We start from the raw sequence: 144,179 nt of genomic DNA on the forward strand, positions 1-144,179 counted from the left end.
ATATTGCCCCTAGGACTGTAAAACTGGATGTTGTCCCAAGCAATTGGATTAGCTATGGGGACATTCATAAATGCTCCCTTGAGTCTATAAAATATGCTTATTTAACAGTCAGTTGACTATTCCTTTATTGGTACATTTTCCCAATAGAACAATTTCCCCAGATTACAGTTTGGAATATTAATTATAATTTCTCTTGAGGATGGATCCAACACTCACAGAGATTTCAGTTACTTTTTTCAAAAAGTTACAATCTATTCTACAATCTAGCTGTTCATTGAATAATTAAGTATAGTATAAGAATAATTCAATTAGGACTATCACTTCAGGCAACACCAGTTACTCCCCAATCAAAATAGATGTATGCAGCATGAAAATCTATTGAGGAAAATCAAGCAAACATTCAAAGCAAAGTATTCAGCATTGCTTACCATTTGCATATGAGCACAAGCAGAAGATAGCCAGTAAGCCTCTAAGCTCATCCCTCAACCAACAAGAGATCTTTAAATGTCAGTATTCTGACACAGCCCCCTGACACAGCCCTTTGTGTGTATGTGTGTGTGTGATTTTGTCTAGTTGTCCACGCTGCCTCTAGCCCTGTAGTGTGTGTGTGCGTGTGTGTCCGTTCATCTGCCCATACTGCTTCTTACCCTGAAATTTGTGTCTGCCTGTGTGCATATAGCAGTGCTACCTTTAGCCCTGTGGTGTGTGAGCTTCGGCACAGGGTGTGTGTGCTGAGGCCTGCAGGAAAGGCCTGCACTCTGGCCTGCTGTCTAATTAGAGCAGGGGTAAGCAATATATGGCCCATTCAATCTGGCCTGTGGGAGTTTTTAGGTATGATTATGGGGATGATTATGATTATTGATTATGATTATTTCAGGGTAAAAAACACTTCAGGCCACTCTTGAACATTTAAAACTCAATATAAAGTATGTCGGAATTATAATGGATCTATACATTTTTCTTAACAAACAAATTTGTCAATTTATTTTTTATAAAATCCTGGGTATGCATGTCCACCAGCCTGACTGCCCCCCATGCCTGGGTACGCTCGTCTTGTACCAACTTCACACTGTAAATCTCAGGACACTTGCAACCCCCCAAAAAATATCTGTCAATAACGCAACCAGAGGTATGTGTGTGCTGAGGCCTGTCTGTACCACCTCCCTTTACTTCTTGAAAGGATTGCATCAATAAAGCAGTCAACCCAATGATTTCCAGTCCGAGCAATGTGTTGATGGACGATGTAAATGAACGTAGCTTTTGGACACAATCAATCCTGAGGGGTGAATATGACCAAAGGCCATTCTAAAGCCTCTATAGTCTCTGCTTCTTGGCCCTCTGGGAAATGTGGTCCATCTCTGGGAAACAGGTTACTCGTCATGCCTCTAGCACATCCACATTGCGAAGGGATTTTTCTTTTCATTAAAGAAACGAAGCATTTCACACTAGGACACACAATTCTTTCTCGTCCACCTCCAGGGGTGGTCACCCACATTCCTCCATAATCGGATTATAGGTCTTTGAGTCTGTCTCATACCTAGCCTGTATGATCCAATGTTGATGTAATCGGATCAAAGAACACATGTTAATGCAGGGTGTAGATGTGGCATGAATCCATCCAGATTACAGAGCCTAGCAAAGCATTTATTTTTTACAATTGTGATCAGTACTCCAGACACTCTTCTAGGGCACGTCAAAGTTTGCATATGGCTGCATGAGGCTTGAGTTGACTGCTGTATGTTTTGGCCTTTCATCACTCCAGCAAATGTCTGCCACAGTGTCAAAACATTTCCCAGTTTGCTAATTGTGGCTCTGATCGAGATAACTTGTGTGAATGTTTGATGCCAAATGCCAATCTCTGTTGTCATCCTCTTCCAAAAAGCCCATTAATTCTATGTGCACACGCATACAAACGGACACACACACGGACACACACGGACACACACACACACACACACACACACACACACACACACACACACACACACACACACACACACACACACACACACACACACACACACACACACACACACACACACACACACACACACACACACAGACACACACACACACACACACACACACACACACAACATTTGGAAATTACCTTCTGCTACTCCTAAAAGGTCTTCTTTCTTCAACAAAGCTACAGTTGGTGGTTTATATCACTCTGACTGCAATGTAGGGACCCAACTACTGTCCCCAAAGTGAAGTTGAAAATTTCATAAAGATAAAGATCACAGCAGTCAATATTGAGTGGCCTAACTATTAAGGCTTCTACCATCTTGGGAGAGTCATATTGTATATTTATTGGATTGGGAAAAGGGGGCAGCTTACAGCTTAATCTAATTACAGTTTACACTTATAGACATTTTATTTCATTTTCGACAGCGTTCCCCAGATGGAGATTGCCACCGCCAACAGGGCAGGAATTGCCACATGGTCTACAGCCTTGGTTGTATTTTCTCCCACTTGCAAAATGTCTCCAGCTTGATATGTTTTACTTAAACACTGTCTGAAAGAGCTGATTTCCCCCGAGTCATATTACAGAATCTGTAAAATTGTTTTGCAGCCCCTTGAGTAATAAACTACCTCTCCGTGCTATCTAAAGTTCGACCTAGTGCTTCCTCCCCCTGACTTCTCCCCATCAGCATGCGGTCTTTCCAAACGTTAGCACACCACCGGGACTCCTCTCTTTCTCACCAGTGCCAACACAAGGGCATTTCAAGCGCCAACAACTAGTGAGCAGGTGCTGTCATGCGACTTCTATGATAGTAGAAGTGCCTTTTATTTGTTTGATGACAGAGACATTTGAGCTTTGTTTTCATAGTGAGTTTATTGCAATATCAAGTGCAACTGAATCTCTGGCATAGGTAAATTTAATCCACTCCACTACTTTCCAATTAGATAATTTCCCAATCTCAATGAATACTACCACATTCGGGTTCATCCGGGTAAGCTGTACTGTACATACAGTGCCTATAGAAAGTCTACATCCACCTTGGATTTATTCACATTTTATTGTGTTACAAATTAGATTAAAATGTATTTAATTGTATTTTCTTGTCAACGATCTACACAAAATACTCTAATGTCAAAGTGGAGGAAAAATTCTAATATTTTTTAAAGATAAATGAAAAATGAATCACTAATATACCTTGATTAGATAAGTATTCACCCCGAGTCAATGTTAGAAACACCTTTTCAAGCGATTACATTTACATTTAAGTCATTTAGCAGACGCTCTTATCCAGAGCGACTTACATTTTTAACCTTTATTTAACTAGGCAAGTCAGTTAAGAACAAACTCTTATTTTCAATGACGGCCTAGGAACAGTGGGTTAACTGCCTTGTTCAGGGGCAGAACGACAGATTAGTACCTTGTCAGCTCGGGGATTTGAACTTGCAACCTTTCGGTTACTAGCCCAACGCTCTAACCACTAGGCTACCCTGCCGCCCATTACAGCTGTGAGTCTTCTTGGGTAAGTCTCATAAGAGCTTTGCACATCTGTATTGTGCAATATTTGCCCAATATTCTTTTCAAAAATGATCATGGCTAGACAGCAATTTTCAAGTCTTGCCATACATTTTCAAACAGATTTAAGTCAAAACTGTAACTTGGCCACTCAGGAACATTCACAGTCTTCTTGGTAAGCAACTCCAGTGTAGATTTGGCTACATGTTGTAGGTTATTGTCCTGCTGATAGGTTAATTCCTCTCCCAGTGTCTGGTGTAAAGCAAGTTTTTCTCTAGGATTTGCCTGTGCTTAGCACCATCCCGTTTCTTTTCATCCTGAAAAACTCCCCAGTCTTGGCTGATGTCAAGCATACCCATACCATGATGCAGCCACCACCATGCTTGAAAATAAGGAGGCAGTTACTCAGTGATGTGTTGTGTTGGATTTTCCCCAAACATAACGATTTGCATTTAGGCCAAAAAGTGTATTCCTTTCCTTAGTTTTTTAGTGCCTTGTTGCATATGTAAAGGATGTCACGCTGCTTGCTAAGCGAGTACAAGTTTCTTCCAATTCAGCTCATACCTAGCACAAACTTGGAACCTCTGCCTCACAAACATACGTGGCCATCCTCCCTCAAGCGTCTTAGCCAATCGAGCCACCTCAATGCTAGCTAAGGAAGCGACGCAAGCGGGACACTTCAGGCTGACGAGTAAGTTTTACATATCCCTATGTGCTACAAATACGTATGCATGTTTTGGAATATTTTTATTCTTCTTTTCACTGTCATTTAGGTCATTATTGTGGAGTCACTACGATGTTGTTCTCAATTTTCTCCTATAACAGCCATTGAATTCTTACTGTAGCTGTTTTATAATCATGGTGACATCCCTTAGTAGTTTTCTTCCTATCCTGCAGCTTGATTCAGAGGGAAAACTGTATCTTTGATGTGTCTGGGTGGTTTAATACATCATCCACAGCATAATTATTAACTTGACCATGCTTAAAGAGATATTCAATGTCTGATTTGTTTTTGTTACCCATCTACCAATCACTGCACTTTTCTATGAGGCTTAAGAAAAGCTCCCTGGTCTTTGTAGTTGAATCCATGCTTGAACTTCAATACTTGACTAAAGGACCTAACACATGTTGTATTTATGTGGGACAGAGGAAGGGTTAGTCATAAAAATGTCATGTCAACCCCTATTATTTCACACAGAGTGAGTCCATGTAACTATGTGATAATTGTTTTGTTTTTTTATAGATTTTTTTAGGGGTAGATCAGCTTTAATATTGCGGATAGATTGTAACTTCCATCAATGTAATTGTCTGCATCATTTCCAATCCCCCATATATTTTTGGGGTAAATATCTATATATTTATATATATATATATACATACATACATACATACATACACACATACATACATAAGTATACATACACATACAAATACATGTATACATATCTAAAACAATATATATTTTCCTTTATTATAACCCTACCACCCCTCCACTCATTGGAGTAAACTAATAAGCAACAACACTTAGTTTTCTACTTCCAGCTTATACATACTATATATATTTTACAGACACAATCTATTTTACAATAGTAATATTTTTTTTTGTCCTGGCCTTCCTCTAACCTCTCCCATCTACTTCTGATGTCCATCCAGTTTGATTTCTATTTGCCATATATTTTTAACTGTGCTATTTCACAAAAGTTCTGAACCTATATACATTTTACAGACACAGTATATTTTACATTTGTTATCTTGTTGTTATTATTCCCACCCTTCAGCTCCATTCAAACCCTCCCCTCTATCTCTTAACTCCATCCATATTGGATTTCTATTTGTCATACATTTTTCAACTGTGCTGTGATGCTTCACAACAGTTCTGAACCTTTCTATTCTCATAGTTTCTACTGATTGTAAATTAAAGATAAACATTTTTGCGAAAAGTATTATTATATTATTGATCGATTGACTATGACTTTTCAAATCACCCAGTATTGTTGTCTACAGCGTTAGCTCCAGGTAAAAGTTGCAATTCTTCAGCCATTCCTGGACCTGTGACCAAAAACGAGCTACATATGGACAGTACCAAAAATAAATGATCTAATGACTCTGCCTCTTCGCAGCAAAATCTGCAGAGCTGGGAATGTTGTATCCCCCCATATCTATAACATTCTATTGGTTAATAATTTCAATTGAAAAATTATAAATTTTGAATCTGGCGTCGTTTTGCGTGTCAATACATAAACCATGTGCCATGGAATCGGTACATCGAAAATCTCTCCCCAACTATTTTGCAATGTATATGGCACAGCTGTCAATTTATTGGTCCTTAAATTAAATTGGTATACTTTTTATTTAGCATAATTTTCTTTAACCAATTATGGTCTTTAATTCAAGGCCGACAGTCAAGTTCCCTACTTTTTCCCCCTTCCACTTTCCTCTTCCATTTTTGTGGCAATGCTGCTATTAGTTGGTTGTAATTTTGGGTAGAGAAAACATTTCCATATATTTGTGTTAGCTACATGTGTGACATAACTTTACCAGTCCTATTTATGATATAATTTACAAAGATTATACCTTTTTTTAATGTTATTGAAAAATAACCTTTTTTTTAATCAATTAGTATATTTGAGTTTAACCATAATATTTGTTGTATTATTTGTTCTGTCTTTTTTGGTGGATTAAACTGAAATTGCAACCAACTTTCTATGGCTTGTTTAAAAAATAACGATATTTTGGAGATTATTTCATTTTCAAAATAACCGAAATTGAGCGGTTGTAATCTGAATAAAGGGAAAAAGGATATTCTTGAACATGGGGTGAGACATTCTTACTTATTTGCAAGAAAACCAGTTCGGATTTAACTTCTTATGGCTGCAGGGGCAGTATTGAGTAGCTTGGATGAAAGGTGCCCAGAGGTGCCCATAGTAAACTGCTTGCTCCTCAGTCCCAGTTGCTAATATATGCATATTATTATTAGTATTGGATAGAAAACACTCTGAAGTTTCTAAAACTGTTTGAATGATGTCTGTGAGTATAACAGAACTCATATGGCAGGCAAAACCCTGAGAAAAAATCCAAACAGGAAGTGTGAAATCTGAGGTTGGTCGATTTTCAACCAAGCCCCTATGGAATACACAGTGGGATATGGATGAGTTTGCACTTCCTACAGCTTCCAGTAGATGTCAACAGTCTGTAGAACCTTGTCTGATGCCTCTACTGTGAAGTGGGGCCGAAGGAGACAGGAATTAGTCAGGTCTATCATGACCTGACCATGCTCTGACCATGCGCGTTCACATGAGAGGAAGTCAATGGAATTCTCCAGTTGGAACATTACTGAAGATTTATGTTAAAAACATTCTAAAGATTGATTCAATACATTGTTTGACATGTTTCTACTGACTGTTACGGAACTTTTTGACATTTCGTCTGCTTTTAGTGAACGCGCTTCCTGACTTTGGATTTGTTTACCAAACACGCTAACAGAAATAGCTATTTGGACATAAATGATGGACATTACCGAACAAAACAAACATTTCTTGTGGAAGTGGGAGTCCTGGTAGTGCATTCTGACGAAGATCAGCAAAGATAAGTGAAGATTTATAATGCTTTTTATGAGTTTTGTTGACTGCACAATTTGACGGGTAACTGTATGGCTTCCTTTTGTGGCTGAATGCTGTTCTCAGATTATTGAATATTGTGCTTTTGCCGTAAAGCTTTTTGAAATCTGACACAGCGGTTGCATTAAGAACAAGTGTATCTTTAATTCTATGTAAAACATGTCTCTTTCATCAAAGTTTATGATGAGTATTTATGTTATTTGATGTGGCTCTCTGCAATTTCTCCAGATATTTTGGAGGCATTTCTGAGCATGGCGCCAATGTAAACGGAGGTTTTTGGATATAAATATGAACTTCATCAAAAAAAGCATATATGTATTGTGTAACATGATGTCCTATGAGTGTCATCTGATGAAGATCATCAAAGGGTAGTAATTAATTTTATTTGCCTGCCATATGAGTTCTGTTATACTCACAGACATAATTCAAACAGTTTTAGAAACTTCAGAGTGTTTTCTATCCAATGGTAATAATAATATGCATATACTATCATCTGGGACAGAGTAGGAGGAAGTTCACTATGGTCACCAATTCATCCAAAAGTGAAAATGCTGCCCCCTATCCCAAAGAAGATAATGGGATTGCAGCCATAAGAATTAACTTTTGTATGACTAGAGCCTTAAGTGAGAGGTCTAATGCCTTAATATCTAATACTTTCTTCCCTTCAAATTCATATTCATTATATAAATTCAGTAGACCCTTTAAATTGTATCTCTATTGCCATTCCAAATAAAATGGAATATTTTTTGCTCATATATTTAAAAAAAAAACAGGTCGCTTGGTGTAGGCAAAACAATAAGCAAATAGGTCAACTGCGATATGACTAAAGAGTTAATTAGAGTGATTTTTTTACAAATAGAGAGGTATTTTCCTTTCCATGGAAGCGACATCTTATCTATTTTTGCTAACTTTCTATTCAAATGTATTAGAGTGAGGTAATTTATTTATTTCGGGATACGTATACCGAGTATATCCACAGACCATATTATTGGTAAACTACACTGTAATGTAAAAGTCGTATTTTTTTGTGATCCAATACGTAATATAGTACACTGGTTTTAATACACAGTTAGAAAAGGTATCTAGATTGTCTATGAGGCTGTGGAGGGATTCTAATCTTGGATTTAAAAGAAAACATGAGTCATCAGCGTAGAACCTTTGTTTTTAAGCCCTGGATTTCTAATTGCTTAATATTATTGTTGGATCTGATTTTAACAGCCAACATTTCGATGGCAATAATAAATAGATATGCCGATAGTGGACAACCTTGTTTTACTCCTCTTGACAGTTAAAAACTTTCTGAGATGTTGCCATTATTTACTATTTCATACCTAGGGTTACTACACATAACTTTAACCCATTTTATAAGAGATTCTCCCAAATTGAAATATTCCAGGCATTTAAATATAAACTCCACTCGTACTTTATCAAAGGCCTTTTCAAAGTTAGCTATGAATACCAGGCCTGGTTTCCCAGATATTTTATGTGATTTGTTAAGCCAAATTTTACTGCTGAACTAATTTAGGCTTGCCTTAACAAAGGGTCTGAAAATGTTTGCAATGTCCAATTTGTTATTGTTACCCATCTGCCAATCACTTCCCTTCTTTGAGGGTTAACATGGAGCTGTAAGGCAGCCAAAACAGAAAGGTCTGTAAATGTTGTAGCTACATATTTTTGATATTTTTTTGTGTCATCCTGATTTTAAATACATTATCCAGATGCATGGTTGTATTGTGTTTGACATTTTCAAATAAATCTATCTATCTATCTTTCGAGAAGCTCCCTGGTCTTTATAGTTGAATCTGCGCTTGAATTCAAGAATTGACTGAGTGATCTCACAGATGTATGGGGGACAGAGGAAGGGGTAGTCATAAAAAGATAATGTCAACCCCTATTATTTCACACATTCCATGTAACATATTATGTGATTTGTTAAGTCACATTTTATTTCTGAACTACACTGAACAAAAATATGAATGCAACATGCAACAATTAAAAATATTTTACTGTGTCACAGTTCAGATAAGGGAATCAGTCAATTGAAACAAATGTATTAGGCCCTAATCTATGGATTTTGCATGACTGGGAATACAGATATGCATCTGTTGGTCAAAGAGTAGAAAGCCAGTCAGTATCTGGTGTGACCACAATTTGCCTCATGCAGTGCAACAAATCTCCTCCATTTGATCAGGCTGTGCGAAGTTGCTGGATATTGGCGGGAACTGGAGCACGCTGTCTTGCACGTCGATCCAGAGCATCCCAAACTTGCTCAATGGCTGAAATGTCTGGTGAGTATGCAGGCCATGGAAGAACTGGGACATTTTCAGCTTCCAGGAATTGTGTACAGATCCTTGTGACAAGGGGCTATGCATTATCATGCTGAACCATGAGGTGATGGCGGTGGATGAATGGCATGACAATGGGCCTCAGCATCTCGTCACGGTATCTCTGTGCATTCAAATTGCCATCACTAAAATGCAATTGTGTTCATTGTGTGTAGCTTATGCCTGCCCATACCATAACCCCACCCCCACAATTGGGCACATACAGCTGTCTGCCATTTTATTGATTTTTTAAATCTTTATTTAACCAGGTAGGCCAGTTAAGAACAAGTTCTCATTTACAACTGCGATCTGGCCAAGATAAAGCAAAGCAGTGCGACGAAAACAACAACACAGAGTTACACATGGGATAAACAAGCGTACAGTCAATAACACAATAGAAACATTTGTATACAGTGTGTGCAAATGAAGTAAGGAGGTAAGGCAATAATAGGCCAGTAGTGGCGAAGTAATTACAATTTAGCAATTTACGCTGGAGTGATATATGTGCAGATGAGGATGTGCAAGTAGAAATACTGGTGTGCAAAAGAGCAGAAAAACAAAAACAAAAATGGGGATGAGATAGGTAGTTGGTTGGATGGGCTATTTACAGATGGGCTGTGTACAGCTGCAGCAATCGGTAAGCTGCTCAGACAGCTGACGCTTAAAGATAGTGAGGAAGATATAAGTCTCCAACTTCAGTGATTTTTGCAATTTGTTCCAGGCATTGGCAGCAGAGAACTGGAAGGCGGCCAAAGGAGGTGTTGGCTTTGGGGATGACCAGTGAAATATACACCAAGTCACTTGGCTCTGTCATATCCTCACATGGTCTCTCCTATCATTGCTATGCAGACGACACACAATTAATCTTCTCCTTTCCCCCTTCTGATAACCAGGTGGCAAATCGCATCTCTGCATGTCTGGCAGACATATCAGTGTGGATGACGGATCACCACCTCAAGCTGAACCTCGGCAAGACGGAGCTGCTCTTCCTCCCGGGGAAGGACTGCCCGTTCCATGATCTCGCCATCACGGTTGACAACTCCATTGTGTCCTCCTCCCAGAGTGCTAAGAACCTTGGCGTGATCCTGGACAACACCCTGTCGTTCTCAACTAACATCAAGGCGGTGACCCGTTCCTGTAGGTTCATGCTCTACAACATTCGCAGAGTACGACCCTGCCTCACACAGGAAGCGGCGCAGGTCCTAATCCAGGCACTTGTCATCTCCCGTCTGGATTACTGCAACTCGCTGTTGGCTGGGCTCCCTGCCTGTGCCATTAAACCCCTACAACTCATCCAGAACGCCGCAGCCCGTCTGGTGTTCAACCTTCCCAAGTTCTCTCACGTCACCCCGCTCCTCCGCTCTCTCCACTGGCTTCCAGTTGAAGCTCGCATCCGCTACAAGACCATGGTGCTTGCCTACGGAGCTGTGAGGGGAACGGCACCTCCGTACCTTCAGGCTCTGATCAGGCCCTACACCCAAACAAGGGCACTGCGTTCATCCACCTCTGGCCTGCTCGCCTCCCTACCTCTGAGGAAGTACAGTTCCCGCTCAGCCCAGTCAAAACTGTTCGCTGCTCTGGCACCCCAATGGTGGAACAAACTCCCTCACGACGCCAGGTCAGCGGAGTCAATCACCACCTTCCGGAGACACCTGAAACCCCACCTCTTTAAGGAATACCTAGGATAGGATAAAGTAATCCTTCTAACCCCCCCCCCCCCCCCCCCCCCCCCTTAAAATATTTAGATGCACTATTGTAAAGTGGTTGGTCCACTGGATATCATAAGGTGAATGCACCAATTTGTAAGTCGCTCTGGATAAGAGCGTCTGCTAAATGACTTAAATGTAAATGTAAATACCTGCTGGAGAGTGTGCTACGGGTGGGTGCTGCTATGGTGACCAGTGAGCTGAGATAAGGCAGGGCTTTACCTTGCAAAGATTTATAGATGACCTGGAGCCAGTGGGTTTGGCGACGAATATGTAGCGAGGACCAGCCAACGAGAGCATACAGGTCGCAGTGGTGGGTAGTATATGGGGCTTTGGTGACAAAACGGATGGCACTGTGATAGACTGCTTCCAATTAGCTGAGTAGAGTGTTGGAGGCTATTTTGTAAATGACATCGGTAGGATAGTCAGTTTTACAAGGGTATATTTGGCAGCATGAGTGAAGGAGGCTTTGTTGCAAATTAGGAAGCCGATTCTAGATTTAACTTAGGATCGGAGATGCTTAATGTGAGTCTGGAAGGAGTTTACAGTCTAGCCAGACCCCTAGGTATTTATAGTTGTCCACATATTCTAAGTCATAACCGTCCAGAGTAGTGATGCTAGTCGAGCGGGCGGGTGCGGGCGGGTGAAGAGCATGCATTTCATTTTACTGGCATTTAAGACTAGTTGGAGGCCATGGAACGAGTGTTGTATGGCGTTGAAGCTCGTTTGGAGGTTTGTTAACACAGTGTCCAAAAAAGGGCCAGATGTATACAGAATGGTGTCGTCTGCGTAGAGGTGGATCAAAGAATCATCCGCAGCAAGAGCGACATCATTGATATATACAGAGAAAAGAGCCGGCCTGAGAACTGAACCCTGTGGCACCCCCATAGAGACTGCCAGAGGTCTGGACAACAGGCCCTCTGATTTGACACAGTGAACTCTATCTGAGAAGTAGTTAGTCAACCAGGCGAGGCAGTCATTAGAGAAACCAAGGCTGTTGAGTCTGCCGATAAGAATACGGTGATTGACAGAGTCGAAAGCCTTGGCCAGGTCGATGAAGACGGCTGCACAGTACTGTCTTTTATCTATGGCGGTTATGATATCGTTTAGGACCTTGAGCGTGGCTGAGGTGCACCCGTGACCAGCTCGGAAACCGGATTGCATAGCGGAGAAGGTACGGTGGGATTCGAAATGGTCGGTGATCTATTTGTTCACTTGGCTTTTGAAGACTTTAGAAAGGCAGGGCAGGATGGATATAGGTCTGTAACAGTTTGGGTCTAGAGTGTCTCCCCCTTTGAAGAGGGGGATGACCGCGGCAGCTTTCCAATTTTTAAGAATCTCAGACGATATGAAAGAGAGGTTGAACAAACTAATAATAGGGGTTTCAACAAAGGCGGCGGATCATTTTAGGAAGAGAGGGTCCAGATTGTCTAGCCCAGCTGATTTGTAGGGATCCAGATTTTGCATCTCTTTCAGAACATCAACTGTCTGGATTTGGATGAAGGAGAAGCGGGGAGGGGGGGCGGGGCTTGGGCCAGTTGCTGTGGGAGGTGCAGATCTGTTGGCCGGGGTTGGGGTAGCCAGGTATATTTCAAACCGGGATCCATCTGTGAAGAGCACACTTCTGCAGCGTGCCAGTGGCCATCAAAAGTGAGCATTTGCCCACTTTAGTCGATTACGACGCCAAACTGCAGTCAGGTCAAGACCCTGGTGAGGACGACGAGCACGCAGAAGAGCTTCCCTGAGACAGTTTGTGCTGAAATTCTTTGGTTGTGCAAACTCCGTCTCATCAGCTGTCCGGCCTCAGACGATCCCACAGGTGAAGAAGCCGGATGTGGAGATCCTGGGTGGGTGTGTTATATGTTGTCTGCGGTTGTGAGGCCGGTTGGATGTACTGCCGAATTCTCTAAAACGACGTTGGAGGCGGTTTACAGTACAGAAATTAACATAGCATTATCTGGCAACAGCTCTGGTGGACATTCCTGCAGTCAGGGTGCCAATAGCACTCTCCCTCAAAACTTGAGACATTGTGTGACAATGTGGCATTGTGTTGTGTGACAAAACTGCACCTTTTAGAGTAGTCTTTTATTGTCCCCCAGCACAAGGTGCACCTGTGTAATGATCATTCTGTTCAATCAGCTTCTTGATATACCACACCTGTCAGGTGGATGGCTTATCTTGGCAAGGAAGAAATGCTCACCAACAAGGATGTAATCACATTTCTCAGGAGGCTGAAGAAATTGAGCTTGGCACCTAAAACCCTTACAAACTTTTACAGATGCACAATTGAGAGCATCCTGTCGGGCTGTATCACCACCTGGTATGGCAACTGCATTGCCCGCAATCGCAGGGCTCTCGAGAGGGTGGTGTAGTCTGTCCAACGCATCACCGGGGGAAAATTGCCTGCCCTCCAGGACACCTACTGCACAGGAAGGCCAAAAAGATCATCACGGACAACAACCACCTAAGCCACTGTCTGTTCACCCCGCTATCATCCAGAAGGCGAGGTCAGTACAGGTTTATCAAAGCTGGGACGGAGAGACTGAAAAACAGCTTCTATCTCAAGTTTATCAGCCTGTTAAATAGCACTTTTGATGCTGCTGCTGCCCTCTATACATAGACTTGAAATCACTGGCCACTTTAATAAATGGAACACTAGTCACTTTAATAATGTTTATATATTTTGAATTACCCATCTCATATGTATATACTGTATTCTATTATTTTCTACTATATTTTAGTCTATGCCGCTCTGACATTGATCATCCAAATATTCATATATTCTTAATTCCATTACTTTACTTTAGATGTGTGTGTATTGTGTGTATTGTTGTGAAAGTGTTAGATATTACTTGTTAGACATTACTGCACTGTTGGAGCTAGAAACACAAGCATTTTGCTACACCAAAAATAACATCTGCCAAACGTGTATGTGACCAATACAATTTGATTTGATTTGATTTGTGCACAACATTTGAGAGAAATAAGCTTTTTGTGTCTGGAAAATTTCTCGGCTCTTTTTTCATTTTGCATTTTCTATTTTTGTTCAGTATAATTTAGGCTTGCCTAAACAGAAGGGGTGAATACATATGCAATGACTATATTTTAGTTATTACATTTTTATGAATAATATAAAAGAAGATTTAAAAAAATCTGTTTTCACTGACAGTATTTTGTGTAGAGCAATGATCCCAAAAAATGTTGGGACCATGATCTTAATTCTGCAAGAATTGTTGAGGTATCAATGTCCATAATTACTACCTCAACTGGCCAGTGTGATTTTTTAGAGAGGGCGGGAACACCGTGACCTTGACCAAATTTATACGCTTTAGTTGTCAGGATTCGTTTACACTTCAAGACTATCCATACAAGATGCGTCTTCAACTACCTCCGGAGGTGGTCAGGAAGATCTAATAACAATCAGATCGCAATGCGTCTTTTGATTGTCTACACCTATTGACAAATGTGGGCACAATCAGAATGTGGACAAGATCAGGAAAACAGACGCATGTTAGAACCAGGTATAAACAAGGCTTTAGTCGATTCTTTGTCCTGATTTGATATTGTGTTAAATAGAGACTCCAATAGAGCATATTTTGAATTCCTACATTTTGCCTATTCTTCTTGACATTTCAAACCTCACAATAATTTGAGTGACGCATGTGGCAAACCTCAATTCAATAAACGAATGTCCATTTTAAGTCAACAAATACTTATTTTTTTCATTTTCCAAGTCATTTGCATAGTCAATCTGTGGGGACACAATACATTCCAGAGGAGTCTGGATCTCTATGAAGACAAGGAGAAATGAAGGACAGAAAGCAATTATGGAGTTAGGTGTTTGGCTTGTCTTTCAGTGTCATATAGTGTAGTGACCTTGAATAAACCCTTGACTAACTGACACAGCTCTCTTTCCCAAGAGCAAAAACACACACTTTACTTTTTGAACAGCACTTCTGTACTGTCTTCCTGCAGTTTGAGCCCAGCCACTCTCCTCTCTCCTGAGATAGTGATTGGATGGCAAAAACTCCTGCCGTTTCTGACAAGGTTATATGGCTTAAGCATGAAACTAATGGCAAGGGAGCCACATCCAATCAAAAATAGAAATCTTACTATTCTTGAAGCTGTCATACCAATGTTCACACAATATCTTTGTTTTCTACTGCACACACAGACACGTACTATCACGTTTCAATGTAAGACCCAAATGGAGGCTGTGTCGAAGTAAAACTGTTTATTACAGCAACAGGGGCAGGTAAATGACAGGTCAAGGCAGGCCGGGATCGGTAATCCAGAGTAGTGGGGCAAAGCTACAGGACGTCAGGCAGGCTCAGGGTCAGGGTAGGCAGAAAAGGTCAAAACTGGGAAAAACAGGAACAATCAAGAGACAGAAACAGAGGGGGAAATGCTGGTAGGCTTGACAAAACATAACAAACTGGCAACAGACAAACAGAGAACACAGGTATAAATACACAAGGGATAATGGGGAAGATGGGCAACACCTGGAGGGGGTTGGAGACAAGCACAAAGACAGGTGAAACATATCAGGGCATGACACATACTGTAATTCTGAAAGATGGACACATCTACCTGTGTGGGAAGTCCACCTGGTAGTCAAAATATACACGTTTTACTGTACAAGATAACACTTTAAAAACTATAAACAATAACTCAAAGACTAAAACAGTATTCTATTAGACCATGGAGAAAATAGCTACAGTGTACATATACTGTAGCTATGTGGGTTCAATTCAATAGAGACCATGGTCATAGAAAACGTAAAGTCATGTAATATATCTATTCTCAAACCATCAAACTTTGAATGGCCAAGGTTACAGACATCTCACCCCCTAATGTGCCATGTTAAAACTACGTTCTCGACACAATAAACCACTTCCCGGTGCATCTGTAACTTCCAGTGAGTACTTGGCCGGGTGCCACTGGTGCTTCAGACCTCCACCAATCACGACCCCTCCTGTGTAGATGTCTCCAATCAAACATGATTAATTAATCCACTTTTGACAACCATGACAGGTCTCAGTAACAAGTGATGTCTCCAAACGTTCTAAGCGGTCACCTTCAGGAGAAAGCTTGTCTTTGACAAGGTCATGTGCCGATATCATCTAAGGACTCAGAGTATTTGGGGAAGAACAGTAGAGTTTAAATATACATAGTCTGGCGCGCTTGATGCGTTCCAGACTGAAGGGTGTTAGATGTCAGCTTTTATTAGACTTTGAGATGCATTTGGTCATTGGCGTAGTCAAGATCTAATACCTAATTGGTTTTCCCTTACCTATGAGGTTGGCTAAAATTCATTTTCTGAACAGTTTAGACTTAACAACTTTATATATGAATGCTGGGAAGAGTTCGTTCCAATAACTCAGACATAAAGAGAGTGTATTCAGTTCATTAGCTACTGTATAAAGCATTGGGATTAAAGTATTTTTCCAAGCAAAATACTTACAAATTCTGAATACTTTTGAGTTTTGAAAAGCTCCTTCCAACTTTGATATACTGTACTTCTGTGAACAACTACCCTCACTTCAGGACAAAGCCAAGTCATTTGAAATACAACAACATAAGTATACTGTATACCATTACTGAACAGCAATACATCACGATAGCCTTGGCACATAGAGCATAATGACACAGGGCCATGTAAATGAATGGCCACAAATCCACCATCCACCTTCTGTGAACACCATCAACCATCCACCTTATGCTGTATATGTCTAGGCCTCACAGTCCACTTGTCTGCTACTCCACAGTGGTCTATTGTCATTGGAGAAAACTCTGTCTACCCCTCTCTCTCTCCAAGCTCTCCTCCACCTTTGTCTGTGGTGTTATGATTAATTAATGGGTTCATTCTCAAAATGAATCTTAAACTGAGAGGAGGACCCCAGACGATCCTTTGAAGAAGGAAAGCTGATAACAAGGGGATAGGAGATGATGTGGAAAAGACTAGTTGAATGAAAGCTAACACTTTGCGGGAGTCTGCATGAGGCTTTCATTGACATGGTCGGGAGCTTGATATTAGCAGGTTATGCTAGACTTTGTTCACAGCAGTTACTTAGCCTCTAAGTAAGTAAGTAGGTACTAACTTCCACTTAAGTCAAATTTCACTGTCATACATGGATGTCAATGGGAAACTAAGTGAAAATGTTACTTAAGCGAAAGTTAAGATTCGCCTTAGTTAGATCTTACATCTCCTACATTCACCTGTAATAGTAGTTTCTAGAAAAAGCAGGGTAAGGAATTCATCCCCGGCATTACTTTTGTGTAACTGCATTGTATGCAAAGACATTACCAATGCAACCGAGGGTATGTGGGCATCAGAAACAGGTAATGCTCCATTAATATTCTTCTGCACTGTTTCATTACCATAGTATTTCCCTCTTTCAACAAATTTCAGATTAATATCCATTTTAATTTGTTTTCAGCACATACCAGTATGCAACTGAGTAAGCAGGCAGCAGCTAGTAGCCATGTAAATGATCCACAATCCAGGATCATTGCATTGCTTGACTCTTACAAGCAATGTAATGGTACACTACCGTTCAAAAGTTTAGGGTCACTTAGAAATGTCCTTGTTTTTTAAAGAAAAGCACATTTTTGTCTATTAAAATAACATCAAATTGATCAGAAATACAGTGTAGACACTGTTAATGTTGTAAATGACTATTGTAGCTAGAAACGGCAGATTTTTTATGTAATATCTACGTAGGCGTACAGCGGTCCATTATCAGCAACCATCACTCCTGTGTTCCAATGGCAGGTTGTGTTAGCTAATCAAAGTTTATAATTTTAAAAGGCAAATATATCATTAGAAAACCCTTATGAAATTATGTTAGCACAGCTGAGAACTGTTGTTCTGGTTAAAGAACAAATAAAACTGGCCTTTTTAAGACTAGCTGAGAATCTGGAGCATCAGCATTTGTGGGTTCGATTACAGGCTCAAAATGGCCAGAAACAAAGACTTTCTTCTGAAACTCGTCAGTCTATTCTTGTTCTAAAAAATAAAGGCTATTCCATGTGAGAAATTGCCAAGAAACTGAAGATCTTGCGCCGGTGCACAACTGAGCAAGAGGACAAGTACATTAGTGTCTAGTTTGAGAAACAGATGACTCAAAAGTCCTCAACTGGCAGCTTCATTAAATAGTATCCGCAAAACACCAGTCTCAACGTCAACAGTGAAGAGGCGACTCCGGATGCTGGCCTTCTAGGCAGAGTTGCAAAGAAAAAGCCATATCTCTGACTGGCCAATAAAAATAAAAGATTAAGATGGGCAAAAGAACACATACACTGGACAGAGGAATTCTGCCTAGAAGGCCAGCATCCCGGAGTCGCCTCTTCACTGTTGACGTTGAGACTCCAGATACTAAACTAGTCTAAAGAAGGCCAGATTTATTGCTTCTTTAATTAATCAGAACAACAGTTTTAAGCTGTGCTAACATAATTGCAAAAGGGTTTTCTAATGATCAATTAGCCTTTTAAAATGATAAACTTGGATTAGCTAACACAACATTCCATTGGAACACAGTAGTGATGATTTCTGAAAATGGGCATCTGTATGCCTATGTAGATACAGTTGAAGTGGGAAGTTTACATACACTTAGGTTGGAGTCAATAAAACTCATTTTTCAACCACTCCACAGATTTCCTGTTAACAAACTATAGTTTTGGCAAGTCGGTTAGGACATCTACTTTGTGCATGACACAAGTCCTTTTTCCAACAATTGTTTACAGACAGATTATTTCACCTATAATTCACTGTATTACAATTCCAGTGGGTCAGAAATTAACTTACACTAAATTGACTGTGCCTTTAAACAGCTTGGAAAATTCCAGAAAATTATGTCATGGCTTTAGAAGCTTCTGATAGGCTAATTGACATCATTTGAGTCAATTGGAGGTGTACCCGCGGATGTATTTCAAGGCCTACCTTCAAACTTAGTGCCTCTTTGCTTGACATCATGGGAAAATCAAAAGAAATCAGCCAAGACCTTAGAAAAAAACATTTAGACCTCCACAAGTCTGCTTCATCCTTAGAGGCAATTTCCAAATGCCTGAAGGGACCATGTTCATCTGTACAAACAATAGTACGCAAGTATAAACACCATGGGACCACGCAGCTGTCATACCGCTCAGGAAGGAGACTCGTTCTGTCTCCTAGAGATTAACTTACTTTGGTGCGAAAAGTGCAAATCAATCCCAGAACAACAGCAAAGGACCTTGTGAAGATGCTGGAGGAAACAGGTACAAAATTATTTATTTCCTCAGTAAAACGAGTACTATATCGACATAACCTGAAAGGCCGCTCAGCAAGGAAGAAGCCACTGCTCCAAAACTCCCATAAAAAAGCCAGACTGCACATGGGGACAAAGATCATACTTTTTGGAGAAATGTCCTCTGGTCTGATGATAGAAAAATACCACTGTTTGGCCATAATGACCATCGTTACGTTTGGTGGAAAAAGGGGGAGGCTTGCAAGCCGAAGAACACCATCCCAACTGTGAAGCACGGGGTGGCAGCATCATGTTGTGGGGGTGCTTTGTTGCAGGAGGGACTGGTGCACTTCACAAAATAGATGGCATCATGAGGAGGAAAATTATGTGGATATTGTAAAGCAACATCTCAAGACATCAGTCAGGTAGCTAAAGCTTGGTCGCAAATGGGTCTTCCAAATGGACAATGACCCCAAGCATACTTCCAAAGTTGTGGCAAAATGGCTTAAGGACTTGGAGTGTTGGAGTGGCCATCACGAAGCCCTGACCTCAATCCTATAGCAAATTTGTGGGCAGAACTGAAAAAGTGTGTGCGAGCAAGGAGGCCTACAAACCTGACTCAGTTACACCAGCTCTGTCAGGAGGAATGGGCCAAAATTCACCCAAATTATTGTGGGAATCTTGTGGAAGGCTACCTAAAATGTTTGACCCAAGTGAAACTATTTAAAGGCAATGCTACCAAATACTAATTGAGTGTCTGTAAACTTCTGACCCACTGGGAATGTGATGAAAGAAAGAAGAGCTGAAATAAATCATTCTCTACTGTTATTCTGACATTTCACATTCTTAAAATAAAGTGGTCATCCTAACTGACCTAAAACAGGGATTTTTTACTCGGATTAAATGTCAGGAATTGTGAAAACTGAGTTTAAATGTATTTGGCTAAGGTGTATGTAAACTTCCGGATTCAACTGTATTCCATAAAACATCTGCCTTTTCCAGCTACAATAATCATTTACAACATTAACAATGTCAACAATATATTTCTGATCAATTTGATGTTATTTATATTGACCAAAAATGAGCTTTTCTTTAAAAAAAGGACAATTCTAAGTGACCCCACATTTTTGAACGGTAGGGTATGTATATATATAACATAACAAGATTCAACAACTGAGACATAAACTGAACATTTTCCACAGACATGTGACTAACAGAAATGGAATAATGTGTCCCTGAAGAAAGGGGGAGGGGTCAAAATCAAAAGTAACAGTCAGTATCTGGTGTGGCCACCACCTGCATTAAGTACTGCAGTGCATCTCCTCCTCATGGACTGCACCAGATTTGCCAGTTCTTGCTGTGAGATGTTACCCCACTCTTCCACCAAGGCACCTGCAAGTTCCTGGACATTTCTGGGGTGAATGGCCCTAGCCCTCACCCTCCGACCCAACAGGTCCCAGACGTGCTAAATTGGATTAAGATCCGGGCTCTTTGCTGGCCATGGCTGAACACTGAACACGTGATTCCAGGAAATCACGCACAGAATAAGCAGTATGGCTGGTGGCATTGTCATGCTGGAGGGTCATGTCAGGATGAGCCTGCAGGAAGGGTACCACATGAGGGAGGAGTATGTCTTCCCTGTAACGCACAGCATTGAGATTGCCTACAATGACAACAAGCTCAGTCCGATGATGCTGTGACACACCGCCCCAGACTATGACGGACCCTCCACCTCCAAATCGATCCCGCTCCAGAGTACAGGACTAGGTGTAACGCTAATTTTTTCCGACGATGAACGCAAATCCGACCATCACCCCTGGTGAGCCAAAACCGCGACTTGTCAGTGAATAGCACTTTTTGCCAGTCCTGTCTGGTACAGCGACGGTGGGTTTGTGCCCATAGGCGACGTTGTTGCCGGTGATGTCTGGTGAGGACCTGCCTTACAACAGGCCTACAAGCCCTCAGTCCAACCTCTTTCAGCCTATTGTGGACAGTCTGAGCACTGATGGAGGGATTGCGCGTTCCTGGTGTAACTCGAGCAGTTGTTTTTACCATCCTGTATCTGTCCCGCAGATGTGATGTTCGGATGTAGCCATCCTGTGCAGGTGTTGTTACACGTGGTCTGCCACTGTGAGGACGATCAGCTGGCTGTCCTGTCTCCCTGTAGCGCCGTCTTAGCGTCTCACAGTTCGAACATTGCAATTTATTGCCCTGGCCACATCTGCAGTCCTCATGCCTCCTTGCAGCATGCCTAAGGCATGTTCACGCAGATGAGCAGGGACCCTGGGCATCTTTCTTTTGGTGTTTTTCAGAGTCAGTAGAAAGACCTCTTTAGTGTCCTAAGTTTTCACAACTGTGACCTTTATTGCCTACCGTCTGTAAGCTGTTAGTGTCTTAACAACCGTTCCACAGTGCATGTTCATTAATTGTTTATGGTTCATTGAACAAGCATGGGGAACAGTGTTTAAACCCTTTACAATGAAATCTGTGAAGTTATTTGGATTTTTATGAATTATCTTTGAAAGACAGGGTCCTGAAAAAGGGACGTTTCATTTTTTTCTGAGTTTTATATATATATATATATATACTTTATTATATTTTACTGGATTTTAGTCAATGCCACTCTGACATTGCTCGATTTAATATTCATATATTTCATTTACTTTAATATTTGTGTGTATCATTGTGAATTTTTAAATACTAGTGCCCTGTTGGAGCTAGGAACACAAACCTATCGCTACACCCATAATAACATCTCCTAAATATGTTTATGTGACCAATTAGATTTGATTTGATTATGCATTTCATGAAATGCATAAAATGTATCACTGCAAGTCATCCTGATTTTGTCAAAGGTGGGCACAGATTGAAGACTATATCCACTATGGTGCTCAAGGCCTAATACCCATTTAGTTGTACTAATTCAACTAATGGAACAAAGACTATAACAATGTTCTGAAGATGATATTAAACCTACCAGCCCACAGTACGCTTGATAGAGGACAATGAGACATAAACAAAGGCTGACTGCAGACTAAAGAACAAAGTAGTCTTTCTGAGCAGTAGAAAATACCCCAAAGCATTCCCACCTATGCATGTCACTGTTTCACTGGTTGAGCATGATCCAGTCAGACAGCAAAGGAGAAATGGACGTGCCAATGTCCTTCTTTCTATAAGCACCATTGGCAGGGGACCTGGACTCTCTCTACAACAGCTTCCCTGATGTAGAGTACAAGTTTACTCCACTCACTGCCATTGCTCTCTCTAGTGAGTTGTGGCGAGGAACACAATAATACATGATATACACATCTGTTCCCTAGTGCTAGCGGCTCCTGCTCATTTAATGGGCCTACTTGCTTGTAAATATCCTTTGCTATTTATTGTACATTTTTCTATGTGACATTTTTCTATGTGATCTATGTTTATTGACTGCTGCAAAATGAATTGACTATCTAAGGACATTCACATTTTCTGAATCTGAATATCAGTCTGCCACTGGGGCCCTGAGATGTGAGTTTACAGTCACAACCAAAATGATTGGCACCCTTAATAAAGATGAGCAGAAAAGTATGTATAAAATAAGTAATACTGAGCTATCATAAAAAAAGGAAATTATATTATTTTATACTTATACAATGCCTCAGAGAGCAAAAAGATATGGGTCAAAATTATTGGCAGTCCTGTTGTCAATACTCTGGCACCCTCCCCTTGCGAGGATAACGGCACTGAGCCTTTTCTAAAATATTTAATGAGATTGAAGAACACACTGAGAGGGAGCTTAGACCATTCTTCCATACAGAATCTTTCCAGATTGATGTAGATTGACAAGGTGGGATATTCTTTTGGTCTGTAAAATAGATTATGCGACAATTGCGGTGGAAACGCTTTTATGCTCAAATTTTGATTGAAAAAACATAATGTTGCAGCAAACCTGGAGTCATGCGATGATGTTATAGCCTACTATCACCACCACGACATGGAAAAGCATGCAGAGTTTATAGTAGTCCCATGGTTTGCCAAAGTATATGTTATCTCTTTTTTGGCATCCCAACGCTATTAGCACAGCCGGCAATACACTCCTAAACCCCCGTGACCAGTGAGTACATAAAACATCTCCATTCAGGCTGCAAAAGCATGGAGGTGCTCCTTAACTAGCTTTAATGGTGTGCCTCTGAATTTTTTTTTAGGTGGAAAAATATGCGTACTGTCTTAATAAAATACAATTTCCACCACCATGCTAAGCTGGCTAATGCCTTGTGTACGGCACTCAACCAATCAGGTTGCGCCAGTCTGTTATTTACCCCTGCTGTACACAATGTCCAGAATTAGCTAGCCTTCTGGACATTGTGTACAGAAGGAAAATTGTGATTTATTAAGACAGTATGCATATTCTCCCTTGTTTTTATGGAATGGCCCTCCATTAAATCAAGTTCAGAAGGAAACCGATGCCTTTGTACCCTGATAGGAGGATCATTTATGTACCAACTGGTCGCCGGGGGACATGAGTGTATTACCGGCTGGGCTGATTGTGTCGACACCTATAGGTAATACACAACGTCATGAAGAACTATGCCCTCTAGGGGTCTCGGCGCTAAGTTTATAGGCAGATGGAATAAGTTTCTTATTTCATAACGCACTGTGGTTAAGTGCACAGTGATGAGTTTCATGCTAATTTACAATAAATATCAAGGGTACGTTATCATTTCAATGATGATGGTGACATGATGATCGCTGCTTGGCTGCCAATTATAAAAAAGGATCTTGCTTTTAAGATAAAAACAAGGTAAAAAGCTGTGCAGTGTAATGGGAAAAGTGTTTGACTTCTCAGTTTTTCAACTAGTGACGCACCATTTCCAATTATATTATATGTGATAAAGCACTCTGAGCAGGTTGTGAAAATGAAGTTTGGGGGTAATTTGATGGCCCTTATCCAGATGGAGGAAAATGTGTCCCTCCGAGAGTATCGTCAGCAGACGAGACCGGTTTGCTGAACAACCGCTTCCTGATGGGAAAAAACAGTGCATGTACACACTTCAATTTGAAAACCACAATTGCTCCCGTCTGTATAGGTGAGCGATTCATAAGGATCGGTTAGCTGAATACCAATTGTTTGGATGGAAATACTCGACTCATCTCATTATCATATCACTGATATTAGTTATGCGAGGATCATCAATTTCCGCTATACGTTTTCTAGACAGTTTGGGTTCCATTTCGCAATACACAAAAGTATGCAGCTATACCGAACAAAAATATAAATGCAAAATGCAACAATTTCAAAGATTTTATGGAGTTACAGTTCATATAAGGAAATCAGTTAATTGAAATAAATAAATTAGGGCATAATCTATGGATTTCACATGACTGGGAATACAGATATGTATCTGTTGGTCACAGACCCCTTAAAAAAAGGTAGGGTTGTGGATCAGAAAACCAGTCAGTATCTGGTGTGACCACCATTTACCTCATGCAGCGCGACACATCTCCTTCGCATAGAGTTGATCAGGCTGTTGATTGTGGCCTGTGTAATGTTGTCCCACTCTTCAATGGCTGTGCGAAGTTGCTGAATATTGGCGGGAACTGAAACGCTCTGTCGTTCACGTCGATCCAGAGCATCCCAAGCATGCTCAATGGGTGACATGTCTGGTGAGTATGCAGGCCATGAAAGAACTGGGAAACGTTCAACTTTGTTTCAGTACATCCATTCTCTGGCAATAGCTCTAGTGGAGGTGCACCGGTGTAATGATCAAGCTGTTAAATAAGCTTCTTGATTTGCCACACCTGTCAGGTGGATGGATTATTTTGGAAAAAGAGAAATCCTCACTAATAGGGATGTAATCAAATTTGAGAGAAATACGTTTTTTTTCCTGTGTGGAACATTTATGAGATATTTTATTTCACCTAATGAAACATGGGACCAACACTTTATATGTTGCATTTATATTTTTGTTCGGTGTTCCCTTACAAAAAAAGATTACAGTCAGAGTGCAGTATAACTGCAGTACACTGCAGTATACCAGTAGTTAGAGTGCAGTATCCAGCAAATACTGCATCCAAAATAACACAGTTTTTTTTACTACAGTAATTGTGCAGTCTTTACTGGGTTTACCAGTACAGTGTTTAATTTCACTAAATGGAAAAGTTGCGGGTTTAAAATATTTTCGTTTTTTTCGGCATTAGCCCAAGTTATAGCTCTATAGTTTTCACAATGTCATCAACAACCACAATGCTTTCGCAAAAAGTGTAAAAACAGCGTAAATAACTTAATCATTAATGCCAATTGACCATAAACAATATGCCCTATGCCCTGGCAATTTTAGCGTGTAAATCTTAGTGGGACGAACCCCAAATTTTTTTGATGCATGCCAGAAAAGCCACAACACAACACTAAACAATACATGAATTGCACTAGAATGGTGACAAACGGTGCCCACAAACTGTTAGGGCCTACATAAAGCTGTCCTTGCAGCAGAGTCCCAAACAACAGTCCCAACACCTTACATCTGCTACACCTGGTTATCAGCGGTGCCTTGTCTGGCAGCGAAACAGTTAATTCAGCCTAATTTACTGCCTTTAAAAAAAACTTTTTTGATATGGTTGACTTGCTTAAACAAATGTGGCTTCTACTGACAAATTAGATGTACAAACTATGGCATAAATGGACGACGAGCGGATAAGAGGCAAGCTGTAATTTCGATTAAGAAATTACTGAGTGAGCTAGGACAGACATAGTCAATATAACTATTTGTTCAGCACTTTTGAAACGTACACCGACAGAATTCAGAACATGGGCCGCTCTTACAGTATTCTCCCTGTACACCAAGTCAGAAGCATATGATAAATAAAGGGGGTATATAAGCAGACAATGAAAGCTCTTACAATATTTGATGATTACATTTCTCTAAAACAGGCTATAGGCTACATGTACAGGAAAAAGGGACCAAATGATTAGGGTGAGACACATGGCCTATTAACAGCTTACTACACAACTTTCTTAGCTACAGTATACATATCTCCCTGGCACATCACATAATTTATGCAGCAGCATACACCTTTTTTTACCTACCTTGTTGTGCTGTGCTCACTTAAACAGGAAGTTGGCGCGGCGGTCCTTCGTGGTCAAATTTTGTCATCAAAGTCTGGCATTCTCTGGATTTATGGTGCTTTCAACACAACTTAGAACTCATAAAAAAACAAGATTGAATCATGAATGCAGTGATCTTCAGGTCAGAACTCTAAAAAGAGGCCAGAGTTCCCAACTTGGATTTCCGAGTTGGATGACCGTTCAAAGCTTATTTTTTTCAGAGTTCCTAGTTGTCTTGACCTCACTGAAGTCTGAGATTTCCCAGTTCTGTGTTTCCAGTTGTTTTGAACACGGCAGAAGTCATGCTGGATTGACAGCATGGCCAATGTTGAATGTTTATCCTTTTAAGCTTGGAAAAAAACCTTAAACCCAGACTTGGACCACACACCCACTCCACTGAATAGCAGACTAGTGATTGCTTTGCAATGCTTGCAGTTAGCCACGGATTCCTTCCAAACCAATCATTGTGGAATTTGCGATTTCCAACTTGTATAATGTTTATGTCCAATGGCCGATGAGCACTGATACATTTTATCTATCATTTATCATAATTTATCTTCATATGACAAGGATTGAAAATGATTTTCCAGTAGATTGACGACTTGATTCATGATGATGACTGCTAACTAAGATTTTGAAAGTATAATGTTGACATGGTCAGTCCAATCAAAGCTACGGTAGATATAACATGATTTGGCATAATTTTATCTGACTTTGAGCCTTCTTGGATCGGCACATCTAATGTAATTCTATGGCAGCACCCAAGGGACTTGAATTTTTGAGTTCTCCCATTTTGCGGTGACGTAGTGTCCCCATGAGTGACAAAACACTGAGCCAATCACGGCGCAACTAGAGAACATTACCAAACTCCTACGCTCCGTATTTTCCGCTGGCTGTCCCACCACCACAGAAAGCACTGAGCTAGACTGAAACACCTGCATTTTGGAGCTGCCTTACTCAAGAAAGCAAATGTATGCAGCTTTATTAACTCAACGTTTTACATTGTTTGCCAACTGATGATATCTGACATGTATTAATGCCAAAATAACATGCAAAACAGGCAGGTGGAGTTCAAAATGACAGGTCACCACTGACCAAATGTGCCACGAATTGAAACTTAATATATTTTGTGAAGAGCCACAACATAGCGTGAATTCCAAATCCATGGCAAATTCAATCTAGTTAACGGTGCATGTCCATACATAATGGTGTAATACTTGCTAGTGCACCAATGTGAGTCGGCGGTGTCGTGGAGGCAGGACACACCATGACAACAACCTAGAAAGGTTTCATAGACCCAACCCCCAACTATGACATTGCCCAATGGAAAATGTTCCTTTTAACAGGGATGACATAACCGCCCTGGAGAACAGCCGGCTCCACCAATCACAGAGCCTCTTTGTGCACTGTCTGAAAGCAACCCCAGAAGTTACACCACACCAAATGCAATCTGACAGCTGAAAACACAAACAGCCAGCTGATTTGGCCAAAAATGGGACTTCTCCCAATGCTAAAACATTGAGTACAATGTCAAAAACAAGTCATTTTTTGGTGTTTGAAATACACAAAAGGGCAAATAATGTTTGTGTTTCGGTAGTTCAGAGACTAAATCAACCATGACTGGAATAGTGATACAAGAACATTTGATTCAATAAAATCCCATTGAATAATCTGCTAATTGAGATTATTTTAGGCCCACCTACAGGGCTGTTCTGTTCGTTAGTTGATGCATTGTGTAATAGTCCTTATAGCCCAGTCCAGATAGTGTCCTTGAATAACCTTGCTTGTGTGATGCCTTGTACACCAGGCAGGTTTCACATTCCTAACAGGATTGTCTGTCAGCCAAGATGGGAGCGTTCTCCTTGATGTAAGGGGTGGCTCTCCGTGAAATTGTTGTTTCATCAATAAATAGTAAGAGGCGGAGCGCTGCTGTCCTGTTTTCAGACTGTTATGTCCATACTGCCGTTATGTTCCCAGTTGTTGGTATTTTACAGATGTGAAGAGAAATTTGTTTGGTACGGAATATGCCACAAGTTCAGAGGAAATTCCGACCTGAGTTAAGCGCGCGTAAATGTAACATAATTCCTTTTTTATTCACTTTTCTCTCTATGCGTATTCTCTCTATGCGTATTCTGACCTTGAATTTAAGCATGAGAATAGCATGTTATTCACCCTCTATTTTTGGGGGGTGGAGATCTAATAAATTAAGTGATACAATTGTTGGTTCAAATCCTGAATGCTGATTGGTTGAAACTGCATTCCAGCAGGTGTCTATTCCACAAGTTACCACCAGCACAATCTATGACATTAAAATGTCTATTTACTCTGTTCCATCTGACTGCTCAATCCACTGTCTCATCAGCCCAGCCAGGTAATTTATAAACTTTATCTCCACTAGACATTATCTCACATTTGTTTTAGTCTAACATTTAGCTTTTAACAGCTGAGATTTGTATAAACCTTGCGGTCTGTCTCTCCGACATTAATTTGATCTGTATTCATTCCAGTAACAGTCAATCATTGAATATTCTCTTTTTTCAAATGCAATGCACTACATAACCTTAGTTTGTCTTCTCTTCATTTGTATGGTTATTGTGGGGATAACACTGACCATTTACATATAGAGCAAAGTGGAATGTTGGCTTTAAGTCAACCACGTTTTGCTATGATATTAGCATTGTGATTTCCTGATTTATTGAGCTTTAACAGACTAACCCAGTTCACCAGTCTTCACTATGGGCCCGATTCTGACCTGAGTTAAGCATGTGTAAATGGAATGTAATTCCCTTGTTATGTACTTTTCTCTCTATGCGTATTCTGATGAATTTAAGCATGAGAATAGAGTGCTATTCACCTGCTATTCATTTTGGTTGGAGGTGGAATAAATGAAGGTGTGGTGGAGGTGAGCGTATCAAAAATGGGACTTCTCCCAATGCTAGAACATTGAGTACAATGCCAAAAACAAGTCATTTTTTGGTGTTTGAAATACACAAAAGGGCAAATAATGTTTGTGTTTCGGTAGTTCAGAGACTAAATCAACCATGACTGGAATAGTGATACAAGAACATTTGATTCAATAAAATCCCATTGAATAATCTGCTAATTGAGATTATTTTAGTGCATAGGCGTAAATTCCTAAATTGGAATCGGCCCCATGAGAATATTGGCATATCTTTATGAAACCAGGCAATGATGTTTAGATATTTGGAATGTCAAACTATCACATATAAATCACTGTATCCACATGCCACCATCGTACTACAATTACAATGGCATCTGTTAGTGACTTGATTGGTACACTGAATGAAGAAAAAAATATATGTTTATTTTAACACATCAATCAAAACACTTTTGTTACACACTGAAAGTCCTGATGAAGCAAATGTAAAATATGCATGAATAAAATATAATAGCTGAATATCTTTCAAAGCATGCCATGTTTCTGGAGGCTTAACTGTTGTTAGTGCATGATGTTTTGGTCAATTATCACCTACTACTTTACTATAGTTTATGAACAACAACTGCTTTCTTACTGTGTTCTTACAATTATTATTTATTATTTCTCACACATTTGAACAGAACATTATGTGGCAACTGATAATTTGTACAATGAGGGGACAATGTCTGGAATTCAAATCTTAGTAAAAGAAAGCTATCACCTTTCATCTCATTTTTATCATACAAAGGTAGAAGTCAACTGACAGCCATAAGGATGACAGTGTAATGTGTGATGCCTTTTAGTTTCCTTACACTCCACTGAATCTCTTTCTCATTTTCGCTCTCTTCTTTTCTCTCACCCCCGCCCTCTCAGCATGAGGCAAGTTCTAAAACAAAGTTATTTTCCTTCACATTTCTCTTCAACCCAGCAAGCGATGACATCTCTGACCTTTCTATCTTTTCATACACTACACCACCATAAGGTCATTCATGCATGAACAAAATTCACCCACAGGGAGCTCGCTATATTGCTCTTTTCTCATATCTATGCCTTGGTGCATTTAATTGTGATTCATATAATAAAAATGATACTATTCTTAAGGCTCCAGGTAAAGATGATGGATCATCCCATAACGACCTTTATCCAACCTTGAATAATAGTCTTCTACAACTGTAAGGACGATTTAGAACATCCACTGGTTGTGTAGAATATCAAAGCACTTGGTAACAAGGAGGTTTATTTAGTATGATTGTGAAGACAGGGTACATTATGTTTCGTTTTTAAGTACTGTAATTCAGCATTTTGTACCATGCTGGAAGACTACAGTGGTAAATACATAACCAAAAAAACAAACTAGAAAACTAACTAACTTACATATTTTTCAAAGGGAAGAATATAACTCGTAATCAGAGCATTTCAGTCATCTAACTTATACTGAACAAAAATATAAAGGCAACATGTAAAGTGTTAATCCCATGTTTCATGAGCTGAAATAATATAATACATCCACCTGACAGGTGTGGCATATCAAGAACCTGATTAAACAGCATGATCATTACACAGGTGCACCTTGTGCTTGGGACAATAAAAGGCCACTCTAAAATGTGCAGTTTTGTCACACAGCACAATGCAACGGATGTCTCAAGTTCTGAGGGAGGGTGTAATTTGCATGCTGACTGCAGGATTGTCCACCAGAGTTGTTGGCAGAAAATGTAATGTTCATTTCTTGACCATAGGCCACCTCCAACGTTGTCTTAGAATATTTGGAAGTACGTCCAACCGGCCTTACAACCGCAGACCACGTGTAACCACGCCAGCCCAAGATCTCCACATCCAGCTTCTTCACCTGCAGGATGGTCTGAGACTGTCTGAGACAGCTGATGATTCTGTGGGTTTGCAAAGCCGAGGAATTTCTGCTGTCAGAAGCCGTCTCAGGGAAGCTGCTCTGAGTGCTCGTCGTCCTCACCAGGGTCTTGACCTAAGTGCAATTCTGAAATCGTAACCGACTTCAGTGGGAAAATGCTCACCTTCGATGGCCACTGGCATGCTGGAGAAGTGTGCTCTTCACAGATGCATCCCGCTTTCAACTGTACCGGGCAGATGGCAGACAGCCTGTGTGGCATCGATCGAGCGGTTTGATGATGTCAACGTTGTGAACAGAGTGCCCCATGGTGGCGGTGGGGTTATGGTACAGTATGGGCAGGCATAAGCTACAGACAATGAACACAATTGCATTTTATTGATGGCAATTTGATTGCACAAGATACCGTGACGAGATCCTGAGGCCCATTGTCATGCCATTCATCCACCGCCATCACTTGTTTCAGCATGATAATGCACAGCCCCATGTTGCAAGGATCTGTCCACAATTCCTGGAAGCTGAAAATTTTCCCAGTTCCCAGTTCTTTCATGGCCTGCATATTCACCAGACATGTCTCCCATTGAGCCTGCTTGGGATGCTCTGGATCGACGTGTACAACAATGTGTTGCAGATCCTGCCAAGAAGGAGAGGTGTCACGCTGCATGAGGCAAATGGTGGTCACACCAGATACTGATCCACTCCTTTTTTTAAAAGGTGTCTGTGACCAACAGATGCATATCTGTATTCCCAGTCATGTGAACTCCATAGATTAGGGCCTAATGAATTTATTTCAATTGACTGATTTCCTTATATAAACTTTAACTCAGTAAAATCTTGAAATTGGTGCATGTTGCGTTTATATATATATATATATGTTTTCAGTATAAATGAATATGTTAACCTGTGAGTAAACCTTGCTGTCAAATAGATATAAATGTAAAGTGAGTGTGGTGCCCTTTAAATGATGCCTCTAGGGCTGTTCTCTGTAACTAACTTCCTCTCTTATGAACTGTAATCACAGACACAGATGGTGGGGCACTCATACCAGGTCTGACCTGATAGTCATCATTACACATGTGTTGACTTGACTTCCTGAATCAGGTTGAATGTGAACACTTGACTTATATTGAGAAAAGGGTGTCTACTAGTGATGTACAGGTTATATCTGCGGGCAGGCACTTTTAAGCTCATAAAATATTGTCTGGATGAAGGGGCGGGTGTGTGTCAGGCTGGTTGAAAAAAGAGGAAACAACATACCTTAAAAAAAATCCATAAATGTATAATTCGTGTGCACTTTACAGTATATATCTATAGGCTACATTGAGGTTTTTCTTTTACTATTTTATTCTATCTGGTATTAGTGTCTAAGCTTTAGGGCCTAACTGTATGTGCGGCAAATAGCCAACACGCTAATCGCAAAATGCTTTTGGGAATGGGCAGAAAAATGTAACTGTGGCAAAAGAGGCAAAAGAGGCATCCACAGAGGCAAAAAGGACAATGTCTGAGTTTAATTCAATAAGAGAAAACCTGCAAAACGGAGAGCTAAAATTAAATAAAATTGAGGCCCCAGAAAAGTCATGTTTGGGAAAGATTTGGTGAGCACTAAAAGAGGATGATAACAGTGATTGTGCGGTGCTTTACAAATTCGACAGTCACAAGAAGGGGACTTCAAAAAGGCCTATGGCACGTCAAGGGAACTATAGCCTACTGACACTGACTGTAGGTCTATAAACTCTTACATAGCCTTAATATTAACTCTTGTAGAATTGCATTTCTTGCAGTAAAATTATACACCAAATTTAGGCAACATTTTGACTTGGGAACAGGAGTGGAAAATATGATTTCAGAATGTGAATGCGCAGTTAGACAACCTGTCTGTAGAGGTGCTATCTTTATCAGCATCATTAAAGCGGACAGTATTTCAACCACATAAAATATTAATTCAAGCCGAAAACATGTTGGGTCGTTTTCACAGCTTTCTATTTAATTTCAAATGGAAATTTGCACAGATAGAAAATAAATACAAAAATGTGGATTGCATTTTCTCCCCATGTCCCAAACGTCTTTGCTCCACAAAAGAAACAGAGATGACAGAGAACTTGACCAATGTCAACTAGATGGAAGTATTCATTCTATTGATTTATGACATTATTCAGGTAAGCAAGGGTTTATTTAGTATTCTAAGGCAACATAACATGACAGAAGAGAAGCTGTATGTATCTAATTGTAGATAATTTGATTTACAAATAGCTTACCAAATGTTGGAAATTATAGGCACAAACATTTCTAAATGAGGCAACAACAAAACATCTGTAGCCTACATCGTTTTCTATGTTAGCGTTAGCATCGGATGTGGTCCTCAGATTTTCACTTTATCACATGTAGTTGGATGGTTGCCAATTGGTTATTAGAAATTGAGAGCCGATGCAGTTGAACAAACAGCTGGCCCGCGCACCACTAGTGTCAACAATGTAGGCCACTAGTGTCTACAATGTAAGCTTTCTGTCTACAATGTAACCTTTCTGCCCTCATCTGGGAAAGAGACTGGCACTCAGTCTCTGGTATTAGCATGTCAGTCTAGTCTTATTATCAGCACTCTCAAGTCAATCTTGAGTCCTGGGTCTGATAGTGAAGCTAGCTCTAGAACCATAAACATATAGTATGCAAAGGTCTAAGATAAAACGTTCTACAACTACTCAATATCAATGCATTTCCAGTCAAAGAGAGCATATTGGGTAGCCATTTAACAGTAACAAATATGACCCATTATGATCAGGGATGTAGCTCTGATCGATCACTATCATGAGAGAGCATGATAATGCCTTGGTAATGGCTTACTAATGAGTTAATCATGGATTTCATCATAGCTGAACTAAATCATAACTTCGAAATGGATGTGTTTGTCTCTGCCATATTTAGAACCCCAAATAAGACCTAGTGAAATAACATTATTCAACTTCTATTCAGGACTTGTTAATTTAAATCCTCCTAATTCAAATCAGTGTTCAAGAAGCGTTGACAGATTTGCTCCCATCTAATTGCCAGTTGTTTGCACGTCTAACCTGGAAACTGTTGTTCTGTTTATTCCAATGGCAAATCTTTCACTTCTTCTTGCGCTGGCCTCGTTCCCACTGCCCTTGAATAATGCTACAGGCAGCAGATGTCAAGATTGCTGTTTGAACAAAACAAAAATGCCTATTCCTCCACTTTAAATAATGACATATTCTACAGCGGAAGTGCTTTCTTATGAGCTCCCCACTGCATGTAATTCTAACTGGAAACAATGTCAACTGTAGGACATTAGTCTGAGCATATAATCAACAGAATTACACACACACAAAGAGAAGCATTTCAAATGCTTCATCTCTTGAAGGTACTGATTTTCTCCAGTTAGATACATAACATGTGGTAAATAAAAATCAGATGCAATTATGTCTGGATGTCATAGATGATAATTACATTCCTCATTTTTGCTGGTTGTGATAATTGATTTTAAACATGCATTTGCAAGTGTGTGATAAAACCAAACCCCTTTTATGATATGAAGTCATCTTTAGATTGGCGGTAGTTGCTTTAATACGAGAGAGTATATTGATTATGCACTCATATCTAAAATGTATGTTTTCAACCACTTACTAACATCTAAGGACATTGAACAACATACGGCAGATAACATAAGTAATGCTGGGCAATGATGAACAATTATTTTCCAAAGGAAAAGGAACATTAAGCTATCAGACCTGCAGAAATATTCCCATTTGCTTTTGGCAGGTGGGTTGATAAGGTTTTTCTTGAGAAGTAAAGCAAGCGAGAGAGGGAGGGGGTAAAAAAAGAGTGATAGAGAGAGGGAGGAAGAGAGAGAGAGTACTGAGGACCTGAAGTGGCTCCACTGGGCCCCGTGAGGCAGAATCATAGCGTGTCTGAGTGGAGCTCTTGAATGCTCCTCCAGCCTTTCAGGCATATTGCCTTCTCAGTCTGTACCTCCATCACATCATCACCTCCCCATTAATCCAGCTACAGTTACCAGCAGTATGGACCTGTAACTAAGCTTATGAGATGTATTAGTGCCTATGTTGTGCATGTAATGCAAAGCTCATAAGGTATTAGAAATCTTATTACGATTATAAAGAGAGTGTTCAAATGAAGTGTGACCAAAAATAGACTAGTGATAAAAAAAATATACATTTTGGGGGCTTGAATAGCAGAACATTTGCATGCACTAAGAGTGTGCATACTGTACATACTCTAGTTATGCTTCCTTCCATATGCATCCCCGGTCAGGGATGAAAGCCCTGCATCCTCCTTGCCTTTCCTCCAACCAGCAGCAAACGGCCGGTGCTCAACAAAGTGAGGTCCTTTTGAAGGGCACAGGGTGTACACAGTGGCATATGGGGCTTGGCATTGAGCTAGTGTGCCTGGCACTCACTCCAGCATTTCTGCCCCAGCCCTCTATAATCCTTGGACCTTGCAAGGATGAGTGGACAAATATGTGTAATTGTTTTAATCCTGTTTGGACCACAGGAAGAGTAGATTCTGCCTTGGCAGCAGCTAATGGAGATCCTAATAAATACTAAATATTAAATGAGTAATTGTAGATTTATTTTGTCAGGGGCGCTTGACACTTGAGGCAAGGTCAGGCAACATCAGGCCATGTGACATGTTGGACTTAGCCATTTCACCATTTCTCTTTGAGGAGAGATTCAAAACAAGAAAAGGCTGCTTTCACTAGCATTTCCAGCAGTGCACAATTCCGTTAACATTTCCAATGCCATTTGTCATACAATGGATGACTGGAGAAAATAATAACCCAGGCATAATACCATTATCTCACAGCCTGCTAAGTAAGATGAGTGTTTCACTTCATCACAACACACACTCAAAGTAGTACAAAATAATACAGTGCATTAACATGTGCATGATAAACCTTGTGTTCACTCTGGATTGAAACTGGATACAGTGTGAAAAGGACTGCTATGTCATTGAAGTCATCGAAACAGAACTGAAGTATATGCTTTATGATTATATAGGGGAAAAAATCTTTGGCACTGCATAAGCCAAAGTCAATATTTTTTTAAAGAGAAAGTGTGTGTGTGCCCGCACATGTGTGTGTTTGTCTGTCTCTGTGTGATTTTGCTATACACATTGTTTGGGTATTCTAGTATTATATTAAATATGGTCTCTCTGGCATTATCACTTCAATATTCTGTGATCCCACTACATTTTTCCGATGGTGGCTTTGTTCAACTTTTGTGGACAGAAGTATTGTATCTGTCTATTTGGCCTACAACGGTAGCACAGCAGTGAGCTACACCTATTCTCTCCCTGCCTTTCCTCTCAGTTGGTCGGTTGATAGAACAACAGTCGAGTTTTATCTCACTCTGACTCACATGATCAATTCTCCATTGAATGACGATGCATTATCACATTCATTTTGATATTTGGGGCTTTCACTGGTACCATGTTACATTATTGTCAAGCACTAAGCCAGACATCTATACTGTAACACTCATCGAGCTATGATGCAATAGGACATTGCCTTTTCTCTAGTCTGAAACACAAATAAATAAATGAATGGACTGTACTCTCTAAGAATGTTAGTCAATGGTGGACAATGTCCTTACAGTATCAACATCACCATTAGTACTGAATGATGTGTCCCTCCTCTCTGTCGATATTGCCATCCAAGTGTGTGTGCAAAGTTTGGAGTGTGTGTAAGGTCTTATACAGTAACCCATTGAGATGAACACATTTCTTAGCTGGCCGGCCCTTCCCAGTAGAGCTGAGACATTACAGCATTCCCAGAGGAAAGGCAAGCATGCATCACAACATCTTAACCACATAGCTAGTTCACACGATGTCCATGTTAGGACAGCCTCGTGAGACTGACACTGTCCTGCTGAGGCTAATGCTGACTGTCCTGCTGAGACTAATGTTGACAGTCCTGCTGAGAGAACATTTTATTTAGTAGTCAGCGATAGCAAGACTACCCACTGAGACAGGCTAATGCCTTATATAGAATATGATATTATATGTTTACTTCCAACCTATTGTAATACAAGGTGTTGGATCTGTGCTGACAGAGTTGAGTTGTCTGTCTCATTAAACTGCCTCTGTAACAATTCGTAGCGGTCAATTCTACCATTCAAATCTAAAAAACTTTATTACAAGTGCTTCTAAACATCTCGATACGCTTCACAGAACACATCATTTCCAGTTCTCTCTAATGTTGTGGGTATTTTTGTCTGTAATGTGGATGGATTTGACTTGATTTAAAGCTGTGTAACGAGCCTCAACCCCGGATCCGGGATCACCCCCCACCCCCCCCCCCCCCCACACTGATTAGCATCGCTAGCATAGCGTCACAATTAAATAGTAGCATCTAAATATCATTAAATCACAAGTCCAAGACACCTAATGAAAGATACAGATCTTGTGAATAAAGCCACCATTTCAGATTTTTAAAATGTTTTACAGGGAAGACACAATATGTAAATCTATTAGCTAAACACGTTAGCAAAAGACACCATTTTTCTTTGTCCACCATTTTTTCTCAACACCAGTAGCTATCACCAATTCGGCTAAACTAAGATATTGATAGCCACTAACCAAGAAAAAACCTCATCAGATGACAGTCTGATAACATATTTATGGTATAGGATAGGTTTTGTTAGAAAAATTTGCATATTTCAGGTATAAATCATAGTTTGCCATTGCAGCCACCATCACAAATCTCACCAAAGCGACTAGAATTACTACAGAGAGCAACTTGTATTACCAATTTACTCATCATAAAACATTTCTTAAAAATACACAGCACATAGCAATGGAAAGACACAGATCTTGTGAATTCAGACAACATTTCAGATTTTCTAAGTGTTTTACGGCGAAAACACAATAAATCGTTATATTAGCATACCACATATGCAAACGTTACCCCAGCATGAATTCAAGCCAAAGAGAGCGATATCGTATCATCGCCAAAATATATTAATTTTTTCACTAACCTTCTCAGAATTCTTCCGATGACACTCCTGTAACATCATATTACAACATACATATAGAGTTTGTTCGAAAATGTGCATATTTAGCCATAAAAAACCGTGGTTATACAATGAAAATAGTAGCAAAACAAGCCTGGAAATGTCGGTCGCCATCTTTGAGTGATCTAGTTTAATCAATAGCTAATCATATACTTGACTAAAAAATACAGGGTTGACAGGAATCGAAAGACAAATTAGTTCTTAATGCAATCGCTGATTTACATTTTTTAAATTATCCTTACTTTTCAATACAGGTTGCGCCAAGCGAAGCTATACAAAACAAAATGGCGGCATAAGCGTTTAACATTTTTCGACAGAAACACGATTTATCATCATAAATTGTTCTTACTGTGAGCTGTTCTTCCATCAGAATCTTGGGCAAAGAATCCTTTCTTGGGTCTAATCGTCTTTTGGTCGAAAGCTGTCCTCTTGCCATGTGGAAATGCCCACTAACGTTCGGCATGAACTGGAAACGTGCCCAGCGGTTCAAAGTGTCTCAGAAATAAATGCCTCAAAATCGCACTAAACGGATATAAATTGCTATAAAATGGTTTAAATTAACTACCTTATGATGTTTTTAACACCTCTAACGAGTAAAAACATGACCAGAGAAATATTACTGGCTAAACTAAAGCTTGGAAGGAGGCGAGTCCGATGTCCTTCGCGCGCAAGGCGCAGGCAGCAAAGGGAAGCTACTTACATTTACATTTACATTTAAGTCATTTAGCAGACGCTCTTATCCAGAGCGACTTACTTCCGGTATTTGCTGTTTTATACAGCCCCTGATTGCGCAATCGACTCCATTCAAAGCGTCATCACGCACTGACATCCAGGGGAAGACGTAAGAAGTGTCTGTTTCTCCATAGCATTTACACGGACCTTTAAACTGACTCCAGATCAGTGGCCAAGATGTTTGAAATCTGACTCCCTATAATGAAAAGTGCTGTAGATTGAGTTCTGTTTCACTCAGAGACAAAATTCCAACGGCTATAGAAACTAGAGAGTGTTTTCTATCCAATAATTATAATAATATGCATATTGTACGAGCAAGAATTGAGTAGGAAGCCGTTTAATCTGTAGAGGAAATTATGCTAATGCGAAACAGCACCCCCTATAGTGGCAAGAAGATATGATATTTTGACAGACTATATCAATACTAAATAGAACAGGATCCATTCACATAATCAACAGCTAATAAACTGAAGCCTCATTTTCACAGCCAATTTGATCCCCTGATCATAGCAATCCATCATGTCGAACCTGGCTGATCAGTGAGTAGAAACAACCTGTACTGTGTGTTAAGAGTAACAGGCTCTGAGCGTGACATTTTGATTAATGATTCTCTCAATTTAAGCTTAGAAAGCTGGGTGGTTTGTGGTTAGACAGAAAAAAAGACTTAGAAAAGTTTTTTGCAACTATGTCACTTAAATCAGCAATGACCATCTGATTCAACAAACAAGAATGCATAAATAGATTGATAGATTAGGTTTGATAGATTAGATCTAGGTTTCTAGATCGAATCCCCGAGCTGACAAGGTAAAAATCTGTTGTTCTGCCCCTGAACAAGGCAGTTAACATACCGTCATTGTACTATGCCGTCATTGTAAATAAAAATTTGTTCTTAACTGACTTGCCTAGTTAAATAAATAAAAATAAATGGTGGTTGAGGAATCGTTGCACATACAACAACGACTTTACGTCATAGAGGTGAAATGGCTCCATTGACTACTTCATTTTTCAGTTAATGACAACCCACCTGACAATTATGTAAATAGACATAATGATTTGTTGCTGGAAATAAAGGCAGATAAATGGCAGTTTTGTTAGTCACAACAGTCACTATAAGTTTCAGTATTTTTTTATTTCACCTTTATTTAACCAGGTAGGCCAATTGAGAACAAGTTCTCATTTACAACTGTGACCTGGCCAAGATAAAGCAAAGCAGTGCGACAAAAAACAACACCACAGAATTACGCATGGGATAAACAAAATTATCGTCAATAACAATAGAAAAATATATATACAGTGTGTGCAAATGGAGTAAGGAGGTAAGATAATAAATAGGCCATAATAGCGAAGTAATTACAATTTAGCAAATTAACACTGGAGGGATAGATGTGCAGATGTACAAGTAGAAATACTGGTGTGCAAAAGAGCAAAAAAAAGTAAATAAAAACAATATGGGAATGAGGTAGGTAGTAAGGACAAACTCAAAACGACAGTTTAACCTGCTTTTTTGCAATAATCACTGATCTGTCTTTCGAGTCTGTCTATGAAAATTATATTTTTGTTACAAATTTAACCAGAACCATGCACAATGCATATCAACTAATAATGATCAACTTCTTGTAGCAAGCATTATAGAAAATGAACACAGGTCTCATAAACAATCTCTCAAACACAAGCCCAAGTGCTAGTGAGTAGCTAATCTTTATATTTCAAGTCTAGCCAACTTGGATCTATTTGTTTGCTAACAAGGTAGAACAGTTGAACTGTTACGAATAAACCTTCTTGTCCAAATCAAATCAAAATCTGTCTACAACTGTTTGAACAACATAGCCTGTTCACTTTGTTAAGATACTGAAATCAAGTGGCCTACCTGGATAAGACGATCCATTATTCTGAGAATGAGAATGAGTTGCCAATTCCTTATATACAGTAAATGCTTATTTTTATGCTCATTGCATATTTATAAAACACAGACTCGACAGCTAGCACAACAGTCTGTGGCTAAAATGCTGCTAGATGTCCTGTATGTGGTACAGAAATGTAGCATTCAATTTCCACAAGGTTAATTGATACTCTCGTTTTAGTAGGGTCTGCTCTGTTTTACATTTTGGGAGTTGAGACATAAAAGGGGGATCATTAGATGTTCTAGTCTATTACAGGAAAATAATGTCTCTAAGTCTTTCGGTGTCAGTATGACAGATTCTGTTGGCCCAAACTTATAATGCAAATAGCGAGTTTAACTGCTTGTCAGAGAGGAAGTTATCTTCAGTGTTGCCAACTAGTTTTCAAGGAAAGTAGTTGTTAGTTGCTCCATTTGTGCTAGAAGTTGAGATGACATATGACTTAATAGTGACTTCATTACATTAATTTGAGCAATAAGCATTAAAACAATTTGTTTTGTGCTTATGCTGTCCCTCAGTCTCTCATGCAATGATAAATTCTCCAGCGCAAAACTAAATAGAATGTTTGATGGAGAACAACAAGGAACCAATTAAATAATGAAACAGCACAGAAAAAAACTGAGTATGGTAGATCACTTTTAGAGAAAATATATTTTTTGTACTTTTTAAAAAGTATTATTATTAATTATGCTTTAGAGAGCTGTGGTATCATTTAACAACAAGGAACCAATTTAATAAATCCACTTTGCTCACTGCAGCAGCGGGGAGAGGACCTAGAGGCTAGAGCGGAGAGAAGCTGGGGAGGGAGCGATAAGAGGCGGAAGGGGCGCATGTGATGGGTGCACACACCAGACTGTGTGAGTGGAGTTGAGCCCACTCATTACTCAAGGAGCGGTTATTGCGCATAGCTCCAGCGACGTCCCTTCCCCACTTTGCTAAAAATCGCTCAGTGCTCACCCCCCCCCCCCCAAAATGCTGCTCCAAATTCATAGGCTATAGTAGGAAGCTTCAACATTTCAACAACATGTGGAATTAAACAAGGACCTACTTGATGATAGGCCTATGCAACAGCTGTGTTAAAAAACAACCTACTTTTTCTCTAATCTATTGAAGATCAGATACTCAAGTTGTAACTGTGAGCCCATATTTTACAGTTGTTAAAGAAATTCAGAGCTTTACCAACAGACATTTTTTTAAACAATAGCTTAGGCCTATATAAAAACCTAAACTTCTCCAGTGCTGCTGCATGGGAATATTCGTTATCTTGCTATCAATTACACAGGCTGTGTGACATATTTCTTGGTTGACTCATACCTCTGCACATTAGTGGTGGGGTAGACTAAATAAATACAAGAGAATTGGCCAGTTAAAGTAACAGTGATGAAGGAAATGAAAAATGCTGGGCAGCTTGTGGCTGAGTGGTACCAGAGCGAAATTGGAGTAAGAGAAGAGGCCAACATTTTTAAATCCGCTCCATGCTCCAGCCAAATTACACTCTCCTCTCTCCACTACAACTCCACTCCGCAAACATCCTCTGACAAATGCAGCAGCCGGCGGAGGAGGAGCCATGGAGAGGGAGCAGACTAGTGGTGCTCCAGTCAGCTGTTTGTTCACCATCACCCGCCTACAATTGCTAATAACACATCAGCAACCGCCCAACAACATGTGATCAAGTAAAAAAGTAAAAAAGGACGGCACCAGACTCTAACCCGCTAATATAGAAAATGCGCTGTAGGCTACAGTCAGAGACAGCAGAAAGAGTTTTTGTCAGGCGGTGCTGGATTTTTTGGTTGTTGCCTGATTTAGATGTTTGTGCTTACAATATTCTACATATTGGTAGGCTATGTGTTAGTCAACTTGTCTCTACTAAGAAAAATGCAGCTTCTATTCTGTCATTATATGTTGCCTTCAAATACTGATAATATCATAGAATGGATGCTTTAATCTAGTTTACATCGGTATATTTCTCTGTGATCTCTGCTTCTTTCAAGAAGCCAAGTTTAAGGACCTGGGAAGAAAGTCCAATAGGCTAACCCCCCAAAAAGTGGAAAGATATTTCACCGAAAGATTTTGGATCAGTTTGACAGGTTGTAACAAAATAGAATGCTGTGAAAAACACATGTTGCTGATAAGATTTCAGTTAGGCTTAGATGCATATTTTATATGGTTGAAATACTAAATCAGCTTTTAGGATGCTGATTAACATAGCACCTCTATAGACAATATTTAACTGTGCATTCGCATTCTGTCAAGATGCTGAAATAAATAAATCGTATTTCTCCACTTTTGTTTGGAGTCACAATTTTGCATATGTTCGGTGTATCATTTTACTGCAAGAAATGCTTAATTCTGCAGGAGTTAATATTAAGGCTATATAAGAGGTTACAGTTGAAGTCGGAAGTTAACATACACCTTAGCCAAATACATTTAAACTTAGTTTAATCCTAGTAAAATTTCCCTGTCTTAGTGTTAAGAGAATTTTGTTCTCATGTTCATTAACCGATTCAATTAAACTACTCAGTCTGCTCTATCAGGATTTGTAGGATACTGATAGAAATGAAAACAGACAGAGGCCAGTCTACAATAGTCAGAATGTTTATTTACGAGAGCTCTGCCCATCCTTACATGTACATTGGTTTATATACCTCTCATTTTGTCATAACTGTCCCTCCTCCTATAAGACAATGACAATATAGTTCACAAGTCTTCTCCTTCTCATACATTGCCTGCCACCTGTTATACAATCTACTACAAGCCCAAGGTTTCTCCCCTCCCTGGGTGGGGACAGAATGTCCTGTAAGGAACACAGTAGTACAGCTTGTCTGTCGATAGCTCCTCTTATCATTTGTTTCACACTTGCACCCTGCTTACATACTAAAAAGGAACAAAAAGTCCTTCTGACTAAAACTACACACATCAGATTTATAGATTTATGATTCTAATAAATTTCATACAATCATACAGTGACAGGGTAGAATTCTGTTAGTTATAGTTCTACATTAAATGTATACATCATTTAGTCATTATTCATAAAATGCATAACACTTAGGTAAGTTAGGATCACCACTTTATTTTAAGAATGTGAAATGTCCGAATAATAGTAGAGAGAATGATTTATTTCAGCTTTAATTTTTTTCATCATATTCCCAGTGGGTCAGAAGTTTACATACACTCAATTCGTATTTGGTAGCATTGCCTTTAAATTGTTTAACTTGGGTCAAACGTTTTGGGTAGCCTTCCACAAGCTTCCCACAATAAGTTGGGTGACTTCTGGCCCATTCCTCCTGACAGAGCTGGTGTAACTGAGTCAGGTTTATAGGAAATTCTGCCCAGAAATTTTCTATAGAATTGAGGTCAGGGCTTGAGGGAACAGAGACCTGTTGGCTCTCTGTTCCCTCAATATACCCTCACACTGAGTTGTGCAAGGCAGATTGGGTTTCAAGCATCTGGTCAGCACTTCCTGGCTTTGAGTCAACAGATTCTGACAATTGTGACGAACGATGTCTTAGGCCAACAAGAACACAGGCTGTTAAAGGGAGTAAAGACAAACCTCCAGTGACAGTAATCACACATAAATCAGCATCTCCAAAACAGTTGGATGAATGAATGGTCAAAGACTTTGAAACATCCACAAGACTGGGAATGAAGACGTGGGACCATTTAAAGAGATGTAAGAAACTCTACATTCTACATCCTTATGATGAGTTACAGTTATTAGCCTTTGTTATGAACAACCTTAAACATGGCGTACTTGAAGAAAAGGTTTGTAGAGCTGTGAGAGGTGAAGAGCAAGATGTAGCCGATGGATGGAGAGCCATACATGTTTTTCTTAAGGGTCTGACCAATGCAACCACCAATTGGGGAGAGATAACCAAATATGTCCAGAAACCGAAAGAGACGTTTGTTGAATTTTAAGAAAGGTTCAGAGCAGAGGTGGTCAGACACAGTGGGTTACCCAACTTGAAGATGAAGATGCACTCAACTCCTCCAAAAATGGGGCAATCACAGATCAGTTGATGCAATCCATACACAAATGATTTGCGCAAAACTTTTGTTTCCACAACTACTGATTGGGAGAGACAAAACTACGGTGACATCATCGACAGGCTTTTACGACTGGACAGAGACATCAATCAACCTAATAAACTGTCTGTCATCAGAGTTGGGCAGATTCCGAGTGAAACCAACAACATTACTCGTTCAACAGTATGTCATAATTGCAGAATTTCTGGACACTGGCAACGAGAATGTCGGGAAAGAAAACGTGTCTTCATGAGAAGTGGCCAGGAGAGGCAGGGTCCGTCTAAAGGAAAATGGAAACAGGTCAACAGCCCCAACGACGCAATGCTGATGTAGAAATTGAAGAGGCTCTCTCCGGCTCAGCAGCATAGTTTGCTGGATGGCAGTAAACTAACAGACCCCCTCTTACGTCCCATCTCAGCTGGTATACATATGAAATCGGATGGAATATATGTGAACATGATGATTAACAACTTTGCAGTAGATTTGTTTTGTAGATATGGTTGCTGAAGTCACTGTATTGCCCATTTCCTATGAAAAACATAAAAACTCTGCAAAAAAAGAAACGTTCTCTCACTGTCAACTGTGTTTATTTTCAGTAAACTTAACATGTGTAAATATTTGTATGAACATAAGAAGATTCAACAACTGAGACATAAACTGAACAAGTTCCACAGACATGTGACTAACAGAAATGGAATAATGTGTCCCTGAACAAAGGGGGGTCAAAATCAAAAGTAACAGTCAGTATCTGGTGTGGCCACCAGCTGCATTAAGTACTGCAGTGCATCTCCTCCTCATGGACTGCACCAGATTTGCCAGTTCTTGCTGTGAGATGTTACCTCACTCTTCCACCAAGGCACCTGCAAGTTCCCGGACATTTCTGGGGTGAATGGCCCTAGCCCTCACCCTCCGATCCAATAGGTACCAGACGTGCTCAATGGGATTGAGATCCGGGCTCTTCGCTGGCCATGGCAGAACACTGACATTCATGTCTTGCAGGTAATCACGCACAGAACGAGCAGTATGGCTGGTGGCATTGTCATGCTGGAGGATCATGTCAGGATGAGCCTGCAGGAAGGGTACCACATGAGGGAGGAGGATGTCTTCCCTGTAACGCACAGCGTTGAGATTGCCTGCAATGACAACAAGCTCAGTCCGATGATGCTGTGACACACCGCCCCAGACCATGACAGACCCTCCACCTCCAAATCGATCCCTCTCCTGAGTACAGGCCTCGGTGTAACACTCATTCCTTTGGCGATAAATGCAAATCCGACCATCACCCCTGGTGAGACAAAACTGCGACTCGTCAGTGAAGAGCACTTCTTGCCAGTCCTGTCTGGTCCAGCAACGGTGGGTTGGTGCCCATAGGTTATGTTGTTGCCGGTGATGTCTGGTGAGGACCTACCTTACAACAGGCCTACAAGCCCTCAGTCCAGCCTCTCTAAGCCTATTGCGGACAGTCTGAGCACTGATGGAGGGATTGTGCGTTCCTGGTATAACTCTGGCAGTTGTTGTTGCCATCCTGTACCTGTCCCGCAGGTGTAATGTTCGGATGTACCGATCCTGTGCAGGGGTTGTTACACATGATCGTCCACTGCGAGGACGATCAGCTGTCCATCCTGTCTCCCTGTAGCGCTGTCTTAGGCGTCTCACAGTACGGACATTGCAAATTGCAGTCCTCATGTTTCCTTGCAGCATGCCTAAGACGCATTCACGCAGATGAGCAGGGACCCTGGGCATCTTTCTTTTGGTGTTTTTCAGAGTCAATAGAAAGACCTCTTTAGTGTCCTAAGTTTTCATAACAAAACAGTGTTTAAACCCTTTACAATGAAGATCTTTGAAGTTATTTGGATTTTTACAAATTATCTTTGAAAGACAGGGTCCTGAAAAAGGGACGTTTCTCTTTTTGCTGAGTTTATGTCCTCAGTACACGGACAAGAAGATGAGAGCAACAGGAGTGGTGGGTGGAAGACAGACATGAAGCAGACCAAACAATTTTCAATTTATATTTGTCCAATAAAGATTGATGCAGGAGTGTGGATAGGCTCCTTTGAACAACTTATTTTAGGCCTCGACGTTATTATGCAACTTGACTCTACACTGAACATCTCTGAAGGAAAGGTGACGGGGAAAATTAGACAACTGCAGGGATCTACAGTTCAGAACCATCCTATTTGGACTCTGAAGAAAAATTTGTGTAGAACTTTGGACATGGAACCACAGGGTTGAGTCCGTTTGAGGTCGTCACAGGTCGACCCATGTCACTACCAGGCACGTTAGATTTGAGAAAGGCAGATGTAAACTTTATGAGTGACACAATGCTTAACTATTGCCTACAACGTTCTATTGCAGGAGGGGAAGCAGACAGAGAAGTAAAAGAGGCGTGGGGAATAAATCCCGAGGAGGGACATGACATAGTGCCAGGACAGTGCGTGATGGTAAAAAAAATATGTAAGAGACACATTAGAGCCAAAATGGGAAGGTCCTTATCAAGTTTTGCTCATAACCAGGTCAGCAGTGAAAGTCCAGGGCAAATCATGATGGATACATGTCACTCATTGCAAGGTTGTCCATTTTGATGACAAAGCTGAGCCTAGAGAATAAAGAACTAATTGATTACCAGTTGGGAGTCAATCTCGGGTGAAGAAGCATAGTAAAATGATCAGAACCTGATAAGCTTCTATGTTGTACACCGTAGTCATCATATTAGGGATATCTAGGTGAAATGTCCAGCTTTTCCTGAAAATCGGGACATGCTTACTTAGGGAAATCTATGTGAAATATACATTTCTCTTGAAACCAGGACATGTTACTTTCACTTTTTGTTTCCTTCGTTACAGGATATGAGAATCTACCGTCTGAAGCTGCAGCAATACCCCTTGACCCAAGACCTGTACCTGAAACGGTACAAGATCACCGGAGAAGTGTTCATTAGAAACGTCCTTATCAACCAGTGGAACGGAAGAAGAATTCCTCACTAGCAGACTGTCAGAACATAATCTCTAATAGTTATCTTTGTAGGACTGCTGGTCATACTTACAAGACTCTGTGAATGATTACCTTGCCAATAGGACGATTCATCTTTTTTTTTTTAGGAGTTTCCTCCTTGTACAGGATGTGGTAGGAATCGTTAGGGACATCATCATCACACCTGTTAATACATATTTTCTATAACTTTGTGGGAATCTTACTTCTTACTGTAACGGCAAGTAAAAAATGCCCTTTGTGTTTTATTGAAATTGTGAGTGCGAAATTACAAGATTATGTTGAAATACTGTTATTGCATCAAATGGTTGTTTTATGGAGTAGAATATCGTTTTTAGAACACTCTCATCTGTTCGTGGTCTTCTGAGTTGGGCCTCTGGGGGCTTAATGCTGACAGTAGATTTAAGATGACTTTGGTGATAAAAACCTAAAAACCGCATTCCATAGCATGAGTTGGTGTTTGTGTGCTGGAAGGAACCAGGGAGAGATGGCTTGTGTATGTGTTTCTACACAATGAGAACAGTCTTTACAGCAGATACTGTCTTCTGTGAATTATTAGTATCTTTCATATGAATCCTAACCTTGTGATCCATTCCATACATCTATTGTTTGTCATGAACATTCAGGAGGATATACTTTGCTATAAAATGCTGTGGCTCAAAACCGCTCATTGGGCTCTCAACGAATCATCTAGGGGTGGTTCGTCGACTAGCTTCATTATTGCAATAATTAATCAATGTTATTAATAAGTTTTGAATAAAGTAATATTCTGATTGGTTATTGACCTTGTCTCTCCTCATTATTGATTAGTATTTCCAGGACAAAATGCAAGGTGTTTAATGTGAATGATTTTATGCTTACAGCTAATGTTTTTCATACTGTCTATTTTTTATGTTTTCTATTCTGTTTTCTAAAAATACATTTTAAGTATATTTCTTTTTAAAATGGTCTAAGGGGAGTGTAAGAATATTTGATGATAAATATACAACGCAGAGGACTAAAGTCTAGAGGGAATTCATGATCAATGTAATTAGTTGTTTTTCTGTAATGGGGAACTGAAGATAAATGGGTCAGGAACACGGGAGGTTCATAGCTACATGAGGCAAGTTCTCATTGGTCTGAATTGTCTATACATTGAGCATGAAACGGGATACTTGGTATTTGGCCATGTTCCCAATTTTACTGTAAGGAATTCTAATTGGTCAACCACAGGCTAGGGTTGGGGGTATAAACTACATTCTGTCTCTTTGTTCAGGGGATAAACCATTGAGGACAGGGAAGAATGGACATCTGCCGTCTACTTTCCAGCATAACAACTATGATTTGTTCTCTTTGAATAAATATATTTTCTCCCCCTGATTTGCTTTGTGGTCTGTGTTATTGAAGAATAACATCAACTGCTAACAGCAGCCTACTTCAAGTACGACTTGACTTGTAGCTACCCTAGGTAGCTGTATTATTTTGGTTTGGCTTTTTGATATGTTTCAGAGATGGACTGATTAGCATCCTCTTGAACAAACAGTGTGCTTACTTTACTGCGGGAAGACATTGATCTGTTTGTTGCTACCCTCTGGACAGCAGACCATTAGAATAGCTAGTAGGCAAGGTTTTGTAACCTTATTTAGTCCTACCTGCTATGGTTGGTTTTAAATGAATTGGTATGCACACGTTTTGGGGTAGATTTACTGTGTTCAGGGAAAGGGGCGATACCTAGTCTGTTGTCCAAATGAATGTATTCAACTGAAATATGTCTTCTGCATTTAACCCAGCCCCTCAGAGAGGTACGGGGGGCTGCCTTAGTCGACATCCACATCTTCGGTGGACAGTGAGTTAACTGCCTTGCTCAGGGGCAGAACAACACATTTTTACCTTGTCAGCTCGGGATTCAATCCACCAACCTTCCAGTTACTGGCCCAACGCTCTAACCACTAGGCTACCTGCCTACCTAATAATATATAACGCATGCTCCACTCTTAAGTTTAAGTTGATCTTGTTGACTGATGCCAAGGCGGAGGCTGTAATTGGAGCAGCTGCTGACCAGAAGACTGCAGTCAAGGCAGCACTGGTCCACACCTGTCTGTCGAGTGAGTACTATTGGTTGGTACTGTATGCGCCTTTAGGATCCTCTTGCTGTGTAGGGTATTGTACTGGCCTGTGTGTTACAGTATTTCACATGTGCAGTAGTGTTTTGCATTGTATTGCTTAATTTATCATTTGTGTCAACTTTGAATTCAATCTAAGCCACAGATTGTTAACTTCCTCCATTTTGTACTTGACCTTTATAGACGCAGACCCCAAGACGTTCAAGGAGCAGTTTGAGAGCAAACATCCCAAATCTCCAATGATCCAAGTACTGGTTGATGTTCATCCTTAGGTGACCACACAGTCTCTATTGGACCTACTGTACAGCTGGGGTAAGATTCTTCCATCATTCACAGACAGTAGACTTTGTGTAAACCACCATGTTGTCAACAAAATGCTGTCCTCAATGCTAAAGTTGTATTGTTTATGGCTCAATTTTGGGAAATTCTGTGATCACTCATCGTTTTAATTGTTGTGATTCACAGATACACGATGACCACGATTTGAATGCTGCAACTGAGATGGAATGTGACCCCGAGTATGTGACCCCGCTGTGACCCCGAATATGACTGGACATGAAATTTGTGACAATGACTGACCTTAAAAGGGGTGCAGAAGCACACCAGCACCCCATTTTATGTTTATCAATCATCTCTATAAACCCACCCTACCTTGTTTATTTTCCCTATTCTGCCTCTTTCACTTGTTCTTCTCCTGATTTGATAACATCTAGACTAAATAACACATTTAAAAGTGTTATAGAGTAGTTTTTGTAACCTTTTCCCCCCAGTGTAACTCTGTCATACTCCTGCTTTTTCTGAGATTCAGACAATGTATGGTAAATGTGCTGCTCACAATTGAAAGCAGAAACATAGATCTGTTTAATAGACAAGAAGTGTGTTGATATAGCTGCGTTTAGGCATGGCTTCCTTGTTTAGAGTCTGTTAATTAAGTGTGTTTTTCAATCTGCTGGAGTTGACCTAGTATTTTATATTAAACCTACCTAAAACATCCAGTTGTTTCTCCATTTGTAACTCACCCACCGAAAATCACAATATACTGTTTTATATTTTGTGTTATTTGAGCTGTTCTGATTCCTAAAATGGAAAAGCAAAATAATCTGTGCACTCTTGAATCGTAATAATAGTTCACATGGTGATCTTCGATGTCCCAGGTTTGTGGCATGAATAAATTAATAAATCATTTATATCTTTACTTCAAGTCAGATGTTTATATGTTATTTATAAAAGGCTGAAGGAGAAATGGATCTGGTAAATAAGGATATATTGCTAATATCATCTAGATACCTAGCTAGCTATTTTCTTGGCAAAGATTTAGGATAGTATTCTATACAAGACAAGACCAAATGCATAATATAAGCCAACAATTATTATTTAAATAAAATATGAAACAGTAAATGAAAATGTTCAATATATATTTTGTTTTGGATCAAGGTAGCTAGTAGCTAGAAATGACGTGCAGGAGCTTTCAGGGATTTGTAGCCTTGCATGATGTCAACTTTCATGCTAATTCCCATGTTCAAATCTAAAGGTAAATATAGATTAATATATTGATTAAAAGTCACCTTGTTCAAGAGAGATTTGCATGGTTATCAAAACGTTACACCAGGGAAAGCCTACATGAAACACAGACCTTATATATGTTGAAAAAACGATTGGAACCATTTCCGTGTTTGCCTGCTAGGTTTTATGGGTATTATGACGTGTCCACTGTTGGGCTCTATACATCACCCTGTAATTGAGGCAAGGATGAATACGATGAACATATCTCTTAGTATGTTCAAAATAATCAGTCAGACACATTTCTGAGTAAATGCGCACCGGAGAATTCCACACATGCCCTTTTGAAAGTCTTCATTAGATGTGTTTGTACATTTGAGACGTTGTTATTTCAAGGCTCATTATCTTACAAATAGCTGAGAGAACAAAACATTGTGCTCCAGTCACACAGAGCTGTCGAAGATAATGAATTGCATCGAGTGTGCACAATCGATAAGAACGCTTTGTAAATCAGCCGGCAAGTCTATAGCATTACTGTATGAAAATTAACAAGAGAACCCCAAGCTTTAATGGGATCATATTAATCTTCCCACTCATACATATTATGAAAGCTTCCTGCAAGGACCATATAGGCAGATGGTTTGCGAAACACTTACGAATGCACTGCGTGGCACCTTATAGTCTGTAGTCATTTACTTAGGACTGGGCGGTATAATGTATTTTACTATATACACCGGTATTGATCTACACACCGGTGTGTATTTTAACAGTACCTTCTATAAAGTTATTTTAATGTTTGAATTGTTATATGCAACAATTGAGTAATGAATCAACAAAACGTCAATCATCCGTTTTTACCAGTGGTAAGAGACTGCTAACAGCTGAGCACTGCTAGATTATGGAGGATTCTCTACCTTCTCTGCTGCTAGCACAACAAGTAAAAAAACAGAAGGCAAAAAAATTGTGACACCATATGTAAATTATAACAAATGAGTGCAGGAAATTAACACATTTATGAAAATGCTGGAAATTAAGGAATACAAGTGAATTCTGGAATTGAACCAATAACTATGCAAATGTCAACCATTGGGAAGTACTAGAGTTTGAGGCTACAAAATATACTTTGATTCCTATGAAATGCTATACAAATAGGACTGACTACTTAATTGTCAGGTTTGCACTCCTATTATTTTTGGTTAAAGTTTGGATGACCACTATAAAACAAATCAGAATTGAAAAAGCCCATTAAAACCACTTACAATTAATTTCTTGCCATCCTAGGGTTATGCACTACCCATAATGTATATTTAGAACTTTTTATATTCAGAAACATAAAATACCATCTAATACCGTTATACCGTCAGAAATTAGAAAAATACTGTAATATGATATTTTGGTCAGATTGTCCAGCCCTAATTTAGGTAATGTGGTCTCTTGTGTCTAATCAAAGTTACTCGATATGACAGGTCCTGGATTCTACAGGAAATCACATCCATTTTCTTCAATCATTCTCATCTTGAGGGAAGTGACCGGTGTTTCCCACTAAGGTCTTCCAGGCAATACCTAATGCAACCAACATCAACATTATCAGCAGGATGGGGAGTGGGGAAAAGGAACATGGAGAACTCCTAAAAAGACTAACTAGGGTCAGTTTCATACATTGAGGGAGTATAGACTACATTTCAGTGTATTTCGGCTGAGATGTAGTATAAAACAAGTAGACACAGAGAAGCAATAGAAATCTATGCCAAATTATATACAGTACACAATACTATTGATTGAGTGCAAAAAGACAAAATGGATGCCACATCGACCTTAGCAGACAGAGTCCTTCATACATCTGTGAATGGCCGTTGCGCTTGTACTGTTTATGAAGCTGGTTGATTTGATGAACTTTGACAAGGATGCAACCTGCTCTGGGCTGTGATGGAGAGAGTACAATGGTAATGGTACTGTAGGGACAGAGCACACAGATTTAGCTTATTCAGTGTTTCTACCAAAGTATGACCATACACATTTTTTATTACATCTCATTCAAAAAATGGTTCCTAGTTGAGTAGTTGAATTCATGTTAACCACAGTGTATTGACATTAAAATATATAATTTCTATAATACATGAGGGGCTATGGGTAGATGTGCCGGCATTTGAAAGACAGGGACACTGTAGATTTTCCATAAGATTATGTCAGTAGCTTGTTGTTGGCCAGGATTATAAAATCTTAGTCTTAGGGTTCAAGGAGGAGTCTTAGGGTCCATGGAGGAGTTTGAGGGTCCATGGAGGAGTCATAGGGTCCATGGAGAAGTCTTACAGTCCATGGAGTAGTCTTAGGGGTCCATGGAGGAGTCTGAGGGTCCATGGAGGAGTCATAGGGTCCATGGAGGAGTCTGAGGGTCCATGGAGGAGTCTTAAGGTCCATGCCTTAGCGTATCATTCAACATCCAAAAATCAATAGCCATAGTTGCAGTGGCATATGAATAATCCACCCATTTGTCTAGAAGAGTATCAAAAAGGACCCTTCAATAGTGTACAACACCATACACACATTGAGTCTCCATTTGAGTGACTGCACTGCCTAGACAGCAGTGTTCTCCTGATGTCATTGCCCCAGTGGCGGGCGGTGCCCCTACTGTAGGCCCTATGATGTCACCGTGGAACAGATGGAGTCTGTTAGTCATGCCGGATTGCTATTGACCCCAAAGCTCTCGGTAAGTAGGGCCACCACATGCCATCTGCATTGCTAACTGTCCTGGCTATGCTGCGTCTTCATCCAGTGCAAGCTCGGATACACCCCTGCAATGTAACTGTTTCAGCTTGTGCATGACTTTTAGAAGTGTGTGTATGTGTGTGTGTGTGTGTTTGCGTGCGTGCGTGCGTGCGTGTGTGCTTGCATGAGGAAGTATGTACAATGTGGTATATGAGGATAGTTTGGATAATGTACTATTACATTGGGCTAATCCTGAAAAATATGACCTACACAATTTTCAGAAATGTAGAATTTTACTCCAGTAATATATCCAATAACAGAAGTAAATCAATTGAAATAGAAATGTGCCTCAAGCCCTTTCCAATTGTAATCATAGACTCTCGTTCCCTGAACATCAATTATGAAACACACACTCTCCTCTCTGTTGATTAACATGTCAAAGTCACTCACAAACGCTGCACGTCTAGCTGCGACCGACACAAATTATCCAGACCTTGAAATCATGGCGTGAAAAAAGCGGTTCCATTACCCTGGAGAATATAGGCTTCTCCTTAGACATGGCCCCAGAATGATCAATATTAATTTTCTTGGCTAGGATCAAAACGGGAAAAAACTGGTATTCTGCACTGTATGCTGTTGCCATTGCAAGCTTTTCTTTACGTTAGTTTCTGTCTACATCAAAACCCAATGGAAGCAAGTTTTGGCAATGCTGTGGGAGCTTGGGAGGACACACAATCGAGCAAGTATCTCCTTGAGCTAAGACCAAAGCTTTTTAGTAGATTCAACAATGCCTGGACCACTTTCCTCCACTGTGTTTCATCTGAATATTTTACAACAGCTTATATTGACAGTAACAGACCAATTCTTGGGAGAGAGAGAGGGGAGAGTGAGGCAGATTGTGTGATTGTCAAATGTAGCTCCCCCGTAGAACTCTGTTGCTACGGTTTATCACTTTGCAACATTAGTACCAATACAAGAGCCAGAGAGCGGTAGATGGTGAGAAAGAAAAAGAGAGGGAGAGTAGTCTTACCTGGGAACACGAGCAGAGCGAACACCCATGACAGGATGAGGAAACACATAGAATTATACATTCTTCCAATTTAATCTGTTGACACCGTTGAACACTTATGCTTCTTCTTCGCCGTCTTCTTGTATTATAGTAGTGTTTTTTCAAACAGGAACACAGACAACAAGACAGTGATGTTTTGCTCTCCTTCGTAAATCTACAATTTTGGAGTTTTTCCTTCGACTCTGGTGTTCTCTGTGCTGAAGGTTACTTAAATCCACTGCAAATTGTGGCAGCATGCAGCGACCGAGTCCTCATTCAGTATTCTCACTCACACATACACAGGGACCAAGCCGAGGGAGAGGGGTGGTCTGTCTCTGCTCTCTCTCTATTGGCCGAGGCTTTTGACTGTCAGTGCCATTTGGTTTGCTTAATCTAAGGAATGTGAAAAGATTTACACTTTCGATACTTAAGTATATTTTAGCAATTACATTTACTTTTGAGACTTAAATATATTTAAAACCAAATACTTTCAGACTTTTACTCAAGTGGTATTTTACTGTGTCACGAATCCCGCCGAAGATGGTGCCTCTTCCTGTTCGGGCGGCGCTCGGCGGTCGTCGTCACCGGCCTACTAGCTGCCATCGATTCTTTTCTTTTTGTTTCTGTTAGTTTGGGCTGATTGGGTCCACCTGTTTTGAGTTTAGTTTGGTGGGTAGGCTATTTAAGGGCAGGTAGCCCGCTGGCTTTTGTGCGGGCTTGTTTATCTGTTATTTGGTGTTGGATTGTTATGTGGATTTTATTATTTTTTTCTGGACAGTTTAGTCCGGTGTTTTTGGACTCGTCTTTTCATGCGCCCGTGTGTTTAGGGCATGATCGTTTTCCCTGTCAACTGGAAAATAAATCCACTTTCTTGAAACCCTGCTCTCTGCGCTTGACTCCTCCACCCAGTACTCCTAGCAGCTCTGACAGAAGCCCGCACCTCATATGGAGTCAGCAGAACCAGCGACCACCCCTCTCCCAACTATGGAGGAGCGCGTCCATCATCATACAGCTGTCCTTCATCGTATCGGGTCAGCGATGGACCAGATGATGGAGAGGATGGAATGATGGGAGAGGAGTGGTCTCCCGACGCCCCCTTCAGCTCCCCTGCAGACGACACAACCCACTCCTACAGTGTCATCGGCTGGGACCAGCACATTGCGTCTCACCCCCCCGAGGGAGTACGATGGAGCAGCGGCTGGTTGCCAGGGATTTCTGCTCCAGCTTGAGCTCTACCTGGCTACCGTGCGTCCGACTCCCTCGGGTGAGGAGAGTGTAAGCCTCCTTGTCTCCTGTTTGTCGGGTAGGGCCCTGGACTGGGCCAACGCAGTCTGGAACAGCCCAGACTCGGCTCGACGCCACTACTCGGAGTTCACCCGCCGGTTTCGAGCGGTGTTCGACTACCCACCAGAGGGCCGAGCGGCGGGTGAGCGTCTGTTCCACCTCAGACAGGAGACGAGGAGCGCCCAGGATTTCGCGTTAGAGTTCCGGACCTTGGCTGCTGGTGCGGGGTGGAATGACAGGGCCTTAATAGACCATTACCGTTGCAGCCTCCGGGAGGACGTCCGCCGGGAGCTAGCTTGTCGGGACACCTCACTCTCCCTCGATGAACTGATAGACATGTCGATCCGACTAGATAACCTGCTAGCTGCCCGCGGGCGTTCAGAGGGGGTCCTGTCCATTCCACCTCCCAGCCCTCCCGCTCCAACTCCGATGGAGTTGGGAGGAGCTGCATCTAGGGGGACCGGAGGAGGTGGCTCCTCTTGCACCTACTGTGGCCGGAGAGGACACACTTCGGACCGGTGCTGGAGGAGTCCATCTGGGAGTCGGGATGGCAGGCGGAATACTCCTCGGCCACCCCAGGTGAGTAGGCACAAGACTCACCCAGAGCTCCCTGTTGGTCACATGTTTTTGGTTATTTTTTCCCCTGCGTTTTTCCCCTCTCTTCAGCATAAGGCGCTAGTCGACTCAGGCGCAGCTGGGAGTTTTATGGATCGCGGACTCGCCCGTAAGTTGGGTATTCCGCTGGTGCAGATAGACCCACCTTTTCCCGTGCACTCCCTAGATAGCCGACCGTTAGGGTCAGGGCTGGTCAGGGAGGCCACGATTCCGCTGGACATGGTAACCCAGGGGGATCATAGGGAGCAGATCAGTTTTTACCTTATTGATTCACCTGGGTTTCCAGTGGTGTTGGGGGTTCCCTGGCTAGCCATTCACAATCCCCTCATTTCCTGGAGACAGGGAGCTCTTCAGGGGTGGTCAGATGAGTGTTCAGGTAGGTGTGTGGGAGTTTCCATCGGTGCCACGTCGGTGGAGAGTCCAGACCAGGTTTCCACTGTGCGCATTCCCCCAGAATATGCCGATTTGGCTATCGCTTTTAGTAAGAAAGAAGCGACCAAATTACCACCTCATCGACGGTGGGATTGCGTGATAAACCTCCAGGAGAACGCTGCACTTTCCAGGAGTCACGTGTACCCATTGTCACAGGAGGAGACGTTGGCTATGGAGACATATGTCAGGGAAGCTCTGGGACAAGGGTTCATTCGGCCCTCCATATCACCCGCCTCCTCGAGTTTCTTTTTTGTGAGAAAAAAGGAGGGAGGACTGCGTCCGTGCATTGATTATCGAGGTCTAAATTCAATCACAGTGGGATTTAGTTATCCACTACCTCTCATCGCTACGGCGATGGAATCATTCCACGGAGCGCGTTTTTTCACAAAACTGGACCTCAGGAGCGCGTATAATCTGGTGCGTATTCGGGGAGGAGACGAGTGGAAAACAGCGTTTAGTACCACATCAGGCCACTATGAGTACCTCGTCATGCCGTATGGGTTGAAGAATGCTCCAACCGTCTTCCAATCCTTTGTAGATGAGATTCTCAGGGACTTGCAGGGGCAGGGTGTGGTAGTATATATTGATGACATCTTGATCTATTCTGCCACACGCGCCGCGCATGTCTCCCTGGTGCGCAGGGTGCTTAGGCGACTGCTGGAGCATGACCTATACGTCAAGGCTGAGAAATGTGTGTTCTCCAAACCAGCCGTTTCCTTCCTGGGTTATCGCATTTCCACCTCGGGGGTGGTGATGGAGTGTGACCGCGTTAACGCCGTGCGTAATTGGCCGACTCCGACCACGGTAAAGGAGGTGCAGCGGTTTTTAGGGTTTGCCAATTACTACCGGAGGTTTATCCGGGGTTTTGGCCAAGTGGCGGCGCCCATTACCTCACTGCTGAAGGGGGGGCCGGTGCGTCTACGGTGGTCGGCCAAGGCAGATGGAGCCTTCAACCAGTTGAAGGCAAGGTTTACTGAGGCTCCCGTGTTGGCGCATCCGGACCCTTCGTTAGCGTTCATAGTGGAGGTGGATGCGTCCGAGGCTGGTGTTGGAGCCGTGCTATCACAGCGCTCGGGCACGCCACCGAAGCTCCGTCCCTGTGCTTTCTTTTCTAAGAAGCTGGATCCGGCGGAGCGGAACTATGATGTGGGGGACCGGGAGTTACTAGCTATGGTAAAAGCCCTGAAGGTGTGGAGACACTTGCTTGAAGGGGCTAAATACCCATTTCTCATCTGGACTGACCACCGCAATCTGGAGTATATCCGAGAGGCGAAGAGACTGAATCCGCGTCAAGCTAGGTGGGCCATGTTCTTTACTCGTTTTAGATTTACGATCTCTTACCGACCAGGTTCCCTCAACACTAAGGCCGACGCGCTGTCTCGTCTCTATGACACGGATGACCGGCCCATCGATCCGACTCCCAGCCTCTTGTCTGGTGGCCCCGGTGGTATGGGAGGTGGACGCGGACATCGAGCGGGCGTTGAGGGTAGAACCTGTGCCGTCCCAGTGTCCGACTGGCCTTAGGTACGTACCGCTTGGTGTTCGTGATCGATTGATTCGGTGGGCTCATACACTACCTTCTTCGGGTCATCCGGGGATTGAGAGGACAGTGCGGGGTCTTAGGGGGAAATACTGGTGGCCCACCTTGGCTAAGGACGTGAGACTCTATGTCTCCTCCTGCTCGGTATGCACACAGAGTAAGGCTCCTAGGCACCTGCCGAGAGGGAAGTTACAACCCCTCCCGGTTCCACAACGGCCATGGTCTCATCTATTGGTAGATTTCCTGACTGATTTTCCCCCGTCTCAGGGGAACACTACCGTTCTGGTTGTTGTGGATCGGTTTTCTAAGTCCTGTCATCTCCTTCCATTGCCTGGTCTCCCTACGGCCCTACAGACTGCGGAAGCTCTATTTACCCACGTCTTCCGGCACTACGGGGTGCCGGAGGACATCGTATCTGATCGAGGTCCCCAGTTCACGTCCCGGGTGTGGAGGGCGTTTATGGAGCGTCTGGGGGTCTCGGTCAGCCTTACCTCTGGGTATCACCCCGAAAGTAATGGGCAGGTGGAAAGAGTGAACCAGGAAGTGGGTAGGTTTCTGAGGTCGTATTGCCAGGACCGGCCAGGAGAATGGGCAGAGTTGGCCCAGAATTCACTCCGCCACTCCTCAACTAACATGTCGCCATTTGAATGCGTATTGGGGTACCAGCCGGTCCTGGCTCCGTGGCATCAGAGCCAGACCGAAGCTCCTGCGGTGGAGGAGTGGGTACAGCGCTCTAGGGAGACCTGGCGGGCAGTCCAGGACTCTCTCAGGCAGGCCAGTGAACGGCAGAAGAGGAGCGCTGACCGCCACCGCAGTGAGGCCCCTGTGTTCGCACCAGGGGATAGGGTCTGGCTCTCGACCCGAAACCTGCCCCTCCGCCTGCCCTGCCGGAAGCTGGGGCCGCAGTGTGTGGGGCCATTTAAAGTCCTGAGGAGGATAAACGAGGTGTGTTATAGATTGCAACTCCCTTCTTACTATCGCATTAACCCCTCGTTTCATGTGTCTCTCCTCAGGCCGGTGGTATCTGGTCCCCTTCAGGAAGGTGAGGTACCGGAGGTCCCTCCGCCCCCTCTGGATATCGAGGGGTCCCCGTCGTACACAGTACGAGCTATTCTGGACTCGAGACGCCGGGTGAGGGGCCTGCAGTACCTCGTTGACTGGGAGGGGTACGGTCCGGAGGAGAGGTGCTGGGTACCGGGGAGAGACATTTTAGATCCTTCCCTCTTGGTTGATTTCCACCGTCGCCACCCGGATTGTCCTGCGCCTCGCACTCCGGGTCGTCCTCGAGGCCGGGGTCGGCGCGCTGCGGGAGCCGCGCGTCAGAGGGGTGGTACTGTCACGAATCCCGCTGAAGATGGTGCCTCTTCCTGTTCGGGCGGCGCTCGGCGGTCGTCGTCACCGGCCTACTAGCTGCCATCGATTCTTTTCTTTTTGTTTCTGTTAGTTTGGGCTGATTGGGTGCACCTGTTTTGAGTTTAGTTTGGTGGGTAGGCTATTTAAGGGGAGGTAGCCCGCTGGCTTTTGTGCGGGCTTGTTTATCTGTTATTTGGTGTTGGATTGTTATGTGGATTTTATTATTTTTTCTGGACAGTTTAGTCCGGTGTTTTTGGACTCGTCTTTTCATGCGCCCGTGTGTTTAGGGCATGATCGTTTTCCCTGTCAACTGGAAAATAAATCCACTTTCTTGAAACCCTGCTCTCTGCGCTTGACTCCTCCACCCAGTACTCCTAGCAGCTCTGACATACTGGGTGAGTAATTTTCTATTAAGGTATCTTTAATTTTACTAGACGACATGTGTACATCTTGTTGTTATGAATTGATGCTGTAAAACAACGTAACATTGTTAAAACTGGGTCAGCATTCCTTGCCCAGACTGACCAGTTTGTGTAACCAATTACATTGTGTAACCTATTAATACATTTACAGGTCTCATCTGCCTTTAATTGAATTGGGTATTTGAAATTAGCCATTCAATGTTGGGTGAGTGAGTCCCTGTTAGTCCCTGTTAGACCCCAAATTGATAATTCTATCCCCTTTCATTATATTCTGAGAATCTCTATTTATTGCAATTGAAGAACATAGTCATAAGCATACACTACAGAAAATGTATTTGATTTTGATCATGTTTCATTTCAAGCTATCCAATTACAGTGTAGTATGGACAGGGATTGAACCTGAGGATTTTATGCACTGGCAAGCTGCAATTTTTACGAGCCCAGGTCCAAAATCTGTGCCGTCCAAAATCTGTGCCATGCGATATTTGAAAAGACAACATTTCTCTAGCTGGTGGGCTGCTGAGGCACTTTCTAGCCCGGTCTGAAAAGTACTAGCAACAGGCTAGCTAGCTTAATTTCCATCCCTGAGTATGGAGCCATCGCCCATCACCATCTCATGTCACCTCAAGTCTCGAATAACAGTACACCTTCACCCAGATATAATTTCCTCCTGTGTGCTAATATCCTGGTCGTTTGTTCTCTCTGTTTTTCCAAGAACAAATCCCTGAGCACTTTGTAGTGTGCCTTCAAAAAGAGCTTCCACAGATAGTCTGTCCTCACTAACAGACATCCATACATTCTTAGAGCAGTACTTGAACAAGCAGGGACTTCCTTGTGAGTTTCACAGTACAGTACATAATGCCCCTTGGATGACTGCATTTGGGCCTTGTATAACTGATTCCTTTATGAGGGCTCTCCCATGTTGCCGCAGGGCTAGACTCAGGCCAGGCTTTGGGATGAAAATACAGAGTGGCAGGTTACCGTGGGGAGCGTCGTCTGTAACATTTCAGAATCCAGTCCCTCAAGATTACTCTTCTGTCGCCTTTCTGATGTGTGCAGTAAAAGATGCAAGTCAAGGAAAGGTTTCTGTAAAAACCTACACAAACTCATTGTTTGTGCTCTGTGCAGCCTAGGTGTCTTTGCAGTAACGAAACTAGGTCACGGTTGGTTATTCAACAAAGTTTGAGAGGATCTTATTATAGTGGATACAACTACAAAGCTTGTTTTCTTTTTTCTTTTCTGTAAAAACAGGCACAAAGGCCTATGAGAATATAGACCTTTTTTAAACAACCTTATGAAAGCCAATCGGTTATGTAAGGGTTTCTGGTAGACTGAGATTTTCCAATTAATGGGCATCAATTGTTCATGAGTCCTCTCTGACAGGAGGATTCTTTCTGGTCAGAATTTAACTCCTGAAATGTAGTACTTTCATGGCAGCAGATATGTTATCAGATGGTTTAGAACCCCTAACAATGGTCCTCAGTGTATTGTTTCGCTACTGTATATCCTGAAAAAGCTATTGTTACAATAAACGTAAAACTATTTCCTTGGAGGTGGAAAAATAGTAAGGCACACAGTTGCTAGTAAGGCCTAAAGTTGGAGAATAGTTTTAAGTTCCCAAACCCATGTAGTTCCGCTAAGTAAACTGTAATTACTGACCTGTTCTTGGTAGCAGCAGATAAGATAAAAAAAAGATTCATTGCGTTATAATGAAAGAAAACTTCACTTAGAAAATGAAGATTAAGCAACTCAAAGAGTACCATTTTAGATAGATTAAAGCAACTGATCATCATAAGAACAATGTAATAAAACATGTTTATGTTTAAGCTATTTGCTCTTAAATTCCAAAAAGAAGAGGGTACTGAAATAAATTATATGATTATTACACATTAGTGAACAGAGGTTGAATGAGGACATGTGGGGTTGAGAGAGACCAATTTAAGAGTTTCTCAGAATAACATATGTCTTCTGGTCAATTTGCTCATAAAGTCAATCAAGACTACATTGGTGTATATATATATTTGGAGATTTCTGTTGATTCTAACAACTCTAACTATTGTATAAGGCAGAACAATGAATTTGATTATTATTGATTACCAAATGTTGTAGATATCTATATACCAATCTATAATTGGTATGGTCTGATCAGGGCCGCCTCTAGCATTTTGGGGGGCCTAAGTGAGATTTGGTTGCCTTTCGTGCCTGGTCAGTAATCCAGCCTTGATTTCAACAAGGTTTAGATAGCTGGCTAGACTAACTTACCTAGTAATCTATCAAATGTTAGCTAACATGGCTAATTGATTGACTGTCAGTGACTGACAAGAGGAAAACTGCTGATGCACTACCACATTATAAAATTGCATGTTGTGTATTCTACTATGATATCTCTCAACAGTAAGTTGGGGAAATATGAGTCCCTGGCTGACTTCCTAACTCCAACTAATGGGCACAGAAAATACCCCGCTGATAATGAATGGCATTTTTTACCTGAAAGATAAGACCCAGGGCCTCCTAGTGTTTGGGAGCCATACGCTCAGCACATAGTCTGCGTATAGGCACTGGGTTTAATCTTACAGGTTAAAAAATGCCCATTCATTTTCTGCGGGGTATATTCTGTGCCCATTAGTTGGAGTTAGGAAGTCAGTCAGGGACTCGTCTTTCCTTTGTAATTAATCAGTGAATATCAGACATTCATAATTAGGAGTAACACAATTTGTTCTACCGTTTGGAAATGACAGATGTTTTTAGTTGTTTTTTTTTTACAAATGTGCATAATAATGAAATCAGATGTTTCCTGTTTTGTTCCCTGTCCAAATTGGATACATAGATTTGAGGGGGATGATGTAAACTGTAGGTTTGAACCGAGGAGTCGACATGATTTTTTTACCCTTAATTAACTTGCCTTTGTTTTTAATACTATCAAAAAAGAGGCAAGGGAAATCTAACAGTAAGCCATTCTAGCTGATTGCAGGACTGTGTTTAGAGAAATTGATAATTACTAATCACAGGGGACAATTGGCTTGCACCTTAACTAGATTAGAGAATATGGGCTGCTTACAAATTGTTAGATGGGCAGAACTCCTATCCAATTCATCGCTAAACAAGTTTGCATAACATATTTATCATCTGATTGCTTTTCTGGGTCAGACGAACCAGAATGCGACTGAACTGTAGGGAATTTAATCAGCAAAGCACTTGTCGTTTCTCATTGAATTTGTGCGAAGATGGTGTTTGTTTTTGCTCAAATTGTCAAGATGTCTTGGATGTGACATTACACGCAGTCCAACAGTTTTCACAAATTGCAGAACGATTAGAGGGGGGAAATATCTAATATGTAAGAAAGAGAAGATCCTTGTTACACATCTGTGATCGTTTGCCAATTCTTTCCCTCTTGTCACTCAGCATTCTTTCATTATGTTAAGGCATTCTCTGCCTGTCTTGTCTAGTCTGTTCAATTTTGCCAGTACTATTCTGTCTCCTTATTATCTCTCAGATAGAAGAGAAAATATACCGTGTCTGCTCCCCATTATTGAGTTCAGGGAGGTTTTGTATGAAGTGGAAGTTGATCCAAGGTGATTGTTGAAGAGTCAGACCTTATGAATTATTAAAGATAATTAAAGTGCATGCGCTCATAATGCAGAGATGTGGGAAATCAAGTTGTCATCATTTTGACAGATGGGGTTTGCATATCAAATATCACATAATATGTTAATGCAGACAATACTCTAACCTCTTGTCTGATGAATATAGTTTTCTAGTATTTCAGTAACTTGGCTCATAGCAGTAATGATCATGACAGAGGCAGTCACCTATGGCCTTCACATAGGTGGCAATACATCTGTCAATACCAGTGGTGGAAAAAGTACCCAATTGTCATATTTGAGTAAAAGTAAAGATACCTTAATAGAAAATGACTCAAGTAAAAGTGAAAGTCACACAGTAAAATACTACTTGAGTAAAAGTCTAAAAGTATTTGGTTTTAAATATACTTAAGTATCAAAAGTAAATTTAATTGCGAAAATATACTTAAGTATCAAAAGTAAAAGAAAAAGTATGAAACATTTCAAATTGCTTATATTAAGCAAACCAGACGGCACAATTCTTTTCTATTTTTTACTTATGTATTTTTTACTTAACACTTATTTTTCTTCAAACTTATTAAAGCATTTTTGGTTAAGGGCTCGTAAGTAAGCATTTCACTGTAAGGTTACTGTAATACCTGTTGTATTCGGCTTATGTGACAAATACAATTTGATTTTGATTTTAATTGTATTGTTGTAAATTGCTTACGGATAGCCAGGGGCACACTCCAATACTCAGACATCATTTACAAACAAAGATTTTGTGTTTAGTGTGTCCGCAAGATCAGAGGCAGTGGGGATGACAAGGGATGTGCTCTTGGTAAGTGCGTGAATTTGACCATTTTCCTGACCTGCTAAGCATTCAAACTGTAATGAGTACTTTTGGGTGTTAAAGAAAATGTATGGAGTAAAAAGTACATAATTTTCTTGAGGAATGTAGTAAAGTAAAAGTAAAAGCTGTCAAAAATATAAATAGTAAAGTAAAGTACAGATACCCCCAAAAATGACTTAAGTAGTATTTTAAAGTATTTTTACTGAAGTACTTTGCACCACTGGTCAATACATATGATTCCAAATGGCAGGGGAACCGAAGTGACAATTTGTAAATGTGCCATTTGAAACGTGCTACAGGGCCTTGGCTCACCGAATAGCAACGAACATGATTACATATTCCAAGACAAGCTGGGTTAGCATAATTACAAACAAACATTGTTTTGAGACACTTTCAGCATTGGGTTTTGTCAAGGGATAGCACAGGAAGTGGTGCACCTTGGGAAAATGGTTTTCCTTTGGGAAGGTGAGAGCTTTCCTCGGGGAGATACGACACAATGGGAAGTATTTAAACAAGGCTGTAGCGAGTGAAGCCTAAAGCAGAAGATTTTTCATCTGCAATGAATATTACTCATCCAAAATAAATATTTACGCAAGGAGGGTGTAACACTGAGGATCAAATTAATGTCCTGGGTATATGTGAGAATTTGCATGATGCACAAACAGTCCTACCATATTGCACTGGGAGCGATCGTTGTATTCCCACACCATAGTCCGAAAAATAATTACATAATCAAACTTGCCTCAAGTAGTCTAGATCTTGTCATGCCACCATGTAAATAATGTGTTATATGGAGGATTTATTTTAATTAAACTTTTATTAAACAGAAGCTCATTGATGTTTTTGTATTTTTATTTGACGTTCACCACACATTGTTTGTGACATTGGGATAATTAACCCATATAGAAGAAAGTAGCTCCAGTCTGGTCTGCTCAAAACTTGAGAAATTAGATTGTTGCAAATACGTGGTCTCATTGCACATGCCAGAAAAAGTGATTTCAGGATCCAAGTGTAGTGGGCTACTGGTGACTTGATGTGGCTTACTCTGTGTCAGCACAGCAACATCTATTGGCAAGCCCTGGGGGAGGTGGTGTCACACCCTGGCCTTAGTTATCTTTGTTTTCATTATTATTTTAGTTAGGTCAGGGTGTGACATGGTGAAGTATGTGTTTTTGTATTGTCTAGGGTGTTGTTTGGTTTAGGGGGTTAAGTAGAGTAGATGGTTTAGTGTTCAGTGTAGGTGTCTAGGAAAGTCTATGGTTGCCTGAATTGGTTCTCAATTAGAGACAGCTGGTTATTGTTGTCTCTGATTGGGAGCCATATTTAAGGCAGCCATAGGCTTTAGCTGGTTGTGGGTAATTGTCTATGTCAGTGTGTAGTGGTCAGTGTCAGCACCATTTTGTTTATATAGCTTCACGGTCGTCAGTTTGTTGTTTTGTTTCATTCGTTGCTCTTCTCTAATAAAAAGAGAATGTATTTCTCACACGCTGCGTTTTGGTCCTCTCTTCAAAGTCAAGACGATCGTGACAGAATTACCCACCAAACCAGGACCAAGCAGCGTGAAAGGATGGAACAGCGCTTAGTGGAGGAATGGACCCGGGAAAAGGATGAGTGGAGAACAACCTGGGAAGAGATAGACAAGTGGGCGTGCGATCCAGAGAGAGTGCCGGAGCCTGCCTGGGATTCGCTGGAGCAGTGCGAGGAGGGTTACAGGATTATGGAGCTGGAGAAAGGAGCACGAAGGCGCGGTAGGAAGCCCTCGAGGAAACGCCAAAAATTTCTTGGGGAGGGGCTCATGGGGAGTGTGGCGAGTCCAGATAGGAGATCTGCGTCAACTTCCCGTGCTACCCGTGAGGACCCTAAGAAGGAACCTGAGCCAGTCGGGCTGATATTGGAGGTGAGCAATGGGAATGATACAGAGACTGTTAAGGATTTATTGGGGAGGTTGGAGGAGAGTGAAATGAGGGAGCTGCTGTGTTGGTGCGTGAGGCACAAAATCCACCCGACAGAACGTGTGCGGGAAGTGATGTTACCTGAGTCAGCTCTCCATGCTCGTCCTGAGGTGCGTGCTAACCGTCAGGGAATGACAGTCCCACGAACCAGGCCTCCTGTACGCCTCCCTAGTCCTGCACCTCCTGTAGCAGTTCCACGTGCTAACTCTCCTGTGGCAGCCCCTTGTACCAGTCCTCCAGTTCCGGCACCACGCACCAAGCCTTTTGTGCGTCTCCAGAGTCCAGTACGTCTTGTTTCTCCTCCCCGCACTAGCCCTGAGATGCGTGTCCCCAGCCCGGTACCACCAGTTCCGGCACCACGCACTAGGCCTAATGTGCGTCTCCAGGGTCCAGTATGCCCTGTTCCTCCTCCCCGCACTAGCCCTGAGATGCGTGTCCCCAGCCCGGTACCACCAGTTCCGGCACCACGCACTAGGCCTAATGTGCGTCTCCAGGGTCCAGTATGCCCTGTTCCTCCTCCCCGCACTAGCCCTGAGATGCGTGTCCCCAGCCCGGTACCACCAGTTCCGGCACCACGCACTAGGCCAAATGTGCGTCTCCAGGGTCCAGTATGCACTCTTCCTTCTCCCCGTACTCGCCCTGATGTGCGTGCCCTCAGCCCGGTACCACCAGTGCCGGTACCACGCACCAGGCCTATAGTACGCTTTGAGAGTTCAGTGTGCCCTGTTGTTGTTCCCCGCACTAGCCTGAAGGTGCGTGTCCTTAGCCCGGTGCCTCCAGTTCCGGCACCACGCACCAGGCCTACAGTGCGCCTCATCCGGCCAGAGCCATCCGTCTGCCCAGTGCCATCTGAGTCATCCGTCTCCCCAGCGCCATCTGAGCCATCCGTCTCCCCAGCGCCATCTGAGCCATCCGTCTCCCCAGCGCCATCTGAGCCATCCGTCTCCCCAGCGCCATCTGAGCCATCCGTCTCCCCAGCGCCATCTGAGCCATCCGTCTGCCCCGAGCCATTAGAGCCGCCCGTCTGTTCCGAGCCGTCAGAGCCGTGAGTCAGTCAGGAGCCGCTAGAGCCATTCGTCAGTCAGGATCTGCCAGAGCCGCCAACCAGACAGGATCTGCCAGAGCCGCCAACCAGACAGGATCCGCCAGAGCCGCCAACCAGACAGGATCTGCCAGAGCCGCCAACCAGACAGGATCTGCCAGAGCCGCCAACCAGACAGGATCTGCCAGAGCCGCCAACCAGACAGGATCTGCCAGAGCCGCCAGCGAGCCATGAGCGTCCAGAGCCGTCAGCCAGCCATGAGCGTCCAGAGCCGTCAGCCAGCCATGAGCGTCCAGAGCCGTCAGCGAGCCATGAGCGTCCAGAGCCGTCAGCCAGCCATGAGCGTCCAGAGCCGTCAGCCAGCCATGAGCGTCCAGAGCCGTCAGCCAGCCATGAGCGTCCAGAGCCGTCAGCCAGCCATGAGCGTCCAGAGCCGTCAGCCAGCCATGAGCGTCCAGAGCCGTCAGCCAGCCATGAGCGTCCAGAGCCGTCAGCCAGCCATGAGCGTCCAGAGCCGTCAGCCAGTCATGAGCTGCCCCTCAGCCCAGAGCTGCCATTTATCCAGAACTGCCCCTCAGTCCAGAGCTGTCTCTCTGTCCGGAGCTGCCCTTCAGTCCGGAGTTGCCCCTCTATCCTGAGCTACCTCTCTATCCTGACCTACCTCTCTGTCCTGAGCTATCTCTCTGTCCTGAGCTACCTTATCCCGGTGCTGCCCCTTGTCCCGGTGCTGCCCCTTATCTTAAGGTTACCATCTAAATTAAGTGGGTGTAAAATGAGGGTGGTCATTCTAAGGGGGAGACGTAAGCTGGGATTGACTATGGTGGGGTGGGGACCTCGCCCAGAGCCTGAGCCACCACCGTGGTCAGACGCCCACCCAGACCCTCCCCTAGACTTTATGCTGGTGCGCCCGGAGTTCGCACCTTAAGGGGGGGGGTTATGTCACACCCTGGCCTTAGTTATCTTTGTTTTCATTATTATTTTAGTTAGGTCAGGGTGTGACATGGTGAAGTATGTGTTTTTGTATTGTCTAGGGTGTTGTTTGGTTTAGGGGGTTAAGTAGAGTAGATGGTTTAGTGTTCAGTGTAGGTGTCTAGGAAAGTCTATGGTTGCCTGAATTGGTTCTCAATTAGAGACAGCTGGTTATTGTTGTCTCTGATTGGGAGCCATATTTAAGGCAGCCATAGGCTTTAGCTGGTTGTGGGTAATTGTCTATGTCAGTGTGTAGTGGTCAGTGTCAGCACCATTTTGTTTATATAGCTTCACGGTCGTCAGTTTGTTGTTTTGTTTCATTCGTTGCTCTTCTCTAATAAAAAGAGAATGTATTTCTCACACGCTGCGTTTTGGTCCTCTCTTCAAAGTCAAGACGATCGTGACAGGTGGTCCACTAGCAGTTTGAAAAGCTTGTGTAACAGTGTAATGATGTAATTGTTTTACATGATTATTCTGCAGGAACAAGTAGGTTATACATTCTCAACAGAATGTTTTGGTATGCAATAAAGACCATTGTACAACGGGTGGGTCTAACCCTGAATGCTGATTGGTTAAAACCGCATTCCAGTCTGTGCCTATTCCACAAGTTACCACCGGCTAAATCTATTACGTTAAAATGCCTATTTATTCTTCCAATTGACTGTGCAATCCACTTTCTCATCAACCCAGCCAGGCACTTTATAAACTTTATCTCCACTATAAAAAACATCTAGACATTATCTCACATTTATTTTAGACTAACATTTAGTTTTCAACACCGTAGTTTTGTATAAACCTTGCGGTCTGTCTCTCCGACATTTGCAACATTGTTTCAATATTCAAATTCGATCTCCTGTTGTCCCATAGTAATGAACGTGTCGGTAGTCGGGACGAGACAGAAAGGCAGGCAGCGTTTCTCAGCCGGTCGAAATCATGAATTAGCTGGTATCATTTTTATGGATATATACAAAAAAAAATTGGGGAAAAAAGGTCAAATGAAACGCAGCTAATTTGTAGTCTTTCCAGCTTCAGTTTGAAGTGACTGTGTTACTGTAGCTGTGTTGTTGGCTAGCTCTTTTGAACAACAGTGTCCTTACGAGTGAGCACATTCTCTATGCCAGGCGAAATCTCCCCTCAATAGCTCATTGTTATGGATGTATTCAAGTAAATGTCATTAGAAAACAGCTTAAACAAATGCAGCTGCAAATGCACATTCAGGCTGAACTTTTTGACGTGACTAAGTTAGCCGTAGCTGGCTAGCTAGCAAGCAAGTAGTAAGAACGTTGCCAGCCAGCATGGCAATGGAACATTTAGAACAAACAACTGAGTCGTGTCCATAGAAGCAGAATACAAAGACTGAACGACTGGGTCGCGTTTCTAGCAACCCTAGATTTGTGTCGGGACTGTATCTCGTGGAAGGATGAAATAGTATGAATAAATTCATCAAAATAAAGTTATGAAAATATGTCAATTATTATTTGAATATGTTGATAACCCATTGTATAAAAGTTATAATGCCCTCGAAGCCAGTAAAACAACACCCATGCCAATATATCCTCCAAACACCGGAATCTCAGGCATTACTCCAAGATGGCGTAGCAGTCAGACATCTTTGTCTTTGTCTTGTCTCGTCCCATGTATATATCTTTTATATATTTTTCTTCGCATTCTTTTTCAGATTTTTCCTAAACCTCAACTTTAAAATACTCTCCTGCAACCCGCCTCACCCAATGTGGTGTGGATCTGTTTTTTTTCCTAAAGTATTTCTATTTACCTCAGAACTGGAATACCTCAACTGAAGCTAGCTAGCTAACTAGCTACCAGCTATCAGTCAGCTAACTATTGCTAGCGGTCATCAGCTAACCTTTAGCTCGGAAAGCTCTCGCCAGTTCGTACAAAGCGTTTCAAACCAGAGCATACCGGATCTATTTTTCTCTCCATATCCCCGGATTCCTACCGCAAACTCTGAACCTTTTCATCTGGATCACCGCAGCTAGCTAACCGCAACCCGGGTTGACTACTCCTGGCTAACGTTTCCGTAGCTAGCACCAACTAGCCCGGAGCTAGCACCAACTAGCCTGGAGCTAGCCCATGCTAGACCCATCTCCTGTCTAGGGCTCCTGGGCTACTCCTGAAGCCCACTCCTCGGCTACAATATCCGGACCCCTTCTACTGCCGGTATTGGGCACGGAACCCTGCCGATCCTTCACGACTGGAATACCGACATAATCTGCCCGAGGACCCCAACAGGCCCCTCAGGCGCGATGTCCCCTGAAGGCCCATTCTGCTAACCGCGGCCTACCAGCTATCTAGAGCAGACTGTTAGCTGATCCATCGGCCAGTTTCCTGGACCACTATACCCATTTTACCAATTGGACTTGGACCCCTCTGCTACTTGGAACCTTACTAATTCCACGACTGGTCTATCGACGTCACCACACGAGGAGGCAAAAACAAACTTTCTCCCATCGCGACGTCCCGATTAAGGCCCTTATTCTAGCTTGCTAGCCCCGGCCTGCTAACTGCTAGCTTGCTAGCCCCGGCCTGTTAACTGTCTGAATCGCCATGTCCCCAGCCAGCCCAACCACTCACTGGACCCATACGATCACTTGGCTATGCATGCCTCTCTCTAATATCAATATGCCTTGTCCATTACTGTCCTGGTTAGTGATTACTGTCTTATAGAGACTGTAGAGCCTCTAGCCTCTCACTGTGGAGCCTCTAGCCCTGCTCAATATGCCTTAACCAACCATGTTGTTCCACCTCCCACATATGCGATGACATCACCTGGTTTAAACGTCTCTAGAGACGTTATCTCTCTCATCATTACTCAATGCCTAGGTTTACCTCCAATGTACTCTCTTCCTACCATATCTTAGTCTGTACATTATGCCTTGAATCTATGCTATCGTGCCCAGAAACCTGATCCCTTTACTCTCTGTTCCGAACGTACCTAAGTTTGCTTTATTCACTGCTTTAGCACATTCTGCCAACCCGGATGTCTTAGCCGTGTCTGAATCCTGGCTTAGGATAACCACCAAAAAACCTTAAATTTCCATCCCTAACTATAACATTTTCCGACAAGATATAACTGCCAAAGGGGGCGGTGTTGCAATCTACTGCAGAGATAGCCTCCAGGTCTGTACCAAAACAATTCGAGCTTCTGCTTCTAAGAATTCACCTTTCCAGAAAGAAGTCGCTCACCGTTGCCGCTTGCTATAGACCATCCTCTGCCCCCAGCTGTGCCCTGGACACCCTATGTGAATTGATTGCCCCCCATCTATCTTCTGAGCTCGTGCTGCTAGATGACCTAAACTGGGACATGCTTAACACCCTGGCCATCCTACAATCTAAGCTTGATGCCCTCAATCTCACACAAATTTTCTATGAACCTAACAGGTGCAACCCCAAATCCATAAACATGGGCACCCTCATAGATATCATCCTAACTAACTCGCCCTCCAAATACACCTCTGCTGTTTTCAACCAAGATCTCAGCGATCACTGCTTCATTACCTGCATCCGTAATGGGTCTGCGGTCAAACGACCACCCCTCATCACTGTCAAATGCTCCCTAAAGCACTTCAGCGAACAAGCCTTTCTAATTGACCTGGCCGGTGTATCCTGGAATGACATTGACTTCATCCCGTCAGTAGAGGATGCTTGGTTATTCTTTAAAAGTGCCTTCATCACCATCTTAAATAAGCAAGCTCCGTTCAAAAAATGTAGAACCAGGAATAGATATAGCCCTTGGTTCACTCCAGACCTGTCTGCCCTTGACCAGCACAAAAACATCCTGTGGCGTTCTGCATTAGCATCGAATAGCCTCCGTGATATGCAACTTTTCATTGAAGTTAGGAACCAATATACACAGGCAGATAGGAAAGCTAAGGCAAGCTTTTTCAAACAGAAATTTGCATCCTGTAGTACAAACTCAAAAAAGTTCTGGGACACTGTAAAGTCCATGGAGAATAAGAGCACCTCCTCCCAGCTGCCCACTGCACTGAGGCTAGGAAACACTGTCACTACCAATAAATCAACAATAATTGAGAATTAATAACAATAATTGAGAATTGAGAATTATCAACAGCCCTGCGCTCCCCACAGCAACTCGCCCAAACCTCCCCCACTTCTCCTTCATCCAAATCCAGATAGCTGATGTCCTGAAAGAGCTACAAAATCTGGACCCCAACAAATCAGCCGGGCCAGATAATCTGGACCCTCTAAAATTATCTGCCGAAATTGTTGCAACCCCTATTACTAGCCTGTTCAAACTCTCTTTCGTATCGTCTGAGATTCCCAAAGATTGGACAGCTGCCACGGTAATCCCCCTCTTCAAAGGGGGAAACACTCTAGACCCAAACTGCTACAGACCTATATCTATTCTACCCTGCCTTTCTAAGGTCTTTGAAGTTATCAAACAGATAACCAACCATTTCGAATCTCCCCTTACCTTCTCCGCTATGCAATCTGGTTTCAGAGCAGGAGACATTACTGTGCAGCCGTATTCATCGACCTGGCTAAGGTTTTCGACTCTGTCAATCACAACATTCTTATTGGCAGACTCAACAGCCTTGGTTTCTCAAATGATTGCCTCGCTTGGTTCACCAACTACTTCTCCAATAGAGTTCAGTATGTCAAATCGGAGGGCCTGTTGTCTGGACCTCTGGCAGTCTCTATGGGGGTGCCACAGGGTTCAATTCTCGGGCCGACTCTCTTCTTTGTATACATCAATGATGTCGCTCTCACTGCGGGTGATTCTTTGATTCACCTCTACGCAGACGACACCGTTCTGTTTACCTCTGGCCCTTCGTTGGACACTGTGTTAACTAACCTCCAGATGAGCTTCAATGCCATACAACCCTACTTCCGTGGACTCCAACTGCTCTTAAATGCAAGTAAAACTAAATGCATGCTCTTCAACCGATCGCTGCCCGCACCTGCCCGCCCGTCCAGCATCACTACTCTGGACGGTTCTGACTTAGACAACTACAAATACCTAGGTGTCTGGTTAGACTGTAAACTCTCCTTCCAGAGATTAAACATCTCCAATCCAAAAATAAATTTAGAATTGGCTTCCTATTTCGCAATAAAGAATCCTTCACTCATGCTGCTAAACATACCCTCGTAAAACTGACCATCCAACCGATCCTCGACTTCGGCGATGTAATTTACAAAATAGCCTCCAACACTCAACAAATTGGATGCAGTCTATCACAGTGCCATCCGTTTTGTCACCAAAGCCCCATATACTACCCACCACTGCAACCTGTATGCTCTCGTTGGCTGGCCCTCTCTTCATACTCATCGCCAAACCCACTGGCTCCAGGTCATCTACAAGTCTCTGCTGAGTAAAGCCCTGCCTTATCTCAGCTCACTGGTCACCATAGCAGCACCCACCCGTAGCATGTGCTCCAGCAGGTATATCTCACTGGTCACCCCCAAAGCCAATTCTTCCTTTGGCCGCCTCTCCTTCCAGTTCTCTGCTGCCAATGACTGGAACGAACTGCAAAAATCTCTGAAGCTGGAGACTCTTACCTCCCTCACTAGCTTTAAGCACCAGCTGTCAGAGCAGCTCACAGATCACTGCACCTGTACATACTGTAGCTCATCTGTAAATAGCCCATCCAATCTACCTCATCCCCATACTGTATTTATTTATTTATTTATCTTGCTCCTTTGCACCCCAGTATCTCAACTTGCACATTCATCCTCTGCACATCCTACCATTCCAGTGTTTAATTGCTATATTGTAATTACTTTGCCACCATGGCCTATTTATTGCCTTACGTCTCTTATCCTACCTCATTTGCGAATGCTGTATATAGATTTTCCTTCTGTATTATTGATTGTATGTTTGTTTATTCCATGTGTAACTCTGTGTTGTTGTATGTGTCAAACTGCTTTGCTTTATCTTGGCCAGGTCGCAGTTGCAAAGGAGAACTTGTTCTCAACTAGCCTACCTGGTTAAATAAAGGAGAAATAAATAAAAATAATAATTTATCACTTAATAGATCCCCACTTTGGTTTATTCTATCTTATTATCCAGGTATCCTTTGGGAGAGAGATGTTATGACCTTAATAGGACTTCCTGGTTAAAAAAAGGTTTAAATAATGATTTCTTTATTATACTCATATACTGTAGTCTATGAGGCAATGAACATCTTTTACTCTTGATATGAGGTCATCAATCTATTTCTACATGCTTTTCCAATTATGTTCCTTGTAGAAGTAATGTTTATAGTATTTGACTACATGCTTTTTCTTTCAACATATTCCATAAAATGTTAATATAAACTACATGCCAATCAGACCATGATACATAATTCACTGAGATATGGCTATGAAATGGCAATGATCAATGTCAAGGATAGCATGTGTAAACAGAAAATTCAAGCGTAGGCTATTCATGATATACAATTCATTCGATTTTTAAAGCAGTCTCAGCTAATTCTGTCAGCTCATGTCAACAATCATCAGATGTGTATATACAGTAGGTCTCACAACAGAGATACCAAAGTGAAGTGCTTATATGAGGTGCACTGTAATATCATGTCAAAAAATGTTGATTGAAACACACACGCCCGTCAGCAGATCTGGAGATATGGCCGTGTACAGCAAATCATCACAGGAGCTCCAATCACATGACATCTGACCTTTCCGTTAACCTTGGAGTCTGGTCCTCTTGATGTCGGCAGTTATTTTTTCCAGGCAGACAGGAGAGATGGTGATGGTGGGAGATGATTTCTGTCGAGTTGTTTTGTTTCCCTGAGGGAGGGATGGGGGGATGGAGGGATGAAGAGGAGGGGATGGTTTATAAATGGACTTGCTGCATCAGTTATGGCTGTGGGCAGGTTGATGCGAACAGCAGAGGGGACAGTTCAGTTGTTCTGCGTTTCACTTCAATGTTCACACACTGAGATAATTAATGTTCCACCCTTTTGTTGCCCTCTCCATCCTCCGTTTGTTGTTTTCCAACATTAATAATCTTTGAACCGACAGAGAGGGAGTAAGGTGCCAAATGTGTTTATGTCATGCTTTGTCTTAATCCTTTGTTGTTCTCGTTTTGAGAACAATGCCTCTGTGTAAGTTGGGCATCAGCTGTACCACACAGATTTGTATCATGGTTGTAGATGTAATCTTGCATTGTCTAATAGAACAAGTACAGAATTGAATAAAAGTGCTATTGTACATGTATTAACCCTACGGCCTCTCCGTTTTGCTCTTTTTATCGTCAACATCTTACTCCTCCTCATTCAAGTAATAGAGACCCACAATGGATTTCAAGAAAACTACAGTTGTCAGAGGGAGTCCTTTCTCTGCGCAGGGAGTGCCGGGTGGAAATTAGACCACCACAATTACAAAAAAAGAGAAAAAGAATTGCAAGCTCAACTGCAAATTGAAGGCTCTGATCTGTCTGGGCTGGTGAGTGGGTCCTATTATTTTGTGTTCACACACACATACACACTGACAATGATCACCCGTCACATCAAAATAATGATTGTTGTGGATGGCTCTATTTAGACTCCAATCAGCCCCATAGGCGACATGAAAGCACCAGTGTTGGAAATAACATCAGATTATGTAATTGGTTCAGCAATATGTAAAGTATGGTCAATACAAACAGGCCATCATGTGGGAGATCTAAAGTGAGTCCCACCATGCATCCTATTCCCTACATAGTGCACTACTTTTGACCAGAGCCCTGGGTGCCATTTGAGATGCAACCCAAGTATAAACAGCTATTGTTGGGGTCTGCAACAGGTCTACCAGTAGCTCGCAGCCCACCTATGAGTATCTTGGAAAACAATTCTGAAAGGAAATACATGTTTTACGTGTTCCACTGCAAACTTTCTTAAACAAATCAAACAAATATCAGACACCACAAACTCCCAACTTCTAGCCAATCAAAACCAAATTGACATTTTCCCATCCCTGGTTAGCCACACTTGGCTTATAAAGCCAAAAGTAACACAATATACACAATTCATTTCCAGCAATATTGCCCCGTCTGTCTGTGTGGTACATGTGTTTATTTATCACTTTGTGAAGCCAGCTAGCGATGCTAATGATAACCGTCATTGTTGGTAGACAGAAGGCATTCGCCAAAACTCTATTAAATATTAAGTACTGAATATAGGCTTACCTGACAAAATATTAACATGATTATTTGTATTAATCGGGTGGGCATTTGCCTTTCAAACTCTGCCATCACATGTGCAGTAGCAGTACAGAAACATTGCTAGCCAAACACATTCCTCTCTTACTAGTTGAATTACAAATGTCTTCATTTTTTAGGTCTGAAAAAAACTATCTTCTGATGTGATTTAAGCATTGACGTGGACTCAAATAATCGAATTTGGTTGTTTCTCTGTCAGAGATGAAACTTTGGTTTTAGAAGTGGGGGGTCATAACTTTTTATTTATATACATTTTTTTGTCAGAAAACACTCCAAAAGAGCAAACTCAAAATTGAATTTGATAAAAAATGTAATCTAAAAAGAAAACTGTAATTTAGGTTTTTATTCGTTTAATGACAGAAAACATGGACAGTTGAAGTCAGAACAATACATACACCTTAGCCAAACACATTTGAACTCAGTTTTTCACAATTCCTGACATTTAATCCTAGTAAAAATTCACTGTTTCAGGTCAGTTAGGATCACCACTTCATTTTAAGAATGTGAAATATCAGAATAATAGAAGAGAGAACGATTTATTTTAGCTTTTATTTCTTTCATCACATTCCCAGTGGGTCAGAAGTTTACATACACTCAATTAGTATTTGGTAGCATTGCCTTTAAATTGTTTAACTTTGGTCAAACGTTTAGGGTAGCCTTCCACAAGCTTCCCACCTTAAGTTGGGTGAATTTTGGCCCATTCCTGCTGACAGAGCTGGTGTAACTGAGTCAGGTTTGTAGGCCTCCTTGCTCGCACACGCTTTTTCAGTTCTGCACACACATTTTATATAGGATTGAGGTCAGGGCTTTGTGATGGCCACTCCAATATCTTGACTTTTGTTGTCCTTAAGCCATTTTGCCACAACTTTGGAAGTCTGCTTGGGGTCATTGTCCACTTGGAAGACCCATTTGCGACCAAGCTTTAACTTCCTGACTGATGTCTTGAGACGTTGCTTCAATATATCCACATAATTTCCCTCCTCATGCAGCCATCTATTTTGTGAAGTGCACCAGTCCCTCCCGCAGCAAAGCACCCCCACAACATGATGCTGCCACCCCCGTGCTTCATGGTTGGGATGGTGTTTTTGGGCTTGCAAGCATCCCCCTTTTTCCTCCAAACATAACGATGGTCATTATGGCCAAACAGTTCTATTTTTGTTTCATCAGTACGATCTTTGTCACCATGTACAGTTGCAAACCGTAGTCTGGCTTTTTTATGGTGGTTTTGGAGCAGTGGCTTCTTCCTGCTGAGCGGCCTTTCAGGTTATGTTGATATAGGACTCGTTTTACTGTGGATATAGATAATTCTGAACCTGTTTCCTCCAGCATCTTCACAAGGTCCTTTGCTGTTGTTCTGGGATTGATTTGCACTTTTCGCACCAACGTACGTTCATCTCTACGAGACAGAACGCGTCTCCTTCCTGAGCAGTATGACGGCTGTGTGGTCCCATGGTGTTTATAATTGCGTACTATTGTTTGTACAGATGAACGTGGTACCTTCAGGTGTTTGGAAATTGCTCCCAAGGATGAACCAGACTTGTGGAGGTCTACAGTTATTTTTCTGAAGTCTTGGATGATTTCTTTTGATTTTCCCATGATGTCAAGCAAAGAGGCACTGAGTTTGAAGGTAGGCCTTGGAATACATCCACAGGTACACCTCCAATTGACTCAAATTATGTCAATTAGCCTATCAGAAGCTTCTAACGCCATGACATCATTTTCTGGAATTTTCCAAGCTGTTTAAAGGCACAGTCAACTTAGTGTATGTAAACCTCTGACCCACTGGAATTGTGATACAGTGAATTATAAGTGAAATAATCTGTCTGTAAACAATTGTTGGAAAAATTACTTGTGTCATGCACAAAGTAGATGTCCTAACCGACTTGCCAAAACTATAGTTCGTTAACAAGAAATTTGTGGAGTGGTTGAAAAACAAGTTTTAATGAGTCCAACCTAAGTGTATTGTAAACTTCCGACTTCAATCTTGTGTAGCAAGGACCTGGGGAAGAGTTGCATGGAAGATAATGCCTATTTGACAATAAATAAATGAGTAGCTCGCAACCACGTTCGAATCAAGATGGCAGCAGTGTGACACAGTGTTGTGTCACACTGTTTGTTTGTTTCAAGTGTTACAAGTTTTGTTACATAGCAAAACAGTTATAGGCTGCGAGAGTTGTCATTAAACAACAGGCAAAATCTAAAATCCTACAGGATCAAAGCAATCAAAGCGTTAAAGTTAAGGGAGTTAGTATCCTTGCCTGTTTTTAAGACTGATCGACAACACTGTGTGATAACTGCAGTTGTTTCTAATCTTCAATTGTATCTGTAACTTGTGACACTTTCTGTAATATTTTATGGACTGGCTGCTATTTCCCTGTTTTGCCTTCTTGCCGGGTCACTCTCGCAAAATAGGTTTTTAACCTCAATGGCATGTACCTGGTTTGTCACGCCCTGACCTTAGTTATCTTTGTTTTCTTTATTATTTTGGTTAGGTCAGGGTGTGACGAGGGTGGTATGTGTGTTTTTGTCTTGTCTAGGGTTTTGGGTATGTCTAGGTGTATGTGTGTAGTCTAGGCATTATGTAGGTCTATGGTGGCCTAGATTGGTTCCCAATCAGAGGCAGCTGTTTATCGTTGTCTCTGATTGGGTATCCTATTTAGGTTGCCATTTTCCAGATTGGTTTGTGGGTTATTGTCTATGTGATGTTGCATGTTTGCACTCAGTGTTATAGCGGTCATGTTCGTTTTGTTATTTTGTATTGTTTGTTAAGTGTTCTTCATTATTAAAAGGTAGAATGTATTCTAATCACGCTGCGCCTTGGTCTCCTCACTACGAAGTTTGTGACATGGTTAAATAAAAATTGTATTTTCATTTTTTTTTTTAAAGTAGCTTTCATGCCAATACTGCTCTAATGAATGTGTGACTTCATTCTCGTGTGTTAAATTATGTTGCAGTTTCCCAGACCCGTACTGAACTCCCGGACTAAACATCTCTATAAAATAAAGATCCTCCATTGAGCAGTTTTTTGTACAAGGGTCTCAATCTGGGTCTGGAAAGCTAGACACACGTGTATGGGCATTAGTTATTCTAAGGGCATTTATTATATTATATTATTATTTGTGGACATTTCAGTAATAGTCAGTTTCCTTCACAGTAATAGTCAGTCTTCTTCAATGTGACAAACACTAAAGATATGTGTAATGATATCAGGCATCAACCCCTCAGAACACTATTATCAAGTGCCAGGTGGTAGACACTATAGCCAATTACAAGTATCTTTGCAACATGATTGATAATACGTTTAGAGTAGAGAACACTAACATGTTCTGTAAGAAGGGTCAGTAATGCTTTCTTTGTCACAGGAAAACTGGCAAAGTTCGAGGTTGACAGGACATTGATGGTTCTCTTTTATAAATGCACTTGCTAGAATAGTATAAATGGTAACAGGGTAAGGATTGCTCTGTTATAAGTAGTCATTTTGAATAATTATAATCAATCAATCAAATGTATTTCTAAAGCCCTTTTTACATCAGCCGATGTCACAAAGTGCTATACAGAAACCCAGCCTAAAACCACAAACAGCAAGCAATGGAGATGTAGAATCATGGTGGCTAGGAAAAACTCCCTAGAAAGACAGGAACCTAGGAAGAAACCAAGAGAGGAACCAGGCTCTGAGGGGTGGCCAGTCCTCTTCTGGCTGTGCCGGGTTGAGATCATAACAATACATGGCCAAGATGGTCAAACGTTCATAGATGACCAGCAGGGTCAAAAAATAATAATAATAATCACAGTGGTTGTAGAGGGTGCAAAAGGTCAGCACCTCAAAAGTAAATGTCAGTTGGCTTTTCATAGCCGAGCATTCAGAGTTAGAGACAGCAGGTGCGGTAGAGAGAGAGAGTTGAAAACAGCAGGTCCGGGAAAAGGTAGCATGTTCGGTGAACAGGTCAGGGTTCCATAGCCGCAGGCAGAACAGTTGAAACTGGAGCAGCAGCATGACCAGGTGGACTGTTGACACAAGGAGTCATCAGGCCAGATTTTTCTGAGGCATGGTCCCAGGGCTCAGGTCCTCGAAGAGGGAAGGGAGAGGAGAGAGAGAGAATTAGAGGGAGCATACTTAAATTCACACAGGACACCGGATAAGACAGGATAAATACTCCAGACATAACAGACTGACTCTAGACACATAAACTATGACAGCATAAACACTGGAGGCTGAGACAGGAGGAGTCGGGAGACACCGTTGCCCCGTCCGACAATAACTCCAGACAGGGCCACCCAGGCAGGATATAACCCCACCCACTTGGCCAAAGCAGAGCCCCCACACCACTAGAGGGATATCTTAAAACCACCAACTTACTACCCTGAGATAAGGCTGAGGATAGCCCACGAAGATCTCCCCCACGACACGAACCCGGGGGGGATGCCAAACCCAGACAGGAGTCAGTGACTCAACCCACTCAAGTGACGCACCCCTACTAGGGACGGGATGGAAGGGCACCAGTAAGCAAGTGACTCAGCCCCTGTAATAGGGTTAGAGGCAGAGAATCCCGGTGGAGAGAGGGGAACCGGCCAGGCAGAGACTGCAAGGGCGGTTCGTTGCTCCAGTGCCTTTCTGTTCACCTTCACACCCCTGGCCAGACTACACTCAATCATAGGACCTTCTGAAGAGATGAGTCTTCAATAAAGGCTTAAAGGTTGAGACCGAGTCTGCGTCTCTCACATGGATAGGCAGACCATTGCATAAAAATTGAGCTCTATAGGAGAAAACCTTAGCTTAGAAATTCTAGGGACAATAAAGAGGCCTGCGTCTTGTGACCGTAGTGTACTTGTAGGTATGTACGGCAGGACCAAATCGGAGAGATAGGTAGGAGCAAGCCCATGTAATGCTTTGTAGGTTAGCAGTAAAACCTTGGAAATCAGCTCTAGCCTTAACAGGAACCCAGTGTAGAGAGGCTAGCACTGGAGTAATATGATCAAATGTTTTGGTTCTAGTCAAGATTCTAGCAGCCATGTTTAGCGCTAACTGAAGTTTATTTAGTGCTTTATCCGGGTAGCCAGAAAGTAGAGCACTGCAGTAGTCTAACCTAGAAGTGACAAAAGCACGGATGAACTTTTCTTCATCAATTTTTAACAGAAAGTTTCTAATTTTTGCAATGCTACGAAGATGGAAAAAAGCTGTCCTTGAAACAGTCTTGATACAGTATGTTCGTCAAAAGAATGATCAGGGTCCAGAGTAATGCCGAGGTCCACAGTTTTATTTGAGACGACTGTACAACCATCAAGATTAATTGTCAGATCCAACAGAAGATCTCTTTGTTTCTTGGGACCTAGAACTAGCATCTCTGTTTTGTCCGAGTTTAAAAGTAACAAATTTGCCGCCATCCACTTCCTTATGTCTGAAACACAGGCTTCCAGGGAGGGCAATTTTTAGACTTCACCATGTTTCATCGAAATGTACAGCTGTGTATCGTCCACATAGCAGTGAAAGTTAACATTATGTTTCCGAATGACATCACCAAGAGGTAAAATATATAGTGAAAATAGTGGTCATAAAACGGAACCTTGAGGAACACCGAAACGTACAGTTGATTTGTCAGAGGACAAACCATCCACAGAGACAAACTGATATCTTTCCGACAGATAAGATCAAAACCAGGCCAGAACTTGTAGACCAATTTGGTTTTCTAATCTCTCCAAAAGATTGTCATGATCGATGGTGTCAAAAGCAACACTAAGGTCTAGGAGCACGAGGACAGATGCAAAGCCTTGGTCTGACACCATTAAAAGGTCATTTACCACCTTCACGAGTGCAGACTCAATGCTAAAGTATGATGGTGTCTAAAACCAGACTGAAGCGTTTCGTATACATTGTTTGTCTTCAGGAAGGCATCTACTTCCGGCGCCGACCAAGATGGCCGCCTCGCTTCGCGTTCCTTGGAAAATATGCAGTATTTTGTTTTTTTATGTGTTATTCCTTACATTGGTACCCCAGGTAATCTTAGGTTTCATTACATACAGTCGGGAGGAACTACTGAATATAAGAGCAACGTCAACTCACCATCGTTCCAACCAGGAATATGACTTTCCCGAAACGGATCCAGTGTTTTGCCTTCCACCCAATACAATGGATCTGATCCCAGCCGGCGACCCTATGCGACGCCGAAAAAGGGGCAAACGTAGCGGTCTCCTGGTCAGGCTTCGGAGACGGGCACATCGCGCTCCACTCCCTAGCATACTACTCGCCAATGTCCAGTCTCTTGACAATAAGGTTGATGAAATCCGAGCACGGGTAACATTCCAGAGGGACATCAGAGATTGTAACGTTCTCTGCTTCACGGAAACATGGCTAACTCAAGAGACGCTAACGGAGTCGGTGCAGCCAGCTGGTTTCTTCACGCATCGCGCCGACAGAAACATACATCTTTCTGGTAAGAAGAGGGGCGGGGGGGTATGCCTTATGATTAACGAGACGTGGTGTGATCATAACAGCATACAGGAACTCAAGTCATTCTGTTCACCTGATCTAGAACTCCTCACAATCAAATGTCGACCGCATTATCTACCAAGGGAATGCTCTTTGATTATAATCACAGCCGTATATATTCCCCCCCAAGCAGACACAACGATGGCCCTGAACGAACTTTATCTGACTCTTTGTAAACTGGAAACCACACACCCTGAGGCTGCATTCATCGTAGCTGGGGATTTTAACAAGGCCAATCTGAAAACAAAACTCCCTAAATTCTATCAGCATATCGATTGTGCTACCAGGGCTGGTAAAACCTTGGATCACTGCTACACTAACTTCCGCGACGCATATAAGGCCCTCCCCCGCCCTCCTTTCGGAAAAGCTGACCACGACTCCATTTTGTTGCTTCCAGCCTACAAACAGAAACTAAAACAACAAGCTCCCTCGCTCAGGTCTGTTCAACGCTGGTCCGACCAATCTGATTCCACGCTTCAAGACTGCTTCGATCACGCGGATTGGAATATGTTCCGCATTGCGTCCAACAACAACATTGACGAATATGCTGATTCGGTGAGCGAGTTCATTAGAAAGCGCATTGACGATGTCGTACCCACAGCAACGATTAAAACATTCCCAAACCAGAAACCGTGGATTGACGGCAGCATTCGCGTGAAACTGAAAGCGCAAACCACTGCTTTTAACCAGAGCAAGGTGACCGGAAACATGACCGAATACAAACAGTGTAGCTATTCTCTCCGCAAGGCAATCAAACTAGCTAAGTCCCAGTACAGAGACAAAATTGAGTCGCAATTCAACAGCTCAGACACAAGAGGTATGTGGCAGGGTCTACAGTCAATCACGGATTACAAAAAGAAAACCAGCCCCGTCGCGGACCAGGATGTCTTGCTCCCAGACAGGCTTAATAACTTTTTTGCTCGCTTTGAGGACAATACAGTGCCACTGACACGGCCCGCTACCAAAACCTGCGGGCTCTCCTTCACTGCAGCCGAGGTGAGTAAAACATTTAAACGTGTTAACCCTCGCAAGGCTGCAGGCCCAGACGGCATTCCCAGCCGCGTCCTCAGAGCATGCGCAGACCAGCTGGCTGGTGTGTTTACGGACATATTCAATCAATCCTTATCCCAGTCTGCTGTTCCCACATGCTTCAAGAGGGCAACCATTGTTCCTGTTCCCAAGAAAGCTAAGGTAACTGAGCTAAATGACTACCGCCCCGTAGCACTCACTTCCGTCATCATGAAGTGCTTTGAGAGACTAGTCAAGGACCATATCACCTCCACCCTACCGGACACCCTAGACCCACTCCAATTTGCTTACCGACCCAATAGGTCCACAGACGACGCAATCGCAACCACACTGCACACTGCCCTAACCCATCTGGACAAGAGGAATACCTATGTGAGAATGCTGTTCATCGACTACAGCTCTGCATTTAACACCATAGTACCCTCCAAACTCGTCATCAAGCTCGAGACCCTGGGCCTCGACCCCGCCCTGTGCAACTGGGTCCTGGACTTCCTGACGGGCCGCCCCCAGGTGGTGAGGGTAGGTAACAACATCTCCACCCCGCTGATCCTCAACACTGGGGCCCCACAAGGGTGCGTTCTGAGCCCTCTCCTGTACTCCCTGTTCACCCACGACTGCGTGGCCATGCATGCCTCCAACTCAATCATCAAGTTTGCGGATGACACTACAGTGGTAGGCTTGATTACCAACAACGACGAGACGGCCTACAGGGAGGAGGTGAGGGCCCTCGGAGTGTGGTGTCAGGAAAATAACCTCACACTCAACGTCAACAAAACAAAGGAGATGATTGTGGACTTCAGGAAACAGCAGAGGGAGCACCCCCCTATCCACATCGACAGGTCAGTAGTGGAGAAGGTGGAAAGTTTTAAGTTCCTCGGTGTACACATCACGGACAAACTGAATTGGTCCACCCACACAAACAGCGTTGTGAAGAAGGCGCAGCAGCGCCTCTTCAAGCTCAGGAGGCTGAAGAAATTCGGCTTGTCACCAAAAGCACTCACAAACTTCTACAGATGCACAATCGAGAGCATCCTGTCGGGCTGTATCACCGCCTGGTACGGCAACTGCTCCGCCCACAACCGTAAGGCTCTCCAGAGGGTAGTGAGGTCTGCACAACGCATCACCGGGGGCAAACTACCTGCCCTCCAGGACACATACACCACCCGATGTCACAGGAAGGCCATAAAGATCATCAAGGACAACAACCACCCAAGCCACTGCCTGTTCACCCCGCTATCATCCAGAAGGCGAGGTCAGTACAGGTGCATCAAAGCAGGGACCGAGAGACTGAAAAACAGCTTCTATCTCAAGGCCATCAGACTGTTAAACAGCCACCACTAACATTTAGCGGCCGCTGCCAACATACTGACTCAACTCCAGCCACTTTAATAATGGGAATTGATGGAAATTATGTAAAAATGTACCACTAGCCACTTTAAACAATGCCACTTAATATAATGTTTACATACCCTACATTACTCATCTCATATGTATATGTATATACTGTACTCTATATCATCTACTGCATCTTGCCATCTCTATGTAATACATGTATCACTAGCCACTTTAAACTATGCCACTTTATGTTTACATACCCTACATTACTCATCTCATATGTATATACTGTACTCTATACCATCTACTGCATCTTGCCTATGCCGTTCTGTACCATCACTCATTCATATATCTTTATGTACATATTCTTTATCCCTTTACACTTGTGTGTATAAGGTAGTAGTTGTGGAATTGTTAGGTTAGATTACTTGTTGGTTATTACTGCATTGTCGGAACTAGAAGCACAAGCATTTCGCTACACTTGCATTAACATCTGCTAACCATGTGTATGTGACAAATAAAATTTGATTTGATTTGATTTGAGTTGCTGCACAACAGCTTTTTCAAAATGGGAGATTCGATGTAGGCCGATAATTTTTTTAATTTTCTGGGTCAAGGTTTGGCTTTTTCAAGAGAGGCTTTATTACTGCCACTTTTAGTGAGTTTGGTACACATCCGGTGGATAGGGAGCCATTTATTATGTTCAACATAGGAGGACCAAGCACAGGAAGCAGCTCGTTCAGTAATCTGTGTTTGCATGATGCCTTTCTATGGCATGGTGCCCAGTTCAAGTCTATATTGGCTCCTCCCTATCCTTGCAACCTGTGGGTGTTACATCTGGCATAGTTGGCAGGATAGGGAACTGGGTACAGGTCTGGAAACATGTCAAAAGTGCAGCAGCAGCAGCAGGAGGAGCCACCCTCAGGTTGGTTCAATTTGCTTGTTTTTTTATTCAGATAACATTATTGCATGGTTTGTATGGTGTTTGTATACAAAATTGTATGAACTGTTTGTGTTGTATGCCTAATCTGTTGCCCCTCTCTCCCTATATGAATGTGTATGTGTGAGTGAGTGTGTCAGTAAAAGACATCATGTGTCTGCAGCACTACGGGATCCATGGCTTTCCGTGAAGGAAACAGACATGTGAGGGAGGCTTGGGGAGCTCGTTATGTGGGTCTACCGCCCCTGGTTAGACTCTCCTTTCCACTGGCCTCTGGAAATGGGTTGAGAGGGAGAGAGAGGTCTTGGTGCAAGTTGGTGTTGGCCACACCTGCGAGTGCACAAAAGTCGCTCCCAAAAGTCGCTCCCGCTTAGTATCTCACCACTAGTATTCCTCTATATTAACACAGAAATCATAGTAAATTGTGTTTTTTAGTTGGTAACTAGTTGCTTGACAAAGTCCTAAAATGTCAGGATAAAAACTCCTGTTGGTGCTTTTAGGGTTAAATATGAGGACATATTGTATTCAAAGGTGGGGGAAGTTGTAACAGGGTCAGGATAGGCATTTCAGTATTTCTATTCTATGTTTGCCTGATGTGTTTCCATGGCCTTGTACTTAGTTCAAGTCGACATAGGTTGCAAGGATCGGGAAGAGCCAATGGGATTAACAGAAAGTGGGTAGTCTGTCTGACCTGAACGGACAAGTGGTGAGGAAGGCAGAATCCATCCTGTCTCACTGTTCCCACCCCCTACACCATGAATTCCAGGAGCTACCCTCTGGCTCCTATGGATTCCCCACTGTCAAGACTAACAAGTACAAACACTCCTTTACCCATACGACCATTGCCCTTTTGAATAAAGTTAAGAGGAGGTCGGCTAGTCTGGCCGAACTAGTTTCACTGTCCTTGTGTTTTTTGTTTTTTTTCATACATGGGGATTACGATGATGATTATGATGATTATAATGATGATGGTGGTGGTAATGTGATGATGATAATGATGGTGACATTAATGATTATGATTGTCATTTTCTCGATGATGTTGACGTGATGATTTGATAATGTGCACAGCGCACTTTACTAATTATGTAACCTGTACTAATGTTGATCATTAGTATTGTATATATTTGTATTGATGGCTGTCACCCCATGACTGACATACGAGCCCATTGTTATTAAGAATAGTTTGTGTTCCATGTGTTTTTTATTTTTAAATGTGCTCACCTGCTGAAAAACAAATTGCGCTCTGGGACAAATAAAGTTTAAACTTGATTTGATATTACAAGGAGCTATAGTGTTAACAGCTCATATTGAATAAGGTCCTTGTTTTTAATCTCTGAGAAATATCTCACGGCAACAAGAAAATACGATCCAGCTCAGTGACACAATTGATTACTATGATTAATTGCATCATCAGTTAATGATGCATGTGAGTATAATACATATTTCATCTCCTGTAAGGTACCACCACACTGTTTGCTCTAATAATGTATACTTGGCAGCTGTTTGTATTTGTCACGTTCCTGACCTGTTTTCTGTTAGTTTTTGTATGTGTTAGTTGGTCAGGACGTGAGTTTGGGTGGGCAGTCTATGTTTTCTGTTTCTATGTTGGTTAATGGGTACCTAATATGGCTCTCAATTAGAGGCAGGTGTTTTTCATTTCCTCTGATTGAGAGTCATATTAAGGTAGGTGTTTTCACACTGTTTGTTTGTGGGTGGTTGTCTCCTGTGTCAGTGTTTGTTGCACCATACAGGACTGTCTCGGTTTGTTTGTACGTTCGTTCTTTTATGTAGTCAGTTTTCCTGTTCATGCGTTCTTCGTGTTTAATGTAAGTTCGTCGTCCAGGTCTGTCTACTCCGTTTGTTGTTTTGTTAGTTTATAGTGAAGTTCGTGTTTTCGTCTTTTCTTTAAATAAATCATGTCAATTCAAGACGCTGCATTTTGGTTTAATCCCTGCTCCTCCTCTTCGGATGAAGAGGAGGAGGAAAGCCGTTACAGAACCACCCACCTATCCAGAACCAAGCAGCGCAAGTTCGAGCAGCGGCCAAGAGATCAGGACTCATGGACTTGGGAGGAAGTATTAGAGGGAAAAGGACACTGGGCGCACATTGGGAAATATCGCCACGCTCGTGAGGAGATGGAAGCAGCGCGAGCCCAGGAGCGGTGGTATGAGGAGGCAGCAAAGAGACGTGGCTGGAAACCGGAGAATGAAGCTCAAAACCGGATTTATGAAGGTAGGCGGCTAGCACGGAAGCCCGTGAAGAAACCCCAAAAATTTCTTGGGGGGGGGCTAAGAGGTAGTGGGCCAAGGGCAGGTAGGAGACCTGCGCCCACTTCTCAGGCTAACCGTGGAGAGCGGGAGTACGGGCAGACACTGTGTTACGCAGTAGAGCGCACGGTGTCTCCTGTACGTGTGCATAGCCCAGTGCGGGTTATTCCACCTCCCCGCACTGGTAGGGCTAGATTGAGCGTTGAGCCGGATGTCATGAAGCCGGCTTTACATATCTGGCCACCAGTACGTCTCTTTGGGCCGGCTTACATGGCACCAGCCTTACGCATGGTGTCCCCGGTTCGCCTACATAGCCCGGTGCGGGTTATTCCACCTCCCTGCACTGGTCGGGCGACTGGGAGCATTCAACCAGGTAAGGTTAGGCAGGCTCAATGCTCAAGGGAGCCAGTACGCTTGCACGGTCCGGTATTTCCAGCGCTACCTCCCCAGCCCAGTACCACCAGTGCCTACAACACGCACCAGGCTTCCAGTGCGTTTTCAGAGCCCTGTTCCTCCTCCACGCACTCTTCCTATGGTGCGTGTCTCCAGCCCAGTGCCTCCAGTTCCGGCACCACGCACTAAGCCACCTGTGCGTCTCCAGAGCCCTGTACACACTGTTCCTTCTCCCCGTACTCGTCCTGATGTGCGTGCCCTCAGCCCGGTGCCACCAGTGCCGGTACCACGCACCAGGCAAATAGTACGCTTTGAGAGTCCAGTGTGCCCTGTCCCTGCTCCCCGCACTAGGCTTGAAGTGCGTGTCTCCAGTCCGGTGCCTCCAGTTCCGGCACCACGCACCAGGCCTACAGTGCGTCTCAGCCGGCCAGAGTCTGCCGTCTGCCCAACGGCGCCTGAACTGTCCGTCTGCCAAGCGCCGCATGAACTGCCCGTCTGTATTGAGCCTTCAAAGCCGCCCGTCTGCCATGAGCCTGCAAAGCCGCCCGTCTGCCATGAGCCTACAGAGCCTTCCGCCAGACAGGAGCCGCTAGAGCCTTCCGCCAGACAGGAGCCGCTAGAGCCTTCCGCCAGACAGGAGCAGCCAAAGCCTTCCGCCAGACAGGATCAGTCTGAGCCATCCGTCTCCGCAGCGCCATCTGAGCCATCCGTCTCCGCAGCGCCATCTGAGCCATCCGTCTCCGCAGCGCCATCTGAGCCATCCGTCTCCTCAGCGCCATCTGAGCCATCCGTCTCCCCAGCGCCGTCTGAGCCATCCGTCTCCCCAGCGCCGTCTGAGCCATCCGTCTGTCCCGAGCCATTAGAGCCGCCCGTCTGTCCCGAGCCGTCAGAGCCGTTAGTCAGTCAGGAGCCGCTAGAGCCATTCGTCAGTCAGGATCTGCCAGAGCCGCCAACCAGACAGGATCTGCCAGAGCCGCCAACCAGACAGGATCTGCCAGAGCCGCCAACCAGACAGGATCTGCCAGAGCCGCCAACCAGACAGGATCCGCCAGAGCCGCCAACCAGACAGGATCTGCCAGAGCCGTCAGTGAGCCATGAGCGTCCAGAGCCGCCAGTGAGCCATGAGCGTCCAGAGCCGTCAGCCAGCCATGAGCGTCCAGAGCCGTCAGCCAGCCATGAGCGTCCAGAGCCGTCAGCCAGCCATGAGCGTCCAGAGCCGTCAGCCAGCCATGAGCGTCCAGAGCCGTCAGCCAGCCATGAGCGTCCAGAGCCGTCAGCCAGCCATGAGCGTCCAGAGCCGTCAGCCAGCCCGGAGTTGCCAGTAATCCAGAACTGCCCCTCAGTCCAGAGCTGCCTCTCTGTCCGGAGCTGCCTTTCAGTCCGGAGTTGCCCCTCTATCCTGAGCTACCTCTCTATCCTGAGCTACCTCTCTATCTCGACCTACCTCGCTGTCCTGAGCTACCTTGTCTTGGTGTTGCCCCTTATATTAGGTGGGTGGAGAAAGAGGGTGGTCATTCTAAGGGGGAGATGTAAGCTGGGATTGACTATGGTGGGGTGGGGACCTCGCCCTGAGCCTGAGCCACCACCGTGGTCAGATGCCCACCCAGACCCTCCCCTAGACTTTGTGCTGGTGCGCCCGGAGTTCGCACCTTAAGGGGGGGGTTATGTCACGTTCCTGACCTGTTTTCTGTTAGTTTTTGTATGTGTTAGTTGGTCAGGACGTGAGTTTGGGTGGGCAGTCTATGTTTTCTGTTTCTATGTTGGTTAATGGGTACCTAATATGGCTCTCAATTAGAGGCAGGTGTTTTTCATTTCCTCTGATTGAGAGTCATATTAAGGTAGGTGTTTTCACACTGTTTGTTTGTGGGTGGTTGTCTCCTGTGTCAGTGTTTGTTGCACCATACGGGACTGTCTCGGTTTGTTTGTACGTTCGTTCTTTTATGTAGTCAGTTTTCCTGTTCATGCGTTCTTCGTGTTTAATGTAAGTTCGTCGTCCAGGTCTGTCTACTCCGTTTGTTGTTTTGTTAGTTTATAGTGAAGTTCGTGTTTTCGTCTTTTCTTTAAATAAATCATGTCAATTCAAGACGCTGCATTTTGGTTTAATCCCTGCTCCTCCTCTTCGGATGAAGAGGAGGAGGAAAGCCGTTACAGTATTATAAATTATTTTGTTTAAAGATTATTAAGATTATTATTGAAGTGGCCAAGATTTACACCAATCCGTAACATCAAGGAAGTGTATATTCAACTGGCAGAAAAATGTTACTTTAGGTTTAGGGGACAAAATCAAATAATTTATTAGGGTGAAAGTTAGGTTTAGGAATGAGGGTTAGGTTAAGATTAGGTATAATTTCAGTGTTACAGCTATTTCTTAGTGTGGTTGGATCATCTGAGACGATGATGAATTTAAATGAAATACTCCACGTCATTCATCAGATGGCAACTCAAATGATGTCACAGACTTTCCCTTGGCAGAAATGTAATAATATTCAGTTTGCAAATCTATGACAAGCACATGCTCCGTTGGGACATTCGGTGAGCCTTTATGCGTTATTAATGCTAATTCATAAGAGGCAAAGCCTTTTCAATGGAATCAGAATATATTAAATACATATTATTAAGCCTAGAATTGATTTATCTTGGACCATGGTAACATTAATCGTTGACTTGCCCTTAAAACATCTCGAGAGACATACTTGTCCTCCATTTAAGTATGCCTCAGTTATACTACTGTAGGTATTTTAAAACTTTATCTGTTCATGAGGGAGCTCTTGCTCTCGTTTTATGATACATTCATGTGACTACAAGCATTTTCTGCATGTGCTTTAAATATCAAAGTTTAAAAATATACTGTCTTGCATATTACAAGCCGTGGAAGGGGGAAAAAACAACAGTATTAACTACATAACAAAGGTAAACAAAAAATGTCAACGCCCCACCAAATTGCTCTCGCACTTAACTTAGTCTGGCTTGACACATCGTTGCCTCATCACTTGCCTCCCCTGGATAATTTGCTCAGTGATTTGGCAGCGGCCCCTTAAGCGGTGTGGCTTAGATGAGGGGCCTCGCAATCTCTCCCCGCCTGCTCCCCGAAAGAGGCTTGTCTGATGTTGACTCCTTGGGGGAGAGGCTGGCCTGATTTCCACAGCACTAGTCCACTCTGTAGTTTATCCAGGGGGCAGACTTCACCTGAGCTCTAATCCCCACTCCCCATCCTACTCTGCTGTCTTCAGATATACTCCTTGTACACAGAGTCGTTGACCAGGTGGTGGAGGGCCAGTTGCTATGCTGATGATGACGCCTTGGCTGTGTCTGGATTCTCTTCTAGTCTACTTCTTACTAAAAGTATTTCAAATGACAAGTTATCGAACCCGTTCACAGGGTTGGTTAATTCTGGAGACTCCTTTGGTGTCTTCAGAGTCAGATTTTCTACTCCATATGTAGAAAAGCAGTACACATACTGAAGAGGCCTTAGTTGGGCAGTTTAGAGAGTAGACACAATTTTATCATGAAGAATGTGTTTGTTTTAGTTGATTGTGTTTTGTGTATATTTGTTTGTGTGTGCAATTTGTGTCCTGCTGTACTTTACTTTTTTTATATTGTTTTCGATTATTTTGTTCTATGAAATTGTATATGCAGGGCTCCCTTGAAGAAGAGACACTGGTCTCAATGGTGACTCCCTGCTAAAATAATGAAAAACAAAATCTAATGCTGTTATTCCCTGCCATTTGTTCATTTTTGTACTGCCCATCCCTTTATCTGATTATCAGCTGTTGTCAAACACATGTGGGTCTGAAAAGACAATTCATTCATGTGCTGCAAATTCATACCAAAGCATACTCAATTTGTGAATTTCACATAAAATAACATTTTCATTTTTTGCATACCCAAAAATTAGACTATTTAGGATGCTAGTATGGGTATTCAGTCACAGCTTATTAACAATGGGGGTATTCCATTTGGGACCTTCCAACCCTCCCTTAGACCATTTGGGACATTCCAGCCCTCACCTTCCAGCCCTCGCTGAAATAGATTTTGTTACATTACAAATTTATTCTAAAATGGATTTACATTTTATTTTTAACTCAACTATCTACACACAATACCCCATAATGACAAAGAGAACACTTTTTTTTGAATTTTTTGCAAATTTATTAGAAATAAAAACAGAAATACCTTCATTACATAAGTATTCAGACCCTTTGCTATGAGACTTAAAATTGAGCTCAGATGCGTCCTGTTTCAACAACTTGATTGGAGTCCACCTGTGGTAAATTCCATTGATTGGATACGATTTGGAAAGGTACACACCTTTCTATATAAGGTCCCACAGATGACAGTGCATGGCAGAGTAAAGCTCCGAGACAGGATTGTGTCGAGGGACAGATCTGGGGAAGGGTTCCAAAGACTTTCTGCATCATTGAAGGTCCCCCAAAAAACAGTGGCCTCCATCATTCTTAAATGGAAGAAGTTTGGGACGACCAAGACTCTTCCTAGAGCTGGCACGCCCTGCCAAACTGAGCAATCGGGGGAGAAGGGCATTAGTCAGGAAGGTGAGCAAGAACCCGAGTCACTCTGATAGAGCTCTAGAGTTCTAGAGCTCTAGAGTTCCTCTGTGGAGATGGGAGAACCTTCCAAAAGGACAACCATCACTGCAACACTCCACCAATCAGGCCTCCACCAATCAGGCCATGAGAAACAAGATTCTCTGGTCTGATGAAACCAAGATTGAATGCCAAACATCACATCTGGAGGAAACATGGCACCATCCCTACGGTGATCATGCTGTGGGGATGTTTTTCAGTGGCAGGCACTGGGGGACTAGTCAGGATTGAGACAAAGATGAATGGAGCAAAGTACAGAGATCCTTGACGAAAACCTGCTGCAAAGTGCTCAGGACCTCAGACTGGGGCGAAGGTTCACCTTCCAACAGGACAACGACCCTAAGCACAGAGCCAAGACAACGCAGGAGTGGCTTCGGGACAAGTCTCTGAATGTCCTTAAGTGGCCCAGACAGAGGCATGACTTGAACCTGATCGAAGATCTCTGGAGAGACCTGAAAATAGCTGTGCAGCAACGCTCCCCATCCAACCTGACAGAGCTTGAGAGGATCTGCAGAGAAGAATGGGAGAAACTCCCCAAATGCAAGTGTGCCAAGCTTGTAGCATCATACCCAAGAAGACTCAGGGCTGTAATCGCAGCCAAAAGGTGCTTCAACAAAGTACTGAGTAAAGGGTCTGAATACATACAGTTACAAGAAAAAGTTTGTGAACCCTTTGCAATTTCCTGGATTTCTGCATTGATTACTCATAAAATGTGGTCTGATCTTCATCTAAGTCACAATAATAGACAAACATAATCTGACTAAACTAACAAACAAACAGTTTTTAACTTTTCACATTTTTATTGAAGACATTGCGTAATCATTCACAGTGCAGGCTGGAAAAGGTAAGTGAACCCTTGAATTTAGTAACTTGTAAATCCTCCTTTAGCAGCAACAACCTCCACCAAACATTTCCTGTAGCTGCTTATAAGACTTGCACAATGTTGAGGAGTAATTTTGAACCATTCCTCCCTACAAATCTGTTTCAGTTCATCAATATTTCTGGGTTGTCTTGATAGCACAGCACTCTTCAGGTCATGCCACAGCATCTCAATTGGGTTAAGGTCAGGATTCTGACTTGGCCTTTCCAAACACTAATCTTCTTCCTTTTCAGGCATTCTTTACTTGATTTACTTGTGTGCTTTGGGTCATCGTCTTGTTGCATCAGTCAACCTCTCTTAAGCTTGATGTCTTGGACTACTGCCCTGACATTCTCCTGTAAAATGTCTTGATACACTTTTGAATTCATTGTTCCCTCAATGATTGCAAGGCGTCCAGGCCTTGAGGCAGCAGAGCAGCCCCAAACCATGATGCTCCCTCCACCATGCTTCACAGCTTGGATGAGTTTTTGGTGTGCAGTACCCGTTTTCCTCCACACATAGCGTTGTGCATTTTTCCCAAAAAGTTAAACTTCTGTCTCGTCTGTCCACAGCACATTTTCCCAGAAGCGTTGTGGAACACCCAGGTGGTCTCGGACAAACTTGAGATTTCCCGCAATATTTTTTTAGACATCAGTGGTTTCCTTCGTGGTGTCCTTCCATAAACACCATTGTTGTTCAGTGTTTTTCTGATAGTGGACACATGAACACAGACTTTCGTTGTTTGTAGAGTTTTCTGGAGGTCTTTGCTGTTACCCTTGGGTTTTTTCTCACCTTGTTCAGGATTGCCCTTTGTGCTCTTGGAGTGATCTTCGCAGTACAACTGTTTGTGTGTTATTAGTTTAGTCAGATTGTGTTTGTCTATTATTGTGACTTAGATGAAGATCAGACCGCATTTTATGAATAATCAATGCAGAAATCCAGGTAATTTCAAAGGGTTCACAAACTTTCTTGCAAATGTACGTAAATGTGATATTTCATTATTACATTTTGTTTTTTGCTTAGTCATTGTGGGTATTGTATGGGGTATTGTTTGTAGATTAATGAGGGAAAAAACAATGTAATACATTTTAGAATAAGGCTGTAACCTAACAATGTGGAAAAGGTCAAGGTGTCTGAATACGTTCCAAAGGCACTGTAGACAATTGTGGCACTGGCTTCTACACTAAATAAATGTGTTGTGTGTTAAAAAAATATACATTTCATGGTATAAAGGAAATAGAACGGGAATCGCTTTTGAACCTTTTCCCTTTCATTTTGTCTCACTTGCAGGTCCAAGGTTGTTAGCTCCCTTGACAATAGCATGGTCTGCACAGGAGCTGCACTCAAGCAAGCAGCTACTTCATAACAATTTGCGGTGCCCCCGTTAAGCTTGCATTCACATTTAAGCACATTCACATTGCTTTTTTGACTCCTCAGGGGACACATTAACCGTAAACGCCATGGCCAAGGTAAAAGGCAATGCAGGCAGGTCCATTAGTATCATCTCCTCAAGGAGTTAAGTGTGATGAGCTTTTGATCCGTTGTGGAACTATTAGCCTTCCTCTCCTCCAGCTTCTCTAGCTGCACAGATGGCACTGTGCACTTAATTCTCATTCTGCCCCTGAGATGCAGGCGGGCAGGTGGGCAGGCGGGCGGGTGAGCAGACAAGGCAGGGACTTAGAGACATGAAAGGAGAGGAGGTGGTGGAGTGAGCTATGTCCTGGCTGTGTGTGCTTGACAAGTGATTCCTCCTCTGCTCTAATAAGAGAGAGACTCCAACTGGAGGCAGTCGTGTGTCATTTACAGGTGGGTTCGAAGAGTACTTCAACCTCCCGACGTCTGCATTCAATGAATTTCTTTCCAACTCTCTTTCCCCTGTTTGCCTCTTTTGACCTCACCTTTTCCCAATCCCCTCCAACTCACAAGGCAGGCAATACGCTTGACCTCATCTTTACAACTTTGTTTCCTTTTCTGTCTCCCTTTCCTCCAAACCTAACCTAACCCCTACCCAGATGGTCATGCACCGTCACAATCTTTGCTCTCTCTCTCTCTCTCTCTCCCAGTACTCCCTCCTCTTGAGGAAAACTAAACTTCCGGGGGAACTATCATCCTTTCACTCCCTCCTCTCTATCTTCTCTTCCTCTGTATCCGCTGCTAAGCCACTTTCTACCACTAAATTTCAAGCTTCTGCCCTAGGAAACTTTTCCACCTTCTCCTCCCTCCTTAATCCTCCACCCCCTCCTCCCTCTCTGCGGACAACTTTGTCAACCACTTTGAAAAAAAGGTTGACGACATTTGCTACTCATTCACTCAGCCTATTGAGTCCACTGGTCTCACTCACACAGACCTACCCTACGCCTTGACCTGTTTTTCCCCTCTCTCTCCAGATAACATCCTGCGACTGGTGAGGTCCGGCCGCCCGACAACCTGTCCGCTCGACCCCATCCCCTCATCCCTTATCCAGACCCTCACTGGAAACCTTCTCCCATTCCTCACTTCCCTCATCAACTCATCCCTGACCACTGGCTGCATCCCCTCTGACTTCAAAATGGCCCGAGTTGCTCCGCTCCTCAAGAAACCAACACTTGACTCATCGGATGTCGAAAACTATAGACCTGTATCCCTTCTTTCTTTTCTTTCCAAAATACTTGATCATGCTGTCTCTGATCAACTTTCTCGTTATCTCTCGCAGAATGATCTTCTTGATCGTAACCAGTCAGGCTTCAAGATGGGTCACTCAAATGAGACTGCTCTTCTCTGTGTCACAGAGGCTCTCCGCACGGCCAAAGCTGACTCTCTCTCCTCTGTTCTCATCCTCCTAGATTTATCTGTGCCTTCAACACCGCGAATCATCAGATCCTCCTCTCCACCCTCTCAGGGCTGGGCATCTCAGGCTCTGAAAACTCTTGTATTGCATTCTACCTGGCAGGCCACCAGGTGACGTGGAGAGGATCTGTGTTTGCACCACATACTCTCACTACTGGTGTCCCCCAGGGCCCGGTTCTAGGCCCTCTCCTCTTTTCTCTATACACCAAGTCCCTTAGCTCCATTATATCCTGACATGGTCTCTCCTATTATAGTTATGTGGATGACACTCAACTACTTTTCTCCTTCTCCCTTGGCAACACGTATCTCAGGTGGCAACACGTATCTCTGCATGCCTGGCAGATATCTCAACCTAGATGCCGGCCCACCACCTCAAGCTCAACATCAACAAGGCGGAATTGCTCTACCTCCCGGGGAAGGCCTGCCCACTCAAAGACCTCCATCACGGTTGGTAAATCCACAGTGTCGTCCTCCCAGAGTGCAAAGAACCTTGGCGTGACCCTGCACAACACCACTGTTGTTCTCTGCAAACATCAAAGCAGTGACCCGTAGAGTACGGCCCTACCTAAGACAGGAAGCTGCACAGGTCCTAATCCAGGAACTTGTCCTCTCCCGTCTGGATTACTGCAACTCGCTGTTGGCTGGGCTCCCAGCTTGTGCCATCAAACCCATGCAACTTAAACCAGAACGCTGCAGCCCACCTGTTTTCAACCTTCCCAAGTTCTTTCATGTCACCCAGCTCCTCCACATACTCCACTGGCAAACCAGTCGAGGCTTACATCCACAACAAGACTGTGGTGCTTGCTTACAGAACAACAAGAGGAACTTCCCATCCCTACCTTCAGGCTAAACCAAACACACCAACCCAGGCACTCCGTTCTGCCAAATCAGTTCTCTTGGAAACCCCACCACTTCTAGCTCAGACTCTACTGATAGCTACGTTATATGTGGTTGTCACACCTAGCTATTTTAAGATTAACTGTCAGTCGCTCTGGACTAAAATGTAAAAATGTAAAATATACTGCTCTAAAGAGGCTCTCTAAACCAGGACATGGTGCTTCTAGCTTTTTTGCCAAGTCACTTTCTATGGAGGGTTTTTAACTGGGTTGTCAGTTAGCTTGGTTTTACATTTAGTTGTAGTGACTTGAATAATCCACAATCTGCTTTTTGTTGAATTGACAAGTTATATGTTGATGTAATGAGATAGTGCCTTCGGAAGTATTCAGACCCCTTGACTTTTTCCACATTTTGTTTGGTTACAGCCTTATTCCAAAATAGATATATATTTTTTTAAATCCCCTCATTAATCTACACACAATACATGTTAATGACAAAGCATTTTAGCAAATTAATAATAAATAAAAAACTGAAATATCACATTTACATTATCACATTTACAGTATTCAGACCCTTTACTCAGTACTTTCTTGAAGCACCTTTTGGCAGCGATTACAGCCTCAAATTTTATTGGCGCTACATTGACGCTACAAGCTTGTCACACCTGCATTTGGGGAGTTTCTCCCATTCTTCTCTGCAGATCCTCTCAAGCTTTGTCAGGTTGGATGGGGAGTGTTGCTGCACAGCTATTTTCAGGTCTCTCTAGAGATGCTCGATCGGGTTCAAGTCTGGGCTCTGGCTGGGCCACTCAAGGACATTCAGAGACTTATCCCGAAGTCACTCCTGCATTGTCTTGGCTGTGTGCTTAGGGTCGTTGTCCTGTTGGAAGGTGAACCTTCGCCCCAGTCTGAGGTCCTGAGTGCTCTGGAGCAGGTTTTCATCAAGGAGCGCTCTGTACTTTGCTCCATTCATCTTTGCCTCAATCCTGACTAGTCTCCTAGTCCCTGCCGCTGAAAAATATCGCCACAGCATGATGCTGCCACCACCATGCTTCACCGTAGGGATGGTGCCAGGTTTCCTCCAGACGTGACACTTGGCATTCGGGCCAAAGAGTTCAATCTTGGTTTCATCAGACCAGATAACCTTGTTTCTCATGGTCTGAGAGTTCTTTAGTTGCCTTTTGGCAAACTCCAAGCAGGCTGTTGTATCTTTTACTGAGGAGTGGCTTCCATCTGGCCACTCTACCATAAAGACCTTTTTGGTGGAGTTCTGCAGAGATGATTATCTTTCTGAAAGGTTCTCCCATCGCCACAGAAAAACTCTGGACCTCTGTCAGAGCTCCCATTGGGTTCTTGGTCACCTGCCTGGCCAAGACCCTTCTCCCCCGATTGCTCAGTTTGGCCGGACGGCCAACTTCAGGAAGAGTCTTGGTGGTTCCAAACTTCTTCCATTTAAGAATGATGGAGTCCACTGTGTTCCTGGGGACCTTCAATGCTGCAGATATGTTTTGGTACCCTTCCCCAGATCTGTCCCTCGACACAATCCTGTCTCGGAGCTCTACTGACAATTGTTTCGACCTTATGGCTTGGTTTTTGCTCTGACATGCACAGTCAACTATGGAACCTTATATAGACAGGCGTGTGCCTTTCCAAATCATGTCCAATCAATTGAATTTACCACAGGTGGACTCCAATCAAGTTGTAGAAACATCAAGGATGATCAATGGAAACAGGATGCAGCGGAGCTCAATTTCGAGTCTCACAGCAAAGGGTCTGAATACGTACAGTATATAAATAAAGTATTGTTTTTATTCAAAATAAATTTGCAAACATTTCTAAAAACCTGTTTCCATTTTGTCATTATGGGGTATGATCTTTGACCTTCTGTAAGTTTCTCACTCATCATTATTCCCGATTCATTCAGGATTATCCGTAATCATGGTAGCATCCACATTATTGTAGAAGTGTTTAGAAACATATAGTATTCTTTTCTGATTTAAAATAAATGTCACTCCAAAATGACAATACATTATTACCATTCATTTCTGTTTGCCGCAAAATAATATGCAGCACAACCAAAAACCAAAAGTTTGTAGAGTCACAAGCTTGATGTAGTCTTTGCATGCTAGAAAAATGGAACCAAATACTAAACTTTTGACTACTTCATTTATAAGAATCTTTTCGGGAGTCAATAATTTTGACCTCTACCTTTTTGAAGAAAACAATATATTTCTTGTTAAACAAAATCTATTTCTCTGAGCAATTGTATACTCTTAGTATGAAATAATTTACCCCAAAAATGTAATATAGCTTAGTATTTGAATTATTTTATACAATCATTATTACTCATCTTTATCAAGGGTGTCAATAATTTTAGACCCCACTATATCTACTGCTTGGATAGTTCCATCTGAGCCCCTGGATTAATCCCATTCTTTAACTTGCATTTTTAGTTGTGTTGGAGACTTGAATCGAACAAATAATTTTTAGACAAACTGGAATTAAAGACAGACTAAGTCAGTGGCACAGATGGAACTATCCAAGTAGCAGATGCGTCTCCTTCAAATGTTGATATTTGGTTGCGTTGACAACCAAACACAATTCAATATCACTAAATAACATTACATTTTAAATCAACCAGAGCTTTAAACCCTAGTCCTATTGCATTGCCTAATTTTAGTTGGATTCTGGGTTGAATTGAAACAATGGCCTAAATCTCATAAATTATGATATATGAGTGATAAAGAGTGGTCATATTTAATTAGCTCTGTTAAACCTACCCTTTGGAATGTGTCATGGTTATTTCTTTATCAAATGAGAGACAAACTTATCACACATGTCTGAGTTATACCGAACCAAAATATTTATTCACTTATTAACTTCTTAGTGATCCCTTCGTGCGCCAATCACGTTAACGTGATTGATTTGACAACACCCAGTGAAATAGTAGCGCGCCAAATTCAAAACAGAAATACTCATAATAATAATTAATAAATCATACAAGTGTTATAGACCGGTTTAAAGATGAACTTCTTGTTAATCCAGCCACAGTGTCAGATTTCAAAAAGGCTTAACGGCGAAAGCAAACCATGCTATTATCTGAGGACAGCACCCCATCAAACATACACATGAAAATCATAATTCAACCCGCCTGGCACAACACAAAAGTCAGAAATAACATATAATTAATCTCTTACCTTTGAAGATCTTCTTCTGTTGGCACTCCAATATGTACATTAAACATCACAAAAGGTCCTTTTGTTCGAATAATTCTGTCGTTATATCCTCAAAATGTCCATTTATTTGGCGCGTTTGATTCTGAAAATACACCGTTTCCAACTCGCGCAACATGACTACAAAGTATCTAATAAGTTACTTGTAAACTTGATTCAGACATTTCAAACAACTTTCCTAATACAACTTTAGGTATTTTTTAACGTAAATAATCGATAAAATTTAAGACGGGATAAACTGTCTTCAATACAGGACGAAAACAAAGTGGAGCGTGCTTTCAGGTCATGCGCCTCTAACAAACAGTACACTTCACTCGACCCTCGTTCTTCATTTCTCAAAGGAAAAACATCAACCAATTTATAAAGACTGTTGACATCCAGTGGAAGCAATAGGAACTGCAAGCAAGTGCCTTAGAAATCTAGATTCCCATTGAAATCCCATTGAAAAGAGAATGACCTAAAAAAAAAAATCCTGGATGGTTTGTCCTCGGGGTTTCACCTGCCAAATAAGTTCTGTTATACTCACAGACATCATTCAAACAGTTTTAGAAACTTCAGAGTGTTTTCTATCCAAATCTACTAATAATATGCATATCCTAGCTTCTGGGCCTGAGTAGCAGGCAGTTTACTTTGGGCACATTTTTCATCCGGACGTGAAAATAGTGCCCCCTAGCCTTAAGAAGTTTTAATAAGGAAATCATGTCACACCACACACACACAAGTGAATGATGCGAGTACCCTGCAATAACGATGGCTGGTCAACGAACCACCCTTAAATGATTAGTTGAGAATCACACAAAGGATACAAAGATCTTATATAGCAAAAATACACCCCCTCAGTCTACATGACAAACAACAGATGTGTGGAATGGGTCACAAGGTTAGGATTCGTATAAAATAAATTCATAATTCACAGCATACAGTATCTGCTGTAAAGACTGTTCTCATTGTGTGGAAACCAGGGTCTGGCCCCCAAAACAAGGTTCCTCTCATAATTATCCATACCTGAGCCATCTCCACCCTGGTACCTCCCAGTACACAAACACTAACTCATGCTATGGAATGCGGTCTTTAGATTTTATCACCAAAGGCATCGTAAATCCACTGTCAGCATTAAGCCCCAGAGGCCAAACTCAGAAGACCACGCACAGATGAGAGTGTTCTAAGAACCCTATTCTATTCCCTAAAACAACCATTTGATGCAATAACAGTATTATAACAATCTTGTAATTTTGCTCTCACAAATGACTTTGATAGCAACATCGAATCTATTTCGTTTTTAAGTGGAGCTTGCTCAGCAATCATTCTCACGATAGCACATTGGTGATAGTCAGTGACAAATATCAAAGCTAAGCAAAGCTGGGCTTGGTTCAAATCCTGAATAGGAGACCAAAGGATATCTGTAGAAAGATACGTTTCTGATAGTGGATATAACGTTTCTTTTTTAAAACATTGTTTTAAAGATACAAATTCAACCTATTTCATACAAGGTTTGTCTATGTTGACATTTTGTTACCATGATGACATCCTGTGGTCGAAATTTCACCCTCCAAACAACAGTTTACCTTGATGACTTTTTTCAAATCCAGTGTATTTTCCACATAGATTCCACGTGACAATACATTGGCAAACTATGTTGAAACAATGTTGATTCAACTAGTGTGTGTCCAGTGGGAACTCCAAGATGATAAGGAATCAAATATAGTGTGTTATCACTTTAACACTTTGAATACCATGGAACTGTTTCCTTTGTTGATGACTAGAAAGGGAAAGGGGGATATCTAGTCAGTTGTACAGCTGAATGCATTCAACTGAAATGTGTCTTCCACATTAAACCCAACCCCTCTGAATGAGGGAGGTGCAGGGGGCTGCCTTAATCATTCACGCCATCGGCACTCGGGGAACAGTGATGTTGCATGTGCCATGACAGTGGTTATTGTGTAATGTTGCATAGTCGTCACCACCTATAACAGGAATACTCACACTGTATTGCTGTTTTTTTTCAATGTAGTTAATTAATTGTTTATTGTCACCAATTGGCCTTGGATTCCTCTGACCTGGTGTCCCAGGTCTGACTCCCTGACTAGACGGTAATCAAAGCACTAAGATGACAAACAAGCAACGTTTCACTTCCACAGAAAGAGCCTTATACCTTTTAGTTCTTGGCAGGAGAGCAACAACCCCATTGTTAGCTGACTGGTCTCAGCTGGGGCTTGTTTTCCAGTGAGAGGTCCTCAGGCAGGCTAAGTCTGTAATAGTGGAGTGGCATTGAGGTCACTGCACCACACCACCACCCGTTACAGATTTGCTTGATAAAAATAATCTTGTCAGAAGTAAAACCACTCAGACAGAAAACCCTGCCTTACTCAAGTTTACCCAATCTTTAGAGACTTTGTTGGTTTTTTCATTGAATGAAATATAAAATGTCTGCCTTTCAGCACTGTATGAAAAAGAGAATCGATAAACCAAAAAGTTAACTAAACTATTTTATACTAAGTCTCCTCCCTTGGTACATCAAGATCTATATCAATGCTCTAAGGGTGAATATCAAAAATATTATTGACCAGCATAATGCCTAATCATGTTTTCCATTTTATGCAGTCGCATCAAAGGTATTACTCTTTAGCAGAAACATCAATACTATGATATTCCTTTAGGTGCTCAGTGTTTTTACTGCTACTTCAACACAAATCCCTTTGAAAATCTTAAACTGAATGAAATAACACCACAGGACTAATACAGGGTTTGCAAAAATACCTCAATTGTCAACAGTTTGTGACACCTGGAGCACTTGCATGAGATAACAGGCATACTTGCATCGATCTCACAGAAAGTTATGAATGTGTTTTGTATCAGCCACAAAAATGTCAAAGCGTAACTTTACCACCAACTCTCATTACTATAGCCTTGAAGTCATTGCACCACGTAATGGAACATGCTATAAAATGCACTTATAAATCTAAATCTTTATGGGGATATGCAGAAAATATGGCATTACATATACAGGAGTGAGTCCGAGATGGTCCTTACATAATTTGCTCGAGCTAGTTTGGCCAATGAATGGTTTATGCAAAACCACAACAAGCCATTATTAATTAGGCCTCAGAAAGGGAGGCAGATGGAGCGAGAAATTGTAAAGTCATTGACTTGGAAGGCTCAATAGAATGTTTAAGGATTTAAAATTTGATTTATTCCCATTGCCAATTAATCTTATTTGGACTCCCCCATAATATCCCTTTCTTCCTTAATTCTCATTGTTGTCAGTTTGGTAGTTCCACAATGATTACAGGGGTGCATACAGTACATACAGGTAACGGCCAAAATGATGGAAACACTTAAATAAGGGATACAAAGTATATTGAAAGCAGGTGCTTCCACACAGGTGTGGTTCCTGAGTTAATTAAGCAAGTACCATCCCATCATGCTTTGGGGCATGTATAAAAATGCTGGTCAGGCCATTATTTTGTAAAGAACAGGAAAGCCCGCACACTGTTTATACTCCCAATTCACCTTTTTATTGATAATAATGTTTAGATCCAAAACTGATCTTCATCAGGTCAAACAGACTGAGTGCTCATGTAAAGGACGTCACGCTGCTTGATTAGCGAGTACCACTTCCTCCCAATTCGGCCCAAAGGCGCGGTGACCCTTTTCAAAAACAACTTGGGAACCTATAATAATTTGATATCAATGAGATGGGCATATGTAGAACTTACAGAAAATGTAATACAAAAATATGTACAAAATGACCAAGTGCAGACCTGGATGGCAAGACAAATCAATGTAATGTATTCATGTAAGAAATTGTCTGATATCAAACTCTTGGTTCAGACCTTTAGAAGACATGGTGGACAAACGGTGAATCCAATACAATAATCTCCTCAGTAATAGATGATCAGTATCTCAGTATATGTTCGATACCAATGTATCTCAGAGAGCTGATGTTGTTCCACCCCCCTGCCAACCCCCCCGCATCTCCACAAGGATGCATTCCCGTGGTTGGCAGATAGCAGGTTGACTGGCATGTCAGACCCTGGGAACACCGAATACTGGTAAGTACAACACAACAAACAAACATTATAACTCATAACACACAGCTGTTTGTGCGGGTTGCTACACAGCCCCCCCACCACAAAGTCCCTCGTCCCCGAGAGAACAAACAAAGTCTCTGAAGCGACCCGGATGTCTCCTGTGTCTGTGTGGGCGTGATGGGTGCAGAATGTCCAGATGTAGAACAGGGGGCTTAGTCTGTGGTAGGGGGGTGCCCCTCTGAGGCCCAGCGGATGAAGGCAGGGACATGGGGGGACAAGGATGAGGGAACAGGGGATACAGTCCGTGGCTCCGGGAACCACTCGGTGGCACAGGGAGGAAAACTGGGTGAGTGGGCTGTCTGGAGCCTTGGGGTTGTTATTGCCAGAGGGGGGGATTTTGGGGGCCCTGGGGTTTGGGGAGAAGAGGCCCCTCTGTATGGGGCTAACCTGTCCCGGTGCAGTGCCACCTTTCTCCCCCTGCAGCCACTGGGTGGGGCTGCACTGGGTGGGGCCCTGGGTGGGGCCCTGCAGCTGCACCCGGTACGCAACCTCCCCTACTCTCTCCAGGACGCTGCAAGGCCCCACCCAGTGGCTGTCAAACTTGGGGCATCTGCCCTTCTTTCTCAGAGGGCTGTAGACCCAGACCAGTTCCCCAGCCACAAAGCGCCTTCCCCGGATGTGCACGTCATAGTTCCTCTTCTGCCTCAGACCTGCATTCACCAGCTGCTCTCTGGTGAAGGTGTGGGCTGTCTCCAAACCTGCTGAACATCCCCACTGTCAGGGCATTGATGATGGTCTCTGCCTCCTGGACAGGCAGAGCATTTTGTGAAATAGTCCATGGCCGTGAGCACCCAGCGGTTTCAACCTGGCACAATATCTGGGCTCACCAGGATTACTGTGGACTCATTGTCCACCAGGGAAGAGCAGGGCACCCCCTCCACAGTGACAAGACAAAAGTGCCCAACATAGGTCCGGCCCACCACAACAACAGGCTCCATCTTCTTGCACTCGTCTGCTTCCAGGGGAAGTGGAGCCTTGCTCCCCCGTCCGTGCCGGTGGGCTCCTCCTGGCGATGGTGATGGTTGGGAAAGAGAGCCAGGGGTCCGCACTGCCCTATCTATGCGGACCCCGAGACGTTTCCCTGAGCTCTGGGGGACATGGGGTAATTCTAGTGCAGATGGTCTGGCTGGCAAAACCCACAGCAGACCATGGGACCAGGGTGTGTGTTGTGTGCCACCTGTAAAGACACAGCACGAATTAGTTCAGTCATTTCAGCCACCCATGCAGGCTTTTTCGGCTCTGGGCTGCTCTGCACCACAGCCCGCACAGTGGGTGTGTCTCCATGCACCCCCACCAAAGCCCCTGCTGAAGCCCCAGCCCACACAAGCTCCCTCTCCAAAGCCATCTCCAAGGCTTTCTGCAATGACTCGGGATGAGCCAGTTGTGTCTGTATGCGCAGCTCCCTAAGAGAGAGGACCTGCATGAACTGGTCCCGTGCTAGCTCGCTCTGCACGGAGGGTGGCATGTGAGCATATGTCTGCCAAGAGAGGCTCTCAATGTCATTAGCTAGCATCCGTAGTGGCTCTCCAGGCTGACTGTGTCTTTTACTCAGTTCGGAATGCAGCAGCCTGGGCCGTACTCACTGCCCAAAGCATCTCCTCAGTGCTCCAACTAAAGCCCCATAATCACATCTATCCTCTGGGCTAATCAATATCAAACAGAACAGAGTATCATCCGTGATGCAGAAAGCCAGCTGCAGTGGCCTATCTTCATTCGACCAACCCCCAGAATGAACTAACAGTTCAAACTGAGCATGAAAAGCTTCCCAATCCGCCTTACCGGAGTACTTCGGGATCATAACAGATTCGGATGCAACCGCCACGTACATCCTGAGATCCAGCCTCCTCGTCACATACTGTCGATGTCACCCCCTCGGTCCGCCCCCCAGAATCCACGAAGCCCAGTCGTAGAAGCACCCATGCACACTTCAGCTTTCCTTCTAGCGGTCACCCTCAAGCGGGATCTGTGCTCTGTTCCCCTGGCGATCTCCTCGGCCAGATCCTCCGACGTCCATGCACATGCACCTGCCTGGCTATAATCGTCTCCTGCCTCCTCCTTCACTTTCGGATTCCTTCTAAGTATTTTCAACCCCCGTTCTCCACATAATGTTTGCTAGCCACAGCAGTCAGCTAGCTAGCTGGCTTTTACTTTTATCTAAGTTTTTAATTCTGACACCAATGTAATGACCTGGCTAGATCATAAATGAACATTGAGTTTTTGAATTGAGTTTTACGAATTCTCAGTTTATTAACCCAACTCAACACAGGTTACTGTTTGGCCGTAGCCCACGTCAAATAAATCAAGGATCCCAGTATAAAACAGTGACCATTTCTAGGAAAGTGCTATGTGGCACAGGTGTAAGATCTCACCAGCATTTGACTGATGTTGGGGTCGCGGGAGTTCTGTTAAAGTTTTTTCCCAATTGTTTTAGTCACTGCTCAAGATGTGCCAGTGTTTTTTAATGATATGGTCGAACTGTTTGCCAAGTGGTGGAGTATTGAAGGAAGCATTGTACTTGTTGGTGAAGGGGGCGGGGTGGTTTGGGAGTGAGGCTGTCATCCTGGGTCTTATTTTTGTCATGCAGCTGTTCCTCTGGGTAACCCCATTGTCTAAAGTGCTCATCCAGGCAGTGCGCTTGTTGGTCTTATTCACTCTGTGTACAACAGATCATAGGCAAAATTGCCAAGGGGGATGGTGTGCATTTAGTGGTTCATCGATGTTGCATGAGCTAGTTTGTAAGCTAAGCTAGCCAATTGTAGCTAGCATGTAAGTCCTCCAGTATGTGTTGACGTCATTTCAAAGGATTTGTTTTTGGGCAGAAGCTGTAGAGATCAGTAAGACATTTCTGTGCATTTCTGTAGCCAAATATCTTATTCATGAAAAAGAAAATCCTTAAAATGGCATGGTATGATGGTGCATTGATCCGCTATACAGTTTAAAGCCAATATTTTTTGTTTTTGCCCAAAGTCCACATTTAAAGTAATTGTCCAGCGTTTCCAGATTTCTATTTAATTTGACCTAGAATGCTTTAATTACAATATGAGTAAAATAGTTTTCCTTCCAAAAAATGGTAATTAAGTATGTTAAAAAGCAGCTTTTCTATGTGAGAATGGTGTGGGTGTATACCGGTCATAAAAAAAAATGTCATACGAGTAGACCGCTGATTGGCCAGCGCATCCTCCTCAGGAGGATGACATCTTTATTAAGAAATAGCAAGCATTTTTTAAAACGGTCTGTTTTAGATGCAAGTTTGAGGTGGGTTTTTTGAAGTGTTTTATGCTTTGGCCACAAATGCAAGTATAGTATGAGTCAACAATATTATTTGGGTATGAGTGAACTGAACATGAACTTTTAAAAAGGGAGAGTTTCACTGGACAGTTACTTTAAAACGGCAACATTTTCTCTCAGCCTCATGGCAAAATGTGTAGAGAAGCAGGAAATTAGCGTTAAAACTGAAAAAACCATCATCCTCATGGCAAAAATGTGAACAATAGCATGAGATGAACTATAAAACATACATTCTTCTCTCTGCCATATGGCAAAAAGTGTAGAATTGCAGGAATTTAGCTTTAAAACTGCAAAATTGTCTCAGACTCATCACAAAATGTTGAAAAGTATTATTACATTTACATTTAAGTCATTTAGCAGACGCTCTTATCCAGAGCGACTTACAAGTACATACATTCATACTTTTTTTGTACTGGCCCCCCGTGGGAAACGAACCCACAACCCTGGCGTTGCAAGCGCCATGCTCTACCAACTGAGCTACACGGGACTATTATAAAACTAAACATTCCTCTCAAGCACATGGCTAAATTTGTTGAAATGCAGGAAGTTAGCCCCACCCCAAAAATGTGTTTCTCCTAAATTTGTATTTTTGGGGGGGACTTCCATTTGTCTTTCCACTTAGTGTATGTTTTCAAAATACCCCTCCATATACCCCTCAAAATAACCCTCAAGAGAAGCTTAAAATGTAATGTCAAACTGTGTAGAATTGCAGGAAATTAGTCTTAAAATGTAAAAGAAAAAATTCACCCACCCCCACACCACAATTTTGCTCTTGCTACAGATCCTGCATTTGTGACTGTATTGGCTGATAGGGAAGCTCTATTTCAGGGGTGCAGGGTGTAAGTCCTGTGTAAAAAGGAATTCCTGTCGGTAGGCTTTCAGTGTTATCTCCATCTCTAGATTAAAAGACTCAATCATGTATTGTTTTCTATACCTTTTTGCCTTGATGCTGTTGCCTGTGCCAAACAATGTTTTGTACCATGTTTGTGCAGCTACCATGTTGTGCTGCTGCCATGTTGTGTCACTACCATGTTGTTACCGTGTTGTTGTCATGTTGTGTTACTATCATGCTGTGTTGTCTCAGGTCTCTCTTTTTGTAGTATTGTGGTCTCTTGTCGTAATGTGTGTTTTGTCCTACATTTTTAATCCCAGCCTCCGTCCCTGCAGGATGCCTTTTGCCTCTTGGAAGGCTGTCATTGTAAATAAGAATTTGTTCTTAATTGACTTGCCTAGTTAAATAAAGGTTACATACAGATTGGCATAATCCAGGGCCATTTTACTACCCATAGCAGTTCCCTTCTGTTTGAATCAACATGTAATTTCTATACTCCCCACTTCGCAAACAATTTGACCATATCATTGAAAAACACTGGCACATCTTGAGCACTGGCACACAACTGGAAAAGATCTTTAAAGAACTCCCACTGGTAGTCTTCAGACGCACCCCTTACATCAGTCAAATTGTGGGGAGGTCTGATTTCCCACCGATGCCATGTAGCACCTTCCTGAACAATGTGCCGGACTGTAATTATAGATGTGGCCGATGTACCCAGTGTAACTTTACGAATAAAATGCACAATGTTCAATCACCCCATCATGGGAAAGTCCATTAAGATTAAGGATATCATTAAGTGTTCTACAAAAAAATGTGGTACACCTGATCGAGTGTATGTGGTCTATGTTATGTAGGAAAATCTAAACGAGCTCTGAAAAGGTAACCATGATTGACAGAGGAAGAACAATGATTCCAAGCACCACCCTCCTTTTGAAGCTTCCAGTCTGTTATTCGAACTCAATCCGCATGGCAGAGTGATCTCCAGCCTTGTCCTCATCAACAGTCACACCTGTGTTAACGAGAGAATCACTGACATGATGTCAGCTGGTGCTTTTGTGGCAGGGCTGAAATGCAGTGGTAATGTTTTTGGGGGATTCAGTTCATTTGCATGGCAAAGAGGGACTTGCAATAATTACAATTCATCTTTTCACTCTTCATAACATCCTGGAGTATATGCAAATTGACATCATACAAACTGAGGCAGCAGACTTTGTGAAAATTAATATTTGGGTCATTGTCAAAATATTTGGCCACGACTATACAGTAAGTATTACATTTTCTGTAACTACTACATGTGCACATCACAGTTGTTTTAAAAACATAGGTCACTGTAATTATATCTATGGCCAGCGCGTGTCCTGAGCGTAACGGTGATATGGGCGGGTATTCCAACAGTTTCCAATTTACAGTAATCCTTTTCTACTGTTGCCTACAGTAGGTTTTAACATGGACCGATTTGTATTTATATAATCCTTTATGATCATATGTACCTCTGATTAATTATTATTGACTATGCGCAAAAGGGAATTGAATTGTTTCCACACCCACCATGTGTCATGTGCGTAACGGTCATGTTAGTTGAAATGTGTATATTTTGGGATGTGTGTGTAGCACCTGCAGAGTGTGAAACTTACTCCTCAGCCTGAAGTGTCCCCATCTGCGCCAGCGAATAGCTAGCGACATTTCGATCCATTTTGGATCAAAATGTCAATAAAGACGTGAATTGGCAGCATAAACAGTGTGCAGTCCTTCCTGTTCTTCACAAGTAATCTTTATTAACCCAACACCTATACTACCGGTCAAAAGTTTTAGAACACCTACTCATTCAAGTTTTTTAATTAAAAAAATATATATTTTCGACATTGTAGAATAATAGTGAAGACATCAAAACTATGAAATAACACATATGGAATCATGTAGTAACCAATTAAAAAAAAAAAAAATCTAAATATATTTGTATTTGAGATTCTTCAAATAGCCACCCTTTGCCTTGATGACAGGTTTGCAAACTCTTGGCATTATCTCAACCAGCCCACTTGGAATGCTTTTCCTTCACTCTGCGGTCAGACTCATCCCAAACCATCTCAACTTGGTTGAGCTCGGGGGGTTGTGGAGACCAGGTCATCTGATGCAGCACTCCATCACTCTCCTTGATAAAATAGCCCTTACACAGCCTGGAGGTGTGTTGGGTAATAGACCTGTTGAAAAACAAATGATAGTCCCACTAAGCCCCAACCAGATGTGTTGGTGTATCGCTGCAGAATGCTGTGGTAGTCATGCTGGTTAAGTGTGCCATGAATTCTAAATAAATCATAGACAGTGTCACTCGCAAAGCACCCCCACCTGATAACACCTCGTCCTTGCTTTACGGTGGGAAAGACACATCATCCGTTCACCCACACCGCGTCTTACAAACGGAACCAAATATCTCAAATTTGGACTCAGAACAAAGGACATATTTCCACTGGTCTAATGTCCATTGTTCGTGTTTCTTGGCCCAAGCACGTCTCTTCTTATTATTGGTGTCCTTTAGTAGTGGTTTCTTTGCAGAAATTCGACCAAGAAGGCCTGATTCACGCAGTCTCTGAACAATTTTTGAGGTTGGTACCACTAATGAACTTCTCTCCAGCAGAGTTAACTCTGGGTCTTCCTTTCCTGTGGCGGTCCTCATGAGAGTCAGTTTCATCATAGCGCTTGATTGTTTTTGCGAATGCACTTGAAGAAACTTTCAAAGTTCTTGAAATTGACTGACCATGTCTTAAAGAAATTATGGATTGTCATTTCTATTTGCTTATTTGAGCTGTTCTTGCCATAATATGGACTTGGCCCATTACCAAATAGGGCTATCTTCAGTATACCACCCCTAACTTTTCACAACACAACTGATTGGCTGAAACGCATTAAGGGAAGAAATTCCACTATTTAACTTTTAACAAGGCACACCTGTTAATTGAAATGCATTTTGACTGGCACTGTATAACATACATACAGTACCAGTCAAAGTGTATACACACATACTGAGTACATCTATTGTGTGTGTGGTAAACTACTGAGATATACTGTACAATGATTTAAGTTTTTCTGTCACGCTTCTTCTACAATTGAACCCAGAAGCAGACTAGGACAAGGAGAGTAGGACGAAGGTGAGTATTTATTTACAAGTTTAAACGTAGCGGTAGAAAGATCCAGGTGGCGGAGCGGGCAGTGGAGGTGAGTTGATGGGAGTGAATAGGCAGATCCAAGGGAGTAACAGAAGCCACCGACGACCAGGCAGGGATGGGGTGAGTGTTCCGGATGAATGATGTTCATGGCTAACGATCCGGCAGTGAATGGATGTCAGGTCAGCGCTTATGAAGTGGAGGGGTGATGATCAGGACCAGGTGTGCAGATAGCTGATGGGATACAGGTGCGGGTACTCAGAGATCCTCCAACTAGCTACGTCGCCCGGCAACCAGACAGGGTGCGTTCCAGGACACCGGAAAAAACACTCCAGGACAGAACACAGGCAAAACCAGACTCAGGAAGCGGGATTCGTGACATTTTCAACACTTGATGTATTTTGGAAACAAATAGCCTTGACTGGCACTTAGTGGAGCAGTCAATGGAGTGGCAGGTTACTGACTAGTAATTTCAGCACTCGACACACGAGTCAATGATGCGCAGACTCATGAGTCCAGACATATCTGCTGCCGATGGATAAGCAGTGTCCAAGTTCTGAAAGGATGTATTCTCTAGTTTTATAAATTGGTGATATCCTTTAGCTGGTTGAGAATATTCCATTTTTAGCACACTGTATCTATTGCAAAAATATGAGAAGTAGGGAGATTTCTATGGAGATGTGCAAAACATATGGCATACATTTTAGAGTGCTATGGAAGCCAACAAAGCATTACTCTTCTCAAGGCAATCACTCAGACTCATCATCAATAACCTGCCCATACAAAACTCACTATTATAGTAATTCGTAGATAACTTTGCTACTTTGGAATATAGCTCTACTTTCACTTTAGCACTTACAGGAGGGATGCTATGACAAAGCGATGTCAGCCCAAGTGTGATTGAATGAGCATTGCAGATGTAATTATTTTTCAGCTGTGCAGTTTTTAAATCATCTCTTTTAGAGAATAATGAATTAAGGGGATTTTTGCCAGCTAGGAATGGTACAGACTTCTACCTACCACATTTCAAGTTTGCAGGCAACCCTACAGTGGTAGACTTGATTACCAACAACGACGAGACGGCCTACAGGGAGGAGGTGAGGGCCCTCGGAGTGTGGTGTCAGGAAAATAACCTCACACTCAATGTCAACAAAACAAAGGAGATGATCATGGACTTCAGGAAACAGCAGAGGGATAAGCCCCCTATCCACATCGACGGGACAGTAGTGGAGAAGGTGGAAAGTTTAAAGTTCCTCGGCGTACACATCACGGACAAACTGAAATGGTCCACCCACACAGACAGCGTGGTGAAGAAGGCGCAGCAGCGCCTCTTCAACCTCAGGAGGCTGAAGAAATGCGGCTTGTCACCAAAAACACTCAAACTTTTACAGATGCACAAATCGAGAGCATCCTGTCGGGCTGTATCACCGCCTGTTACGGCAACTGCTCCACCCAGAACAGTAAGGCTCTCCAGAGGGTAGTGAGGTCTGCACAACGCATCACCGGGGGCAAACTACCTGCCCTCCAGGACACCTACACCAACCGATGTCACAGGAAGGCCAAAAAGATCATCAAGGACAACAACCACTCGAGCCACTGCCTGTTCACCTCGCTCTCATCCAGAAGGGGAGGTCAGTACAGGTTCATTAAAAGCAGGGACCGGGAGACTGAAAAATAGCTTCTATCTCAAGGCCATCAGACTGTTAAACAGCCATCACTAACATTGAGTGGCTGCTGCCAACATACTGACTCATCTCTAGCCACTTAAATAATGAAAAAATTTATGTAATAAATGTATCACTAGCCACTTTAAACAATGCCACTTTATATAATGTTTACATACCCTACATTACTCATCTCATATGTATATACTGTACTCTATACCATCTACTGCATCTTGCCTATGCCGTTCTTCCATCGCTCATTCGTATATTTTTATGTACATATTCTTATTCATTCCTTTACACTAGTTGTTGTGAAATTGTTAGGTTAGATTACTTGTTAGATATTACTGCATGGTCGGAAGTAGAAGCACAAGCATTTCGCTACACTCGCATTAACATCTGCTAACCATGTGTATGTGACATAAAATTTTATTTTATTTGATTTCACATGGCCCTAAAGCGATGTCAGCCCAAGTGTGATTGAATGAGCATTGCAGATGTAATTATTTTTCAGCTGTGCAGTTCATAAGTCGTCTCTTTTAGAGAATAATGAATTAAGGGGATTTGCCAGCTAGCAATGGTACAGACTTCTACCTACCACATTTCACATGGCCCTAAGGTAGACATTGTGCAATTGTTCTGCGACAAGAGCAGGAAAATAAACATCCAACGTTTTCTTTTTTAATGGGGTTCCTTTTTTCATGAACTTCCCACAACAGGTGCATACATCTCTCAAAACGTTTGGATTGGGGCTATACTAGTTCTGTTGTTTTTAAAAAATCAAGACAGTCAGTGATCACAGCAGTCCCAAAATAAGTATTTTAGTCTAAGCAGCCTAAACCATCTCCAGTCGCACTTCTGAATTAAAGGTTCTCAACTGATTGTGATTGTCGGTCACAGGAGTGCCAATCTGAAAGTTGGATTCATCTCAACACAACAAATGCTGAACGACATTGACATACTGTAATGCGATAATAAACTATTTTCACTTTGAAGAGGGGAAAATAATGATGGTTCCAGGCCAGCCATTGGATAAACAAAAGGCAAACAAATCCAATTATGTGGGCCTTTTATGAAAGATGAAAGGCACTCAATGAAAAGATTTGTTAATTACTCACACAACAGCCTCTCACACAACAAACCCTAATTAAGGCAGACAGTTGGGATATGACCCATTTATCTTAAACATCTGCAACCGCTCGGAATCGCTTCTATTCAACTGCCGTTTGAAAGCCCAAATTGTGACAGACAAGAAGATAGAATAAGCGAGACGGTTAGATTACTGAGTGCTTGGCTTTGTGGAGGAAGGAACTGTTGGTAGCTAGAGTGTGGGTGGACACGAGCGCCTGGATTCCTGTCCGCCTGTCCGGGTCATGCTCATGAAGATTCTTTTTTTGAAATGCTCTCCCTCGGAAACACATGTCAGCTGCCCATTAAATGAAGATTGTAATTAGTAGGCGTATGGAATGACAGACTGCCTATAAATCACAAACATTCCCTGGCAAGGCCCTCTGGGGAAACGGCAGGGCAGGCAATCCAGTAAAAGAAAGAGGGTTTGGGAAACGGGCCCAGACCGAACTAAACTCATCTTTGAAATGGTGCCCTCATAGTCCGAATCGATATTTCGCGCAAGACATTTGCATAATTTGGTCGAACTTCGCATTCCCACCTCTTAATACGAAATGTGTTATGATTGTGTCGGCTGCAGTCTGGGATGGTGATGATGCACACTGGAGCATTACTCAAACACTGTCAGTATTACTAATAGCATAAGAGACTAGATTAGAGATGTAGGATGTTAATTTGATCACCCTGTTGCAGGATAACTTTTCTGCAGGACATTTTTTACTTGTATATTTTGAGGTTTAAAAAGACTTTTGAACTTCCACTTTGACAATTCAGACTTGATTTTCGCTGAAGAAAAATATATCAACCCTATCAAAAATGCCACCTGATCTTTCCATGACGTAGACTGACTAGGAAAATCCAGGTACAAGCTATGCTCACTTATTGATGTCACTTGTTAAATCAGTGTAGATGAAGGGGAGGAGAGGCTTGAGACATTTTTTTTAAGCCTTGAGACAATTGAGACGGATTGTGTATGTGTGCCATTCAGAGGGTGACTGGGCAAGACAAAACATGTAAGTGCCTTTGAATGGGGTATGTTAGTAGGTGCCAGGCGCACATATTCGTCTCAATAATTGCAACGTTGCTGGGTTTTTCACGCTCAACAGTTTCCCGTGTGGATCAAAAATGGTCTACCACCCAACGGACATCCAACCAACTTCACACAAATGTGGGAAGCATTGGAGTCAACACGGGCCAGCATCCCTGTTGAACACTTTCGACACCTTGTAGAGTCCATGTCCCGACGGGAGGAAGGTGTTCTTATTTTGTATAATCCATAAAACAATTTACATTTAATGTTGCTAGAGGATTTTTTTTCTGCTGTAGCAAACTGTCTCAAATTAAGATCCTACATCTGTAGACATTAGTTTAGAGCTGTTTCTACATGAGATTGAGGGGTATTAACCCTGCTTTTGTCAGTGAACTTCACATTACTTAGTGCCACCTTATTTTCCTTTCTCTGTGTACTGAGGATGTGTTAGGATTATTCACAGAGACCGAGCAGACAGCATTGACTGTTGCTCCCTCTCTGGGGGATAGTGTGTTCTCTCAGCCCTCAGCTAATGCCTTCTCGCACCCCCCTCTCTCTTGCTCTCTCTCGCTATGATTACTGCCATGTGATAGTGAGAGACATTTCTCCTTGGTGGAGACCCCTAGCACTCTAGTGCCGTTTGTTCACACACGCCTCATTGTTGGCAGCGCAAGGCATCTGCCATGTCAATAATTCAAGCCACGTTAGTGTTAGCATGAAGCCCCATCCAGTTAATTTGCATGTGGTTGAGTGATGGCTCAAAATTTAAATGAGCATGATCTCTCTTTCTGCCTGTAATGCCTCATCGCCTTACAAATGTTGCCAGCCAGACTATGGAATAAAGTCTTAACTTTATAAAATGTAATAAAAAAAAAAAAGTCTAAGACCCCATGAGTTTAAAATCACAATATCAGTTTTGGTTTATTTCTTAGAAAATGTCAGCATATTAGGGGGCATTGTTGCAAAAAAAATCAAAAAGGAGTCCATGTTAACAAGGTAACATAATGAATATAATCTGTCAGTTGAACCCTTCTGTGGTGTTCATGTTTTTGTTATTCACCCTATGTTCGTGGGTCTCATCGACCCACAGCATTGTGTTTTTAAACCCATAACAATTTAAGTAAAAATACTTAGATGTTGACTTATATCAATTACGAGCAATATAACCAGCATAAACGGTTAATATTTGCCATTTACCTCTGCAAGATCACATTTGTCAATAAAAGCGCTATTTGTTTTTTTGTTTTAAACAAAAATCAAATATAATCAAGACATGGGTGGAATAAATAATGTTTATCTTAAACAAATATACATTTAACAAGGTCATCACTATTGATGTTCATTGCTTTGAACTGAACAAATTGGAAGGACACATTTTACATAGTGTTTTATGTAAATGATAAATGAACACAAATGAAGGCCTGTCTACACATCACATGAAGAACAGAGTTTTACTGTGTGTGCATTGCAAATGTATTTCTTGCACTTGATACATGTGTACTGTGTCTTCCTGTTCTTCTTGGGTCCACACACATCACAGCGCTTCTTCTGATTGCTACCGGCTTCAATCTAGAATGATGAAAACACTTAGTTCAGGAATTTTAACATCTGACACACACACAAACACTACCGTTCAAACGTTTGGGGTCACTTAGAAATGTCCTTGTTTTTGAAAGAACAGCACATTCTCTGTCCATTAAAATCAGCAATACAGTGTAGACACTGTTAACCTCTCTAGGGTATGTGGGACGTTAGCGTCCCACCTCAACAACAGCCAGTGATACTGCAGGGTGCCAAATTCATAACAACAGAAATCCCATAATTTAAATTCCTCAAAAATACAAGTATTTTACACCATTTAAGCTACACTTGTTGTAAATCCAGCCAAAGTGTCCGATTTCAAAAAGGTTTTACGACGAAAGCACACCAAACGATTATGTAAGGTATGAGCCAAGTCACAGAAAAAGACAGCCATTTTTTCAGCTAAAGAGAGCATTAACAAAAAGCAGAAATATAAATAAAATTAAATCACTAACCTTTGATAATTGCAACGGCTGTCGTCCTCCTCATCTGAGGAGGAGAAGTTTGAAGGATCGGAGGACCAAGGTGCAGCGTGGTACGTGTCCATAACGTTTATTTTAAAACTGAACACTATGAAATACAAAACAATAAACGTTAACATGAATGAAACCGAAACAGTACCATGTGGCAACAAACACGGAAACAAACACACACAACCAACAGAAAACAGGCTACCTAAATATGGCTCCCAATCAGAGACAATGACAAACACCTGCCTCTGATTGAGAACCATATCAGGCCAAACGAAAACCCCACATAGAAACAGAAAACATAGAACCCACCCAACTCACGTCCTGACCAACACTAAAACAAAGAAAATACAAAAGAACTAGGGTCAGAACGTGACAATAATCTTCATCAGATGACACTCATAGGACTTCATGTTACACAATACATGTATTTTATGTTCGGTAAAGTTCATATTTATATCCAAAAATCTGAGTTTAGGCAAGACGCTACTGTATCACTTGGCAAAAAGCCTGAGAAAATGCATAGCGCCACATTAAAATGAATGACTATGAAAATTACTATAAAATCAAACTTTTATTAAATCACACATGAAAGATATCAAATTAAAGCTACACTGGTTGTGAATCCAGCCAACATGTCAGAATTCAAATAGGCTTTTCAGCGAAAGCATACGATTATCTGAGCATAGTACCATTGTAAACAAGTGAGAAAACATTTCAACCCTGCAGGAGCGACACAAAACGTAGAATAAAAATATAATTCATGCCTTACCTTTGACGAGCTTCTGTTGTTAGCACTCCAATATGTCCCATAAACATCACAAATGGTCCTTTTGTTCGATTAATTCCGTCGATATATGTCCAAAATGTCCATTTATTCGGCGCGTTTGATCCAGAAAAACACCGGTTCCAACTTGCTCAAACATGACGACAAAATATATCAAAGGTTACCTGTAAACTTTGCCAAAAAATGTCAAACTACTTATGTAATACAACTTTAGGTATTTTTTAACGTTAATAATCGATCAAATTGAAGACGGGGTGATATGTGTTCAATACAGGATTAAAACGATCTGTAGCATGCCTTCTGTTTGATTGAAACGCATGTCTAGGACACCAGGAGTGCCTCGACTTCAAGATGGCCGTATTTCTTCATTACACAAAGGAATAACCTCAACCTATTTCTCACGACTGTTGACATCCAGTGGAAGCCGTAGGAACTGCAAGAAAGTTGCTTAGAAATCTGGGTTCCCAATGAAAATTCATTGAAAATATAGTGACCTCAAAAACAAAAAAATCTGAATGGTTTGTCCTCGGGGTTTCGCCTGCTAAATAAGTTATGTTATACACACAGACATGATTCAAACAGTTTTAGAAACGTCAGACTGTTTTCCATCCAAATATACTAATAATATGCATATCTTATCTCCTGGCGATGAGTAACTGGCAGTTGAATATGGGTATGTTTTTCATCCAAACGTGAAAATGCTGCCCCCTACCCTAGAGAAGTTAATGTTGTAGCTGGAAACGACAGATTTTTTAAATGGAAAAATCTACATAGGTGTACAGAGGCCCATTATCAGCAACCATCACTCCTGTGTTTCAATGACACGTTGTGTTAGCTAATCCAAGTTTATCATTTAAAAAAAGGTGAATTGATCATTAGAAAACCCTTTTGCAATTACGTTAGCACAGCTGAAAACTGTTGTGCTGATTAAAGAAGCAATTAAACTGGCTTTCTTTAGACTAGTTGCATACCTGGAGCAGCAGCATTTTTGGGTTCGATTACAGGCTCAAAATGGCCAGAAACAAACACCTTTCTTCTGAAACTCGTCAGTCTATTCATGTTCTGAGAAATTAAGGCAATTCCATGCAAGAAATTGCCAAGAAACTGAAGATCTCATACAACACTGGTGTTTTGCGGGTACTATTTAATGAAGCTGCCAGTTGAGGATTTGTAAGGCGGTTGTTTCTCAAACTAGACACTCAAATGTACTTGTCCTCTTGCTCAGTTGTGCACCAGGGCCTCCCACTCTTTCTATTCTGGTTAGAGCCAGTTTGCTCTGGCCATTTTGAGGCTGTAATTTAACCCACAAATGCTGATGCTCCAGATACTCAACTAGTCTAAAAGAAGGCCAGTTTTAAATCTTCTTTAAAATCAGCACAGCTGTTTTCAGCTGTTGCAAAAGGGTTTTCTAATGATCAATTAGCCTTTTGAAATGATAAACTGGGATAAGCTAACACAACGTGCCATTGGAACACCGGAGTGATGGTTGCTGATGTAGATATTCCATTAAAAAATCTGCCATTTCCAGCTACAATAGTAATTTATAAACAATGTCTACACTGTATTTCTGATAAATTTTATGTTATTTTAATGGACAAAAAGGTGATTATCTTTAAAAAACAAGGACATTTCTAAATGACCCCAAACTTTTGAATGGTAGTGTGTACACACACACACACCAGGCCTAGGTAGGAGGGGGCACCAGCATCCTCCTCCTGAATCCTCCTCACGATGGCTGCAGAAGCTGGGGTCCTTGGGATATGTTGCCTCCTCTGGATTTGAGGTCTTACCAATGCCTCGCCCAGCTCCTCGAGAAAGAGCCGTCTCCTCTGGAGCTTCCCTCTGTTCCAGTCTGGGTTCAACACCATCCAGATGACAAACGCGTTGTACACTGAGATGCCCGAGATGTTGAAGAATATCACAAGTGGCCACGGTAGGGTTCTTCTTTTGCAGCTGTAGACAGTCACCAGCTTGTTTAAATTGTCTACCCCTCCTTTTGTGGCATTTTAATCCATTATGATTTCTGATTTTGATGTTCCTGGCCACAGATTCTGCCGTCCCTATGCAGCGTACTCATGAGTACCACATTGTTGCCTTTCTTTGGCACGTAAGACACTAGGGACGTGTCGGCCGTGAACAAACTTATAGGAATTGATAGGACTGTTCAGTGTATTCAACAGCTGAGGTGGGAGCTCTGGCTTATTTTTTTCATACAGTTCCTACCATCGTCAGCTTCCTCTTGAGGAGATCCTGTCCCAGCTTGTGCGAAAGTAAACAAGGTATTGCATGTGATGATGTGGCCACGGAGTCCCTGTGTCACATCCAGGACAACCCACATCCCTTGGTTCTTCTCAGGGGCTCCTCCATCTGGGTTCCCCGTATACACTTGCAAGATCCACTTGCAGCATTGCAGATACACTTGCAGCATCAGACAGCCCAGATCTTGATTCCATATTTAGACGGTATGTACTGCCCGAAGGGGCAGTGGCCCCTAAATGGCATAAGTTGCTCATCAACAGTAACAGTCCAACACCACACAAGGGTTAAACTAGCGATATCTGCATGGGATGCGTCTCAATCCACCACACCCGCCTACGTCGGCCTTCCGCATCTGCGGTGGAAGGTGGCCGAGCTACAGCGGTGTTTGTCAGACCATGAGACATCCCGAAAATCGGTCTTCTCACGAAAACGTCTGTAGCATCCGAACAGTTTGGCCTAACAACTAATATGACCACTACGGAAAGATGAATCCCACAAATACGATGGTGTTCTCCACAAGTGTCACTGGACTAAGTGTCATGGGACTCGTCTGAAGGTAACTCATAAGTGAATGGAAGTTGTGCGAACAAAAATAAGAGGTTAAAACTTCTTTGGGATTGGTGTCCCTTCCATGAGACGGTTGAGCTAACGTAGGCTAATGCGATTAGCATGAGGTTGTAAGTAACCAGAACATTTCCCAGGACATAGACATACTGTATCTGATATTGGCAGAAAGCTTAACCTGTTGAGGACAGAGGGCGCTGTTTTCACTTTGGGGGAAAATCGTGCCCAATTTAAACGGCCTCGTACTCAATTCTTGCTCGTACAATATGCATATTATTATTACTATTGGATAGAAAACACTCTCTAGTTTCTAAAACCGTTTGAATTATATCTGTGAGTAAAACAGAACTCATTTTGCAGCAAACTTCCTGACAGGAAGTGGAAAATCTGAAATCGATGCTCTGTTCTAGGGCCTGCCTATAAATGTCCTTGATATTTATTAGTATACATGCACTTCATACGTCTTCCACTAGATGTCGACAGGCAGTGAGAGAAGAAATGGAGTGTATAACTTGATCTGGGGTCGAATAAAAGCTCTCGGCATGACGTGTCACCAGTTTCCTGTTTTCTGGAGAGCGTGAGAACGGACCTGGTATTGCCTTCTGAAAAGCTGTCGTTATAGACGACTAATATCTCCGGCTTTGATTTTATTTGATAAATGTGACAATATCATCGTAAAGTATGTTTTTTCAATATAGTTTTATTAGATTATTGAAATTCATTCGGGACGTTAGGCGTGTTGCGTTGTGTGCCTTTGTTCAGGAAGGAGAGCTTCGCGCTACTTTGCTAGCTTTCCGTGCTAATTGACTGGAGAAGAGGACATTCTAAAACCAAACAACGATTGTTCTGGACAAAGGACCCCTTGTACAACATTCTGATGGAAGATCATCAAAAGTAGGACCCATTTTATGATGCTATTTCATATATCTGTCGAACATGTGAAATAGTAGTTTGCGCCCAGATTTTGGGCACGCTCTCGCTATAACTAAGCTGGATGTCGTAATGAAGTTATTTTTAGAATTCTAACACGGCGATTGCATTAAGAACTAGTGTATCTATCATTTCCTATACAACATGTATTTTCTAGTAACGTTTATGAATAGTTATTTGGTCAGAATAGTTGAGTGTCATAAAAATATCCGCACATTCTGGGAAAAAGATGCTACGTTAGCACAATGTATAACCACTGATTTCAGCTCTAAATATGCACATTTTCGAACAAAACATAAGTGTATGTATAACCTGATGTTATAGGACTGTCATCTGATGAAGGTTTATGAAGGTTAGTGAAAATTAATATATTTTGCTGGTTTATTCGCTATCGCTAACGTGCCTATTGCTATCGCTAACGTGCCTTGATGAATGAATGCGGTAGTATGGTAGGCTATTGTAGTAAGCTAATATAATGCTATATTGTGTTTTCGCTGTAAAACACTTTTAAAAATCGGACATGTTGACTGGATTCACAAGATGTGTATCTTTCATTTGCTGTATTGGACTTGTTAATGTGTGAAAGTTAAATATTTCTCAAAAATATTTTTTGAATTTCGCCTTTTCAGTGGAATGTGGGAGGAGTTCCGCTAGCGGAACCCCGGTGCCAGACAGGTTAAATTCTTGTTAATCTAACTGCACTGTCCAATTTACAGTACCTATTACAGTGAACGAATACCATGCTATTTTTTGAGGAGTGCACAGTTTTGAACATGAAAAGTTAATAAAACAAAACTTAGGCACATTTGGGTAGTCTTGATACAAAATGTTGAACAGAAATACAATGGTTCGTTGGATCAGTCTAACATTTTGCACATACACTGCTGCCATCTAGTGGCCAATATCTAAATTGCACCTGGGCTGGAATAATACTTCATTGCCTTTCTCTTGCATTTCAAAGATGGTACAAAAAAGAATGACAAAAGAACAGTTGGTTTTTTATTTCTATTATCATTTACCAGATCTATTGTGTTATTCTCCTACATTTCTTTCACATTTCCAAAACTTCAATGTGTTTATTTTCAAATGGTACCAAGAATATGTATATCCTTGCTTCAGGGCCTGAGCTACAGGCAGTTAGATTTGAGTATGTCATTTTAGGCGAAAATTTAAAAAAGGGGTGGATCCTTGATGTTAAATGTGTGTCCAAAAAAAAAAAAGTCCTGAGCTGTCCTAGATATAGGACAGACACTTAATCTTATTCCTGATAATTTTTTCCAAATCAAATGATCCATGGTGTGACCATCTTAAAACAATTACATATGCTAGCTTTTTAGAACCCTCAACTTTTTCCTCAACTTCAGACATCAAAGTAGTCTTCGTTAACGGATTAGTGAGATGCTTTCTACCAGCTGCTGACCTTTTCCATGTATCCTAAATAGATTCCACTGTAACTCACATTAGGGACATTCCATATTAAAATCAATCAGCCCTTTTTTGATTGATTTCATATGGAAAGACCCATTGGTCGTTGCCAAGGGTGTAATTGGAAAAAATATAATCACTGGGAATTGATCAAAACACAAGGTGTCTAACAAATGGACTGTATGTTAAATCCTGTCCGTATCACTGCAGAATGCTGTGGTAGCTAAGCTTGTTAAGTGTGCCTTGAATTATAAATAAATCACTGACAGTGTCACCAGCAAAATCACCCCCAAACCATAACACCTCCATGCTTTACGGTGGGAAATATACATGCAGAGATCATCCATTCACTCACACCGCGTCTCACAAAACAGTTCGAAACAAAAATGTCAGAAATGTCAGAACAAAAGCACAGATGTCCACCGGTCCAATGTCCATTGCTCGTGTTTCTTGGCCCAAGCAAGTCTGTTCTTATGTGTCCTTCAGTAGTGGTATCTTTACAGCAATTCGACCATGAAGACCTGATTCACGCAGTCTCCTCTGAACAGTTGATGTTGAGATGTGTCTGTTGCTTGAACTCTGAAGCATCTATTTGGGCTGTAATTTCTGAGGCTGGTAACTCTCTAATGAACTTATCCTCTACAGCAGAGGTAACTCTGGGTCTTCAATTCCTGTGGCGGGCCTCATGAGAGCCAGTTTCATCATAGCGCTTGATGGTTTTTGCGACTGCCCCTGAAGAAACTTTCAAAGTTCTTAAAATTTTCCATATTAACTGACCTTCAGGTCTAAAAGTAATGATGGACCGTCGTTTCTCTTTGCTTATTTGATCTGTTCTTGCCATAATATGGACTTGGTCTTTCACCAAATAGGGCATTCTTCTGTATACCCCCTACCTTGTCACAAATCAAATCAAATTTATTTACACAGCCCTTCTTCTAATCAGCTGATACCTCAAAGTGCTATACAGAAACACAGCCTAAAACCCCAAACAGCAAGCAATGCAGGTGTAGAAGCATGGTGGCTAGGAAAAACTCCCTAAAAAGGCAGGAACCTAGGAAGAAACCTAGAGAGGAACCAGGCTGAGGGGTGGCCAGTCCTCTTCTGGCTGTGCCGGGTGGAGATTATAACAGAACATGGCCAAGATGTTCAAATGTTCATAGATGCCCGGCAGGGTAAAACAATAATCACAGTAGTTGTCGAGGGTGCAACAGGTCAGCACCTAAGGAGTAAAATGTCAGTTGGCTTTTCATAGCCGATCATTCAGAGTATCTCTACCACTCCTGCTGTCTCTAGAGAGTTGAAAACAGCAGGTCTGGACAGGTAGCACGTCCAGTGAACAGGTCAGTGTTTCATAGCCGCAGGCAGAACAGTTGAAACTGGAGCAGCAGCACAGCCAGGTGGACTGGGGACAGCAAGGAGTCATCATGCCAGGTAGTCCTGAGGCATGGTCCTAGGGCTCAGGTCTTCTGAGAGAGAGAATTAGAGAGAGCATATTTAAATTCACAAAGGACACCGGATAAGACAGGAGAAATACTGGAGGCTGAGACAGGAGGGGTCGGGAGACACTCTGGCCCCATCCGACGATACCCCCAGACAGGGCCAAACAGGCAGGATATAACCCCACCCACTTTACCAAAGCACTGCCCCCACACCAATAGAGGGATATCTTCAACCACCAACTTACCATCCTGCGACAAGGCCGAGTATAGCCCAAAGATCGCTGCCACGTTACAACCCAAGGGGGGCAGGCGCCACCCTGGACAGGAATATCACATCAGTGACTCATCCCACTGAAGTGACGCACCCCTCCTAGGGACAGCATGATGAGCACCAGTAAGCCAGTGACTCAGCCCCCGTAATAGGGTTAGAGGCAGAGAAGCTCAGTGGAGAGGGGAGAACCGGCCAGGTAGAGACAGCAAGGGCGGTTAGTTGCTCCAGTGCCTTTCCATTCACCTTCACACCCCTGGGCCAGACCACACTCAATCATAGGACCTACTGAAGAGATGAGTCTTCAATAAAGACTTAAAAGTTGAGAAAGAGTCTGCGTCTCGCACATGGGTAGGCAGACCATTCCATAAAAATGGAGCTCTGTAGGAGAAAGCCCTGCCTCCAGCTGTTTGCTTAGAAATTCTAGGGACAGTTAGGAGGCCTGCGTCTTGTGACCGTAGCGTACGTGTGACCGTAGCGTACGTGTAGGTATGTACGGCAGGACCAAAATCGGAAAGATAGGTAGGAGCAAGCCCATGTAAATCTTTGTAGGTTAGCAGTAAAACCTTGAAATCAGCCCTTGCCTTAACAGGAAGCCAGTGTAGAGAGGCTAGCACTGGAGTAATATGATCAAATGTTTTGGTTCTAGGCTGCTAGAATCTTGACGTGTTTAGCACTAACTGAAGTTTATTTAGTGCTTTATCCGGGTAGCCGGAAAGTAGAGCATTGCAGTAGTCTAACCTAGAGGTGACAAAAGCATAGATTAATTTTACTGCATAATTTTTGGACAAAAAAAATTCAGATTTTTGCATTGTTACGTAGATGTAAAAAAAGCTGTCCTTGAAACAGTCTTGATATGTTCGTCAAAAGAGAGATCAGGGTCCAGAGTAACGCCGAGGTCCTTCAGTTTTATTTGAGACGACTGTACAACCATCAAGATTAATTGTCAGATTCAACTGAAGACCTTTGTTTCTTGGGACCTAAAACAAGCATCTCTGTTTTGTCCGAGTTTAAAAGTAGAACATTTGCAGCCATCCACTTCCTTATGTCTGAAACAGACTTACAGCCAGGACCATTTTGGGGCTTCACCATGTTTCATTGAAATGTACAGCTGTGTGTCATCCGCATAGCAGGGAAAGTTAACATTATGTTTTCGAATGACATCCCCAAGAGGTAAAATATAGTGAAATCAATAGTGGTCCCAAAACGGAACCTTGAGGAACACCGCAGACAAACTGATATCTTTCCGACAGATAAGATCTAAACCAGGCCAGAACTTGTCCGTGTAGACCAATTTGGTTTTCCAATTTCTCTAAAAGAATGTGCTGATCGATGGTATCAAAAGCAGCACAAAGGTCTAGGAGCACGAGGACAGATGCAAAGCCTCAGTCTGACGCCATTAAAAGGTCATTTACCACCTTCACAAGTGCAGTCTCAGTGCTATGATGGGGTCTAAAACCAGACTGAAGCATTTCGTATACATTGTTTGTCTTCAGGAAGGCAGTGAGTTGCTGCGCAACAGCTTTCCCAAAGATTCGATATAGGCCGATATTTTTATATTTTCTGGGTCAAGGTTTGGCTTTTTCAAGAGAGACTTTATTACTGCCACTTTTAGTGAGTTCACATCCGGTGGATAGAAAGCCTTTAATTATGTTCAACATAGGAAGGCCAAGCACAAGAAGCAGCTCTTTCAGTAGTTTAGTTGGAATAGGGTCCAGTATGCAGCTTGAAGGTTGAGGCCATAATTATTTTCATCATTGTGTCAAGAGATATAGTACTAAAACACTTGAGTGTCTCTCTGATCCTAGGTCCTGGCAGAGTTGTGCAGACTCTGGACAACTGAGCTTTGGAGGAATACGCATATTTAGGAGTCCGTAATTTGCTTTCTAATGATCATGATCTTTTCCTCAAAGAAGTTCATGAATTTATCACTGCTGAAGAGAAAGCCATCTTCTCTTGGGGAATGCTGCTTTTTAGTTAGCTTTGCGACAGTATCAAAAAGAAATTTCGAATTGTTCTTATTTTTCCAACTTAATTGAGGAAAATAGGATGATCGAACAGCAGTGAGGGCTCTTCGATACTGCACGTTACGGTCTTTCCAAGCTGGTCGGAAGAGTTCCAGTTTGGTGTGGCCCCATTTCCGTTCCAATTTTCTGGAAGCTTGCTTCAGAGCTCAGGTATTTTCTGTATACCAGGGAGCTAGTTTCTTATGACAAATGTTTTTTGTTTTTAGGGTTGTGACTGCATCTAGGGTATTGCGCAAGGTTAAATTGATCCTCAGTTAGGTGGTTAACTGATTTTTGTACTCTGACGTCCTTGGGTAGGCGGAGGGAGTCTGGAAGGGCATCTAGGAATCTTTGAGTTGTCCGAGAATTTATAGCATGACTTTTGATGATTCTTGGTTGGGGTCTGAGCAGATGATTTGTTGTGATTACAAACGTAATAAAATGGTGGTCCGATAGTCCAGGATTATGAGGAAAAACATTAAGAGCCACAACATGTATTCCACGGGACAAAACTAGGTCCAGAGTATGACTGTGGCAGTGAGTAGGTCCGGAGACATGTTGGACAAAACCCACCGAATCGATGATGGCTCTGAAAGCCTTTTGGAGTGGGTCTGTGGACTTTTCCATGTGAATATTAAAGTCACCAAAAATTAGAATATTATCTGCCATGACTACAAGGTCCGATAGGAATTCAGGGAACTCCGTAAGGAACGCTGTATATGGCCCAGGAGGCCTGTAAACAGTAGCTATAAAAAGTGATTGAGTAGGCTACATAGATTTCATAACCAGAAGCTCAAAAGACCAAAAAGTTTTTTTGGGGTAAATTGAAATTTGCTATCATAAATGTTGGCAACACCTCCGCCTTTGTGGGATGCGCGGGGGATACGGTCACTAGTGTAACCAGGAGGTGAGGCCTCATTTAACACAGTAAATTCATCAGGCTTAAGCCATGTTTCAGTCAGGCAAATCACATCAAGATTATGATCAGTGATTAGTTCATTGACTATAACTGCCTTTGAAGTGAGGGATCTAACATTAAGTAGCCCTATTTTGAGATGTGAGGTATCACAATCTCTTTCAATAATGGCAGGATTGGAGGTGGTCTTTATTCCAGTGAGATTGCTAAGGCGAACACCGCCATGTTTAGTTTTGCCCAACACTTCTGATTGGCTCAAACGCATTAAAGAAAGAAATTCCACAACTTAAGACACACCTGTTAATTGAAATTCATTCCAGGTGACTACCTCATGAAGCTGGTTGAGAGGATGCCAAGTGTGCAAAGCTGTCATCAAGGCAAAGGGTGGCTATTTGAAGAATCTCAAATATATTTTGATTTGTTTTACAGTTTTTTTGGTTACTACATGATTCCATGTGCGTTATTTCATAGGTTTGATGTCGTCACTATTATTATACAATGTAGAAAATAGTAAAAATAAAGAAAAACCCTAGAATGAATAAAACGTTTGATCGGTAGCATATGGTTGGAACAGAATCACTGTTATAGTCATAGGCCAGTATGGAAAATTAAGTAAAGCCACATGTCCAAATCCCTATCTCCATCCATGGCTAATTTAGGAAAGGGACAATTTTAGCTATCTAGCCAGCCACCGGAGGACAATAACACAATGAGAAGCAACAATTCAAGTTCTTTTCTATAAATTAGGTTCTGCTTTTGATGTGATGTGCTGTGCTTGGTATGAAGCCAAATCCAAACTGGCTTCCCATGACACTTTTTGGTGTGCCAGGATCAAATCACAGTTTAGCTCAATGCTGACTGGCTATTATTTTTACATATTTTTTGTCATCAAGGCAGGCCAAATGCTCGCTGACTTCCCTTCCATTCAATGCTAAAGGCAGCAACAATGTCATACTCTTTTTGACCAGACAGCATCAGATAGATGGGCTACAAATAAACTCAGCAAAAAAAGAAACGTCCTCTCACTGTCAACTGCGTTTATTTTCAGCAAACTTAACGTGTGTAAATATTTGTAAGAACATACGATTCAACAACTGAGACAAACTGAACAAGTTCCACAGACATGTGACTTACAGAAATTGTCAAAATCCAAATCAAAAGTAACAGTCAGTATCTGGTGTGGCCACCAGCTGTAATAAATACTGCAGTGCATCTCCTCATGGACTGCACCAGATTTGCCAGTTCTTACTGTGAGATGTTACCCCACTCTTGCACCAAGGCACCTGCAAGCTCCCAGACATTTCTGGGGGGGAGGGGGGGGGTGGCCCTAGCCCTCACCCTCCAATCCAACATGTCCCAGAGATCCAGGTTTGTCGCTGGCCATGGCAGAACACTGACATTCCTGTCTTGCAGGAAATCAAGCACAGAACGAGCAGTGTGTCTGGTGGCATTGTCATGCTGGAGGGTCATGTCAGGATGAGCCTGCAGGAAGGGTACCACGAGGGAGGAGGATGTCTTCCCTGTAATGCACAGCGTTGAGATTGCCTGCAATGACAACAAGCGCAGTCCGATGATGCTGTGACACCGCCCCAGACCATGATGGACCCTCCACCTCCAAATCAATCCCGCTCCAGAGCACAGGCATCGGTGTAACGCTCATTCCGTCGATGATAAACGTGAATCCGACCATCGCCCCTGGTGAGACAAAACCACGACTCATCAGTGAAGAGCACTTTTTGCCAATCCTGTCTGGTCCAGCGACAGTGGGTTTGTGCCCATAGGCGATATTGTTGCCGGTGATGTCTGGTGAGGACCTGCCTTACAACAGGCCTACAATCATTCAGTCCAGCCTCTCTCAGCCTATTGCGGACAGTCTGAGCCCTGATAGAGGCATTGTGCGTTCCTAGTGTAACTCGGGCAGTTGTTGCCATCCTGTATCTGTCCCGCAGGTGTGATGTTCGGATGTACCGATCCTGTGCAGGTGTTGTTACGGGGTCTGCCACTGCGAGGACGATCAGCTGTCCATCCTGTAGCGCCATCTTAGGCGTTTATTGCCCTGGCCACATCTGCAGTCCTCATGCCTCCTTGCAGCATGCCTAAGGCACATTCACACAGATGAGCAGGGACCCTGGGCATCTTTCTTTTGGTGTTTTTCAGAGTCAGTAGAAAGGCCTCTTTAGTGTCCTAAGTTTTCATAACTGTGACCTTAATTGCCTACCGTCTGTAAGCTGTTAGTGTCTTAATGACCGTTCCACAGGTACATGTTCATTAATTGTGTATGGTTCATTGAACAAGCATGGGAAATGGTGTTTAAACCCTTTACAATGAAGATCTGTGAAGTTTTTTGGGATTTTTATGAATCATCTTTGAAAGGCAGGGTCCTGAAAAAGTTTACTAAGAAAGAGGGGATGCTTGTTTCACTCGGTCAGATGCTTTTTCTGGTGAGATACATACAGCCTTTTACGAATTTAAGGAAAATTATGAAACAGAGAGACTAAAGATTGTTTTTGGTTTTTTCTTAATACATTTTTTAGGGAAGCCTGGCTTACCTAGGCATCCACTGTAATGAGGACAGTAATGAGGACCCAAGGACGTCAGAGTACAAAAATCAGGTAACCACCTAACTGAGGAACTCAATTTAACCTTGCGCAATACCCTAGATGCAGTTGCAACCCTAAAAACTAAAAACATTTGTCATAAGAAACTAGCTCCCTGGTATACAGAAACCCTAGATTGTAAACTGTCATGGTCAAAACATATTGATACAGTAGTAGCTAAGATGGGGAGAAGACTATCATTAATAAAGCGATACTCTGCCTTCTTAACAACACTATCAACAAGGCAGGTCCTACAGGCCCTGACCTCATTTCCGGTCACAACTTGCAGACGTGTTGCTGTGCGTTTTGTTGCCAGCCTTACTTTGCTACCTGACAACTTTACGGTTTTTACTTTTTAATTACCGTTCATATTTTTAGTTTTTCCCTCAACTTTTTTTTCATTCCTTTTTCACTCCGGACGCTTTATCTGGACATGGTTTGTCAGGACCTCCAACAGCCGAAACTAAGTAGTAACATTAATATGATGCCTTCTAATTGCAGTCGCTGTACTCATAATATACAGGAGAACGATCGCCTTACGCCTTACGGCTGCCCAGCTTCAGACGCAATCGTTAGGCAAGGGTAATTTCAGTGTAGGAAAGGATGAAACAGCGTCTGTGCCACCAGTAAGTACAGATAGTAGTATAAATCCCCTCGCACAGTCCCCGCAGCCGGACAACTTTCTCATGGCTTCTGGAGGGAAATGCTGTAGGAATGCTCAACCGGTGTCGCTCATTCAGCCGACAGAAACTTTCAACCGGTTTTCCCCATTAAGCAGTGAGTCGGAGTCTGAGGCCGAGCCTTCTCTTGTCTCTACTCCTCCCGTTACGGGGTCTGAGACGCCGAAGCTTCCCACCATTAGCTCTGACAAATTGAAAACCCTAGTCCATTACCTGCAGTATTAGACTTAAAACGAATCATCCAGCGATCATACACTGTTTACCAGGCGGCAGGGCTACCAACGTTAAGGCTAATCTGAAGATGGTGCTGGATAAAGCTGGCGAGTGTAGAGAGTATAGAGATATTGTTATCCACGTCGGCACCAACGATGTTAGGATGAAACAGTCAGAGGTCACCAAGCGCAACATAGCTTCAGCGTGTAAATCAGCTAGAAAGGTGTGTCGGCATCGAGTAATTGTCTCTGGCCCCCTCCCAGTTAGGGGGAGTGATGAGCTCTACAGCAGAGTCTCACAACTCAATCGCTGGTTGAAAACGGTTTTCTGCCCCTCCCATAAGATATAATTTGTAGATAATTGGCCCTCTTTCTGGGACTCACCCACAAACAGGACCAAGCCTGGCCTGCTGAGGAGTGACGGACTCCATCCTAGCTGGAGGGGTGCTCTCATCTTATTTACCAACATAGACAGGGCTCTAACTCCACAATAAAATAGGGTGCAGGCCAGGCAGCAGGCTGTTAGTCAGCCTGCCAGCTTAGTGGAGTCTGCCACTAGCACAGTCACTGTAGTCAGCTCAGCTATCCCCATTGAGACCGTGTCTGTGCCTCGACCTAGGTTGGGCAAAACTAAACATGGCGGTGTTCGCCTTAGCAATCTCACTAGGATAAAGACCTCCTCAATTCCTGCCATTATTGAAAGAGATCGTGATACCTCACATCTCAAAATAGGGCTACTTAATGTTAGATCCCTCACTTCAAAGGCAGTTATAGTCAATGAACTAATCACTGATCATAATCTTGATGTGATTTGACTGACTGAAACATGGCTTAAGCCTGATGAATTTACTGTGTTAAATGAGGCCTCACCTCCTGGTTACACTAGTGACCATATGCCCCGTGCATCCCGCAAAGGCGGAGGTGTTGCTAACATTTACCATAGCAAATTTTAATTTACAAAAAAAAAGAAGACGTTTTCGTCTTTTGAGCTTCTAGTCATGAAATCTATGCAGCCTACTCAATCACTTTTTATAGCTACTGTTTACAGGCCTCCTGGGCCATATACAGCGTTCCTCACGGAGTTCCCTGAATTCCTATCGGACCTTGTAGTCATAGCAGATAATATTCTAATTTTTGGTGATTTTAATATTCACATGGAAAAGTCCACAGACCCACTCCAAAAGGCTTTCGGAGCCATCATCGACTCAGTGGGTTTTGTCCAACATGTCTCTGGACCTACTCACTGCCACAGTCATACTCTGGACCTAGTTTTGTCCCATGGAATAAATGTTGTAGATCTTAATGTTTTTCCTCATAATCCTGGACTATCGGACCACCATTTTATTACGTTTGCAATCGCAACAAATAATCTGCTCAGTCCCCAACCAAGAATCATCAAAAGTCATGCTATAAATTCTCGGACAACTCAAAGATTCCTAGATGCCCTTCCAGACTCCCTCCGCCTACCCAAGGACGTCAGAGTACAAAAATCAGGTAACCACCTAACTGAGGAACTCAATTTAACCTTGCGCAATACCCTAGATGCAGTTGCAACCCTAAAAACTAAAAACATTTGTCATAAGAAACTAGCTCCCTGGTATACAGAAAATACCCGAGCTCTGAAGCAAGCTTCCAGAAAATTGGAACGGAAATGGCGCCACACCAAACTGGAACTCTTCCGACTAGCTTGGGAAGACAGTACCGTGCAGTATCGAAGAGCCCTCACTGCTGCTCGATCCTCCTATTTTCCTCAATTAAGTTGGAAAAATAAGAATAATCCAAAATGTATTTTTGATACTGTCGCAAAGCTAACTAAAAAGCAGCATTCCCCAATTGAGGATGGCTTTCACTTCAGCAGTAATAAATTCATGAACTTCTTTGAGGAAAAGATCATGATCATTAGAAAGCAAATTACAGACTCCTCTTTAAATCTGCGTATTCCTCCAAAGCTCAGCTGTCCTGAGTCTGCACAACTCTGCCAGGACCTAGGATCAAGAGAGACACTCAAGTGTTTTAGTACTATATCTCTTGACACAATGATGAAAATAATCATGGCCTCTAAACCTTCAAGCTGCATACTGGACCCTATTCCAACTAACCTACTGAAAGAGCTGCTTCTTGTGCTTGGCCCTCCTATGTTGAACATAATAAACAGCTCTCTATCCACCGGATGTGTACTAAACTCACTAAAAGTGGCAGTAATAAAGCTTCTCTTGAAAAAGCCAAACCTTGACCCAGAAAATATAAAAAGCTATCGGGCTATATCAAATCTTCCATTCCTCTCAAAATTTAGAAAAAGCTGTTGCGCAGCAACTCACTGCCTTCCTGAAGACAAACAATTATACGAAATGCTTCAGTCTGGTTTTAGACCCCATTATAGCACTGAGACTGCACTTGTGAAGGTGGTAAATTACCTTTCAATGGCGTCAGCCCGAGGCTCTGCATCTGTGCTCGTGCTCCTAGACCTTAGTGCTGCTTTTGATACCATCGATCACCACATTCTTTTGGAGAGATTGGAAACCCAAATTGGTCTACACGGACAAGTTCTGGCCTGGATTAGATCTTATCTGTCGGAAAGATATCCGTTTGTCTCTGTGAATGGTTTGTCCTCTGACAAATCAACTATACATTTCGGTGTTCCTCAAGGTTCCGTTTTAGGACCACTATTGTTTTCACTATATATTTTACCTCTTGGGGATGTAATTCGAAAACATAATGTTACCTTTCCCTGCTATGCGGATGACACACAGCTGTACATTTCAATGAAACATGGTGAAGCCCCAAAATTGCCCTCGCTAGAAGCCTGTGTTTCAGACATAAGGAAGTGGATGGCTGAAAACTTTCTACTTTTAAATCGGACAAAACAGAGATGCTTGTTCTAGGTCCCAAGAAACAAAGAGATCTTCTGTTGAACCTGACAATTAATCTAAAGTCGTCTCAAATAAAACTGAAGGACCTCGGGCGTTACTCTGGACCCTGATCTCTCTTTTGACAAACATATCAAGACTGTTTCAAGGACAGCTTTTTTCCATCTACATAACATTGCAAAAATCTGAAACTTTCTGTCCAAAAAACATGCAGAAAAATGTATCCATGCTTTTGTTACTTCTAGGTTAGACTACTGCAATGCTCTACTTTCCGGCTACCCGGATAAAGCACTAAATAAACTTCAGTTAGTGCTAAATATGACTGCTAGAATCCTGACTAGAACCCCAAAAAAGTATCATATTACTCCAGTGCTAGCCTCTCTACACTGGCTTCCTGTTAAGGCAAGGGCTGATTTCAAGGTTTTACTGCTAACCTACAAAGCATTACATGGGCTTGCTCCTACCTATCTTTCCGATTTGGTCCTGCCGTACATACCTACACGTATGCTACGGTCACAAGACGCAGGCCTCCTAATTGTCCCTAGAATTTCTAAGCAAACAGCTGGAGGCAGGGCTTTCTCCTACAGATCTCCATTTTTATGGAATGGTCTGCCTACCCATGTGAGAGACGCGGACTCGGTCTCAACCTTTAAGTCTTTACTGAAGACTCATCTCTTCAGTGGGTCATATGATTGAGTGTAGTCTGGCCCAGGAGTGCGAAGGTGAACGGAAAGGCTCTGGAGCAACGAACCGCCCTTGCTGTCTCTGCCTGGCCGGTTCCCCTCTCTCCACTGGGATTCTATGCCTCTAACCCTATTACAGTGGCTGAGTCACTGGCTTACTGGTGCTCTTTCATGCCGTCCCTAGGAGGGGTGCGTCACTCGAGTGGGTTGAGTCACTGACGTGATCTTCCTGTCTGGTTTGGCGCCCCCCCTTGGGTTGTGCTGTGGCGGAGATCTTTGTGGGCTATACTCGGCCTTGTCTCAGGATGGTAAGTTGGTGGTTGAATATATCCCTCTAGTGGTGTGGGGGCTGTGCTTTGGCAAAGTGGGTGGGGTTCTATACTTCCTGTTTGGCCCTGTCCGGGGGTATCATCGGATGGGGCCACAGTGTCTCCTGACCCCTCCTGTCTCAGCCTCCAGTATTGATGCTGCAGTAGTTTATGTGTCGGGGGGCTAGGGTCAGTTTGTTATATCTGGAGTACTTCTCCTGTCTTATCCGGTGTCCTGTGTGAATTTAAGTATGCTCTCTTTCTCTCTCTCGGAGGACCTGAGCCCTAGGACCATGCCTCAGTACTACCTGGCATGATGACCCCTTGCTGTCCCCAGTCCACCTGGCCGTGCAGCTGCTCCAGTTTCAACTGTTTCTGCCTGCGGCTATGGAACCCTGACCTGTTCACCGGACGTGCTACCTGTCCCAGACCTGCTGTTTTCAACTCTCTAGAGACCCCAGGAGCGGTAGAGATACTCTTAATGATCGGCTATGAAAAGCCAACTGACATTTACTCTTGAGGTGCTGACTTGCTGCACCCTCGACAACTACTGTGATTATTATTATTTGACCATGCTGGTCATTTATGAACATTTTGGCCATGTTCTGTTATAACCGGCACAGCCAGAAGAGGACTGGCCACCCCTCATAGCCTGGTTCCTCTCTAGGTTTTGGCCTTTCTAGGGAGTTTTTCCTAGCCACCGTGATTCTACACCTGCATTGCTTGTTGTTTGGGGTTTTAGGCTGGGTTTTTGTACAGCACTTTGAGATATCAGCTGATGTAAGAAGGGCTGTATAAATACATTTGATTTGATTTGAGTTGTCGCACCCTACTACTGCTCAGTCGTGTGGTCAAGTGCCACAAAAAAATAACTTAGGAAAATTGCAATTGGCTCAGAACAGGGCAGCACGGCTGGCCCTTGGTGGTGCGGGGGCTGTGCTTTGGCAAAGTGGGTGGGGTTATATCCTTCCTGTTTGGCCCTGTCCGGGGGTATCTTCGGATGGGGCCACAGTGTCTCCTGACCGCTCCTGTCTCAGCCTCCAGTATTTATGCTGCAGTAGTTTGTGTCGGGGGGCTAGGGTCAGTTGATTATACCTGGAGTACTTCTCCTGTCTTATCCAGTGTCCTGTGTGAATTTAAGTATGCTCTCTCTAATTCTCTCGTTCTCTCTTTCTTTCTCTCTCTCTGAGAACCTGAGCCCTAGGACCATACGTCAGGACTACCGGGCATGATGACTCCTTGCTGTCCCCAGTCCGCCTGGCCTTGCTGCTATTCCAGTTTCAACTGTTCTGCCTGCGGTTACGGAACCCCTACCTGTCCCAGACCTGCTGTTTTCAACTCTTAATGATCGGCTATGAAAAGCCAACTGAGATTTATTCCTGATTATTATTTGACCATGCTTGTCATTTATGAACATTTTGAAAATCTTGGCTCTCTCTAATTTTCTCCTTCTCTCTTTCTTTCTCTCGGAGGACCTGAGCCCTAGGACCATACGTCGGGACTACCGGGCGTGGTGACTCCTTGCTGTCCCCAGTCCGCCTGGCCTTGCTGCTATTCCAGTTTCAACTGTTCTGCCTGCGGTTATGGAACCGCCACCTGTCCCAGACCTGTTGTTTTTCAACTCTTAATGATCGGCTATGAAAAGCCAACTGAAAATTATTCATGATTATTATTTGACCATGCTTGTCACTTATGAACATTTTTGAACATCTTGGCATAGTTCTGTTATAATCTCCACCCGGCACAGCCAGAAGAGGACTGGCCACCCCTCATAGCCTGGTTCCTCTCTAGGTTTCTTCCTAGGTTTTGGCCTTTCTAGGGAGTTTTTCCTAGCCACCGTGCTTCTACACCTGCATTACTAGCTGTTTGGGGTTTTAGGCTGGGTTTCTGTACAGCACTTCGAGATATTAGCTGATGTACGAAGGGCTATATAAAATAAACTTGATTGAAACTTGATGTACACAGAGAGCTAATATGAATAATATGCTTGTCAATCGCTCCTGGCTCAAAGTGGAGGAGAGATTGACTTCATCACTAGTTGTTTTTATGAGAGGTATTAACATGTTGAATGCACCGAGCTGTCTGTCTAAACTACTGGCACCTCGGACACCCATGCATACCCCACAAGACATGTCACAAGAGGTCTCTTCACAGTCCCCAAGTCCAGAACAAACTATGGGAGGCGCACAGTACTACAAAGAGCCATGACTACATGGAACTCTATTCCACATCAAGTAACTGATGCAAGCAGTGAAATTATTTTTTAAACACCTTATGAAACAGCTGGTACTTTGAAGAAACAAACATTGGCACAGACACATGCACACACGATTTAATACTGTAGATGTGGTAGCGGTGGAGTAAGGGCCTGAGGGCACAAGCACACTCAGAAATAGAGGAGCACTTCCCTTGTGCAGTACCATCCACAGACTAGATTTAATTTCACCCTGACCAGTAAGGGATGTTTTCCTGGGATGGGAATACATGTATTCATTACACATGCAATCATTTTAATTAAATTAAAGTCCTGAATTATCTGTGATTAGATATGCTAATTAAGTAGGTTTAGGGAGACAATTAAACATATATATAATAAAAGTAAGGTGGACTTAATGAGTTGTATGGGGGCTTTGAAGCAACCATTCATATAATGTTTTTGATCTTTGAACAAATAAACTATAGAGGGCCTCCCATGGTACTTGATACAGGAAATTGTCGTAAATAAAAAATAAAATAATAATAGAAGTCTCAAGTTGACTTTGTCCAAAATAATGTAATGTCTACAAGTTACTGTAGAAAACATTTGATCATACTGTATTTTATGGTTCTGTTGTTTTCTCTGATTACCTGGTCTTTACTAGGAAATAGTATGGCAGCAATGACTTAATTCAGCATTCTGTTACTTACAAAGAGCTCAACACAAAAGGTGCTTGTTTCAATTAATCCTAAAGAAACAAAACAAGTAATCTATACATTATTACTATGTAAATACCATGCTACCAACTAAATACCAGGTGAATGGACCCTAACATAATAAAGTGAAACCAAATTATTTCCCCTCTCATTTCTCAGAAAGCTTTCAAAATCACACCAACTACACACTTGTGTTCACTATAACATCACTAAAAGATGGTATTGGCAGAGATAGTGTTATCTGATTACACTGCAGTGGGGAGCTGCTACAAAGTAGTGCCTGGGAAGTCCAGGCTCCAGCCTAGTACAGCACTCTATAGCTGGCTCTGGCTCGGTCCAGGGAAGCTCTGACCCTCTCACTACTAAAACGGATATGTGTCCCCCAGCGATGTGAAATTCAACAATAATCCCTCAATGGGGACATCTGACCTTCAGCGGAGGAACAAACATTATTACAAGGTCTACTCCGGAGACTGCACAGAGGCTTCTCGCTCTCAGAATAATAGAAAGTGTAGCTCTACTATATATAAATTACCCTCTCCACACTTTTTCATTTGAATGTGGGGGAGTTGGAGAAGAAAGTGTACAGAGAAATGGTACAATGGACCTGCGAATTGCTTCGGTCGAGCTAATGTCAATGATTCATGCTTGGGGATAGTAGAATAGACAAAACTATTTACATCAGGTCAGGGGAAAGCAGAGGACCAAGTAAAAATATACTGTAATGTATACAGTGCTGAACTGTTTTTCTCTGCCCTCTTTTTAAAAGTAATTTTGTGAAAATTCATTCCATTGAACTTGACAATAGCTGAATGACACTAAACACAAGTTCACACTAACTGACATAAAAATCATACAATTCCAAGAGGATCCTATTATAGGAAAATAGCTGGAGTATAATTCCTCCTCAGCTGGTACAGAAAATATGAATATGATAGGAAACAATACAAGCGCCAGCTTTCAAAGTAAGCTTCTTAGCTAACACACTCAATTAGGATGGCAAAGGGATTAAATTGCCTTTGTGTTCTTCTTATGCATAGGCATAAGAATGTGCCCCCTCACATTTGTCCTGTAAAAGAAAATAGAACAAAAAGTAAGTTGTTTCTCTGTAATACTACTACTTTATGAAGTTGGCTTTAGCTAGCCCAGATACCAGTCTCCCAACCTCATAAGTAGCTAACAAAACATTTCAGGCTAGCAAGTTAGAGTAGGTAGCTGGTCTAACTGCAGGTAACTGCCAAAATAAAAGGAAGCTTCAATGCACCTTGACATAGATTCTGCAAGTGTCTGGAACTCTATTGGAGGGATGTGACCACCGTTCTTTCATGAGAAATTCAATAATTTGGCATTTTGATGACGGTGGAAAACAATGTTTCAGGTACTGCATAATTCTGCAACTTTTACCACCCTCCCCCCCAGCCATCCTCATGAATATTGTGCCACCTCATATTTTTGGGGTGAATGATGCCCCTATTCTTACAGTATGTAATGGCTGTAAATTAGCTTACGTCAGGTCTTCATGCCAGGGAATTATTATTACGAGTGTACGGGTGTCAATGAGACCACTGAACAAAGAGTTACAGTTCATATATGGAAATCGGTCAATTGAAATAAATTCATTAGGCCCTATTCTATGGATTTCACATATGCATCTGTTGGTCACAGATAAACTATAAATTAAAAAAAACGAAAGTATATGGACACCCCTTCAAATTAGTGGAGTCGGCTATTTCAGCCAAACCCATTGCTGACAGGTGTATGAAAATCGAGCACACAGCCATGCAATCTCAATAGACAAATACTGGCAGTAGAACGGCCTTACTGAAGAGCTCAGTGACTTTCAACGTGACACTGTCATAGGATGTCACCTTTCCAACAAGTCAGTTCGTCAAATGTCTGCCATGCTAGAGCTGCCCCGGTCAACTGTAAGTGCTGTTATTGGGAAGTGGAAAAGTCAAGGAGCAACAATGACTCAGACGAAGTGGTAGGCCACACAAGCTCACAGAATGGGACCAAATAGTCTGGAGCTGTTTTTCATGGTTTGGGCTAGGCCCCTTAGTTCCAGTGAAGGGAAATCTTAATGCTAGAGCATACAATGACATTCCACACAATTCTATGCTTCGAACTTTGTGGCAACAGTTTTGGGAAGGCGCTTTCCTGTTTCAGCATGAAAATGCCTCCATGCACAAAGCGAGGTCCATTCACAAATGGTTTGTTGAGATCGGTGTGGAAGATCTAAACTGGCCTACACAGAGCCCTGACCTCAACCCGGACGAACAGCTTTGGGATGAACTGGAACTGACTGCGAGCCAGGCCTAATCGCCACAACATCAGTGGCTGAACTCACTAATACTCGTGGCTGAAAGTCCCCGCAGCAATGTTCCAACATCTAGTGGAAAGCCTTCCCAGAAGAGAGGAGGCTGTTATAGCATCAAAAGGGGGACTAACTCCATATTAATGCCTATGATTTTGAAATGAGATGTCCACATACTTTTGGTCATGTAGTGTACCTTAAAGTATGGGCATGGATAAGAAAACCAGTCACTATCTGATGTGACCACCATTTGCCTCAAGTAGTGCGACATCTCCTTTGCATAGAGTTGATCAGGCTGTTGAATGTGGCCTGTGGAATGTTGTCGCACTCCTTGTCAATGAATGTGCAAAGTTGCTGGATCTTGGCTGGAACTGGAACACGTCGATCCAGAGCGTTCAAAACATGCTCAATGAGTGACATGTCTGGGGAGTATGCAGGTCCTGGAAGAACTGCGACATGTTTAGCTTCCAGGGATTGTGTACAGAACCTTGTGACATGAGGCCGTGCATGATCATGCTGAAACATGACTAGGCAAGTCAGTTGAGAACAAATTCTTATTTTATTTTATTATTTACAATGACCTCTGCCAAACCGAGACGACGCTAGGCCAATTGTGCGCAGCCGTATGGGGCTCCCAATCACGGCTGGATGTGATACAGCCTGGATTCAAACCAGGGACTGTAGTGACGCTGCTAGCACTGAGATGCAGTGCCTTAGACCGCTGCGCCACTCGGGAGCCCATGAGGTGATGGCAGCGGATGAATGGCACGACAATGGGCTTCAGGATCTCGCTGCGGTATCGCTGTATATTCATATTGCCATCGATAAAATGCAATTGTGTTCGTTGTCCATAGCTTATACCGGCCCATACCATAAGCCCACCATAGGGCACTCTTCACAACGATGACATCAGCAAACCACTCGCCCACACTATGCCATCTACCCGGGACAGTTGAAACTGGGATCCGTCCGTGAAGAGTACACTTCTCCAGCATGCCAGTTGCCATTGAAGGTGAGCATTTGCACACTGAAGTCAGTTATGATGCCGAAATGCAGTCAGGTCAAGACCTTTGTGAGGACAACGAGCATGCAGAAGAGCTTCCTTGAGACAGAATTTCTACACAAACTGTCAGAAACGTCGGTTGTGCAAACCCAGTTCCATCAGCTCTCCGGGTGGCTGGTCTCAGACGATCCCGCAGGTGAAGAAACCGGATGTGGAGGCCCTTTGCATGTGTGGTTACACATGGTCTGCGGTTGTGAGGCCAGTTGGACATACTGCCAAATTCTTTAAAATGACATTGGTAGAGAAGTGAACATTCAATTCTCTGGCAAAAGCTCTGGTGGACATTCCTGCAGTCAGCATAACAATTGCACACTCTCAAAACATCTGTGGCATTGTGTTGTGTGACAAAACTGCACATTTTAGAGTGGCCTTTTGTCCCCAGCACAAGGTGCACCTGTGTAATGATCATGCTGTTTAATAATCTCCTTG

This window comes from Salvelinus namaycush, chromosome 12 (assembly GCF_016432855.1).
Source record: "Salvelinus namaycush isolate Seneca chromosome 12, SaNama_1.0, whole genome shotgun sequence".
In the NCBI taxonomy this organism is placed as follows: Eukaryota; Metazoa; Chordata; class Actinopteri; order Salmoniformes; family Salmonidae; genus Salvelinus; species Salvelinus namaycush.